Here is a 141,349-nt window from a genome sequence, read left to right on the forward strand (position 1 = left end):
TGCAGTGATGCAATAATGGTACAGTGATATTGTGCAAACAGCAACCCGGCTTCTCCTTTCACTGACCCATCAGGTCAGCCGGACAGTTTGGGTATAAGATTAATCGAGACAAAAGTGAGCCAGTCCATCTTACTATTTTACTCCTTTAATCTCATGGTCACCCTGTTTGTCTGAGTCAAAGTTTTGGTCTTCATGGACCAACCTCAAGATGATATTAACAGATCAATGGCCTCGCCTTTGTCTCTCCGGCGAAGTGTAAAAATTAAACATAAATATTTTACCGAGGCAGACATACACCATAGCCTCTACAAAGAGTTCCCCAAAGAGACATTCAATTTCTCTGTATCCATTTGGAGCAATAAGCCCAGCATTTCCTGCAATAAAAGAATTTGTTCTACGTGTATGAGGAGACTCCGGACCCCATTTACACTTGAAACATCTTGGTAGAGATGGGTGTCTTGAGATCAAATTTATTTTTTATTTACAAAAGTGTAAATTGCACAGAAGAAGCATCAACACAGGTTAAAAGGAGGTCTGAGAAACATTGTAGCCAGGCAGATGTTACAAAGGTGTAAATACATCTGCCTCTTCAAGACGTATAAGTAAGCTTTACTCCTAACTGAAGATGATAAAACGATTGTTTACTAGTATAATTGCTAACATGTAATTCATATGTGTTTGTGTCACTGTGGGTGAGACTTGGTAAGACAAGCCATGGCCCTTTTAAGTATATGCAAGACGACATTATCAGTAGACCATCCAGGTATATTAATGCTTCCTAGACAGGTACACATATTACAATCTGTTGTATCAAAAGGACAGTGGTTCCCAACCTTATTGTCTTGTGATCCTTTATAGCAAATGTCTACTTGATTGACGTCAGAATCCCTCATACTGTACAGTCACATTTTGGCTCGTGAAGCAACAGCGGAGGAAGTTTAAAAGGGCATTTTCATTCAGAGTTTTAAGGTCAAGAGGAATTCAATCTGTCCATATTCATTTTCTTTTGAACAATAAGCCCAGCATTTCCTGCAATGAATGAAGACAAAGATGGATTGCAATCAGATTTGTCAGATCTGGCAAACAGAGATGCATATATGCAGCTAAGTGTTATATATCCTGTCGTTTTATTTGACTTCATTTTATTATATTTAAATGTAAATGTTTGTATGTCTGTTCTATGTGTACGTAGCGTAAAGGGCCTACACCTTAAATTTCATTGAGCAATATTTATTTGTAATTTTACAACACAAGGTTGTGTTGTAAAATTACAAATAAATATTGTAATACCAGTGAACTGGTAAATTAAGAGAGACAGCTATCAGCAGAAGTCATTTCATATCAGGAACACCAGAAACCATATGATGACACAAATGGTTGACCATTTAACATGATACAGAGGTAAAGAAGGAAGTTGAAAGAATGTTTAAAAAATGTTGACCTTATAAAGTATAGAAAAATACCAGTGGTTAAATGTAACTGAGTACATTTATTCAAGTACTATACTTAAGCACACATTTGAGACACTTATAATTTGAGTATTTTCTTCTCCTACACTTCATCCACTACATTTCAGAGGGAAATATTGTATTTTTAATCCACTACAATTATTTGACAAGTGAAATTACTTCACAAATTGATTTTTTTTCCCCCCAGTTTATTCATTGATTATTATTATTACGTGTCATTTAGCTGACGCTTTTATCCAAAGCGACTTACAATTAAGTGCATTCAACTGAGAAGGACCAAACTCTAGACAACAAGTAGTAAGTGCAAGTACTATTAGCTTTAAATAAGCAAAGCTACAAAGAAACGTATAAAAGTGCAGGTTCAAGAGTTTTTTATTTTTTTTATATTATCCGAAGTGTAGTCGGAAGAGATGTGTTTTTAGCCTTTTAGAAGAGATGTGTTGAAGAGATGTGTTGATTAGTCGAATGACCAGAAATTACGTGGCAACTCTTTTGTCATTTTTCATGTTACAGCTTCCAAATGTCCAAAAGAGCTACATTTCATTTTAATAGCCTAATTTTAATTCATATTGTACTACTCTTTTGACAAAAAAATGTGTGAAGGTGTCACTTTGAGCTCTGGGTAATTGTGATGGCATTGATGCCCATTATCGGAATGTTTACAAACCAAACAACCAAATAATTGAGAAAACAATCAGCATATGAATCGTCAAAATACACAAAAAAATGTACAAAAAAGTAAAAAAAAAAATGAAAATAAAATAAATCACCCCCCACCTCAACCAAATACAGGAACAAAATTGGGTAAACAAACTTTAAACACCTTGAATACAGTAACTAGCAACACCAAATTAAACCCTTTGGTTGTGTCATGAAAAATCATGTGCACCTGAACTCAAACATTTCATATCGAAGAGGTGCATTCTAACTTTCAGTGCACCGGTAACACGTGCACTTTAAGTAACTACTACTGCTTCCTCACAGGAGAGATAATCAGAGGATGAGAGTTCTTCTCATTTTGTTTAAGATGGGGACTGAAATATGGGGAAATCTCACCGCTGAACGAACACTCGGTAAACGAGTAGATGTGAGATCGAGCCGTCACATCGTAAAAGGACACGAGACCTTCATCATAATCCACAAACACCCCCACCTTCTGAGGTTTCTCCGTCAGTGAGAGGCTGGTGGGCGGTTCTGTCAGGGCTGCATACTTTTTATCTTCGTAATGTACCGTAACCCAGTAACCGTTATCTGGCTTCAGCGAGAGTTTCCCCGTGCGGTTCGCATCACGTCTTGCCACACCCAGATCCCACCCTGTTTTGTTGCGGACCTCCACCTCCCAGTATGACTTCCCAGAGTTCAACCTGTTGAGCCCCAGGATGCTGCCGAACGTGTCAAACCTCTGTGGAGCATCAGGAACTATCTGGTTCTTTCCTCCATCTCTCACGGTTTTCAAATCAGTGGAAAGAACGAGGCACCGGTGTGCAGAGGCTGGATCCAGCTTTACATCCACTGCAGTGGAGGAAAAAAAATTGGAAATAGAATGGTGATGCACTTCATTTGGGCGAAACTGTAATACTACACATACTGTATGTTGAGGCCTAAGAATTTTTGTTTCAATTATTCAACTACAGCAGTCTTTAGATTCAACTGAGCCTCAACTAGTGTAGAAAATGTCCATCATTCTTCTGTGATAGAAGTTTTTAGTGGGGTAGTGAAGGTGAAATATTGATCATTTGGTGTTGGAAGGTATATTCCATTAAGCCATTTTTATAACACAATCAAAAAAATACACACAATATTGATGTTCTACATGTATAAAACGTATCATTTTGTGAAAGAATATCACAGCTTTGTGATAAGTTGCTCCCAAGAAAAACCACAGAATCGTTTCCGGAAAAATGCCCTAAAGAAACATGTTTATTGGTTTGGTAAAGAAATTGTCCGACTTGTTGCCCGTTTACAACCATGTGTCAGTGTGGTCCAAAACATAATGACGTGCTCATTGGGATTAAACTTGAAATGCACTCAAATGTTGGTGCTCTTGAAGAAAAATAGCTTAAAAATTCTTCAAAAGAGGAAAAACTTCAGGCACACGCACATAGAGGAGCGAGAGTATTTGTATTTTGATAGAGGAACGAGAGTATTTGTTTTTTGATAGAGGAACGAGAGTATTTTTCTTTTGGTAAAATGCCTTTAAAGGGTTACGGGGCTTGTTCGTGACAATTGTAAAAGGCAAGTTTTAACATGCTGGTTCAGGCTGGCAAATGAAGAGACAGCACCTGAGCCTGACTGCTTTATGCATTCACTCAGGAGGTGTCGCCTAATTGGGTAATTAGGACAACAGGTGGAAGATAATGAGAGTCATTCCAGAAGTACTTCCCAAATATTTCACAAACCAAACAACTGAAACTCTGTGGAAGTTAAATTAGGATAAACATGATCATTTACTCAAATAAAAACATAGGCTACTATACAGTAATATTTGTATTGAAATAAATGTTTCACAATAAAGGAAATAGATTTCTTCATTTAAGTTTGCATAACGCTTGAAAATCCGACAGGTCTCTCTCTGGAGGAGTTGTGTCAGAAATCTGGTTTTTAATTGAATTATGGGGACATATACAATGTGTATCAATATGATATAGATAGGAGACGTCAATGTGTCTGCCTGGTGGGAGTCACAAGCTAAGTTTCCATCCACTTGTCAATCGAATTATCTGAAGTTCGGTAAAAAGAAATCATGCAAATAAAGCTGGTGTAAGTGTGTTTCCATCCAACAGCTTTAAAGCGAATAAAAACCTGTTCGTAATGACGTCACATGCTGTTTTGCGATTAAATTGGTATATCAAATTGATTTGAGACATTTTAAGGTGTTTCCATTCATTTTCACACTGAATTGCACAACATTCAAGCAAACTTGCAAACAAAGTTTTGCTAGACAAAAGTAGTTAATATTAGAGGCCAAGGAAGCTCTGATGGGCCTTTGGCCGAGGAGCTGATTCAGCTCATCAAAAAGGTGGAACTTGCCTTTTATTTTCCCTCCGGCACCGCTGCGAGACAAACTCTCTTTTTTGAGACATGTATCGCTGTTTGAGCGCCTGCCATTTACTCCGGAGGACGTCCCACGGCTTGTCGTAACCTTTGTTGGTAATTTCCTTTGCGAGTTCCTGATAAATGATGGCATTTCTTAGGTTTTTGATATCTAAAATAGTTATATTTTGCTCGTAAATTAAATTCAAAAAGTCTCTTGTCTCCTCGTTTGTCCACTTACATCTGTCTTTGTTGACACCTGTCATGTGTGCAAACACAGCGGAAATACTGGGCGGAAATGAACTAAAACTTCTTCTTCGTTTTGTGGTGGGTTGCAACTATAAAATGACATGAAACTTAATCGCAATTAATTAATTTATTCGGCATATAACATTTTCATCAGCGTTTATCGCATAAGCCGTATATCGATCAAGAGAAAATCCGATGAGACCGAACATATTTTCTTTGAGTCGATATTCATAAAATTCTATTGAATTTTACTGTTTCCATAAGGCATTTTTCATTCGATATCACTTAATTCGGATAAAAACGTGTGGATGGAAACATAGCTACTGACTTTGTCTCTTCTAGTGCTTCCTGCGGCTGCCTTCCTCACTGCTACACATAGACTACGTTCACCCCGCAAGTCTTAATGCCTAATTCTGATTTTTTGCTCAGATCCGATTTTTTATTTGGCTGTTCACATTACCTTTTAAAATGTGGCCAATATCAGATTCCAGTGTGAACTGTTGTGCGGTTTCGAACTGACCCGCATGCGCAAAAGAACAATAACAATGACATCAAACGCAGCACGCTGTTGCACTAAAGTTAGGGAAGTTATGGAGGAAGTAAGCACTTTCACTTTTATTTCAAAACGTTTGTGTAATGGCAGCCATAACATTAATGAGCAAGTGCTGAGGAGGAGAAGAATGAAGAGAAAGAGAGCCAAATTGGCTATTTGGGCCTTTTGTGGAGTTATGGCTGCAAATTCACTACAGAGGTCTGTGTGACCGGACGACCGATTTGCACGTCAGTAATTATAATTTATTTTGACAGAGTGTGCTCATATCCCTAATATAGCAGTTGGTTTGACCCATCCCAAACCCTCATTTATTTGTAGACAATCATTACTGTTACGTGCATATACATTTAGCTTTTTATTGTATATTTGTGTTCAGAGATTCTGTCCTTAAGGCATCTTTATGTGCATCAAGACGATATACCCGCAAAGGTGGCGTTACAGAAATTTGTCAGATTCTATGTTTCAAAGACATTGGAGGTACTTAAAGGTGCCACATACATCTCCTCTGTGTGCTGAAAGATAACTTTGTGCTAATATTTATTTTATGGTTGGGGCTCATCTATAAGACATGAGGGAGAAAGTTGTTCCTAAATTGGGGTCACTTTTAAAAAAAAGCCCATTTGGAATGAATAATTAATGTATTTGTTTGTGTGCTGTACTGTGTTACATACAGATAGATTCACATGTTTGAGTCTTATGTAATCAACCACTACAGTTGATTTGTCAGGCTTTTTTATAATCCATTGATATCATGTTATTTATTGGCTCTATCTTTGAGTCAATGGGAGGACTATCGGCCTCTATCTCAAAGTCTGTTGTATCACATATTCGCCTCATCTTTGTAACTGCCCGGTATATTTCTTTTTAAATGGGGAGGATAAAAGGAATGTTAGTGTTGTGCACACTTCTTTCAGATATCAGAACGTAATGTAGTAAAGAAATTGATTTCAGACCTTTTTTTGTGGATTTATTGAAATACAAGTTTAATCAGCATATAATCATGTTTAGATTTATTTAACTTTTTTTCTTGGAGTTTTTTAGTTTAATTTGTGAGATCTTTGGGAAGTACTCATTGCATGACTCTCATTATCTCCCTCCGGTTGTCCCAATTACCCAATTAGGACACCGCTGAAGAAAACCTGTCACAGTTGAAACCAGTTGATATTCTTAATTGTCATGAGCAAGCCATGTAAACTACAAAGGATTTATATATATATATATATATATATAAAAGAAAGAAAGCTGTTTTCTTTTAAACTGTAACCACTATTGTTCCCTAACCAAAATGTCTTTCTGTTTAATAAGTCAAAATTTTAATATTTTGAGTCACACACCTGCAAATGTGGGAATCCTCTTGAGTTCTGTGGAAAGAGAAATTGTATTCAAACAATTGACTATGAATTAAATACAGACATGAACTAACTTAAACTTTAATATACAAACCTTGATAAACTTAAGGCGTACTCACCAACAGACGAGAGGTTTTCCAGTTTCCGGTGAATTTCTTCCATCATGTTTGATATTGTAGTTCTTAGTGACCCGAAGCAGAATGAAGTGTCAACAGTGACATTTTTCCAATTTCGATATATATTCAGGTCTGGAGAAACCTGTGAGAGAAATGTCCTTCAATCAGTACAAAATCATTTTAATGAATCAGAAATACAAAACGGGTGGAAAAATACTTGAGCAGAGAGTGAATATAGGTTTAGCTTCCCCCTATCTGGATATTGTCCTCCGATACTGACATGTAGCAGAATAAAAGCATAATGACTTGCTCAGATTTTGGCCAAAAAGGCCAGAGTTTGGATGTCTCACCTGCAAGTCTGGCTTTTTGTCCAACTCATCAGTGGTCTTTTTGAGTTTGTCAATTTCATTTTGCAGCTTCTGGACTAGATCTCGTGCCTCTCTCTTCACTCTCTTTCTCCTTAAAATAGCATACAGTAAATGCGGCATCGGTTAGATTTATTCACCTAACTGTGGTGATCATATCATATATTACTGGTTTATGTTCTGAGCCACACATGACTGACCTCTCGTCCAGAGGTTGAAGCGCTTTCTGCCGTGTGTCCTCCACGACTCTCATCACCTCTGAGAACACGTTGTTGATCTCCAGCCATTCAGCATCCAAGCTGCCCTGAAAAGAGCAGCGGATAGTCAGGATGTTAAAGAAACGTGAATCAAAACTCAAAAAGTAAATAATCTGCTGCCGCTCACCTTGCAGGTTTTTACAGATGATGTGACTTCAGCCATCTTTTGTTCTCTTGTCTGAATTTCCAGCTGTAAATCAGCCCTCATCCTGTCTTGCCTCGCCTTGAATGAAGAGAAAAAGTACTTATTGGTATGCACACATTGTAGTGACCACTTGCATATACACACACAAGTACAGTAACAGCATTAACGCTCTCTCTCTGACCCAGGTGCACAGAAACAGTTGAAATAAGAAACGGCGACACCTACGGCATATGGATGAAACACGTGAAACTGAGACCATTGTGTAAAATAAATCAAAATATTGCCTCTCATTGATGATATGAAGAATTCACAAAGCCATTCTTACAATTAATATCCTACACAAACACCTGTTTAATCAATCTGTGGAGAAAAACAGACACAAAAAAAACAAGATACTATTGTAAATTCAAATGAAGATATATTTACTAATTACATGTTCCTTGCGTAGAAGATGAATTCCGACACCTTTTGCTTTTTAGATACAATCAAATTGATGGGTATAAAATGGCATGCCATCACCATGCTTAATGACGGCCAATGGCTGATTTTGCACTGTTGGAAGATGTAGCAAATGGAGACAGACAGCAAGAAGACTTGCTGACAAACGAGTACGTGTGGCCTCAGAGCCGGTTTCGACTTTCTTGAGCTGTCCTGTTGGATCTCTGTGCTGTTGTGGGCCCAGCTTTACAAAGAGGAGCACTCGGAGAAACCACGCCATGCCCGTCCCACTTTAAGAGGGGTCAGCTCCGGTGTCCCGTGGGAAAAATACTTTTTCGATGTAGCGCTAGGCGTTTTTTCTGCATCAACTTTAATATTGGATCATTTATTTTTAAATTCGTGGCATCAGCTGCATCTGCAACATGTTGCCACTCTACAGCTTTTTTGGCATTAGTAATGCCCACACTGTGCCCTCCAAACATCTTATCCTCTTTTCCACCTCTCCAAAAAGAACTACAACTTCACATTGATTTTAATTCCTTTTCTTTGTTTTCCTCTCTGCGCATGTCGGTATGAATAAATATTAATCAGGGGCGTTTCACTGACTATTTATAGGCAACAATGGGCGTGACATGAAGCTGCCATTTAATTTTTTTTTTTTTAAAGTGTCATTTAGCTGACGCTTTTATCCAAAGTGAATTCCAATTAAGTGCTTTCAACCTTAAAGGTGCAAACTCCAGACAACAAGTAGTAATTGCAAGTACATTAGCTTTAAATAAGCAAAACTACAAAGAGACATATGAAAGTGCGGCTTTTTTTTTTTATCCAAGGTGCAGTCGGAAGAGATGTGTTTTTAGCCTTCGTCGGAAGATGCGTAGGGAGCCACGACAGCAAACTGTTGGGATTTTGTTGAGTGATTAGTTCTCCCTCACTGTGAGAGGGCAGCAAGCAGATTGGCTGATGCAGAGCAGAGTGGAGCAAATTGTGATTTATAAAGGGAAACCGTAGGAGGTGCGTGCACAAGATTTTATAAATCTGAATATTTATTTTTGTACTCATGTCCTCAATTCATCCGTAAGCCACTTCTCACTGAAAACAACATATGTCAACCTGCTGGTGGACTAAAGAAAACAAATCAGGAATCAGGCACTAGGATACAACATCGGGTAACCATGAATTTCTGTACACATTTTTCTGCCAATCTATCTAATAGATGTTGAGCCATTTCAGGGAGGGAAACATTTGATCTCATGGTGATGCTAAATAAAAAGTCAGAGGATCACCCAAATCAGTAGGATTTGTCTTCTGGGGACCATGCATCTCTAAAAACAGATATATGCATATGAATGCAGAATCTGTAGGCAAAGGGGCATAATTTTGGTATCTAAAGTGTTTTTCTGTTTGTAGTCCGTTTATGTTCCAAGCAGTATTGACCAATCACATTTGAGCGGACTTTATGCAAAAGAGGCGGAACGCATTGGCCGGAATGCAATCACAGAACTCATCGGCTATCGCCTGATGAAAATTTAGGTTCTATTAGTTTAACATTTATTTGTGCAAAAGTGTGGTCGTCTCTCAACTCCATTTGTGTGTCTCAAGTTGCTAATCAGACTATAAACAATGACCGGCGCACGGACCATAAATATCTCGACCAAATTTCATGGAGATTTATGAGTGGTGTGGACTGACTGACCAACAGACTGACATTGCATCCCTTCAGCCACACCGCTAGTTTTGGCTAATAACAATACACTCTGTTAGTAGAAGTTCAGTACCTTTTGCAGTTTTTGAGCCTCCCTCTCTATCTCCCTCTCCTTCTCTCTCTCCTTCTCCTTTTCTGTGTCATTTGGTGGGACTGCTGTTTCCTGAACTGTGGTTGTTGGAAGACCCCAGACCAGTTGCCCCACCTGCAGGATGAAAGCACTCAATGCAAGCTGGACCAAATGATAATTAAAAAAAAAAAAAACTTCTCAGTCTGCAATGGATCTATTAAAGAAAATATATTTGAAAGTGGTGCATGGTTACAAAACACAATTCTATAAAATTATAATCCAACAGGTAAAAACTAGTTCTATGCAAATGCATCTGTACAAAAGAAGCAATTCACAGGATGAAACTGGATTTACTCTCCAGTGCGACATGGAAACAAGTCGAGAATCTGCTGTACCTGCTGCGCACTGGTGGAGAAATCAAGCGCTCGACGAGCGTTGGTGGCGGTTTGATGTGTTGTGCTGAAGTGCTGTGGAGTTTCAAACACTGCAGAGAAAGAAGTCGGTGACCGTCAAACAAAGCTACTTTGAAACGTCTCTGTATGTTGTTCCAGTTCTGAATGAATTACAGCGATAGAGCATACGTGATTTGTTGGTCTGCTTCGCTGTGACTTCTGCGGTTGTGGGATTTGCTTGGGTGCTGAGGATCTGAGACACCGGCATCAGCAAAGGCTGTCAGAGAAAAGTGGAAGATGAGATTTTATGGGTCTTACTCAACAACGCATTGTTAACTTTTCCTGATCACTCAATATTTCCATTGCACATCAACCTGTTTTTACATACATTTCTTACCTGTACCTGTGCACCACTGGCAAAATCAAGCGCTCGATGAGTTTGGTCTGAGTATGTGACCGTTTGCAAAGATTGCTGTTCATTTTCCATCACTGTAGGGAAAGAGGACGGGGTAACTGTTAAACACAGCTGCATTGTGTAACTCCCAGTGATGGATAAACTATGATTAAAATGCATACTTGATTTGAGCATCTTTTGTGTAGTTTCTGTGTCTGCAGGCATCTTTGGGGTGGTGAGGTTTGAAAACGTAACCTTCCAAGAGAGGCGGGAAACAAGATTTTAAGGGTTTCATTTGCCACTTACGTATATCAACTTAATTTGTATACTGTTACATTAATTTGTTCAATCAACATTCCATGCCACTCTCATCTGTGTTTATCAACCTTGCTGTCTTGAATTCAATTATCCTATAACTCTATTATCCATACAGATTTTTTTTTTTATATAACAAATAAATTATAAACAAGCTTTGTCCTCAATTGATAATGCGATTTTTTGCTCGCATATACCTCGTTCTTGACTGGAGTAATCCAGTTAAATGGTCCACTGTCCTTTGGAGGAGATCCTTCCCAGTGATTTCCCCAGCGGTACTGTTCGCTCTCTTGGATCCTCATTCCCTTTGGCGTGCATCCCATCATCCCCTGGTGAGTTCTCAGGCCATGGTAAGACGTTATTTTGGACCAACCACAGTGGCAAACCTGGAGGCTCATGTCTGATGAAAAGTCTGTATAAGACAGTATTGAAGAATCAATTTCCACATTACTACATAAAGCCTACCGAATATCTCTTTTGGAGAAAAAACATATTTCCTTAAATAAAAATAAGAACATTGTTCCTTAAGTAAATGCTGTATTTAAAACTGCAAAAACACAGCCATGTTATATTCAGTATTTAGGAGAAAATGGGGAAACCCAATGTGTGGTTCATTGTACTGTGAAATTAAATGGAGTTAAAGGTCCCATGACATGGAGCTCTTTGGATGCTTTCATATAGACCCTAGTGGTCCCCTAATACTGTATCTGAAGTCTTTTTCCAGAAATTCAGCCTTGGTGCAGAATTACAGCCACTAGAGCCAGTCCCACAATGAGCTTTCTTTAGTATGTGCCATTTCTGTCTGTAGCTATTGAGGAGGAGAGAGGGGGGGCGAGGAGGAGGGTGGGGGTGTGGCCTTGACCAACTGCCACTTTGCTCGTTTGAAAGCCATGATGTCTCTCTCTCATGGGTGGGCCAAATTCTCTGGGCGGGCAAAGCAGAGAAAGGGGAGGTAACCTTGCTCCTTATGACCTCATAAGGAGAAGATTCAAGATCGGCCCATCTGAGCTTTCATTTTCTCAAAGGCAGAGCAGGATACCCAGGGTTCGGTTTACACCTATCACCATTTCTAGCCACTGGGGGACCATAGGCAGGCTGGGGGAACGCATATTAATGTTAAAAACCCTCATAAAGTGAAATTTTCATGCCATGGGACCTTTAACACTGATATGGTGAGAGTGAAAGTAATGACTACATTGCCTTTCAGGGTTTCTTGAATCCAGTGGCTGTCCAACAAAGAAGATTGTCATTGCAGAGCAGAAATTTCTTTTAATGAGGTTTTTGTTGGCCCACTCTTTTACGGATTCTTTTGCGACTCGTATTTCCAACATTTGTCCATTTGCAGCAGGTAAATTAGAGACACTGGTGATAAAGATATGATGAATTCAAAGAAGAATCACTTGTGTCCCACTTACCAGACTTGTAAGAAGGGGTGACGATATTCATCAAAGGATGTTCTACTTTGATTGGAGGTCCCATGAAGGTCAATTTAGGAATGTAACGGTCTTTCTCAGGGATACTCATTCCCCTTGGTGTGCATCCCATCTTCCCTTGGTGGGTTCTCAGGCCATGGTAGGTCGTAACTTTGGACCAGCCGCAGCAGTTGCAAAACTGGAGGCTCATGTCTGATGCGTTGAGTACCTGTAGAAGTTAAATGTACATTTTTATTCGTCAGAGATGGGTTTCTTTTTCACTCATTCTTCGATTATTTAACAGATTTGGATGAAATGATGGAAATTATTTCTTTTTGCCACTGTTTTTTTGTGGCAGAGACTTTTTTGAGGGCATCATGTCAGCAGATAACCGTTTATCTTTAGAAAGAAAGTAAGTACACATATTTGAGTGTGAACATACTCTGTTTTGACATCTGTCTCAAAGAATAATTCCCACGGAGGGACATTTTGATAAGAAATAAAACCCAATTTGAAACATTTAATGCTTAAGTGATAAATCACCCGTACCTTTTTTAGGTTAGATCTACTGTCGAATGTCTGTCTAAGTCAATTAATTTCTTTCATATCAGTGGGTATTTATTTGTCTGTGCTGTTTGCAACCTGGATGTGTAGGACTGAGATTAGACAGTGTTTAATCGCCCTCTAGTGGTACTATAGAGTACTGTGCAGTATGTACAATACTCTAGAGTATCACTTTACCACACACAGCCAGACACAACCAGGAAACAAATAAGGAATAGTATGAATTTTTACTGCAGAAAGTTAGGTGTCAATGTGGATAACCTCTCCTCTAAAAAAAAACGTTGTCAGTGTCATTAAGAGGCGTTTTTGAAATGGGATTAAATCAAGTTTAACTGATGGGAGAAAAGTGGCATAGATATTTGGGATAATTATGTATACAATAGTAGGCTATGTTTTGCATAATAAATTACATCAATCAATGTGAAAAAGTTTGTATATACATATTTCTTATATACTAATTGTTCAACAAATACTATCTAAGTTGGCACAAAGTTTGGCAATGCACACGTAGCATCGCTTTAAACCAATCAGAAACAGTTTTCGGCATTGATACTAAGTCGACTTTGGACTAGAATTAGCTAATACCAACTCTGACAGCAGAACACAAGCTTAATATAACTTTCATCATAAGAAACTATTGATATCACTCTGACTGCAGAACAGCGCCCATTAAACAATTAAACTACTTCACACACAATCATATGTTCCGTGTATTTTGTACACACCCTGAAACTTGTGGTTTAGTTTATTTGCATTAGCCTACTGCCCTGTTAAAAAATACAGTCCTGTTTTAACTGTCAGCCACTATCTGTCATCTTATTTGCACTACTGAGTGTTATACAACCTGGATAGCTGTAGACTTTATGGGACAAACGTCTGAAATCGCTCTTTTTGACAAACATTTATGTTTGAATAATAAAATAAACTGCCCTCTAATAACTTTTATAAAAACATCTTAAAGTCAAATTCCTTTGAGGCATAAACGGATTTTAATATTAGGCCCATTTCTCTTTTCAACATGGCATTATATTTTTACCAAACAGGAATACTGAGCATATAGTGTGTTATGATTTTTTTCATGTTGCATCATAACTCAATTAAACATCGCCAGGTGCTTTAAAGTTAAAAGAAGAAAGCTGTCGAGCAGCAGCTTACCTTGCGCTCTCTAACCTCGATGCTCCTCTGAGTGATTTGTCTTTCATTTCCCGTCTCTCTTTCCATCCGTTCATTCATCCTCAACTTTCAGTTTCGATTCAGCCTAAACAATCCTAAAGCTTTTCCTTTAATCGTCCCACACGCGACTTTTGCAACACAAAATGTCGTGTTATTAAGCAACACTCATCTCATATATGTGTTGAGCTTACATACTGTATGATTTAAAAAAAAATCACAATAATGTATAGTTTGAAAAAGGTGGACAAGGAGTCTTGATTTTCCCTGTGCACTGACTAAAAAGGTAGTAGCCCAATAAGCCATACTACTGCGACTGCATAGGGGAAAGTCGGGTGAGTTGTGCCAGTTTTTACTCAAAGTGACTTTAAAGTGAAGCCATGACAGTAATGCCTTCAACTTAAGGATGTACATATATTTCAGGATGTGGTGCATCCCTGAGAACAATAACTTTGGATCTGAAATAAATTGTTTCAGAAATATAGCTTTTGGGAAAAAAGTGGTCTGTGGCACAACTTGCCCCTGATGCAGGGTAAGTTGTGACTTTGGGGGGAATAGGTTAGGGTAAATTGTGCCAGTGATTTCTGAAGCAAAACAGAACATTTTAATGCTATGAACTGTAATGCTATATGAAAGCAAGACAAATGCAATACAAAATTACACATTTAAGGTTTATTTAGATATTGTCACCCTAGTAAACTGTTGGAATAAGTCATATTTTGTAGTTTAGGAAAACACAAAAAACTTAAACACAATATGTGATATTTGTGAATCATTTCAGGCAAAAAGGCTTTAGCAATAGATGCCTGTTTAAATACATAGAATGCTGTCTGTCAATTATGTAACATATAAGAATAAAGTGACTAGGCTAATTTCTAAACATCCTATTATGACTTAGGCCACTTGAAAACTTAATAAAACTTCTCTTTAATAACATAGTGCAAACTCAAAACTGAAATCAGTGTTAGCTAAATTAAACAAATGGCAGGTACAGTAGGTCTAAATCAAACAGTGTGGGGTGTGGGTAGTTTCTTGAGGACATCACCTCTAGGGATGACTCCTTCATCACTGGCACAACTTAAACCAGGCCCTTTGGCACAAATCACCCCGGACCCACAAGTTTGAAAAACTAGCATGATCCAGAAGTTAAGAGCTAACATCATGCTAACTCTATAGACTCATTGTGTAGCCTGCTAAAGCACTAAAACGTGTGAAATGTTTTCAAACGTGTCTATAATTGTTCGGACACTACAATCAAAAAACTTTAATCATAGAAATTTTACTTTGAAAGGAAAAAAACAGTTTTATGAGCTAAAATGTGCTTACTTCTCATGCCATGTCACTCCCTTCTTTGGAGGATGAGTAAAATGGATGGCTTTTCAAAATGATGTGGTCACATGACCAATTTATTCTAAGGTTTTACAAAAACAAGGGGTGGCACTACTTCCCCCCTGGCACAAATCACCTCACTCTCCCCTACAGTATACCAGGCACGGCGTTATGGGTGGGCCTGACGGGCCTAGGCCCACCCACTTTTCAACAGGCCCACCCAAAACATTTCCTCAAAAAACATTAATTAATTAATATATTATAATTTGGTGAAGAATTATTAAAAATCGGCAAATAATCTCATAATTTGTGCTAAAATTGTCTAAATGTTTAGTTTTCAAAAACAATTTAAAGAAACTGGTCATGTCTGTTTTTATGTTTCTGCGCAAGTTCAGCAGACAGTGAGGTTCGGATCTGATGTAGCTTGTCGGTATGCTAGGCTAGCTCCCAGTGATCTGAGAGTGTGAAAATCATTTCCAGTAAAGGACAAGGTTACAACAGTCGTTTAGGTACCTTAAACGTGCACAAACGGTCTCAGAGTCATCGCTGCAACCAGGAGATGAAGGAAAGCTGAGATCCACAACGCCTAGCACATCTTTGTCTCGGACACCGCAGGATGCTAACGCGGCTAGCGCGGCTAACGCGGCTAGCGCGGCTAACGCGGCTAGCGCGGCTAGCGCGGCTAGCGCGGCCAGCGCGGTTAGCGCGACCAGCGCCAGTGCTATAGCCTTTGCTTTTTTTTTTTAAAGAGCTTTATTAAGTTTTTACAAATTACAATTTATACATTTAAACATACAAACATACAGTAGGCTACCTGACAAATATAAACCATACAAGAATTAAACAAATATAACTAATAAAATAAAATGTGCAAAACCTAGCTTAAGTGTAAAGTGCCTAGAGCCTCTCATAAAGTGCATAGAGATATTTATAAAGTGCATGGAGTCTTTTTTATAAAGTGCATAGAGTCTTTTTATAAAGTGCATATAGAGTCTTTTTATAAAGTGCATATAGAATCTTTTTATAAAAGCTTCAGCTGCTAACTGAATTCAATTGATTAATATCAGAAAATGTGAACATTTGAACTATACATTTTAAAAATATTTTGATGTAAGTAATTTTGCAGAGATTATTCGTAGGAACTGAGAGTTGCCCTGTGTGTCTCTGCCTTAAGAGTCAGCCAGTGGGATGTTTTCTCTCGTCTTCTGCTTGTTATTTTGTAATGTGCTTCAAACATGTAGAAAGTGACAGGTATTTTTTTTTCCCCACATTGTTATTCCACTCCATTATGTTTGTCAGACTTATTGCTCTTTAACAAGTGTGATTATTTGGATTTACAGCTGTTAGATAATGTGCACACAGTTTAATTTGGTTTGAGTCAGTGAAGTGATCCAGTGCTGTCCCAGTGACAAAAAACTGATGTGGTGTTGGAGGATGTGACACTGTGCTTAATACAGAAAAGAGCGTCATAACATCCATTTCTACATTTTCCCATAGCTCATGAAATAACCCCGTTGGATGCCATTGGCTCAATGCTGTTAGAAACTTCTGCTACGGTTTTCCTCTCACGGAACAGGAAGTGCTTTAGGATTCATTTTGCAATGACTGCAACAAAATATGATATGAGGTATTATTGAAACAAATATATTAAGGGGTGGCTTTTTGTCATGATTTAAATGAGACAACTGAAATTATGCCATTTTGTCATTGTGCTAAAATGAATATAAATATTATATATTAAAATATATTTGCTAACCTATACTGTGTGAACTTGCTTTCTTTCAAAGATGGTTGCGACGTTACAAAACCTAAAGATAACATATTGGATTGTAACTATGTACCTCTACTCTCTAAATGTGAGGTACTTGTACCAGATTAATCTTGAAAATAATCATTAGTTGCGGCCGTCCATAACATACAAAAATAAAATGAGCTAAATTAATCAAGTAGTCCATTTATTAAGCTGAACTTGTCATTTAAATTGTAAAGTATCTATGCAAAACCCTGACTTAACAACAGACTTTTAATCTGACTCTGGTGAAACCTGATGAACAGGTTTAAATCACCACAGAAATAAACTGTTGTGAAAGTGAAAGATTGCATTGTTAGGTTTCCTTGTGAGGAATGAGATCAAAGGAAACTAAACTGAAAGTGTATTAAAATAAACCTTAAAACACTGGTTTGAAAAACAAACCAGTGTTTTTAGGTTTATTATTCATTGTTGAGAATAATAATTGGCAATGATAGTAAATTATTTGCATGAACTGTGACCAACATTTCATAGATCAAATCAAGATTCCCCACCCTTTACTGAAAATCTCTGTAAGCATTTCCAATAAAACGATACTGCTGCAGGAAAATATGTATTACTTTAGTTGGCATTCACAGTATGTTGTACATACCTGTCTGTAATTACACCCACGTACTGTGGGTGTGACATTTGGCTATATTAATCCAACCACCATTCAGGTTACAGCACATAGTTACCGATCACTACTACTGAATACATGACATGTGAGACTTCTGCATTATATGGAAAAAGTTGAGAACAATTTTAAATCTGTAAACATGTTGAAGTTTCAGTTAGACTATAAAGATACTATTTGACATTTTGGTACCAAACTTTTTGGTGACGTTCTTGTGCTGTTAATCTGTATCTTGAGTGCCAAACTATATCTAGACGGAGAGAGTGGCAGCACCAAATCCAGCTCTTTTAATACATCAATGTATAATAGCCGACCTGACTCAGGGATGTGCACAGGTACGGGCTATTGTTGCCTGGGCAACAGCCAGTTGTCAGCCTGTGCCCCCAGTCTTGTGACTTTGTTGATATTCTCACACACTGAGCACCGCTAGAGACAGTTAAGAAGTAGAGAGTCTTTGGCACTGCATGTTAAAGACGGAAAGCCCTTCCACCTTCACGTGAGTTTTGGAAGTTATGGAGATAATGACAAATGCTCTGTGAATAGTAAAAAAAAAAAAAGTACTTGGGCTTCAAATAATGGGCAGCTTGTAACGTTTGCATCACATCGCGCAGCATTGACTTATATTAACGTATCATGCTACATTACGAAGCTAATGAAGCCTATGATGTAGCAGCAGCAGGCTATTGTAGTTATACGTCTGTTACATTAGTGTGTGCCAGGCACGGCGTTATGGGTGGGCCTGACGGGCCTAGGTCCATCCACTTTTCAACAGGCCCACCCAAAACATTTCCTCAAAAAACATTAATTAATGTTGAAGTAAAAAGTTAAAACTATGCTTACGTTTTGAAAACAATGTACTTTAAGGTAAAAAATGTAACTTAAAAAACTGTTGTGTAACTGAGTGAAGGAATGTTTCAATACTGATTAAGCCTAATCAGCATTTGTCTGGCTCACACCTTCTCAAGCTTCTAAAGAATTGATTAGGTCATTGCTGTTATTTAGCATAAATGTAAAAGCGCTAGAAGACTTATTGTTTAAACAACTTTGAGAGTCATCCCCTGTTGAGCTAGACGTGATTAGAACAAAGGAAATGCATATTACTGTAGAATCAACACTTCCATGATAAACATCTTTAGTCTGTGACTAGAAATTCAGAGGTGGGTCCTTATCCTGAGAGGCAGGAATAAATGTGGGAGCAGGAGAAAGATTCGAGACTGTTCTTCTGTGAGTCCGCAAGGAGAGCATGAGATCAGTCCGCTGTCAGCTGCAGTGTAACAATTGTGTTTTGACTGTCGTTTTCATGTTGTTTTATTAAACCTTTTAGTTAACTTTCAATTCGACCTCAGCCTCTCCTCCTTCCTCCAGAAATCAGAACGAACAGTCTTTTAGAGATTTCTTAACATTAATTAATATATTATAATTTGGTGAAGAATTATTAAAAATCGGCAAATAATCTCATAATTTGTGCTAAAATTGTCTAAATGTTTAGTTTTCAAAAACAATTAAAAAAAAACTGGTCATGTCTATTTTTATGTTTCTGTGCAAGTTCAGCAGACAGTGAGGTTCGGATCGGATGTAGCTTGTAGGTATGCTAGGCTAGCTCCCAGTGATCTGAGAGTGTGAAAATCATTTCCAGTGAAGGACAAGGTTGCAACAGTCGTTGTTTAGGTACCTTAAACGTGCACAAACGGTCTCAGAGTCATCGCTGCAACCAGGAGATGAAGGAGAGCTGAGATCCACAACGCCGAGCACATCTTTGTCTCGGACACCGCAAGATGAGCCCGCAACTCAACCAGTGCTAAAGTATCCGGTCACTTCTTCTGCTGAGTTTAATTGTGTAGGACCGCCAGAGGATAACAGTAAGGTATGTGGCTACTCTGCCTGTATTGTATAATGTCGTTATATGAGATGTATGGATTAAAATAATCAATTCATAACCCGCTACAGAAGCTGCAGGCGCAGTTTTATTTCTATAACAGCTTGTTACTGTTGTCAAGTTGTTTTTTCCCTCATGGTTTTCTCTTGTTATGGCCAATAATGCTTTAGGGCTATTAATGCGATTTATTTATTTTTGTTAAACATGTTTTTAACATGAATCATCACACTAAAGTAAGGAAATAACTTGAGTCTTGTTTTGCATGACAGATGACGTTGTCAATGAACACGTTCTGTGGCCGAGTATTGATTGAAACTGTCGGGCAGTGTTGTTGATATTGGTATTGTTGAAAACTTAAAACAGTTGAAAAGAATTGTGAAATATTCGGCCTCATGTTATACGAGCAGAACTAAACTATGTTTTGAGGAAATATTAGATACCTGACCACTTTTACAGTCTATAGGCCTTAGGTTAGGAGATATGCGCTATAGCACAGCCAGGTATGGTGCGTAATGGAGAGTCCAAAGCGCTCTTCTTTTGGGCAGAACCAAGGAGAGCGATCGCGGATAGGTCCGTCCTTTGCACCGAAACTTTTTACAATGCAACAACATATAAATAGCATCAAGCTATTACAATCTTTATTATGTAAGCACATATAATATATATAATATAACAGTATATTAGCCAGTCATTTTTATTAGGTTAAACAGGGATTTGATAACGTTTTTAATTTAAGGCCCACCCACAATTGGTCTGGCCCATCCAAAACTGGAATCCTGGCTCCGTGCCTGCAGTATACCAAATACTTTGAGCTTACACAGGAGCTTGTACAGCATCTCTGACATGTTTATCTGAAAACATTTAAACATGTACTGTATAATGAGTTCAGGGGTAAATTCCAGTGGTGGAAGAAGTACTCAGATCTTATGTGAAAGTAGCAATACTACAGTGTAAACAAGTGAGTCCTGCATTTAAAATGTTACTCAAGTAAAAGTACAACAGTATTAGCATCAGAATATACTTAAAAGTAACAAAAGTAAAATATTTCAATATGCAGAATGGCTCATTTCCAAAGAAACTTATTACTGGATTATAATTAGTGATGCATTAATGTAAGTGTCACTAATGGTGCAGCTGGTAATAGTGGAGCTCATTTCAGCTGCTTTATATACTGTACTGCTGGTTAACTTCATCTGTCACAATATTTATATTTTATATTTTGTATTAATAATCTAATTCTACAAAGTAGCTAGATACTAACTAAAGTTATTAAATAAATGTAGCAGACTATGTACAATATTTGCCTCTCAATTGTAGCGAAGTATAAAGTAACGTAAAATGAAAATACTCAAGTAAGAGTTCTTCAGAACTGTACTTACTGTAACTATGGTACTTAAGTAAATGTACTTAGTTTAATAGGACTTCACTTCCCACTCCACCTTCATAACAAGCAACCGAGAGAGGAGAGTGGAGGGGTTAGAGATCAGACTGATGATGTCAAAAATGAGTTGTATATGCACAATCAATACCCACAACCACTCATACATGAAATGCACATTAATACACATTTGTAAACATCATAATAACCAAGTAACACATTTGTAACATTATACTGATCTTTAGCAAGACATGGGATAATGCCAAATGCCTGTTTGAAATGTAGCTCAACAATAGTTTAGCATTTAGCTAAAATACTTATCTATTCTAACAGTAACATACACATTGCTGATTATATAGAAAACCCTTATCCGTACAAAAACAATATCTTTTTAATATAGATATGTAGAAAACAATTGCAGACAATGTGAACTCAACTAGCTTAGACTAATTTCTTTGTTTCTTAGCCAGTTGCATTATAGGAAATGTAGGATCCAGTCTTTTGGAGCTTGTAAAGACTAGGCCACCAGAAAGGGTGCTGGACTTTAAAGCAAATTGATTGAGCTGCACGGTTAAATCATTTAATCCCCATTCAAGTGAGTGGAGCGCTAAACCTGAAGTTGCCAGCTCGGCCGGCGGAGGGCTCTAGTGCACAGAGCTCGGCCTCAAACACTGGTTCCAGTCCTAATACATCCGTGGTTAAGACAGGATATCTGGTACGCTGCTGCTTTGATTTTGGCTTTTCATCTGTCTCTTGTGTCTGTCAACAAAGCTTTTACGAAAATGCTAACATCAACCCTAAAATAAAACACTAACATTGACAATAAAAAAAGTAAAAGGATGTCCACACACAACCTTATAATAACATACATAATTACTAGTCTTTTACAGTTGAGATAATCAGAGAGTTAGCACTTTGACCGTCTCCTTTAAGGTGCAAACTGAAATAGGGGTAGATCTCTCCAGTGAACCAACACTCAGTAAAGGAGTAGATGTGAGATTGAGCCGTCACATCGTAGAAGGACACGAGACTTTCCTCGTAATCCACAAACACTCCCACCTTTTGTGGTTTCTCTTTCAGGGAAAGACAAACTGGTGTAGCTGCCAGGGCTGTGTACTTGTTTTCATAATGTTCGGTAACCCAGTAACCGTTATCTGGTTTCAGCGAGAGCTTCCCCTCGCGGTTTGCACCGCCTCTCGCCACGCCTCTCGCCACGCCTCTCGCCACGCCCAGATTCCATCCCGTCTTGTTGCTGACAACAACCTCCCAGTACGAATTCCCAGAGGTCAACCTGTTGAGGCCCAGGACGCTGCCAAAGCTCCCTGGAGCATCCTGGTTCTCTCCTCCGCTACTCACTTTCTTCCCATCAACAGAAACAAGGCACCTGTGTGCGGTGGTTGGATCCAGCTTTACATCCACTGCAGTTAAGATGAAAACAATACAACAATTACATAACTGTGCAGAAGATTCAGTTCCACATATTGTATAATGGATTACAGCGGAGAAGAAGTACTAGGATAAATTTGTCCATGTAGCAGACCACTGGGTCACCAATCAAACCCAAAACAATGGGCTGACCCAGTGTTATTTTTTATATTATTGTTGGTTTATTTGGTTGCAAACTGTTAGCCCATTTGATGATGATGTTAGCCCTTTGACAGATACTTTGCAAACATAATACAATACATATATAGAAATATAACATAAGCTATGTGCTAAGAACACTTTCTTCAATGTCTCTAGAACTTGAAGAATACATTTTTAGTTTTTTACAATTTGAAATACGCACCTGCAAACTTAGAAATCCATTTAATTTCTGTTGGGAAACATACATTATTTTGTTATTTAATTAGTGACTGTAAATTACAACTATTGGAACACAAAATACAAGACAAATCAGATGTAACGATTGGTAAACGCATGGACTCGCCAATAGCGGAGAGTTTCTCCAGATTCTGTTGAATTTTTTTCATCATGGTTGATGTTGTAGTTCTCAGAGTAGACAATGAAAGGTCAGGGGACTTCTGCTTCGCATCCTCTGCAACTCTCACCACTTCTGAGAAGACACTGGTGATCTCCAGCCACTCAGCTTCTGAGCTGCCCTGAAAAGGCCAACATAGTGCTTTGATTTAGGTATCAAGTCATATTTGGGAGAAAATAAAAACGTAGAAGTTCAAAATCTTGCAGCTTACTTTACGGGCTCTTACAGATGATCTTCCTTGAGCCACCTTTTGTTCTCTCGTCTGGATTTTGTCCTTTACAGCTGTGTCAGCTGCATTTCTGTCTGGCCTTACCTTGATTTATTTTAAATAGAAAGGCTTTTGAGTATGGTATGTCACCCATACAATCACATGATGTTGAAATATATCTGCCTATGGTTTATTAGTTTTTAATAGTTATATTGGAAAAATTGCTATCCTAATTGGATATATAGTTTTTATGGGCAGGTTATAGTAATGTCTGAGTGATACCAGTAGCATGACAACAAAACCGACATTGCCATCCCTCGAGTAACATTGTACTGTAGGCGAGTGTTTTTTCCCCAGGATGGCGAAGGCCTGCCCAGCTCTACTCTGCCTTACTCTGCCTCCGATTGGCTGACCCTAACATTCTTACCCTGACCCTAACCAATCCCACTCCTCTTGCCTAAACCTAACTGACCAAACCAACAAAGACAATGCGTACTAGCCAATCAGAGGGGGAGTAGGGTTGGTCATGCCTTCCCCATACCTTTGCCATCCTAGGAAATGAAATAGTAGCTATAAACAGAACTAAAGAGGCACTGGTGCTGTACCTGTGTTAGGTTTTGGACCTCCTTGTCTTTTTCCTTTGGGTGGACTGCTGTCTCCTGGGCTGTGGTAGCTGAAAGCTTCTGAGCAAATAGTTTCACCTGAAATTAAAAATAAGTAAGTAAGTATCCAACTAATTAATGATCCTAGCAACCATCTAGTTACCTCGTCAAACACCCATGCAAACACCCCTCTACTAACATCTCAGCAACCACCTGGAAACATCATAATAACCAAGTAACACATTAGCTATTACTTGAATTATCACATTATCACATGAACATATTGGCATAAGATAAAGTTAAGTTGGCCTGCGTGTGACTGACTTTTAGTGGTCAACAGAATTACATAGTTCATTCTGAATTAAATCCCATGGTGTATTATGTTTCCTACTTTCTAGTGACCTACCTCAGTAATGTGTTTTATAGAGGCTCTAACCTGTGACAGTTTTTCCTCTCTGTGTTTCCCCTTTACTCGGACTGCTGTTTCCTCACTTGTTGTAGCTGAAAACATCCGGGCCAGTTCTTTCACGCTCAATGCAAGCTGTACACCAATGAAAGTAAAAAGTAATGAAAACCGAAAGACCTTTGCTTATTCTTAAGAGTGCAGTGAAGAAACATTAAACCAAAGTGTGCATGTAACACTTTGGTTTACATGCTGTAATATAATAAAAGGGGCAAATATCAGAAACAAATGGGCAAAAGCAAAGTATGAAAAAGGTGTACTAGGCTGAATGTCTTTTAAGAAGTAGATTTGATCTACAGGCAAGACATTCCAGCAAGTCAAAATTAAACTGTACCTTTGTGCCAGTGGATGAATCTATTTTAGGATCCTCAGTTGTGGCTTCTCCTGATGCAGGATTCATTTGGGTGGTGGCACTTCTGGTGTCTGGTACATTCTGTCAGAGAAAGGTGGAAGGGTTATAATATTTGAGGCATTTGGTACAAAATGTCCAAACATGAATTTGTGTATTCAGCTGCACAGACATTTATTATTTTGTATTATTTTATATATATATTCTATGGCTGCAACTAATAATTATTTTCAGCGATTAACCTGCTGATTATTTTCTAGATTATTTAATTTATTGTGGTGCAAGTAAGCGTGGGTGGAGAGAGAAAAGAATACTGGGGGAATCACTGAGCCTGCTTTTGATTTTTGTCCAAATAGTCGAAAACTAATTTTGATCGATTTTCGATCGATTCGATTTTAAATGGTGACAGCCCTGACAGAGGCACTAGTACTGTACATGTGGTAGTTTTGGATCCTCCCTTTCTTTCTCCTTTGGCTGGACTTCTGTTATCTGGGCTGTGGTGCCTGCTGAAAGCTTCTGAGCTAATAGCTTCACCTGAAAGATATTAAGCACTCACATATCCAATAAATATACACCAACATGATAACATATGATAATAAATAATGCTACTGTATGAAAGGTAGCACATTACAGCACAGAAACAAGGTCACAAAAAAATGTAGTCTTGCATTGCTAGACCTTGGTCTGGCAAGTCCACATTCCGAGATGGGAGAAAAACATACTCTAGTTTATTGGCATTTCTTTAAACCAATCACAATCGCTAAGCACCGGACACAGCCACAGTGCCACTGCAAAACAGCCTCAGGAAGGAACTTGTTTTGGTGGAACATGCACATTCAAAAGTTGTTTTAGTCGTGCAAGAGAAAACTCAGGTTGGACAGATAGTCTAGCTAGCTGTCTGGATTTACCCTGCAGAGATCTGAGGAGCAGTTAACCATAGTCCTCATAAATCCACTGGAGTTAATAATTACATTAAGAAAGCGCAAGGTAGCGACATCCGGCCTAAAAGAGTGAGATTTTATGGAATTTCCAGCGGGAACAGAGCAATCCCGGAAGTGGAATGTTGTGGATATAGACTACAAAAAAATTAAACCGGAAAATGCAACATTACATTGATCTTTTTCTGTATTTTAGCAAATCTGGCACCTCAGTGAGGGGAAAAATAAGATTTCCTCTCTGTGTTCCTTCTTTGGTCGGACTACTGTTTCCTGGGTTGTGGTGGCTGAAAACATCCGGACCAGTTCCTTCAACTGAAATATGTTAAACACTCAATGCAAGCTGGGCCTAAATGATGACATCATAACCTTTGTGGTGAAATTAGTTTTGCTTCACAGGACATTCAAATGAGACAAGATTCTGCTGTACAGGTACCTTCATGCCAGTGGAGAAATCAGGCTGTGCAGTCTCACACGCTGTAGAGAAAGAAGACAGCAGGATTATTTAGCAAAGAACAAGAACAACTGAAGAAACCATACTACTGCATACATACAGGATTCGGGGTCCTTCTTTTTCGTGGCCTCCGCTGCTGCAGAATTCGTTTGGATGTTGGAACATTTTGAATCTGGGGCACTCTGTCAAAAAAATGTGGAATCATTTCAGTCATTTCACTTCAAAGTACAACACATGTGTTATAAAGTCTTTTCCAGGTGATTTGACATGGTTCAGCATTTTCATGACAAATTCCTTTACACTTATGTTTTTTTTTTTATAAATATATATATATATATATATATATATATTTATCAAACTGCCAATCCAAAGTGAAAAAATAAAGCTGCTGTTTACCTCGCAGGCTCTCTCCGCTGGTCTGATTTCACTAAACTTTTCTTTTCTCATCTGAATTTTCCACGGTAATTCAGATTGAAATCCCTCTTGCCTTGCCTTAAATGAAAACACACAAACAAACACACACACACACGTACATGCTGAAGGCGAAGCAAAAGGTGCGGGATGTGTCTGTCACAGGTAGGTCTAAAAATGCTCATTAGCTGTTTTTAATATGCTTTCTTTCTCATATGCTATATTTGAGCTTGAAGTGAGGACAATGTAGAGATGTTGCAATCACAGAACGCCCCACCCAGCAACTGGAAATTGTAATAGAGGCTCTTAAACAGTAAATGGCTTGATTATCATAGTGTGATACCTGTGATAGTGAGTGATCCTTCCTGTCCTTCTCCTCAGGCTGCACTACTGTGGCCAGAGGTGAAGATCTTGGAAACTCCCCTACTGATCTATTCAGCTTTAAAAAAAAAAAGTTAATGCTATTTACATAAAAGAAAGGAAAGTATTTCATTTGTTTATGTTCACAGTCAGAGAATACCAACAAATCTTCTTTACCTGCACACCAGTGAAGAAATCCTGCAGCCGATGGCCTGCTTTTGAGTTTGTCCCTGTTTGGAAAGACTGTTGTGGAGTTGTAAAAGCTGTAATAAAAGGAGATGGTCAGTCTCAGCCTTTGCTGCTTTATTTTTCAGATTGTCACACATTGGGCACTATTTTAACGATCTAAGCTCACGGCGTGAAGCGCCTGGCGCAGGTGCGTTTAGGGCGTGTCCGAATCCACTTTTGCTAGTTTAAGGGCGGAAAAAAAGGGTCTGTGCGCCGGGGGCATAGTTCAAAAGGGTTGTACTTACTGTCTTAATTAATTCATAGGTGTGTTTCGGGCGTAACATGCAATAAACCAATCAAAGTGTCATCTCCCATTCCCTTTAAAATCCAGGCACGTTTGGACCTTGGCGCATTGCTATTATGATGGCGGATTTGCACCGTAAGATTTTTATTATTAATCTGTAGCATGTTTTTGTGTTGCTACGCGTCCCTGTGTGTGTAACACGCATAGTGTATTTTCGTGCTGTGCACAAGCCTAGGCGCATTTTACTAATGCACTGTTAAAATAACAATGAAATGCTGTGTTATTGACTTTAGACCAGGTTTTTCTTGGTCAATGGCACGATCACTTCCCACTGCCTCAAGATAGCAATATGCCAAGAATTCACCTGAACACACCTCCCTGTAAGACCATGGGCGCACAGATGGGCGTAGGTGCATTTGCTATTTAAACGATGTGGGCGCTGGGCGGGAAATTGACAACTGCGTCGGTCTTAAACTAGCACAGACACTTGCGTCGGGCTTTGCACTGCGCCGGGTGCAAGATAGGGTCCAAAATCTAGTTTTGACTGAATTATAATCCTGTAAGTAAGTGATTTGGGCTCCTCCTTGATTGTGGCTGCTGTTGCAGAGTCAATGCTCACATGCAGGTTTAGGTTATCCAAATGTGTCTAAAGGTTGTAAAAGTGAAGTGAGTACTTGTAAGGGTTTTACATGCATAGAGGAATTTTTGGCGTCCCCCAAAGATGTTTTAGCCAGCCCCAATAACAAGAATTGATCCTCTCTGTGTTTAAGAGCAATTTACCAAACAACCGTCGAACAAGCCGAACACAAACTTGAATATGAGAGGTAATCTCAGTTTTATCTCCAGAGTCGGGCTGTACCGGACTCTCCCGGTGATTTATTTAAATAATATTCTTTTATTAAGCAGTTTTGTTAATTGGGGTTATATTGACTCAAGCATAATATACCTTTTTGTTTATCAAATTGTCAGAAATAACAGGAAAATGCATAGATGTTTGTCAAATTAGGTAACACAGACTCATTGCTTTTACTGCACGAGGACCGATCATGCTTACTGCAGTGTGTAGTGCCCCCCCCAATGGCCCATTCTGTGACAGGAAAAACCCTGCTTGTCGGTCTACTTGTAAAAAACAATACAATAGAAGTACTTCTGCTGTACTAGGCTTGTGCCAAATTGCTTTTATCCTACGCAAATATTAAGGTGACATACAGTACAGGGAAACATCTCCTGAGTAGGGTCAAATCTGTTGGCATTGAATATTGGGTAAAAGTTACAAAACACTGTAAGTGAAGTCAGAAATTATGCATCTGTCACAACAAGGTCTACAAAAACTCATAAGTGGTTGTAAATAAACTGAGTTCACATAAAGTACTAACCTGACTCCAAGCTTTCCCATCCTGCACCTGGAAACTTTAAAAATGAATTATAGAGTCTTAAACACTTAAGAGTTTAGTACCTGTGCCAATGTTGGATACTCTCCCTTTAGGTCGGACTACTGTTGCTGGGTCTGTGGTGGTTGGACGCTTTCTGACCAAACTCTTCACCTGGAAGATGTCAAGCACTACTAATAGAATACTGATGGAATCCATTTAGCCCATTAAAACAGTGGTGCATATCACAATCAACAAAATGTTAAGGAAAAAAACGGTCTAGTACCTGTGATAATGTGTGATCCCTCTCCTTAGGTCGGACTACTGTTATCCGTGGGACAGTTGGAAACTCCCCGAACGATCTATTGACCTGAAAGATAAGATGTAAATTAGGGCTACACCATATGAGGAAAATATGCCATAATGTTGTTAAATATCGCAATTACTTGCAATGAATTAACAGATAATACAACACACTGCATGTTGAATGAAAGAAAATAAAGGAAATTATTTTCAATATTGTTTTTAGAAACATTGAACTGAACACAAAAGGCACCAGCACCTGGGTGCAATATCGTAGTCTTTCCTGATGCGTTTATCATTGCGTCTGGATGACTCAATAAAAAAGCGATATATTGTGTAGCCCCAATGTAAATTCCATTTACATTGTTAACACTCAGCAATTAAACAATAAACTAAGGTAAGGTAAATACAAAGAATAAAACAGCTAAAAACAAACTTGGTTTAATTTCACAGAATTTCAACAAAATCTGCTTTACCTGCACACCAGTGGAGAAATCCTGCAGCTCTGAGTTTGAGGCTGTATGGAAAGACTGCTGTGGAATTGCTAAAGCTGTGGTGAAAGCAGATGGTCAGTCTCAGCCTTAGCTGCTTTTTTTTTCAGATTGTTACACAAAATCTAGTTTTGACTGAATTATAATCCTGTACGTACGTGACTTGGGCTCCTCCTTGATTGTGGCTACTGTTGCAGAGTCGGTACAACTGTTGATGCTCCAATTCCCTGACATCTCTCTACGGTCTGATTTCTAATCAAGAAAAAAAAAAAAAAAGCCTTAAAAAAACTAAAATCGTATTTAAAATAGTGGGTTTAAAGCTACAGTGCGTAGTTTCTGTCTCCCCAAGAGGAATTCTAAGTAAATCTACTGTCGGCACGTTCACATGATACAAGCCTTCCGTTATTGCGTGTATTCCGTGATCTATCCCCCACCCCTTCACTCGAGTTTCTGTGCACAAAATACAGAGGGAGTTATGGAGCTGATAGTCTTAATTAGCTTGGTAGCAACTCATTGGCTCAATGGCTTGAATGTAACGGACGTTTATTAATATCAAAACGTTACGCACTAAAGCTTTAAACCAAACAGTTAAGTACCTGTGATAATGTTTGGTCCTTCCTGTCTTTCTTCTTCGGTCTGACTACTGGAACCGGGTATGTTGGTGTTGGATGCTCCCTGTCTGCTCCAATCACCTGAAAGATGTTAGTTTCATCTTATTTTTCATACGTAGTCACGTCGATTTCAGAGAATGTGAGCTATTCATATAGATGTTTTACTCGTGGATGGGTGAAGGAATCCTGCATCTGATGGCCTGCCATTGAGTTCGAGGCTCTTTGGGAAGAGCGTGGTAGAGTCGCTGTAGAGAAAGAATCAGTCTGTGTCTCAGCTGCTTTATTTTTCAGAAAATCTGGTTTTGATTAATTATAATCATACGTACGTGTTTTGGGCTCCTTGTTAAATGCGTCTGCTGTTCCAGAGTCAGTATGGCTCCAATATCCTGTCACGGCTCTACAATCGGTTCTCTAATAAAGGCGAAAGGTCACTAACAATTACTAGTATAGTATCAAAATACTATACTAATATTGTTCATACTTTGACACTTATCATTCAGAGAATTTGAGATGTTCATGAAGTTTTACCTGTGGATGGGTGGAGGAACCCTGCAGCTGATGGCCTGCCTTTGGGTGCGTGGCTCTTTGGGAAGAGCGTTGTGGAGTTGCAAAAGCTGTAGTGACAGAATATAATCATTCTCTATCTCAGATGTTTAATTGTTCAGATTGTTATGCAAAATATTGTATTGACTGAACTATAATCCTGTACATACATGATTTGTTTTCCACCTTGATCGGGCCTGTTTTTTCAGCAGAGATGGTACGGCTGTTGGTGCTTGGCCGCAATGGCGCATTCTGTCAGGTTAAGGTGGAAAGTTCAATGTACTTTGATATTGTTTGCCACAATAATGATCTAGCACTGCTCAACATATTACTTTTCTAACTGAACTTTGACTGGTTGCCCATATACAGTATCCCTCAAGAATGTATACCTCCTTCTTGACAGTCGTTCTCTTAGCTGGCTGATGTTTCCTTTGACCCACTTCTTCCCACTGATTGTTCCAGTCGCACTGCTCTGTCTTTGGGATCCTCGTTTTCTTCGGCGTACATCCCATCTTCCCCTGGTGGATTCTCAGGCCGTGGTAGGTCGTAACTTTGGACCAGCCACAGTGACAAACCTGGAAGCTCACATCTGAATAGTCGTCTGCTGCTTCTTTTTGAGACATAATTGGAGAGTTTATTTTTTTGATCACATCTATTATTGGAAGATTTAAGGTGAATATAAGTCAGTTTAGAGTGCACTGGAATCACACATGTACTCAAGAATATCTGTGCAAAACTCACCAGTCTTGATAGAAGTGTAGCCATCCAGCCTGAAGTCTTTTTGATTGTCTGTGTGTCCCACATGTCCCCACATGTACTGCTGTTCATTCGCTTCAACCTTCACACCCTTTGGCGTGCATCCCATCATGCCTTGGTGGGTTCTCAGGCCATGGTAAGTTGTAACTTTGGACCAGCCACACTGACAAATCTGGAGGCTCATGTGTGAATAGTAGTCTGTTGTGTCTGTTTGAGACATAATCAAAGAGTTGATTTCGATCACATTTTTTATTAGGTGAAAATAAAAGTCTTTAGTTTAAAGTGCACTGAAATGAACATAACATGTATCGGGGGAAACTTTGTGCAAAACTCACCAGTCTCGATAGAAGTGTAGAGATCCAGCTCAAAGTCCTTTTGATTGTTTGTGAGTTCAATATGTCCCCACATGTACTGCTGTTCACTCTCTTCCACCTTCACACCCCTCGGTGTGCATCCCATCTTCCCCTGGTGGGTTCTCAGGCCGTGGTAGGTCGTTACTTTGGACCAGCCGCAGTGACAAACCTGGAGGCTCATGTCTGGTTTGTTGAGTATCTGAAAAAGTTAAATGCACATTTTTATCCGTCAAAGATGGGATTTTTTTGTTTATGCATTCTACAGATTTAGAAGTAGAAGCGACAACATTTTAGACGCAACAATTGCTTCTCAAAATTTTCATTGGTTCATTGCTTTTAAGTCATTTATAAAAGTAAAATTTCTCTCTCCAGTTTCTCTAATGTGAGGACTTCTCTCTGTTTTATATTGTTGTAAACTGAACACCTTAAGGCCTTTTTACGGTCCTGCAGAGGCTCCACGCAGAGCTCTCGCCGTAGCCTACGTAAGTGGCCTGATGTTTATACTTGTGCGCTGGTGTGTGCGTCAAGCCAGCATGTGTGTGTGTGTGGGGAGTGGGTGATAGAGCGAAGGAGAAGTGAGAGAGTGACAGCGATTAGCTTCGGAGCGAGTAGCGACTCTAGAGTCATAGAGAAGCAAAGTGTCTCCCCTGTGTTTTATGACCACGGTGGGAAATCTGGAGCAGTAAAAGTTAACCCTCCCCTTGATTTCACGTTGTTTACGGAGAAGGAGAACCAGGAAATGAGTCAGGGACGTGCGTCCCTGCAACGTGTAGTTATAATTTTCGAGAGGTGCGCGTCAGGTTACGGCTTAGGGTCCGGCGTAGACGCAGAGGGGTCTGCGGGGGTACTCCGTCGATTCAACGCACAACCATAAAAAGGCCTTAAGAGTTTTGGAATGCAGTGTCTATTTTCTGACACATTTATGGCTGGACGATATGGAGAAAATCAAATATCACACTATTTTTGACCAAATACCTCGATATCGATACCACAACGATATTTTAGTGTTGATTATTGGTGTTTTCACAAAATATTTACACAATGAGATTTTTGATAAATAATCATCAGTAATGTGGATATAATGACTAAGTGGGTAAAGGCAAATAATAGAACAGTTACAACAGTCTGGTAAGTTCAGAAAAGTACATCACTTTACTGTAATGCAGCCTTTAAAACCAGGAAAAGACAACACTTATGCCATATTACGATATCCAAAATCAAGATGATATCTAGACTCATATCACGATCATATAGATATAATATATATATATATTGCCCAGCTCTAACACATACAGGGTTTCTACAGGTTTCACCAAGTCAAATTTAAGACTTTTTAAGACCTTTTTAAGACCATTATGAATACAATTTAAGACCTATATCACAACATAAAAAAAAAGTCAGATGTCAGAGTCCATTGGCATTATAGCACTGGTGTCTAGATTGGCTGCAAAACAAGTTGCAAGTTGGTCTCATTTGTAGTCATAATACAGCTAATTATATTTGGACTAGCGACAGAAAGAACTACAACCCCACAAAATTAAAGAAAAAAAAACATTCTAAAGCGATGCGGGAACATTTCAATGAGCATTAGAGGTAGCGTTACATGGACGTAAGAAAATTAAGACCTGTTGAAAATTATTTTACATTACATGTCATTTAACTGATGCTTTTATCCAAAGTGACTTACAATTGCTATATATGTCAGAGGCTTCACACCGCTGGAGCAACTAGGGGGTTAAGTGTCTTGCTCAGGGACAAATTGGTTGACGTATCACAGTGGGAATTGAACCCAGATCTCCCACACCAAAGGCATGTGTCATATCCACTGCACCATCACCACTCATATTTAAGACCTAGAACACAATACTTCAGCGTATTTAAGACTTTTTAAGGCCTAATATTTGTATTTGGAAATTTTGGCCCCTGCGGAAACCCTGACATAAAGGCATGTGCATGGACAAAATGATCATGATTTGCACCACCAAGAGGCTTAGGGTCATGTTCCAACAGCTGCAGCTTCTTCCTCTCTACTGCTGTACTTTTCATACTCAAGGGATCACTTCCATCTGTGCAGAGCAAATACTAGAAAGCGTTCCTCAGATGGATTGGACATACAAGCCTTTTATTTGTATATGATTTACTGGCGTTGGATGCAGAGCTACTTAAAAACTTCAGTCAATTTTACAAGAAACTTTGCCATAAATTCTCTTGAGGGAACGAGAGAGAGAGAGAGAGAGAGAGAGAGAGAGAGAGAGAGAGAGAGATCCTGATCTGTAAGTTTTGCCTAGAAGAGTAAAAATGATTATCCAGCAATAACTGAGTCATCCTCATTTGCTCTGATTTACTGTTAAGAGTCATTATAATGCATTTCTTTATACAGTTCTCAATTTTATTTCAAGTCCCATACCACGTTGACTGCAACTGTCTCTGCACCAGGAAACTGTATTTGTCCTTTTAATAAGAAACATGATATGCTCTCCTCTGAACTAAAAACCTCAGTCAGCATTTATGATTCATCGATGAGTCATAAACCTTTAGAGTTATTTGTCACTATTTGTAGTGCAAAGTAAGGGGGGGTGTGGGGGGGGGGGAAATCACATGCAACTCCTTTCTCGTTTTTTAACTAGATTGTATCACATTATCTATAACAATGCATGGTAGTTCGGTAAAAGCAGCTAATTAAAGGCTGTTAATACATGATGGGTGAGGCTACTTACCAAAAAGAATAAAAACAATTAACAGACATCTCTCCATGGGCTTCTTAATCTGGGCGTGGCACTTAAACTGATTTAATATCACCGCAAACATCACGAAGACCAAAATCGACAACTTTTCCGTTATTTTTGAACAAACTTACCTGTTATGTAACCCGCTGACTTAAAAGGCTTGTCCTCTGCACATTATCAGCTCGTTAAATGGCTTAGAAAACAAAAGGTATTGCATAACCTGGTCCTCTTCTGTGTTCTGTTGCCTCCAAATACATTAGCTCTCCACAACTGTGATGTTTGGAAGCGCACTTTTTTTTCTGCTTTCAGTTTCATTTCTGGGGTAAGAAAAGTGAAAAACTCGCCAACAGCGCGCTTTTTCACTCAGCTTCAACAGCCATAGACAGTTAACAGTTAACAACCATAGAACAAAATGTTGCACAATAAAAAACTATTCAAGTGGTTGATTAAAAACCTCACGAAGAGGGAGAGGAAAAAAAAACTTGATTCAATTTGAAAGTTTAGATATTTTTAGTTTTATTTAGAGGTTAAAAAAGAGGACATTTTGTAAATAATCAGGATACATTGAATGTAGCAAATGCAGCATCCCACCCCCCAAGAATAAGTAATTAAATGCATATGTAGGCTACTAACATTCCCAGAGTTACCATATAGGTACATTTTACACATTTGCTTTTACAAATTGTATGCATCATCTATCATAAGTCTTATAAGTATTGCATTCATCAAGTTGTAAGAGGCATCATTTGGTCATGCATTAACTAGTGTAACTGGAAATGTCACTGAATTGACCGTTATGGGGCTGCACAACTTTCCTAACATTTACCATGACCATAGGAAACAAACAACAAACTAATTTGCATAGGCATTTACAAATGTTGGCATAGTTGTGGTAAACACATACTCCCAACTCATCAACTACAGCCGCTTGATCGCTGAACCTAAGCTTTAACCCAAGGGTGTCAAACATACGGCCTGTGGGCCAGAACCGGCCCGCCATATAGGGTCCAATCAGGCCCACTGGATGACTTTGCAAAGTGTGAAAATTGCAGAGAAGTAATTCATTCCAATTCCAAATTGACCACTTTAATCTCAGAGAATATCCAAGTTCTTTCTACTTTAAGCTTATAAATTCTGAGTTTTATTCTCAGAATATAACCTCTCTTTCCCAGGTCCGTAACATCATAATTTGTTCCTACAATGGCCTTAGAATAGCAACTGTGTTTGCCAACATCAAGCTGACAAGAAACTCTGTGGCAGATTATGTTTCTGATCTTTCTGGAGTGGTTTACTGGTCTGGCCCACTTGAGATCAAATTAGGGGTATGTGTCCCATGAACTAAAATGAGTTTGACACCCCTGGTTTAAACTATGATGCTCTGCGTATCCCTCTAGTGCCAGTATTGCAAATGTCGTTTTCGCTTGTCACATGCATACAAGCATTTTATTTTTTCAAAATGAACTTCAGTGGGGCGGCCTCTGGCTCACCCAGTAAGAGAGTTCGCCCCATGTTGGCTGAGTCCTGCAGCAGCGCAGGTTCGAATCCAACCTGCTGCCCTTTGCTGCGTGTCATCCCCCATCTCTCTCTCCCTTTCCAGTCTATCCACTGTCAATAAAGGGAAAAGCCCCCCCAAACAAAATTATCTTTAAAAATTAAACTTCAGTGTTCACAAGGACACCTTGGTTTGTTTTCTGTAGGCAACAAAACTACATGGTTAGGTTTAGAAAAATAAATATTTTGGGTTAAAATAAGTAGCCTATGTTTGTTACGTAGTTAAGTACGTTTAGGTTTGGGGAACAACTTGGTTATAAAAAGATCTCCACAAAGTTCTCCACAACTTTGCTTGATTAAAGGTGCAGTAAGTAAGACTTATAAAACTAACTTTCTGTCATATTTGCTGAAACTGACCCTATGTTCCAGTAGAACAACATGAAGCAGGTCATTTAAAAAAATAAATCCAGCTCCTCTGGCACCACCTACAGCCTGTAGTGCGGTTTGCAAAAATCCACAGCTCACTGTTCAGATGCAGCAGGGGGGGTGTGTCAATCACTGCTCTTGCACACTCATTCATTCTCCCTTGTGGGGGGAGGGGCTTAGGAGATAGTTTTGGGCTTTAGCGGAAAGGGGGGAGGGACTGAGAAGTTGTTGATGTTCAAATGTTTTGGCTAAGTCCTGGATCTTCGCAATCCTACCTACGGCACCTTTAATTATTTATTCCCCATCCATTTAGCCCCAAAGAGCAGGATTCACCACAAATTCCCCCTCCATTTTGTACAAAACCTTTTTGACTGGGCCAAACCCACACAGTCTTCACAACATTTCCATGACCTAATCACAATCTTTCACAACACAAATAATCAAAGGATCAGTGTTTTTCTCATCTTGTTTTACATGTGGACTGAAATATGGGAAGACCTCGTCACTGAAGGAACACTCGGTAAAGGAGTAGATGTGAGATTGAGCCGTCACATCGTAGAAGGACACGAGACCTTCCTCGTAGTCCACGAACACCCCAACTTTCTTAGGTTTATCTTTCAGGGAAAGACGAACTGGCGGTGCTGTCAGGGCTGCGTACTTATCATCTTCATAATGTACGGTAACCCAGTAACCGTTCTCTGGGTTCAGGGAGAGTTTCCCCTTGCGGTTTGCGTCGCCTCTTGCCACACCCAGGTCCCAGCCCGTCTTGTTGCTGACTTCCACCTCCCAATACGACTTCCCAGAGTTCAACCTGTTGAGCCCCAGGATGCTGGCAAACAGATCATACCTCTCCGGAGCATCATCTACTTCTTGGTCCTCCCCTTCATCTTTCACTTCTTTCCCATCATCAGAAAGAATGAGGCGTCGGTGCGCCGTGGTTGGATCCAGCTTTACGTCCACTGTTAATTACAAGTTGAAGATAATTATGTAACGTGGTGGTTGTATCACTCTAAATAAGAAGAAAGAGCTGGATGGAGATGGATAGCTTTGTTAAGCAGCGCTTTACTGTTCTTCCCACTTCACCAGCTCCACAACAACAACACTTCCTTGTTTTACTCCATCACATGTAGCTGAACTAACCAATCAGACGCTAGCAGAACAGACTCAGGAAAATGCAAGGAAAGGTAGATTCTTAACTGCTGATGAATAAAATTAAACATGTAGCCTAAATATGCAAGTAATGACTGTTTAAACACAACTATGTAAATAGTAAACTGTATAAACATTGTAAATACATTTTTGTAGATTAACAAAATAATATATGAATAATTTTTAAATCTTACAATTATAAGATCTAAAGTGTTTTTTGAAAGATATTCACAGGAAGAAACTGATCAAATCACATACCTGTAAACTTTGGAACTCTCTGAAGCTCTGTGAAGTGAAGAAATAGTTTTAGATCAATAGATCAAACGTTTAGCTTTTGACATTTACCGCCATGATTGAACTCTTACCAATGGAGGTCAGATTCTCCAGTTTCTGTTGAATTTGTTCCAACATGGTTGTTGTGGTTTTTCTCATGGTGCCGAAAGACAGCGATGTGTCGAGGTCTACCTCCGTCGAGTCTTTGAGGTTGTTCAGGTCTTGAAGAGATGGGTAACTCTGAGACAAGGAGAAAGAGAGAGAAAGATGATATTAACCAACAGGATGCAGAGACAAAGATCTAATTATACAAGCTGCGTTGATTTAGAGGTAATTTGATCAAAATACATTGTGTGGCTCTTCAAAAGACACACTTTCTCTTCGTCTTTTAAACATATATGAGTCGAAAAAGGTTAATCTTTCTCACCTGAAGGAAAAGGATGTGATCGTCAAGTGCAGCTATATCGTCCAGCTCAGAGATGGTCTTCTCAAGCCTGTTGATCTCAGCTTCCAACTTCAGTTGGATGTCTTTTGCCTCTTTCTCCACCACCTCCCTCCTGTCCTGTACTGGCTTATGAGCTGCCGCATGGGCTTCCTCCACAATGGCAATCACAGCTGTGAACACATTCTCAATATCCCACCACTCATTCTCCAGCTGGTCCTGAAAATGGAAGAAAAGCAAGAGTTGTCCATTTGACATTTGACGGTGTAATTTTAACCAATCTTGAAGCTCAGCATTTATGTGAGACACTGTACAGGTGTTCCAATAACTGCTATAGCCTACTGTTTTGAAACTTGCCTGGAGGACTCATCTGATTGGCTGGTCAATCCTGGTCAACCTATAGGATCAGTAGTGATTGTATTTTTTGTAACTTACCTTGCAGCTCTGAAGAGATGAACTAGTCTCATCCACCCATGATTTTCTCTTCACAATTTTCTCCTGTAACTCTCCCTTTGTGTTTTTAAGCTTTGCCTGTATTAAACAAAAAGCAAGTCAATATCCCAACTTCATCCCTCATGTCATCATTTGGTTACGTCTTTTTGGTGTTTTTGCAACTCTATTATTTTGTCCAACATATCACAATGGATTAACGTAAATGTACACTACTGTCAAGACTAGATTAAAAAATGTATAAGGCCTTCCATATGCTCATTCACCTTCTTTTTGACCCATTCGTCTTCAATAGGAACAACCTCTTCCTGATCTTCTTCCAGACAAAGTACACAAATGCATCTCTCTTTCTTCCTGCTGTACAGCTCCAAGGGGCGTCCATGCTTCAGACAGGCCCTCTCATCCAGGTTCTCCACAGGTTCCACCAGCTTGTGGCCCTTCAACCTTTTAGTTGAAGAATGATTCTCCAGGTGGGTCGAACAATACGAGGCAAGACACACAAGGCAGGACTTCTTAGCCTTTAGCTTCCGCCCTGTGCAAATGTCACACGCCACTTCACCTGGCGCCAGAGTGTACTTAGCGTCTTCCTCCTGGGTCTTTTTCACCTGTTCGGCAATGCTTCTCAGGACGATGTTCACCTCTGGGGTTCTCCTCAGAATCTGCTTGCATAGGGGGCACAACCTGTCATTGTACTCGCAGTTGCGGTCCAAACATTCCTTACAAAAGGAGTGGCCACAAGCTGTAGTGACAGGATCCACAAACAGACACATGCAGATGGAGCATTTCAGATGTGTCTCCATTGAGACAGTCTCGCTGGGTGATGGTCTAGCGGAGGCCATATCTGCATAAAAAGAAAATCATGAGTGAACTGACTTCATTGTGAGTGTATTGAATTAAACAAGCTTGCAATTATTGCTTAATTCAACTTATCATTTGTAAGAGGAACAATGTGTTAGTTCTTTCTTTCAAACGTTGCATAGTCATGCTTTAAATTGTCATTTGTCAACTGAGTAACTTATGTTTAACATACATGTGCTTTATGCTATAAGTACATAACCGAACGAAATATACGTTATATATTATAAATGTACGAAATATCAGCAAGATATCAGCATATCTTCATCAAGATATCAGCACATCTTATCAACCTACTCTAATAGACAATATGTACACTGCTTACATATATTGTGCAATTTTTTAATTCTTACTAGTATTGTTTCTGTTTTCTGCTAACCCATTAAGAAAATGAAAAATTATAGATGCAGATTGTCATTGTATTCAAGTAATTTAATGATTTCTTCAGTGGCTGACATGTTGGATTTCAGAACTCTTTTTCCACCCAAGAGGATTGTGTTCTACTGTAAGAGCATAGACTGTACAGTCTGTGTATGAGTGAGAAAAATGTTCCTGTACAATGTAGAGTTTCTACAACAAGCTACTATTCTATAAAATGTTAGGTGAAATTAAGACTAAATACTGAAAAAGTAATGTAAGACAGAGTGAACTAGAATGAACACAACGCGTACGCAATAATCTTTGTGCACAACTCACCAGTATTTAAAGGGGTGTAGACAACCAGCTTTAGGTCCTGTTTACTCTCATCAACCTTCACACCCTTTGGCTTGCATCCCATCTCCGTCTGGTGTATTTTCAGTTCATTATAGGTTGTAACATTGGACCAGCCACAGTCACAAACCTGGAGGCTCATGTCTGAATCGTTGTTTGTGTCTGTTTGAGACATACTGTAATGGAAGAGGCATTACTGGTGACACCACAAATAGCAGAAAATTATGAAAGAGTTCAGGAACAAAGAAACTCCTCCCCAAGCCACAGAACTTTGAAGTAATAATGTCAAATGTATCGTCAATCCAAAATATATTTAAAAGTATGCAATACAATGTAGAGTGTAATATTACCTTTCAGTTATTGAAATGCTCCTTAGCTCTCCGGCTTCTGTCTCTCTCCACTCCCACCTAGTGTGTGTGTGGGTGTGTGTCCTTTCTCTGGTCCGCCCTCCCTGTTAGGTTTCATTTCTGTTCAAAAGCTATGCCACTTAACTTCCTTCACTGAAAGAAGGATGTGGACATGCAAATGACTAACCAAATGATATTTGTCTGTGCAGGGTGTGTTGCATGTTGAGCAAGTTTAAACAGATCAAATATCAGACTCGCCAAAATCGTGATTACAACTTTGCTCAATGTTTGACTGATAGACTGACATTAATTAAATTCAATAAGGTTCATTGTCAGTTTCTGAGGCAAAAGCATAACTAAAAGTTATTTTTACTTTTACTTTGTTTTGCATGAATACAGTGATTTGGGTTTGACATTTTATTAATTTGTCCAAAAAAAGGACAAAACAAACATTTAAACACTGAAATACTGAACTGCATGTGTAAAAATAAATTAGCATTGCAAGTTAGCATTTATAATTTTATTGACATGTTCATTTCTTTACAAGGTGCATCATGTTCCAGTACATTATGTTATTGAACAGTTTTGTGAAGAGGTGTGAGCTTTGATGTAAGCGTACATACTGAATGACTTCTCTAACACTGGGAGAGGGTGGTCAGTTGTCCTGGCTTCTGTAACTAGGTTAGTTATATCTATTATCTCAGTGAATCCTCCTGAATCAAGTTGAGTTTTTTTTTTTATTTCTTCTACTGGATTTAGGTAATTATTGTAGTTCTTGTTTGAGTTTTTTAAATCTATACAAATAATATTTTATTTGCACATATTGTTTAAAAAAATGCTAAACAGCTCAACAGGTACATTCAAATGAATCTGTTAAAGTAAACATTTGATATTTTGAGACACATTTATTTTCTGGTAGAGATCAATACCACTGCCATATCTGTCCACTAAAAGAAGCTACAGCTAGTAGCCACTTAGCTTAACACAAACACTGATGAGTACAAATAAAATGGCAAAAAGTTATTACACTTCCGTTTTTGTAACAAACTAAGTATAATGTGTTAATAGCTATATATTTTATGCTATACTAAGATGGATGTAGCCCTACTATTTAATGGATATGGTGGTGGCATCTATCTTCTCATCTATTTCTCCACCAGAGTAAATAAGCTGATTTCCCAAAAGGTCGACCCATTCCTTTGAAGCAAACACCATCCCACGTATGCTGCTGAAAACATTCCAGTGCTCTAGAACAGGGGTCTTCAACGTTTTTTAAGCCAATGACCCCTTAATTGAAAGAAAGACGGATCAGGGACCCCCTACTACATATATTGTATAAAATGAAGTTGCATATTAATCTGGTCCTACAATAACTTTCAGGGCAGCCTAAAGCATTTATAGATACATTTTTGCATAGAATACTAAGCTACTCAAATAGCCTAATAATTGTTGGCATGATTTTATGAATCACGTTTTAATGTTAACTTAAATGTGAAACAAATGTGAAACAGTCAATCCTTTGGGATGAACTGTATCTGTGGATGGCTACCTTAGTGACTACATTACTTACTGGCCAGTAAGCTTACCATCAGTGGATTTATATTTGCTAATAATATGTTGGAAACATGTTAGACTTTTTAATTTTTGAAAAAACTTTCAAAAATTAATAATTTGGAGGCCCCCCTGGAGTGACTCTGAGGACCCCATGGGGGTCCCGGACCTCCTGTTGAAGATCCCTGCTCTAAAAGGTAAATCATCATGCTTGTCCAAACAGTAAGATGGAGCAGTGTAAAGAAATGTATGTAGAGACGAGAGAGAGCGAGTGTGCATTAAAGGAACAGTGGCAGTGTTTAATGTAACAAATACTGGGTATTAAAAAAAAAAAAAAAAAGTGATTTCATTGATTGATATGTTGACTTTCGACCATGGCGCACATCTGTAGGAAGTGGAGGTCGTCTTCAGTCTGTGAGAGCTGCTCCAGCTCAGTGTTTCTGCTCTGCAGCTCAGAGATTTCTTCCTCCAGTTGTCTGATGAGCTCTTTATTTTGTGCCCATGCCTCTTTAGGGTTTTCTCCACTGAGGTCTACAGAGAGCTTGATTTTGTCAACTTTAATCAGTCTCTCTTGAATGGCTTGCTGAAGTTTCACCCTTCTCCATTTTAGCTTAACCTGTGGAAAAAAACATTTCGTCATCAGAACTGTAGTGGCATGTGACAAGCTGCAGACAGTGTAAATTACGTAAATAGAGACCAATGCTGTTGGAGTGATTTTAAGAGAGACATAACATTACCAATACTCAATGTCATTGTTGCATTGTTGTCTGCAACTCTGAAGCATGTTGCCATCCCGACCACACCCCCTATTACTGATTTGGTCTTATAATTATTATAAGTCTTATAATTATTCCTTTGACTGATGCAAAACAGACCTGCTTTTACTGAACGTCTGATCGACTATTTCATTTTCAAAAATGCTGGGGGTTTGTTTTGTAATCTGGATGATTCTTCAATGAACTGTGGTATTTTTGTATAAATATGGGATAAACGAGGACGTTTGAAAAAAATGATGTCACGCCAGTGGTTTTCTCCCAATCAAGACCAGATGGCCTCTAAAAGTTGTATCTTACACTCATAGAAATTATGTTTATAGTTTGAACCTCTGTGTTCTTTTATTTTCTTTTACTTTACTGAAGCGGTCAAACAATATGCATTACGAGAAATAGCTAAAATCTTTTGCTTAGCTGTCAGGATATTGAGCCTCATGAAAACTGGAAAAATAAACATCAGTTTTGTAAAAGGCAGTTAGAGGCTTCTGCATTGGTTTAATAATGGGTTTCCTGTTGGAGTGATTTTAAGAGAGACATAACTTTCGTTGAACAGCAGCCCGTGTCTACAACTTAAGTCTCAGTTGGTAACGTTTATAAAAGTATGTTTGACATATTTGCTGAAACTGTCATTATACATGAGACAGCTAATCTGAGAAATCCTCTAATGTCTTCACCTAAAAAATTTGCTCGGCAGTGCTTGATTTTGGTTTGACTGTTTTTAACACTGTGGCCTTGTCACAAACAAATTTTACTGGTAAACACCTAAATAATATACTAATAAATAGTTTCTAAAAACATTTGAGACAGGAAATAAACAATGTAGTAACAGGATCTTGATTCATATTTGATCAGCGCTGCCTAGTTTGACTGCATCTCATGACCAGTCATTGACACTGCATTAAAGACTCCTCGGCTCTGATTGGTCGTTTTTCCTTTGGGCGCGGTGGTAACTTTCGATGACAGGTGGCAGAACGTGATTTTTTTCACAGATTGTTTGTCTTATGTACTACTGCCAGGATATATTTACAATTTCAGCAAAAAAAATATTTTAATAAAAGTTACCACCTGCAGCTTTAAATGAGTTGCAAAGTCCAATATTTGGGCTGACAAAATAACAGTCCTTTAAAGCAATATGCAAATGTTGCTAGTGTTACAAAAACATAACTGAACTCCTTCATAGTTCCCATTGTGGTGCTTTTATTAGACCTTACCTTCTTCTTTGCAGCTTCCTTGTTGATAGAAATGATGCGATGGCCCCTGTGTTCTGTCTGGGCGCACATGGCACAGATGCACGTTCGGTCACTCCTACAGAACCTGTTCAGCTGCTTTCCATGCAGTCTACACACAGAGTCCTCCAGGTTCTTTACCACACTGATCAGAAGATGGCACCCAAGCTCTTCGCTCCGGTAATGTGGCTCCAGATGAGTGGGACAGTATGAGGCCAGGCATTCCAGACAGGACTTGACCGCTCTATGCTTCACTGGGCAGAGATCACAGGGAACCTCTCCAGCTTTTAAAGGCTCAGCTGCCTCCTCAGTCGGGGCACCAGCATGCAGTGTTTGGTCTGTTTTCAGCTGTGGCCTGGTGGGGAAAAAGGCCTTGCAGAGTGGGCACTGACAGGCCCCATTGATCCTCCAGTATTCGCCTATACAGCCCAGGCAGAAGCAATGTCCGCAGGGGAGGGAAGCAGGGCTGGTAAACTCGTCCAGACAGATGCAGCACTTTGGAGGCTCTGACATTAGGTCAAAGGGTTGTCTGTGTTTGCATGTGTGAGAACATGCAAGTGGGCAGATTTGCTGATGCTATCAGCATGCACAGATGATGTATTCCATTGGTTGTAGATCTGAACAGAAAACAAATACTTGTTGTCCACCTATGAATTAATAATAAAAATAATAATAATGTATACTTTATACATGGGGAAATTACAATGTTTTTCACTCTGTTATTATACACCGGTCTGAATTACACACACATGCTCAGTACTTATAAATGCACTAATGGAGAGATGTCAGAGTGAGGGAGCTGGCCATGGAAAGGTGCCCCAAGCAGTTGGAGGTTCAATGCCTTGCTCAAGAGCACCTTGGCAGTGCCCAGGAGGTAAACTGGCACCTCTCCAGGTACCAGTCCACCAGCATACTTTGGTCCATATGGGGACTTGAACCAGTGACCCTCCAGTTCCCAACACAACTGAATGACTGACCTACTGCCAGTATACTCTATCAATTTGGCTGGCAGGATCCCAAAACAAGCAACAATGGTGAAAAACAAGTTTGTCTTAGTCTTTGTATCGCTTGACCGTATCAAAAGATCAACTACGGTTAGGGTTAGGTTATTTAACTGTATAAATTACAATTCCTTTCAAGTAGGCTACTTAACTGTTAATAATATGCACCTTGCTTTAGAGACATTACTGTATGGCCTAAATAAAGTGGAGCTGAGTCCAGCAGGGTCTGGTATGAGGGTACATGGACAGTGTAGTACAGTACTGTACAGAGTTCCACGGGAACTTAACTGCCTTAACTGCTCACATTTTCAAGTGGAAAGGGGCATGGGTTAAGGATGACAACTGTAAATGGGTAAACAGTAAATCATATCTAAATTTACGAGCGGATGAGTGTTTTGTCTGAAGGTTCTCACGGAAGCCGCAGGCATCAATATAACTCCAGGCGCTGTGGTTCCCACCCTCCCAATTTGGAAAAATGTGGAATTGTATTTTTTTTTATGGAACACATTAAATTACAGTAGTAAGACAATGTGGATTAGCTGACCTCAAAACTCACTGATGCAACTTGCATCATAACAGTTTACGGAGGTTACAATATAAACTTTATCAAGGCCCAAATGTAACAAGGGAGAGAAGGAAGCTAGCTTATACATAATTAACAAAGAAATCAATGAATACATTAAAAATATTTTTTATTTACTTTGTTATTTTGGGCCCGATGCACAGCATTGTTTATCCCTCGTTGGTGGGAAAAAAATACTCTAAAATGAATAACCTTTCATCTAATGATAATTACTCATAGACTGGCATCAATTCAAAAGAGTGGAGAGCATACTACATCAGAGCCATTGAGGCAATTTCAAAATATTGCATCCCCCTGGCCAGTGACTGACTGGGATCAAAAAATGGCATTTGCAACACACCGGCCCTATTTTTGTCAACAACCTAGCTTGGAAATTAGTAACTCTGCCTTCCGAGTTAATCTTTCCACGCACCTTGCAGCTGCATGCATAAAATAACTTTATCAGTAGTGGCCCATAGGGGTCCATAGGGGTGCGGCCCTTCTGGCATTTGCACAAATTCCAGATGGCCAGTCCGTCACTGCCCCTGGCCAATGAGAATCAAGATACTGGTAAAAAGATTAATTCAAGATGGCCAATATAAGATTGCTACATTAGTCAGAATACATACAGTTAAAGTATTTACTGTCAGACTAAAGTGTCTAAAAGTGAAACTGACTCACTCACAATGTACATTAACTATGACATCAAAGCTCTAGTTTATCAACAGTTTGTCACTTCCACTTGACATTTTTTTTAAACTTTACTTTTAAATACTGAAACATTAAAATAAAAAAATGTTGACATACCTTTTGTTTTGCAGCTACCAGCTCGTCATTCCTGAGGCGCCAACAGTGTTGTGTTGCACTCTATCAGTTGGTTATTCCCCTGTATAGGTATAGACACACCTATCACTGCTGGGAAAGAGGGCGCCTCTGTTGGACTGTCATTTCCTGAAGGCTCATAAACTAATGTTCTCATGATAAAGCAGCTCAGAATACAGTTGCAGCTCCAAAAAAGGGCAAGAAACCCCCCCCCCCCATCTACTGTAGATGTTTATTTTAGTGATAATTAAAACCTGTTAATAGCGCAATTCACTTTTATTACAGTAATTGGACTTCCCAGTAGTGACGTCCAGAGGTGAAGCCCTTTGTCCCCAAAACCATGGGACAGTCGAACCTCTTTGGGTCATTTGACGATGAGGGCCTCGAACGTTTGTAGTGCGTTAATGGTTTCCCATGTTCAGACACCACAAGGTGGCAACCCGCTGTGGCTGGGTCAAAGGTGACACACTCTGGGAAAATAAAGTTTAGTTAAAGCTCTCAACTTTAGTAAAAGTTGAATTTGCAAGAAATGTAAATCAATTGTAATATATCATCTTTATATTGGCTCATCCTGGTCAGTTCTGTCAGACATAAAAACACAGTTATGGGCTACTAATAAAATAGACATTTTCAGTGGTGAGTATGCAGCAGGTCTTTACCCGGGTCTGTCAGGGTTTTTAGTTCTGATAGGAAAGTGTGCACAAGAGGAGTCATGGTTCTCAGCATCTCCACGCACAGGTCTGGGTAAACCCTGATCTTAGACCAGTCCTTGGCATCTGATATGGTGTTCAGGGCCTGCAAAGTCTGAAATGATTCACAGACACATGATCATGAGTTTCCACTGGGCTATATGCAACATTTTAAAGCCAACCATTAAAGCCAAACTTTCTTCTAGTGATGTGTCTTGTCTTGCTGTCGCCTTTAATAAATAAGAATAGATTAGTTCCCAAAAATAGAACCATTCCCTCAATGAATATTTCTGGCTTTTTGGTCAACTTAAAAGTTCCCAGCCACCTGTTGACCAATGCACATGACCTTGACTAAACACTGAAACTAAAAATACCGATATTGCAACATTTGTGTGCTCAGCTAAGCCTGAAAAGTAAAAGATTTTCTAGTAATTCAGTATTTGCATTCTCTCATCTTTTTGCTCTTATGCCCTCATGACCCTCAAATTGACTGGAAATGAATCAAATTTGAAAATACAGTCCATCCTTGTATCTCTCTTGCTTACATCTCAACTTAAGAGGAGCGAGCTTAGGAGAGAGAAAAGGGAAAAGAGGGAACCAATGATGTCAACACTGACTAACCTGCAGAAGATGAAGGTGGTCGTCACTTTGTGAAAGCTCCTCCAGCTCACAGTTCTTCCTCTGCAGTAGGGAGATCTCCTCTTGCAGCTCCTCAATCATCACTTTCTCTTTCTCTTGGGATTTTTGGACCTTCTCATCGATATTTGATTTTAGCTTAGTATGGGCCACTTGTACATGATTCATCAGAGTATTGAAGAGCTTATCACCGTTATCTACCTCTTTATTTGCTTTTTCCTATAAAAAAAATAAAGTCACATCAGTGGCACAAATTTACATGCAAGTGTTAAAAAAAAGAAAGAAAAAAAAAGTACATGTACTCACTCTGCAAGTCTGTGAATTCCTTTATCTTTTCCATTCTGTCATCAATCATCAATTTGATCTTTGCTTTCTTAGACTCAAGGTTTTCCTAAAATATGGAATTTCAAGACGAAAAAAAAGATTGAGGCATAAAAAAAATAAAAAAAATAAAAAGTACTCTCTGTTGAGCCCCTTCTTCTTCAGTAGACACAGTCTCGTGGTATTTGTGGTCCGTCTCCCTGCAGAGCAGACAGATGCACACCTGCTCGTCCCTGCAGAAAAACTCCAGGATCTTCTCGTGCTTCTCACACATCCTCTCCTGCAGGTTCTCCAGCGGGTCGATCAGCTTGTGTCTCATCAGGGAGGGAACTCTCAGATGAGGCTCCAGGTGGGCTTCACAGTACGACGTCAGACACCCCAGGCAGGACTTCAGGGCCTTGTACTTCATGTCCTAGATTATCCTAAAGGACACTGAAAAATGACATGATGGAATCTCTGTGGCAGAAAATGGGATTTGATAATATGCTACGTAGGGCTGCACGATACAAGGAAAATATGCAATAATGGTGAATATTGCGATAACAAGATTACTTGTGTACAGTGTACTTAGTTCTGCTTTACTGCTGCTTTCAGTATTCTGCTGAAATACAACAAGTTGCTTGTTGAAGTTACAAACAAATTAAAGGAAATCACATTTTCATTGAACAAATTAAACACTGAATTGGTTTAAAAGGCATCACAAATCTATCTCGAGGTTGTTTACAATGTGAATCCTGACCCTCCCAATGAGTCATATTCCCGTGAATCAGCTTGCATACACTGTTAATTATTTCCCTGTTAAATGTTCTCAAAGGCAGAGCAGGGTACCCAAGGCTCGGTTTACACTTATCACCATTTCTAGCCACTGGGGGACCATAGGCAGGCTGGGGAATGCATAATAATATTAAAAAACCTCATAAAGTGAAATTTTCATGCCATGGGACCTTTTACATTTTGGTTTATTAGCCTTATTTTTTAAATTGTGTTTTATTTAACTCTTGTAAAGGCCCTAGGCCTATATGATTTATTTGATTGTCATGCCACTAAGTGGCCCATCCCACACAGCGTTACATGACACCAATACAACAGTAATTAATTCAACAGCTATATCTCTTTTTGTACTTTAAACCTGTGTTCCTTTACTGTTTGGTTCACGCCACTGACTTTCTGTTACTTCCAGAGTCTCTCACAAGCAAGGCCATATAGTAACTATTATTAACAATTCAATACTCATCATCTCGAGACAAGCAACACAGTCTCACGGCAGTTTGTGTAATGGTCACGTTATTGAGAAGCCGAAGCCGAGGCAGCTCCAGTTGTTAGGCTCGTTCGAGATGAACTGCGCCTCGCCTGTAAAGTAGACGAGAGCAGGCGGCAGCAACCGGGGGCGGTGACAAAAGTCCGCTCTCAAGTCGGACAGTTTTCCAGCTGATTCCAGCAGCATTCAGGCTGAACAGGAAGTGACACAAACACTGTGGTTCGATTCCGATTTAATAAAATGTTATCAGACCCATATATCAGCTCCTACACAGTCTCCAGTTGATTTTATTATGACAGAGTAGCTGTCAAAATTCTCTACATGTGATCTGTTGCTGTTTTTAATTAACAACAGACTGTAGATGATCTGCAATCTGAACAGATTTAGTCACTCTGACTTCTAAACATAACTATAAGCCTCACTACATGTGTTCTGTACAGAATAAGCTTTTAAATCAGACAAATCGCAGTTAAAATCCCTCCGATTCAAAATCAATAAAAACGTTTACATAAAACGTCATCATGTTGAGTCGATTCTGAACCAATCAGCTGTTCGATCAGATGAGAGGCCGGCGTTTCCCAGCATGCAGTGGGTCCACCTGCGTCCGCCTGGCTCTTGCAGTTGGTGAAAAGCATAGACAGTATATAATGGACCAATAGACCCCGTTGCTCTGGACGGAGACCAGTGAAGGCTATTAGAAGCACTTTTCCGGTGATGGCCAGCTTTACTGCGCAGCCTCCAACTGAGAGAATGTGACGTGAGCAACGTGTCTGAAAGTTGTAAGTCTTCTGGTAGCTGTGCCAAGAGAAATCTCAATCATTCCCAATCTTACAGATACGGAGACTGTAGGTGTATGTAAGGAGATAACATGGGCACAGGCTAATTATTGCTAACTAACATGCTAGTTAACATTAGTAATTAAACCTAAACATCTCATGTAAGTCAAAACTGCCTGCGAGCTTCTCCTGTACTATACGGTAATTCCTCTACTATGCGACAGTAAGTCACTTGGTTATGACACAATCGTTAGCTTATTTTTACAAAAACGTCTGCTACGGAGCCATAACGTGAGGTACAAGGTAATGGAGCCTTTTATACATTGTCGTGTTTCTTTGGAACTAAACAACGGACAAATAGAGTCTTTAAACGCTTCAGATGTAAAGTTATTCGCAGTCAAGTGACGTAAAAAAAAAAATGGCGGTCAGCGGAATGCTAACAGGAGGTGATGGCCAGTTAGCAACAAAATGGCGCCATGATGGCTCGAGTTCTGAAGCGAAGCTTACCCCCTTGGTGAAAAGCAACTGCGCTACCTGCGTCTCAGAACTGCGGCCGCCTTGGTCTCGTGAGATTATCGTTGCCCATGTGTGCATGACGTCAGAGCAAGTCGGGATCAAGTCGGACACAAATCTAACCGGCATGCATTGGGCGGCGATCGCCGGTGATCGATTCTGCGCAGATCTGGCTCATCTCGAACGAGCCTAATGTAGCCTAGTGGGCGTAATCAAGTGACATCATTTGACTGAGACAATTGAGAATATTTATTGTTTTAATTAATGAACACACTTCTCTTAAGTAGACAACCTGTACAGCATCAGTCACACTTAATACAAAATTAAACATGCAACCATGAAATCAACCTCCCCCCATTAAATTAATGAGATATAAAGTGTTAATTAGTGAGCTTTAAAGGTGCTGTTGAATGCTGTTTTTGGACAGAGGTAGGCAAGAGGTTTCTCTCTGCTTCCAGTTATTATGCTAAGCTAAGCTAACTGGCTGTTTGCTCTAGCTGATGCTATATTTACCGTACAGACATAACAGAGATATAAATCTTCTTATGTAACCCTTGGCAAGAAATTGAATAAGCATAACAAAGTGAAAAGCGTATTTCCTAAAATATCAAACTTTTCCTTTAATTAGTTAGTTTAGAGGTGCTGGTAGGTAGATGTTTTATACGTATTAATGCTAAGCTAAGCGCTTGCTAGATCTAGCTTTATAGCGGTATCTAACTTATCTAACCCTCTGCAAGAAAGTAAATATGCATATTTCCTAACTATTCCTTTAAGGCTTTGTGGAGCTTCTGTCAGCTGATGTAAATATGTAAGGTATAATATATTTGTTGGGCTACACTATACATGTCATACAAAATATCTCATCAAAAAAAGTTTGGTTACCACAAAATACAGTTTTAACTTTCTTAAGGTTTTTTTTTTCAACTTTTTGTTATTTGAATTTTGAATTTAAAATTTTAAAAACAAGTGACACAACACAGTGAGCAAAGTGAACACAGCATAGTGGGAATGATATGTCACTTACCCTCAAATCCCCTACCCACCCGCTAACCAACCCAGTACAAGACCAAAACGGGGACAAACAACACAGACCCATGCACATTGACAAACACACACCAGTAAGGACACACAATATCCAAAAGATAAAAGTAAAAAAGATAGACAAATTAAAAGAGATAGAGAGGAGAGAAAACAAAAAAACATAGATCAGATGCAGCGGTCCAGAAGGAGCTCAGTCTTCCAAGTCAGGAAATAAACTGAGGGAGTCAATGACTTTCATAAGGATTTTTCCGTGTTGTTTTTACTGCCAAACTTGTCCTTATCTTTGCATGATCAAACTTTTTTTCCATCCACAGGACAAATCCGGATGAAATAAGAGGCTTTGCCGCAGCAGTAGCCTACAGGTATATAAAGCCCAACAACTTCTTGTTCAACGTCGAGGGGGGGGAGTGTTTTGTTTTGGATGTTGTTGTTTGTGTTGTTGACACAAAGATGAAATGCTCACCCAATTTTAGAACCTATGCAGCCTTCTTATGGAATCCTAGGCTCTTTGTAACCTATAGGTGGCGTTGCTGGTTTTTTAAACTTTATTTCAGTCTTTAAAACATTTAAAATGTTATTTGGCTTTCAACCACCGTCGCCACAATATGATCTCAGCCTTTTTGGGATGTTCAATCACATTACTCAACAATTTATCTTTTAGGATAAGTGGTCGATTTTGAAGGATTTGAAGGAATAGTTTGAATCTTTTGAAGTGTAAGGTACTTATCCATACTTAGTGTATTAGTTACAGTAGATGGCGGTCAGTACTCCCCCAGTGGAGAAGTAGGCAGGAGTACTAACACGGAAGCTAAGCTATGCACTGCTGTGGACGGGGGCAGCAGCTAAACGTCTTTAAGCCACAAATGAGTCAATATTCGTTTGAGTGTACACTATAGTTAGAATAATCACCCACTTTACCTTAATATTAGACAGCCCTGTGTACGTTTACAGGGGGGAACTGAAGCCATTGTATAAATCTATGCTCTCACCACAGCCACCAGACTCCATAGAAAAAAATCTGAAATTTTTACCTCGCAGACCTTGGGAGTTGCTAGTCTACCGCTGCCTCGATGGGTTAGTTAGTTTGTGTTATTGTTCTGGTCCATTATTCTTTAGGTTGTTGGAGGGAGCGAATGAGAGAAAGAACAAATGCTTCGTCTCACATTGAGGTTATAACCAAAGGCTTAGATTTCTTAGCCCAGCTGTACAGATAGAAGTACGGGAACAGCTTCTCTGTGAATGACTCTCCTGTGAAAGAATAAATGTGCATCTTCCTTTCGACATCATAGAAAGAGACTCTGCCCTCCATGTAGTCCACATACACGCCTAAAAGTGTTGGCCTGGGACACAGGTGGAGGACTGTGTAGGGTGTACAATGAACTTGATATTCAGAAGACCTCTTTCCTATGGCAAAAAAGCCATTTTCTATTTTCAGCGTGACCCTTGTTCTATTTACCGTCTCCTTTGCAACACCGACGTCCCAGTCAGTTCTCAGGCCCACTTGGACTTCCCAGTAGTGACGCCCAGAGGTGAAGCCCTTCGTCCCCAAAACCATGGGACAGTCAAACCTCTCCGTGTCATCAGACGATGAGGGGCTTGCAGTTTTGTAGTACTTTAATTTTTTCCCATATTCAGACACGACAAGGCAGCAACCTGCTGTGGCTGGGTCAAAGGTGACACACTCTGGGAAAATAAAGTTCAGTTAAAGCTCTCAACTTTAGTAGTACTTGAATTTAATCAGCGAGAAAGGTAAATCATTTGTATGTATGACCCCACCTTTGTACTGTCTCATCCTGGTCAGTTCTGTCAGAAGTGAAAACACACAACAGTTATTGGATTGTAATAAAAAATAGAGACATTCTTACAGGTGAAGCAAATGCAGCAGGTCTTTACCCGTGTCTGTCAGGGTTTTTAGTTCTGATAGGAAAGTTTGCACAAGATGAGTCATGGCTCTCCTGAGCGTCTGCACGCACAGGTCTGGGTAAACCCTGATCTTAGACCAGTCCTTGGCATCTGATATGGTGCTCAGGGCCTGCAAAGTCTGAAATGATTCACAGACACATGATCATGAGTTTCCACTGGGCTATATGCAACATTTTAAAGCCAACCATTAAAGCCAAACAGGTTCTTCTAGTCATGTTTCTTGACACACTGTCTTGCTGTCTCCTTAAATTAATAATTAGACTATTTCCTAAAATATAAACCTACTCCTTTAATAAATATATCATATGTCTGGCTTTTTAGTCAACTTACAAAGTGTTCACACCTGTTTTTTATGCACATAAAAAAACCTTGGTGGAAATATTGAAAAAGGTTTTTGCAATCGGCTAAGCTGGAAAAAAAAGAAACAGATTTTCTGGAAATTCAATTAAAATCCTTTTTTCTTCTGCCCTCATGACCCTCAAATTGACTGGGTCGCCCATTAAATACATCAAATGAAAAAATACTGTCTGTCCTTGTATCTCTCTTACATCTCATCTTGTTGCGGGAGCACAGGAGGGAGGAAAAGATACGAACAAAGGGGAAACGAGGGAACCGACTCAACACTGACTAACCTGCAGAAGATGAAGGTGGTCGTCACTTTGTGAAAGCTCCTCCAGCTCACAGTTCTTCCTCTGCAGTTGGGCGATCTCCTCCTGCAGCTCCTCAATCATCACTTTGTCTTTCTCTTGGGATTTTTGGATCTTTTTATCGATATTTGATTTTAGCTTAGTATGGGCCACTTGTACATGATTCATCAGAGTATTGAAGAGCGTATCACTGTCATCAACCTCTTTGTTTGTTTTTTCCTAGAAAAGGAAAAATAAAGTCATGTCAGTTTTATCTACATGCAAGTGTAAAAAAAAAAAGTACATGTACAAGTACTCACTCTACTCATTTCAGAAGAGTCTGTGAATTCCTTTATCTTTTCAAATCTGTCATCAATCATCAATTTGATCTTTGCTTTCATGGACTCAATGTTTTCCTAAAATATGGAATTTCAAGACAAAAAAAAAGGTTTGATCATTCCGTCCTGTGTTCAAGATTTTGAGGCATTTAAAAAAATAAATAAACGTACTCTCCGTTGAGCCCCTTCTTCTTCAATAGACACAGTCTCGTGGTATTTGTGGTCCGTCTCCCTGCACAGCAGACAGATGCACACCTGCTCGTCCCTGCAGAAAAACTCCAGGATCTTCTCGTGCTTCTCACACATCCTCTCCTGCAGGTTCTCCAGCGGGTCGATCAGCTTGTGTCTCATCAGGGAGGGAACTCTCAGATGAGGCTCCAGGTGGGCTTCACAGTACGACGTCAGACACCCCAGGCAGGACTTCAGGGCCTTGTACTTCATGTCTGCGCACACATCGCACTTCACCTGCCCCGGTGCAACAGCGCTTTCAGGTGTCTCAACTTTCCTCTTCTTTATTTGGACTGAAATCTTCTCCATAACCATGTTTGTGGAGATCTCAGGCCTCATGTGGAATCTTTTATTGCACATCGGGCAGCTGCACAAATCACTCTTGTCCCAGTGCTGGCTGAGGCAGGTCTTGCAGAAGTTGTGACCACAAGGTGTGGTGACCGGGTCGCTGAAGACGTTTAGACAGATCGGACACTGGAGATTATCCTCCGGAAATGAAGAAAGGACACTGAAAGATGACATGATGGAATCTCTGTGGGAGAAAATGGGATTTATATGTTTAAAATGTGTTCTGTCAGGGTTTTTGGCTTGTACTGAATACAGACACAACAGTTAGGAAAAAATAGTTAAAAAGTCAGATAAGTCTTTAGAAATCAAGTCTATTTTTTTTTTGGGGGATTGCACGATCACAGAAGGCTTGTGGACGCGGCAACAGTTTTGTTGTCATTACTTAGAATTCCTCATGGGGGCGACGGAAACGACGCACTTTATCTTTAATTTTAGCAATATTTTCCTTATACCCTGAGTACCTCAAAATTTGGTCTGTATTGTATTGTATTAACTTTAAAATAAAGCATTCCTGGTGTTTTTTTGTCATATTACAATATAACTGTTTACATTGATTATATACCAAAAAAACTAATCAAAGCTGATATGTATGATAATAGATAAAGGAGTCAGAATAACATAATACATGTCTTGAATTCCATAGCTCTGCAGTGTTCTGAGCAGCCTAGATGGAAGGCAGCAGGTTATACAACACTCATTATAACCACGAGAGACTTGAGACTTGGCTTGGACTCGAGCTCAGAGACTTGTGAGCTTCTCTGCATTATACATACATGCTTTTGTTTCAAACATTTACTTTACTGTACAAATAAATTACAGGTCACATGGTTTTGGTTTCACATACATATACTTAATTTATTTACTTGATAGTACCAAGGTATCTTTTGTGCCGTGGACATTTAGTTACTTTTGGATTGCCTGTTTCCTTTCTTACAACCTTTATTTCTATTGAGATTACCAGTGTTGGAGGTTCCACACTCTGGAACGGTGCCAGGCAGTCACTTGTCATGTCATGGGGGAGCTTCATTCTTTCTTTAGATATCTTGCCAATTCATTTCAATTATATAAAGTTTTGTTGTTTTGGTTAATGTTACATAAGTAAGTTTAGATTTTTTGGAATAAGTGTTTTGTTTTGATTATTTGCAGTTTAATTAGCAATGTTTTATTTCTCCTGTGTCAAAACCTGATAAACCCCTTTGTTTCTTCTTTGTTAGGTCAGTTTTATTTTGAGTTTGTTGCATTAAGAGCTTTATTTACATTCTATTTAGTTGACCTCTTTCATGGGCCCGGAACTTAATCTTAATTTTTGTTTGTTAAGAGTATAATTTGCTATTTTTGGGATGAATAAAACCATTCCTTGGCAATGTGAATCCTGACCCGCCCGGTGGGTCATATTCACATGAATCAGCTTGCACATCTTAGTCTTGCATAACATTCTTACAGTTCTATATTTTAAAAGCAAAAACAACAGAAAAACTGCAATATTAGTCGTAAAAATGACTCACTTGATTTCTGTCGATCTTCTGTAACTTCCAGAGTCTTTCACAAGCAAGATAGTTGTTATGGCACCACTAACAATTCAATACTCATCATCTCGAGACGAGCTCTGAGAAGCTGAGGCAGCTCCACTTACTGTAGTGGGTGTGGTCAAGTGACATCATTTGACAGAAATGAAACTATATTTCCAAAAGTCCATGAAGCCAAAAAAGGTGACAATTGAGAATATTTATTGTTGTAAATCATGAACACACTTCTCTTCAGCACACAACCTTCACAGCATCAATCACATTTAAATAAAACTTAAACATGCAATCATAAAATCAACCTCCCCCCATTCAATTAATGGGATTTAAAGTGTCAATAAGTGAGCTTTAAAGGTGCTGTTAGATGAATGTTGTTGTTTATGGACAGAGGTAGGCAAGAGGTTACCCTCTGTTTCCAGTGATTATGCTAAGCTAAGCTAACTGGCTGTTGGCTCTAGCTGTAGGCTATATTTACCGTACAGACATAGCAGAGGTTCAAATCTTCTTATGAGACATGACATGACATGAGAGCGAAATCAAACTTATCTAACCCTCTGCAAGAAAGCAAATATGCATATTTCCCGAATCCTTTAAGGCTTTGTGGAACTTCCATCAGCTGATATGAATACGTAATGTGTACAATAATATATTTGTTGAGCTCCACTATACATGTAATAAATATACAACAAAATAAAATAAGGGATCCCATCAAAAGAAGTTTGGCTACCACAAAATGCAGTTTTCAATTTAATGAGGATTGTTTTTACTGTCAAACTTGTCCTTAGTTTTGCTTGATCAGACTTTTCTCATCTACAGCACAAATCACGATGGTATCAGAGGCTTTGTCGCAGCAGTACAGGTAGAAAAAGGGCAAGATCTTCTCAATGAATGTATCTTTAAAAGTGTAAATATGGGTCCGAGCCTTTACATCATAAAAGGACACTTGCCCCTCCTCGTAGTCCACGTACACGCCCACTCGCTTGGGCTTGGGGTCGAGGGGGAGCGTTATAGGCGGGGACGTTGACACCCGGTACCCCTGGCCTTTCTTCATAGCCAGGGCCCAGTAGCCCTGTGTCGTGCTTACAGAGATCCTGCCCTTTCTGTTGACAGAAGACCTGGCCACGCCCATGTACCAGTCGTCCTTGTCCCCCACCTGGACCTCCCAGTAGTGTCTCCCCGAGGTGAAGCCGTCGCGGCCCAGGACGATGACCACTGTGTCGAAGCGATCCGGGTGGTCTGGGAGGTCCTGCCATGCACCCAGGTGTCTCACCTGATGTCGGTCCTGGGAAAGCTGCAACCACGGGTTGGCTGAGTCAGGGTCCAGAGTGACGTCCACTGCAGAAAACATGGATTTATTTTGTTGGAGAATTTTGAGATGATAAAAAGACACCCAATGCAAAAAATAAATGAATAAAAAAAATTACCTCTGTATTTCAATATCTTCTTGATCTCTGTGAACAAAAAATTACAAAATTAGGTATATTTTTAGACAAACTGTGTCCAGCTTATTGTGGTGATGCCCTTAAAACATATATAACATGTGTTGGAATGGAAAAGGAAAGCCCACCACTTTCAGCCAGTTTGCTGATCATTTCATTCAACGTTGCCTTCAGTTTGGACACAGATCTCCTGATCATGCCTACACACATGTCAGTGGGAACACTGGTCTCAGACCAGTCTTTGACACAGGGAGGAGTACTTAGGGCTGGGAAGCTCTACAGGGAGATGGAGCACAAGACATAGCTCAATTAACACAACAGCATATCCACAATTTAAATAAGATATAGCACATTTTTGTTTTGACTGTTTACAAAGCTTTTTTTCTTTTAGATTGAGTTCTTCAAACAATATTTATCTACTTTTTAAACAAAGATTGTGATATTTTTTCCAAAATGATTACAGTCTACAGTCTATTTTTTATTATTATTGGATTGCATTACAGTTCAGAAGAGGACACTGTTGTTAGAGCACAAAGCAGATGATGGAACCATGGTTATACCCTTCAGTAACACATCGGAGAAGGAGTTACTTTGCAATGGAAAGATAGAATGGAAACTCTGGTCTTAATAAGAGATGCGCTTGAACCTGAAATTAGTCTCACATTGCCAGACCCTCCACCACAGCGCTGCGAGGTAGGGTCTGGCTAGTCCACACAGCATTCCGGGATGGGAGAAAAAACGTGCTCTGGTTCATTGGCATTTCTTTAAACCAATCAAAATCGTCTTGGACGGCGCTAAGCGCCAGATGAAGCAACGGCGCCTCTGTAAAAAAAACCTTGGGTAGGAACTTGTTTGGGTGGAATATGTGTCCATTCAAAAGTTGTTTTAGTCAAGCAACAGAAAACTCAGATTGGACAGATAGTCTAGCTGGCTGTCTGGATTTACCCTGCAGAGATCTGAGGAGCAGTTAACCATAGTCCTCATACATCCACCGGAGTTTAAAATTCCAACACAAAGAAAGCTTAAAGGTACCGGATATCCAGCCAAAAAGAGGGACATCCGGTGGAATTTCCGGCAGCAACGGAGCAATCCCGGAAGTGGAACGTCGTGGATATAGACTACCCTGAGATCGAGATGCCAAACATCTCAGTCATGGATGGATTGGAATCTGATCTCGAGATCTACACCTTTTTCTTTTTATTTAACTTCAGAGTTGTCCCCAACTTTGCTCTTTAAAGCAAAATGCTCTCTTGCCTTTAAGAAGTGAATGTGGTCGGTCCGAGCCACATTCTCCAAGTCTGTATTCCTCCTCTTCAGCTCAGCGATCTCCTGCTCCAGTGCAGTGATGAGGCCTTGGGCCCAGCTCTCCGTCTGCCTCTGCTTCTCCTCTATGACCAAAACCAGCTCGGCCTGACTCTTCTGGATGGAGCACACCAGCTCCGAGACGACCTGCATGCTTTCCTCCACCTCCCTCTGAGCACTGGCCTGAATCAAAACAAAATATACATTGATTAATACTCTCTGTGTCAATGCATTTACTGTTGGTGTTAGAATTTGAACGTGTCAGGGAGCTCTGTGACGGCAGTTTGTCACTCACTTTGTTTTGTTCCACAGAGTGTTTGATCTCCTCCACTTTCGTCACTCTCTCCTGGATCATCTGCTGGACATCTATTTCTGTCTTCTTCAGCTGTGCCTGCACAACAGGATTTCACACAAACAAGTCTGCTGACAGGCGTACACATAATAAAACCATATCTGTCATGGTTTTAGATGTAAAAACACATGGCATGGCCCATGGAGCTTGGATTAAAACCAGGAAGGTTTTTTTGCATGGAGCAGAGGGACACTATAGGCAATTTTGAGGTTTGGGGCTATTTTGCTTCTATAACATGTCTTTTTTTAGACTAGTTGGAAAAAAAACACCCAAAATACAGTACAGGCCAAAAGTTTGGACACACCTTCTCATTCAATGCGTTTCCTTTTTATTTTCATGACTATTTACATTGTAGATTCTCACTGAAGGCATCAAAACTATGAATGAACACATATGGAATTATGTACTTAACAAAAAAGTGTGAAATAACTGAAAACATGTCTTATATTTTAGATTCTTCAAAGTAGCCACCCTTTGTTTTTTTATTAATAAGGGAAAAAATTCCAATAATTAACCCTGACAAAGCACACCTGTGAAGTGAAAACCATTTCAGGTGACTACCTCATGAAGCTCATTGAGAGAACACCAAGGGTTTGCAGAGTTATCAAAAAAAGCATTTCATGTCGATATCTACAGTATTAGTGTAAATATTTTCCCCATTTCCCTGTTATATCTCCCCTTAAGATCTTTCATTGACAACACTGACGGCACCGTTATCATATGACAGGAACATTTTTGTTTCTTAAAATGTCTACCACACAGCACCATTCAGTATTTTTGCTGCTCAAATTCCAATGCATGACTGCAACATGTGCTCAAAAAGTATCACTTTGGGTGTGAAAAAACACCTTAAGTGTGGCTAGAAGGCCAAATAAAGATACTGTAAAAAAAACACTGTAGATAATCTATAGTATGTTTCTATGTATTTATGTATGTTCGTAATGTTATGTTTAGAAATAAAGAAAACTCACTACTTTGTATTTACTGGTTAGTTTAAGTGTCACTAGGAAACCTGGGCTTTCTTCAACCACAAAAAAATAGTGTCAGTAAGCAGACAATTGTTGTCATCTGGGTGGAATATATGTTTATGCATTTCAGTTTGTTTTGCTCTTCTGTTTTTATTCTTTTATTTAAACTTAAAACCTGTGTAATAAACACCACTTTGAGTGCATCATTGATTGCTGTTAAAGCGTAACTCTCGCCAAAATGCAACCTAGGGTCTTTTTGTGAATGTAATTTGAGTCAAACTTTCATTTAAAAGCATAATCAGGATGGAAGAGACACTTTTAAGATTGGCCATATTTTCGTTTTTGGTAAAATGGCCATTTAAATGGGAGAGCTAGGGGCACTACTATGATCACATCAAAATCGCTATTTTTAAAACACTAAGAAGGCTCGACACAAAATGAAACTTTGCTCCAAGTATCACCAGGGGCTCTACACATGAACTCCAGCACTGAAAACCCTGTTTGTGTACACAGAGTTACTAAAAAGAAAGGTTTTGAACAACTCACTTTAGCAGTTGGTTTTTCTGCTCTCCGCCATCTTTGCATTTACCCGAGTCAAAGAGTCGATCTCCGAATGCGAATGAAAGGACTCCATAGGAGGAAATGTCAATCTTATCTTAGAACTACAAGGTCAATGTTGTTTTTCACTAACGAGAAAACGACGAATTATCCGTTTATTTATATGGAACTAAGCTTGAGGAGCTTTCATTCTTTCACTCCTCCCTGTTACGTTGCATTCGACACTTTGACTCGGGTACATTCACAAAAAGACCCTAGGCTGCATTTTGGCGAGAGTTATGTTTTAAGAGACTGTCTGCAATGTCTGCATACATTTGCCTGACTAAAAAACTTTTCTTTTGTTTGTTTGTTGGTCCGTCTGACCTTTTTCTCTGTCCACTCTCTCTCCACGGGGACGGTGTAGTGCGCCCTGTGGTCCGTCTCCGTGCAGAGCACGCACACACAGGTCTGATCCCTCTTACAGAACAGCTCCAGGAGCCTCTCGTGCTTCGGACACATCCGGTCCTCCATGTTGGCGACGGGCTCTATCAGCTTGTGCTTGGTGAACCTGGCGGAATGAGACGTCAGGTGCTCCTCGCAGTAGGAAGTGAGACACACGAGGCAGGATTTGATCGCTTTTGGCCTGCCGTCCCCCAGGCAGACATCACAGAGGACTTCCTCCCAGGTAGGAGGCGGGAGGGAAGAGGAGGGAGGCGGAGGGGAGGTCTGAGGAGATGGAGAAGCAGGGATTGGAGGGGAAGGTGGGGGTGATGTTTGGGGCAGAGGAGGCGGCGGTGGCGGCCCCTGAGCTGTGGCCTGGGGTGACGGCGGGGGAGAGGTTCTGGGTGCTGACACAGGGGGGATCAGCGGCGGGAGCTCCTCTAGCAGAAGTTTTTTCTCTCCTGGCTTCCCTTTCTTTCTCCTCTCCTCCTCTTGCTTCTGCTTCAGCTCCTCCAGAAGCTGCTGTTTCTGACCTTTCTCCAGGAGCCTCTGCTCATCCTCCCTTTTCCCTCTCTCCATCATCCACTTCTTTTCTCTCTCGTCTTCCTCCTCCGCCTTTTCCTCCGCACTCCGAACCCTGATCTCCTTGAACTGCTCTGCGATTTCCCTCAGGACCGTGTTGATGCTAATGTCAGGCCTTTTGGTGAAGGACTTCTTACACATCGGGCACTGGTACAAAGGGCTGGTTTTCCAGTATCCCAGGATGCAGCCCTGGCAGAAGTTGTGTCCGCAGGGGATGGACACGGGGTTAGTGAAGACGTCCAGACAGATGGAGCAGTGCACCTGCTCTTCAGAAAGGTTCCCAGTAGAGGCCATTCCTGCACGGCGGATAGGCAGGGTCATTTTCAGAGCAAGCAACCAGGTTCTGAACGGGGCATCAAACCTGCTGTGATATTCAGGGCGCTCGGGTTAGATGGCGTGACCTTATTTTAGGGTCATTTTCATGCAAATGTGCTAAGCAAAGCATGACAGGACTCATTCATCATCATCATCACAGGTTTATGACAAATATTTTAATATATTTTCAGGCTGTATACCAAAGGGTTAAGTCAATCATTTTTGTTTTCTTTTTTGTATACAAAAAAACGAGTCCTTGTGAGTCTTTGGGGGAGTGTTGTTTATTGTTGCTGTTTTATTCTTGTTTACTGTTCTTGTGCCTGACCGATACCTGATTTTTGAGGCCGATCAGTATCGATGTTTGAGAGTTTAAAAAAATCTGATACCAAAATATCGAGTGACATTCAATTTTAACATTAACACATAACATAAGCAAACATTTTTCATTAGAAGTACTTCAATTTAGACCAAGATATGTACTGGGTAGATATGTTACAGTTCAGTGCTCTCTGGTGGACAAACTATGTAATGGCAACACTGTATTAAAGTGACCTCAAACATATTTTTGGCATTTACTGCAAATATTCGTTCTTCATCAGCCGACAGCTACGCCTCTACCAATATATTTGTGATGCGCTAATATCTGCTGATAATACTGGCCGCTACAATGTCTGTGTGTTGTTTCAGACCTTTCCAGGTCGACATTTGCGTCTTGACCTGAACTGCAAGCTAAATATATCATGCTTGTTTAATTAGTTCTAAGGCTGTGAGTCTGAAAAATAAGTGAGTTTGACTTTTAGCACGAGCAGCTCTCTGCTTCAGCCCGAGGTATTCACAGCAGACAGGATTAAAAGTTTCCAAAAATATTGCTAGAGCCAGTAGCCAGTGACCTGTCTTGCAGTGCTTCCCTGCTCGGAAATATAATCGGGATTATTGTGAAGTGGAAAAACCTCATGATTCAAAAATCTTTTGAAAAAACAAATTGTAGATCAAATTAAAGTCTTCTCTTGAATGTGTACTAAACTGACTGCAAACAGAAAAAGTCCTTAGCTGCGGGCCACAGCTCTTAAGCCGCAAAAATGATACAAACAAAGCAAACAACACTCCCCTGAGACACTTACTGTGCACAGAGCAGCATATGTCACGGTATAGAAATGGAAAGGCAGGAGAGCAGCGACAGAAAAGCAGAGATATGGGGACACTCACCAGAGAGCAGCTGCCTGAAGGCTCCGCTGTACACTGATACATGAGACAGGCTGTAACCACTGCAACCTCCAACCCACAGACAAACACACACACACACACACACACACTAAGACCCAAAATACATCCCCCTCCCGCCCTCTCGTTTTACCCAGGATAAAAATGAATACCCCCTGGCCATGGCCCAGAGCTCCAGGAGGAATAGCTTTAATCCTCTGGAGAATTTGAGCAGTTTGGGGGGCAACAACAAAAGAGGAAGTTCCAGTTTGAAAAAGCTCATTTTAAGAGTTTTTTTTTGTTTAAAATAGCTGGAAACAATGTTGATGAGAGCAAGAAGAGTCAATTAAAACAGAAAAGTTGCAGGTTAAAAAGCCAAAACAATGAGGGGGAACTGCAGAGTTGAGTGATAATTCTCTTCTGAGTTTGTCACTTTCACATTGGATACAGTTATTTGATCCATTGTTAATATAAAACTGTTGATAAGTGCAGCTTTGAGAAGGACAATCAAATCTTTCTAAGCTCCAGCAGCCTCTCCAGAGCTTGTTCGGGCCGAGCTAAACCCTTTTGACACCAACAACAAGCTAGGAGACAAATCCCTCACACATACAGTACATTGAAAAGAAAAGTATATTGCATTCTGTATTTGTTTGTGACTGATCATCTTTATTGAGAAATTTTAGATAGAAGGTACAAAAGCAAACATTGGATATAAAAATACAGAACATAGTTTCATGGTTTTGGATAAACAGAGTTTTAAAATATGCCATTTGCAAACAATGTTATATTCCTACAGTATGTACAAAAACCTCTCATTTGGTCCCCCAGGCAAGCCTAAACCTCTAGACAGTAAATGTATATCTATTATTTCTTTACTCATTTAGTCATGTGACGTTTCATTAGCCTTATAACAAAGAAAGAAGAACAAACTGTCAGAAGTACAAACTCAACTCAACTAAACTAGGACTGCAAAAATTAAGTATCACATGTCAAAGCTGGTCTTTACAATCCCCTCTAGTCCAAGATATCCATTTACTTGATATACAACTTGTGATGTAAGTGTACAGTAAGATGGAACTATTGGCTACTTTTAGTAGTAAGCAAATTGCAAATGCATTTCATTTCACTGCAATGTGTCAATAAAGTAACATCCATGTCACATTTTGCTTTGCTCTGATCTAAACACACACTGGTAACACAATGCTTACATTTCATTGCTTTGCGACAGTCCCTCTGTGGGTCAGCGGCATTCATGGGATCTGTGTTGAGCCTGGTTTTACTTGAGCAAATGCAATAACGTGCCCATATGATGAAAAAGTGTTGTAGTGGGTAGTTTTGATGTGCAAAATGACTTCCTTTGCATTTATTTCATTAAAAAGAGTAGTTTGAGATAAAGGGCATTGCAGAACAATATGTCATAAAGTTGGCCCATTGTGAAGAAAAAAAAAAGACCAATAAAAAGGACAACATTATTTTCTAAATGAAAATTAAACGTATCTGCGCTTTGCACTAACCTTTTTTTTTCACCTAAAGATGTTATACAAGTTGAATGCTGACTGAGTCTCGCGGCTTTTGATTGGCTGTCAGACTCAGGTGTGTTTGACAGGGGTTATAATCAGAGGAGCAGTGTTCTTCCCCTCATGGGCCAGACACGGGCTGAAGATTGGGTACAGGCTCTCTTTAAAGTTATCCACGAAGGTGTAGAGATGCAGACGCGCCTTCACATCATAGAATGAAACCTGGCCTCCTTCAAAATCCAGGAAGATTCCTACTTTAGTGGGCGGGGACGGCAGCAGTAGAGGGAGGCGGGACGATGCCAAAGCTTTCACCTCGCCGCGCTTGAGCCACAGGCACCAGTACCCACCCTCAGGACTCAGCTTGATCTCTCCCTTGCGGTGGGCTGAGGCGCTGGCCACGCCGAGCGTCCAGGCCATCTTGCGCCCCACATCCACCTCCCAGTAGTGTCGCCCAGAGCTGAGACACTCTAGGCCCAGGACGAAGAGGGCGGGGCTGAAGCGTTTGGGACCCTCAGAGTGGGCGTTCTTACGCTCTTCGTATCTCACCTGGCCTCCGTCGTCGGACACCACCAGGTTCCTCTGGGCTGTGGAAGCGTCCAAAATCACCTCACCTGCACAGGACAGAGCCGAGCAGAATAAGACGCTCATTATACAATGACGTGATTAATGATTTCTACTATGACAATAATGGGTTGTCTATATGTCTGAACATGTCTGCTTGATACAACAGTTAAAAAGACATTGTCAGCATGAATGATTTCCTTCTTATGTTGTTTGTGGCATAAACAAAGTGCCTGAATCCCCCCCGAAACCTATTATGACTGTCAAAAATGTCAGTCATGGTTCACACGTTGATTTCAACACTCTGATTTGGCCAAAACTGATGCTGTCCCAAGGAGTGAGTCACTGAATTTCTGCCAAAACAAAGTTGCAGTGGTGGAAGACATTCTTAGATCCTTTACCAGATGCCCGTATAGCAATATAAAAAAACTACCCCACCACAATTTCTGCCAAAACAAAGTTGCAAATTTCTAGATCCTTTAGTAAAAATATAGTAGTGTCATTAAAAAGGTAAGTATGAAAAGTAAACATATGTATGGCCCCTTTCAGAGCGTAAAAGGGGCCCCTACAGTCCCAAAGGATGTTTTAATCTTGTGCACGCAAATTATAATCTTGTACAACAAGATAAAACATTATTATTGGGGACAAGTTAAAACCTTATTTTATAACCTCACGTTAATCCTACCATAGCTTTGCACAACTCCAACTTCAGACACAATAACTGCAAACAGCTGTGTGAAAGTGCAGGATCTTTAATCTTAAATAATAATAATCCATTATTTTATAAAGTGATCAGATGTTTTATATGCAAATCCATCTAATTAACTATAGCCGTAAAATACATTTACTGGAGTAAAAAGTGATCTATTTTCATAGTATAAAGTAGCATAAATTGAAAATACTCAAGTAAACTACATATCTCAAAATAGCACTCAAGTACAGTGATTGAGTAAATGTACACTGTAAAATGATATCAGTGGATTTACACACTCTTCAACTGTTACATACTGGATTGAGCTTGTCTGTGATGTGAAGAAGTGGCGCCATCATGTGGACAATTTGGAGAACTGATCATATTACATTTTGGTTGCACTGCTTGAGATTGTCGAAAACTTTTTATTTTTTTTATTTTTAAATAAAATCTCTTTTAAGAAGAGCCATGACTCCCTGCCGGAGACAACACATGAGTGGAAACTACTGATAAACTGATAATTTAATGATGTACTCACTCGAATAGTTCTGCACCTTCCGGAGCTCTGAGAGAGAGAGAGAGAGAGAGAGAGAGAGAGAGAGAGAGAGAGAGAGAGAGAGAGAGAGAGAGAGAGAGAGAGAGCAAGTCAGTAAGTACTTCAGCTAAAGAGTCAAAGTCAAAGCAGATGGCACGTGTGGGTGATAAACATGTAGATCTAATCCAGAGCTGGAACTGTTGGACATGTGCTGCTGTCAGTCAGCTCTCTGCTGATTCCAAGTGGGGGAACTGTGGCATCAACACTATCTCCATCTGGCCGACCATCTTGTATGTGTGGTAGGGGGTGCTGTTGCAATGATGAGTCACTTTTCTATTTCAAAGTGCTCGTACAGTGACCTACATATCCCTGGTTTGGATTTTGGACAGGAAGTGTTAGTGTTAGACAAGGAAGGATGAATTTCACTGTTACTTTGCACAGACAATCAGCAAAAAGCAACAAAAGTTGTTGAAATGATATTGTTAGTTTGCAAAAATTAGTATTTTGGTTTCCTGCAGTTTACTTACTCTTATTTTATTAGGGTGTATATACTGTATATCACTATGAGCGTTTGGAAGACTTTTGACTTCCAAATCATCACTGATCTTTGCACTATGCACACATTTCAAATTAGTCCATTTATTAATTGACTGAGTAAAATGAGTCTAGTATAAAATCTACCGTGTGACATTTTGTTATACAGGGGATGGACAAAATAACAGGAACCCCTTACAATGCAATCCAGTACAATGGCCCTTCAATATGAAGATTATTATGTTTAGTTCTTGTTGTTTTAACTAAATAAAATGTTCCATTCGACTTTTTACAGCAATAACTTTGTGGTATTGCTGAATTAGGTGTTTCTGTTATTTTGTCCAGGCCTGTCAGTTTGTCATAGAAATCTGCCCATTGTCATTTCAGACAAAGTTCTGTTTATTTACTAATTTTATTTCTTGACACAGTGACACAACTTTGAAAAATGACGGTGTTTTATCGTAACAGTGAGAAATTCTGCCTTCACCTTTCCCGTACAGTTTCTTGAGCTCCTCCTGGAACTTGTCCATGAGGCTGCTGACGGAGGAGCGGATGGTTCCCAGGTACAGGTCAGTGTTGATGCTGACCGCCGACCAATCGGTGGGCTCGGGTGGGGGTCCCAGCGTCGCCAGGTTCTACAGAAAACAGAAGAGCAAGGTTATGCAATATGAAATACAATAAGAAATACAGTAATGATCGCTCAGGGGGAAAAATAAAGAAGGTGATTACAGTGAAAATAACACACTAAAGATGACACAGATGGGGATCTCCAAACAAGTTGGAATACATTCTCACTATACTCATAGCTGTCTTATGAGATCTACAGCTTTATTGGAAAACCAATCTGTCTGACAGTGTTCAGATGCATCTCTGTACATCTAAGTAAGGGAGCAAGTGTATGTCAGAAGAGTTACAGATACAGAACAGTGAATGTGTTTGTCTGCATACACTCAACACTGCGTTTGGGTATGTGTGGCTGTGTGCTTTCGCTTCCTCTCACACTATCTGGGAAAATTCTAACTTCAAAGATATCTTTCATGAGAGAAAAATCAACATTTTATCTACATAAACAGTCCAGGGCAAATGCACATGGGGAAACTTCCATAACAGCTGGGTCTGTTCGAAGAGGCTTTTGATGTTGTCTTATACATCTCCTAGCAACAACAGCTGGAGGGCCACTGGATAATTGGCTGTGTGGATATTATTTGGATGAAAAATGATGATAGAAAAAAAGAGATATATTTTTAAGAATATATATTGTTCCAGCCTGGTGGCTAACATTATAAAAAAAAAAAAAAACTTAAAAAATCTTTTGGAAGGTGGATGTCTTTCAGATTTCCATTACTGAGAGAGTGGATCATCAGCAGCAGCTTACACTGCCATGTGTTAAGGATTTCAACTAATTAGATCCCTCGCTGTGTCCTAAATGCATATTAAGTGCGTTTTGTGTATGTAGGCTACGCACTGGAAAAAATGACGAACGAAGCAATACTTAATATGCAGGCATGCATTTTTTAAAATGCAGTTGGAGTGTGATCTTGATTTCAAATATCGATCATCAAAAGGTAATCGAACAGAAAAGGAAGAGCTACGCCAAAAGCGTGAGGACAGTGGGACATTAATGGAGCATGGTGCAGATGTGGCTCTGGTAACGTCTGACAAGCTACAGAATGTATTATTTTGAAATTAAAAAAACATCCTGCATCATTTCATGTTGTCACACAATGTATATATTTTATCTATATTATATACTGTGTGTGTGTGTGTGTGTGTGTGTGTGTGTGTGTGTATATATATGAAATGGGTTCTTTAATTCCAGCCAGTGGTGTAAGAAGTATTCAGATCCTTTACTTACATAAAAGTACGAATACCACACTGTGAAAAATACTCAAGTACAAGTTACAAGTAAAAGTCCCGCAGGTAAATGTTACTTAAGTATAAGTATGTAAGTATCATCGGGTAAATGCAAAGCCATAAGCATGAAGTGAACATTGGGGGAGGACCAAATCTGCATAGTTGCTTGTTGTAGAATAGCAATATACGTATTATTAGCCTTATCAATATGGCTGCCCCTGTCTGTACCTGCAGGAAGACCACCTTGTCCTGGGTCTGTGCGTAGGCTTCCAGCTCGTTGCTCCTCCTCCTAAGTTGGCTGAGTTCGTTCTCCAGACCTCGGGCCAGTTCCTGAGCGTGACGCTCGGCCTCGCGTTGCCTCGTGGCGATCAGCTCCACCAACTCCGCCTGACTCTGCTCCACAATGCGTTGCAGCTCGCCATACACCTGCCAGCTCTCCTCCAGCTCCCTCTGAGAGCTGGCCTGCAAAGGACGGGACATGGTGAATACTACAACAGGGCTGTCAAAACCACACGCAGTCCAGTGCAAGTTGAGGCTAATTTAACTTAAGTCATCAACTCACAATGGATTCCACATAAATCAAATCCTCGACCAATCGAGACTAAGTTCAAAGTAGTAAATTAACCAAATGTGATTTGATTTCTTAATGATTGGTAGAGAACTCCAGTATTTTAATTTCATCTTCTGAAAAGTAGCACTCTGCTCGCCTGGATCCTTGATCAAGGAGGTATGAAAAAAAGTACCAGGTACTATCCACAACTTTTGCTAATGGAAAACCAAACGAGTGAGTCGAGTTGTACCATGGTGTGCTAAAAACAGCATTAGCTTGGGCTTGGAGACAAATTCATAACAGAAAGCTTTGCTGTATCCACACTGATATTGTTACTCTCCTGTACAATTTGTGTTTTCTGTATTTCATTTTAAATATTTATTGTCTGCTACATTATGTTACACTTCTTAAGTCCTACTTATGTGTGCCTTTGTATATACCCACGTTTCTTATGTCTTATACGTAAATCACTTTGAATAGTTGTGATAAATGTATCTTCGCCTCGCCTTAAAGTTTCTGTTGTCTACATTGTTCCCATATCTGCGAGGGACGAGTGTAGATTGCGTGCAGTCACAGAGAGGTGTTGGTTAAAAGTACTCCAGGCACGGCACATCTGCATTCCCCAAACAAAGGAAACTGAAGCACAGACGGTTTAGCTTAACTATAACAGTAACTATGAGATAGTTAAGGTCACAGTGGCCTTGAGAAAAGTACATTGTGAAACAACAAGTAGTGAGCAGAAGAAGAAGCAACACAGCACAGTGGCCTCCACCCCGGCGTGTGTTGTGAGAAGATAACAGGCCCTGTGCTGGAGAAGAAGCTCCAGGGCGAGAAGGGGTATAAGGGTTCAGGGAAAGGATAGAACAGGGCTCACTCGGCGGAAGAGATACATGGACCGGCTCAGACTATTTGTCTGTTGCTAGGGGAAACTTAGTTTCTGCTTTGTGATACCACAGATCTCCAGATCTGTTTCTGTAACTCTCATGCTTGACAAATTAGAACTTACTCGTTCAAAATAGTACTATCGTCTCATTGATTCACCCGGTACCCTTTTTAGGGACACACGGAGGATTTCCCCAACACGAGGAAGGCCTAAAATAAAGCATGAAAACCAATAAGAGTACAACAAATGAACCTGTAAATGCTGCTGTTTCAGTTTTCATGTCTGTCTGCCGCTTGTAAAATTGGACAAACAGGTTACATCTTTCTCAAGCCAAGCGCATGAAAGTACCAAGATTTCTATCTCATTACCCTGCATAGGATTCAAAATTACTCTCCAATTGCCAGTTATGTTTCTATTCTCCAACAAAGAGGCAAAACTATACTGTAATGGATGTATTTTTCATTTATTCACTATATATATATATATATATATATATATATATATATATATATATATATATATATATATATATATATATATATATACATACACACACATATACACACACACACACACACATTATATATATATATATATATATATATATACATACATACATACATACATACATACATACATATTTTTTTTTTTTTTTTTTTAAGCTCACTCCAGTATGTGATTCCTGTCCAAAATTCAAAAGAATCCAGTAAGGCATTGTTGTCTTTATCTTCAAGTCTGTAGCATGCACATGCGCAGTGTGTTTGTGCAGCACACAAGAACTCACACAGGCGTGGACATCCTGATATTCAACCCTCTGGTAACTTAATCCTCATTGTATCTGTAAATGTAAAAACATGTCACCAAGCAGAAAACCAAAAGCAGCACCTGGAAACCTGGAAAATCTAGCTAATGAGAAAGAAATTGACCATTCAAAACCTCAATAGCATTTCAGTCATTTTACAACTACAATTACAATACTTTCATTTATTTGAACAAAAGCAGTGTAATCGTCTCTTATCTATGAGGTAGAGTTTTCTGTAACGAGGCTGTAGGTAAAAACAGGGTGTGGGAGAGTAAATGTTTCTGCTGGTCGCACCGGTTGGATGGCCTCAGACACGGATATGAAGTCTGTATACTCAAGAGAAAAACAAACTGCATAACAACTAGAGCATGAGAGGTATGAGAAAGATGTGGCTAACGTCCTGACCAAGATTGTTTAAAACAAAAGCAAAGTTCAATCTACAGTATGCTGGGTGCTCGGAAACTGAAATGCCGTCCCATCAACAGAGCTCGTCAGCAGCAGCCCGTTCATGTTTTGTATGCATGGATCAGAGAGCTCAGAGAGCTGCTTGAAGTGCAAATAAAGCTTTAGCCCGAGCAGACTGGGTAAATATTTAACATGCAGTACATGAGGGAAAGTACAGCAGACTGTCCACATCGACACAGACTTTAAAAACACATGACATGTTAAGAACCAGTTTTTTTTTTTTTTTTTTTAAAAAACATGGCAATTTGGCACAGAGTATTGATTTACAAGTCTGATAATAAAATTATGATATTATTAAAATATTAGTCAGTCAGTGGCATCCACTTCTAATAAGGCACAGCTTTTTTAGCAAAACTACACTGGTTGGCTTACATTTGCATCATTATAGCACCAGGTCCCATCCTTTGCCATGTACATTTATTTTGAAATGTTTTCATTCCCATCATTGTAATATGTCTGTGGCTCCAAATTTTCTGCCTTTAAATGTAACATAATGTGTGAACTGTGTATTTATTGAGACATCCAGTCTTTGCAGAAACATTTAAAGGCTCACATTGACTGGAATAATGAACGGTTTAACAGTAAATCCATAACATGTTTAGGATTAATCAAAGCTAACCTGAAGTTAAGTTCCTCTCGCTTGCCGTGTTCATTTTCATAATTATGAATGAATGTCATGAAAAGTAGGCTATTGTGTTCTTAACAATTTGGTAACAGTTTTTTCATCAATGATTTTTTCTTTGTGTTGTATGTTTTTTATGCAAAACAAGACGATACATATCTAAAGGCTTATCCTGTAAACAACGCATTTTTAATTACTTGAAATTATTTATTTGATCAACTAGGATTAACTATATAGGCATTGTCAAAAAGAACTGTTACTCCCACTGGTCTTATATATTTACAGAGATGAAAATTGACACCAAAACTGTCAAACATGCTGTGCTTTGTCACCCTGGGCTCTAATAACACATAGAGCGAGATCTTGTTTCCTAAATTCTGTCTTTTAGGCTTTTCAGCCGACTCACCTTGATGACTTTGATGGATTGTTTGATCTCCTCCAGTTTCTTGGCTCTCTCCTTGATCAAATGTTTGAGCTCCGACCTCTTCTTAGCCAGATTACTCTGGGAGAAGAAAATAAATTAAAAATAGGATTGTGGCTTACTGGAATCAATATCGACACAGCCTAATACTGTGAAAATCAAACTGTCAGTAAGGCTTTCATCAGCTGTTTTTTTAGCCAGGCATTTGTTAAACTTTACAGACAGCGACCACAACTCACCATCTTCTTCTTCCACTCGTGGTCAGCGGAGACAATGTCGTGGGACTTGTGTGTGGTCTCGGCGCAGGCCGTGCAGATGCAGGAGTGGTCCGAGCGGCAGTAGACCTCCAGAAGACGTTCGTGTTTCTTACAGATCTTCTCCTCCAGGTTGAAAGTGGGTTCGATCAGACGATGAGATGTCAGAGACTTCACCTGGGAAGAGAGGAGGAGAGTCATGAATTTGAATGGGAAAATGTAGACACAACAAACTTAGGACTGCGGTTTGGATACCTTTCTAATCTACACTGCCAGGGATCAGCCTCTGAATCAGAATTAGGCATGAGTAGCCTGCATTCAGATTCAGATTCTGAAAACTTTGTTGCCTGTCATGACAGAAAATCGCCTTAGACGCGACTCAACATTTGGGTTGGGGATCGTTTTGGTTTTAACAATTGTGATTCTGATTCTTCCTTTCGATCCCGGTTTTTATCGATTCCGATTCTTTGATGGGTGGAGTTGAACCGGGTCACATGCTTAATTCACAGATAAGAGGACAATTTTATTTTGATTTAATGGTGATTTACATTTGTAGTGGGCTTTTTCAACGTAAAATAAAAGGTACACTTTAGAGGACCGCTCACTGTGCTCGCTACAACACAAAAAGTGCCTGAAAGTACAGTTGCCACTACAGAAAAAAAAAAATTCAGCATGTTAAATTTACAACCGATGATCTGATTCGAAACCAAATTTTCCAAGCAACTCCAATGATCGTAATTTTTTAAAACGATTCCAAGTAGGAACCGGTTCTCGATGCCCAATCTTACTTAACATACAGTGCCAAAAAAACAGACTCAGACAGTAAACATACCATAGCTTATACAAATAATTTACACAGGAAAAAAATATATGCGAGTGGCATAGTGTTCATGTGGGTCATTACTTCAGTATCATTACTACAGTAATGTTGGGAATCACCACATACAATACTACAACACATATATAATAATAGATCGATACTTGGCGTCGGTGTATTGATACAGTATTGTCACGGAAAATATTGCGATAATATGCTGTATCGATTTGTCCCCCACCCCTCCTTTACAGTGGCTTTTAGTAGCAGGCCATTTGAACTGGGAAGCTCCGAAACGATGATAGTAATCTAAAAGCTGACGTGGTCATAAGTATATATTTGGTGTATTTGGTGAACATAAAATGTCATCAGGGTTGGCATAGACTGCACAGTACAACGTGTCTTTTATCATGTGGCAGAGCGTTTTAGTCTCATCACTGTAAACTCATGTTGTGCATAAAAGCATGTTTTAAGATTCCACAAAGTCAACTGATACCAAAAAAAGTACAACGTAGAAAAATCTTACAATTTAAGAAATACAATCAAAAACAAAAAATAAACAGGGACCAAAAAGAGGCAAGGCGAAAAACTGATATTTGTCATTTAAAATAATGCTAAAGAAGAAGAAAAAAAAATAAAAAATAGACCTTTTTATGATGTCTGAGGTGAACCTCACAGAATGATCCAGGACAGCTCAAACAAGACTTGAGCGCCTTCACCTTCCTTCCAATGCAGGCATCACAGGGAACCTCCCCAGCTTGGGCAAACTCCCCGGAGCCGGACCCTGCACCGGAGCCCCTGGGGCTCATGTCTGCGCTCAGATTCAGGGTGGATCCCCGCAAGGCTCCCTTGGCCCCCACGGCCCCTCCAGCTCCTCCGGCCTGCATCATCTCCTGGAACTGGGAGGAGATTTCAGCCAGGACCCTGTTGACGCTCATCTCGGGTTTTCTGGAGTAGCTCTTCTTGCACATGGGGCAGGTGAACTTCTTACTGTGGGTCCAGTAGCCCTGCAGGCAGGCCTTGCAGAAGCTGTGGCCGCAGGGTGTGGAGACGGGCTCCACGAACACCTCCAGACAGATGGAGCAGCTGAACTGGTCCTCAGAGAGGACGCGGCCTCCCGGGGGGCTCATGCCTGGAGGAAAAAGGGAGAAACAGGAAGACACGTATATGTTTAGGGCTGCAACTGACAATTATTTTCATTGATGTTTAATCTGTCGATTGTTTTCTCGATTAATCAATTACTTGTTTGGTCTATAAAATGTCTGAGAGTGGTAAACAACGTCGATCAGTGTTTTTCAAAGACCAAGACGATGTCCTCAAGTCCCTCGTTTTGTCCGCAACTCAAAAAATATTGAGTTTACTGTCACAGAGGAGTGAAGAAAGAAGCTGGAATTAAAGAATGTTTCCTTTTTTTTTTCATAAAAAATGACTCCAACCGATTAATCAATTATCCAAATAGTTGGCGATTAATTTAATAGTTGATAACTAATCAATTGATCGACTAATCTTTGCAGGTCTAAATATATTAATTGTTTAGGTATGACACCAGATAGACTAAATACACCATATCTAGAAATAGTAAATCAAGATTGGATTTGACCTCCACAGACACCTTTATGTTGTGTATGAGACAAAGATCACATGGCAATCTTGTCATAAGACATGCATTGAAGTGTGAATTGCTGTGAAACAGCCTGAGAAGGGATTTCCGGACAGCCGTTTAGCTGTTGCACTCGTAGATTGAGAAAAACACGATTTAATTATTTGACTAAAAATGAAGGTATTTGTTGAGTTGTTTTTTGTGTGCACAGTCTGACAGTGAGTCAGGCTATATCTGCTGATGTTGGATGGAAAAAACCTTTTGAGGCGAAACCGTCATGGTTCGCCTCAAAAAGGTTTTCCATCCAACACAAGCACATATGGCTGACAAACAGCTGATCTGATTAAAGTCAAACTTCATTCTACAGAGAGAGAGAAACATGCTGAGGATATAAGAGGACATGTCGCGTTTGACCACAGGGTCAAAGGTCAGTGTACACAGCTAATCTGCCATTGTTCCTTTGATACTTGAGTTAGATTCAACAGAACACTAGCAGGAAGTGAATTTAAGAGCGTCACTCTGTCCACTGGCAGGTGAGAAAGTATCTGAGGAATGCAGAAACTCAGGACCTTCTACCTCACAGCAGCTTACTTTAGAAGAAAACCCAACCAACTTGAAATCTACCCTGCTGTTGGCATTTTTAATTAAGCTAAAATATCTTGGTTTTTTTGTATATAAATGTAGTGACAGTAATGTAAAGTATTATTGTCTTTGTATTATGTAACAGCCACTGAGAAATGAATTAGACAAGATATAAACACGTCAGCTAGTGTAGTATCATTTCAGGACATTAAGTCAACTAAAATAACAAACACCTGTTAAATATTATCTGCTTTTGATAATTTTTTTCTACTAGCCAAACGAACGCTTTCGCCCAGCTGTAAGTGTCCACCAACATAAGACGCTGAGATATCTTTTATTGTAGAAAACTATGTCTGTTGGTTACGCTGATATGTAATCAGGGTTCAAAATTAGCACCATTTACCAGCCAAATGCTGGTAAAATGTGCAAGTGGCTGGTAGATTTGCTTCACTCAACAGGCAAAACAACAATGGTAATCTATTGAGTGGCTGGTAAAAATGTAACATTCACTGGCCATTTGGCTGGTGGACGGAAAAGTTCATTATAAACCCTGTATGTAATCCACATGGGACAAACTTTACAGAAAACATAACATGTCTTACAGTCAAAAGAAGAGTTAATCATTAATTTAAAAAAAACATGTAAGATAAAGTAAAACTCACTTTGCATTTTTTCCTCTGACGTGGCGCAGTGCACTCCTTCACTTCATACACTGTGCTATGAATCACACACCAACAGGTGCTGCACTCTGCCTGAAACTTGGCCCTCCCACTCTCCGTGCGACACACCCAAACATTAACACATGCCCTCCCTTTGTTATCACACGCTCTGATTGCTATGGCTCTGCAGCGTATGTAAAAACTCTAAACCAACAGACGTGCTGTGTTCTTTTCTCCACTTGAATAGTTCTCAAAAGACTGTGATATCACTTAAACAGCTAAATGAATTTAGTGGAAATAAGATAGCAGTTGTAGGTGAGCTGAAATAGCTTTGCTGTTTTTCTGCAGTTTCTGCTTTTGTATCATTCTACAAGATATCACATTCTTGCACTCCAGACAGTTTTACAGATGATATGTGTATGGGATCATTAAATTCTGACTGTGAACAAATCAAAGTCCTGCTCACTGTTGATTACTTGCACTCAGCTTCTTTATGACTCTGATAAGTGTCACCCTGATATCAGCGTCAGGATTTGAAAGAAAATAAAGGCCTACTTATCACCTTGTGAAAATAATGTGAGATTATCCAAAGGTTCATTTTTTTTATTTTAGAATGAAAAAACTGCCTCCTGTTGATCACATGTACTAAATTTATTTATGAAGTTTTAGTCCCTAAATCATTATCGGGTAAAATTCAGGACTTTTACATTACATTTACTTTAAGACAAATTGTTTAATAAGGATTTTTTTTAAAAGGTTAAGTGGCACAAAATATATATCTTATAAAAACAGATGGCCAAACAAACTACACAATAACACCAGAAATGATGTGTACTGATTTCTCATATGAAAAAGGCAAACAATAAAAACTATAAGAGGGATCAAACATACATAAGGAACATACAAATGACACAAAAATCCTAAACAACAATAAATAAAACAAAATTCCATTTATGTGAGTTATCAGCTTGTACTGTACAAGCATACTAATAGTGATATAGTGTAAATAATATAGATTATACAGTAAATGCCTAAACCCTAATTATAGCTAGCAATGTATTATATCGCTTATGATACAATATGTACTGAATCATAATACACAATTAATGCACATGGATAATGCATGTAAAGTTTTTAACCTGAGCAAAAACATTGATGAAACCTCCAGGGGTTTATAATAAAGCAATTTATCACTGACGTGAACAGATCCAACATGCACATTTTTAGAGGTTACTTCCCCCACTCAGAGGGGAATGGTTAGATAGATAGATAGATAGATAGATAGATAGATAGATAGATAGATAGATAGATAGATAGATAGATAGATAGATAGATAATCCACAAGGGGAAATTTAAGGTCCCAGTAGCTTAAAGAAATCACACACAACATACACATACATCATGAACAGGATGATAAAATAACAAATAACAAAAACTCCATGAATAATATGGACAATAAAAGAAAAGATATTAAATAAAAAATCCACATGAATGTAACAAGGGATGTATAAGGATGAGACGCTTGCAGTGACAGGGCAGGTAAGGTGCTCTATGGTAAGGTGCTCTATGAGAGTGTGTGTCATGGTGGTAGTGCAAATAAGTCCAATAGTGCAAGGATATGTAGACATAGTAATATAAAACCTATATAGCAGTGCAAGGATAAAGTTTAAAAAAGACTGCATTAAATATGGGCATTACAAGGGAATAAAGTAGACAGTAGGATAGACACAAATCAACAGTCAATAGTCAATATTTAGTCATGCATACATGTGTTTTGACTGAGCAGAGATAACATTTAAATGAAAAAAGGTTGCTCTAGGAGAATAAATATTCAAAAGCCATACAGAATGCCTGAGAGCCTTACTGCATCATATTCCATTACATTTTAATATATTTAGAATTATCACCTGTGTTTTCCTTTACATAAATAAAGTCATTTACACCATACATTGATACAGAGAAAGGTAGCAATTCCTGCATGAAATGAAGTGTTTAAGGCACACTTTTGTGGGCAGGCCCCCCCAATTAGTACATGTCCCCACCAATGCTCAAACCTCCGCCCTCGATCTCTACCAGCAACCTCTTTCTTTTCTATCACCACACAGGGATCAAATATGGGATAAATCCTGCCTGTAAAGTTGCACTTAGTGAAGGTGAAGATGTGACTGTTGGCCTTCACATCGAAGAACGACACCTGGCACTCCTTGTAATTCACAAACACCTCCACCCTCTGGGGAGGGGGAGACAACGTTAAAGGAAATGCACTTTGTGTGTACACAAATGCTGCCCTCCATCCCTGTGACCTACAGTCCACAAGCCATTCTCCGGAGGGGGAGTTATGCGTCCACTCCTCCTCACAGTGCCAGAAGCCACTCCCAGCCCCGAGTTGGATTTCTCCATCACCCCGACCTCCCAGTAGTGTCTGCCTTGTGGTTAGACCCTGCATTGCAACACCAAAAGTGCTTTCTGTGAACCTCGCTGGGCCAGTTGGAACTTTCTGCTTCTTCGGAGATTGCCTGACTTCTTTCCCATCTTCAGAGACGATGAGCCAGGGCCCTGCGGTGTGTGCGTCAATGGTTGTGTCCTCTGTTAGATAGGATGTGAGAATATTATAATGTCATTCTTATAATGACACGTAACCTTTAGGTCTAAGAAGACTGCATGTTGAAGTTGAAAGTGAATACAAATCACAGAAACACATCCAATTTAAAAGTTAGGGGTGACAAACCAGCAAATTGCTGCACTTTCTTAAACTTTGCAGGGAAGATAGACCATAATTAGTAATGTGATAAATTATGCTTTTGATGTGATAAATGGCAGACTAGTTAAATTACTAAAAAAAAAAAAGCTCAATTTATCAAGCACCTGTAGTGTTCAAATCATCCTTAGTGACAACATAGTTTATCACTTTTTTTTTTAATGTGCGTTTTCATCAAACAACCTTCTACTCATCAGACTGTCAGTGACACAGAGTCAGAAATAATGAGCAACCAATGTGATCACATATTCATTCATTTCTAATTTTAGAATTTGAACTGAGTGTCAGGCATGCACTTCTAAAAAAAAAAAAAAAAAAAAAACTTCTACAGGAGCTGGGTCAAAAAACAAAATGAGGACAAAAGTCAGACAAAAGATTCACACCCTTAGTTTATTGAAGAACAAGCAACATAAGACACAAACACATTCATCACTCAGGTGGTTGTGATCTGCATGATTGAGAGTCAATCTACTCTCAGCCTGGACCAATCAGAACCAATCAGAGCTGGAGCCATGCCTCAATTGAAAGGGCAAAAACATCAAGATAAATAGTATACAGGTGTGAATAACATAAATCATTTAAAAGGGAACAATTACCATAACACTACTATATTAAAAACATAGAGAAAAGTAGAAAACAGCAAAATAGTACTTGCCCAAAAGGGTATAACAACAAGCAAGTCCAACCTATGGGCCAGAATTTGTAGGTTCTGTAGAATGACTCTGAATCACGCACATCACACGCTATTAAACCCTCTCACACATAAGTCATTCAGGCCGATTACTAAACTTGTGGAAGGGCTACAAAGACACTTGTTGAAAAGCTGTAGCTAACGGCTACAAAGCTAAAAACATAGAAAGATGCTGGGTTGACAGGTTGTGAAGCAAAGCAGAGTGATTTTTGATTTCATAATTATTTATTTAGCTATGTTACAATGACACTGTTATTCCATGATAGATTATAAAAGCTTCTGGATGGCCTACAATTGTTAGAGGAAACGGCGCATTTCTCCGCTTCTCAACAACAACAAAAGTAAGTCTCTATACTGTATTGATCTGGAGATATTAAATAAGACGTATGTTTTGTCATGTCACAAGCGACAGCGTCGACTTTAAAGGTTGCCTGATGAACAGATGTTGGATGTTACATACCAGTTATTGCTGTGTCTTTGCTTCAAACTTACCGGCAGCTGACTGTTTTCTAATTTCCAGGTTGACAAACTCTGTTGCCTTAATCAAAGATGTCATATAGGCCTAACCCAAGAAATCCATTTCATTAACAGGGTTGCTTGGCCAGTTCTGAGTCAATGGTAGTTTGTTGGCCCGATTGAATGCCTGTTGAATGGGAAACAGAAATGATGACTACCTTTTATATTTTTTACAGCTACTTTTACTGTGATATGTCACTATGCATTTTCCTTGCAATCTTAGTAGATTTGATCTTTTTCAGTGAGGAAAAAAACTATTTAAAGTAATTTATAAACCAAATAAAGGAAGGCTTAGAAGATCTCCACTCCCTGCAATGAATATATTTACCCATTAGAATAATCATGTTGACTAAGTCTGATATTGGTGAATCTATATTATCCATATAAAAGAGGATGTGTGGCAAGGTGAGAGTAGGGATATTATCCATCTTAAGTGACAGCCAATTATGTATCTCAGACCAGAAGCTGTTGGACACAGGGCAAAAAAAGAACATGTGATCCAGAGTTTCATCAGCCACCTCACAAAAAACACAAGGGTCTACATCAAATTTGAATCTCCTAAGAAAGTCAGCGACCGGATATATCTATATAATTAGGGGTGGCAGTAGCTCAGTCTGTAGGGACTTGGGTTGGGAACCGGAGGGTCACTAGTTCAAGTCCCAGTACGGACCAAAGTACAGAGTGTGGATTGGTAGCTGGAGAGATGCTAGCTCACCTCCTGGTACCCCCCAACCGCTCAGGGCGCTGGTCCAGCACTAGATAGATAAAGCCCACTCATTCTGACATCTCTGGAGAAATGGGCCATCTCTCCATTTGTGCATGAATAGGTCCTGAGCATGTCTGTTTGTATTTCAGTCCTGTGTGTAGTGATTTGAACAAACAGTGTAAATTTCCCCACTGGGGGATCAATAATAATAATTTAATTAATTAATTATCTTGTAGATTGTTTCAAAGTGAGTCTCTTTGACTTTTGGGGAAATGGGCCATTTAATGAATTTAAAATGTGCTTTTTCTATGGACAATGCGTCCATGTTCGGAACCTGCACACACAATCCTCTGTTATAACCAAAAAATAATTTAGATTTCAAAGCGTCACTAATATATTTATTATTACATTTATTGTCAAATAAAGTACAATCATAAATGACTAAATTTGGTAAAGTTGGTAAGGGTCTTGTTCATGCATATAACAATGTGTTTTGAATTAACTGTAATAATGGTACAGGTATTGCTTTACAAATCTTATTGCATTGTCTATATGTACAGTTTAAATTATATTTGTCTAAAAAAGCTTTATATTCCAAAAAGTTACCATTATCATCTATAATATCATTCACAAATACAATGCACTTTTCATACCAATCATACCTGAACAATGATTTCCTATTGATTATAATGACCCTATTGTTCTATATGGTGGATTCATGTGGACAAAAGTTATGGGTAAATATCATTTTCAAATATTGGAGAACTTGTTTGTGGAAGTTTGACAACTTAACAGGAATTTTGGTCATCTCAAAATCACATTGCAGAAGAAAATCAAGCCCTCCTATTTTCTTAAATAGATGCCTGTGTATGTGAAACCACATAGAATCTGGTTGTGATAGATATGATTTCAACCAGTTAATCTTAAAGGTCCCAAACATTGATTCAAAGTCCAAACAATGGCTATTTGTGGCCACTGGTATTCTGCCTACCTGTTGTTCTTTGCTAAGCCAGTAGGCTACACTGTTGGTTCCATTTAAGGCTCTGGTAAACAGGATTTGATAATCCTGAAATTTGGTTTTGGATCACAGTGAGCCAATCCAATGTTCCTTTAAAAACAACTGGCATAAAAGTAAGATGGATCAGGTGATCCTGGATAGCAAAACATGGGATTTCCAAATCCGGATCAATTTTCCGGATCAACAACCTCTCGGAAGGAGATGTTGATCCGCAGCTCGGTCTTCTGGTAAAATGTCTCTTTGCACAGGGGACAGCGAGACACCTTTGTGCTGTCCCAGTACTTCTCAATGCAGAGCTTGCAGAAGTCATATCAACATTACTTTTTAAAGGCCAGTAGGATCTAAAATGGTTTATCTTGAGACTAGTGTAAAGCAGACAGACTTTTCTGTTAAATCCAAACTTGCGCAAATTCTGCACATTATGACTACCAGAAAAAGTCCCACGTATCACTTTAGTCGGGGAAAATCCATCTCGTCCTTCAATAAACAGGTTTAATGGAATGTAAAAGGTAAAGAATAGCCTTCCACACTAAAGCTGTAGCTAAAAGCATGAGGAACAAGCACAGACGTTGGTAGGAGAAAATAACTTGAGGGAGGGTGCAACTGATTGTGTTACAGTACATGTTATCTGGATAAAAGCTGTTTATTCATTCTTTTTTTTTTTTTTTTTTTTTTTTTGTTTTAAATACCCCTGAAAGTGTGATTAACTAATCGGTAACACACTATGCAGGGTCTCTAAAACTGATTTGATTTGAGCCCAACATTGTCATGAACTAAGCGTTTGTCGATTTGCCATTTTTGTTTCTAACAAAGACAAAAACAGCAGTATTCTAATATAGTAGTGTCTGAATTGTCCAAAGCAGTAAATCGTATTTTGCAAGAAGATAGGTCTTAGAGCAAGAAATTCCCACAGAACCGATACAATATATCCTATCTCATAATGTCTGTAAAGCCCCTCTACAGAATGAAAATCCACTTTCCTGCTCACTGGACATAGATTATACAATATCAAGACATACCTGCTTGTCTCTTGGCTGTCCGCTTGGGTATGATCTTTTTCTTCTGTTTGGACCTGGGTGTAACTGCTGAAACATGACACTGTTATTGGTGTATATACTTAATTATAGTTTCATGTGGAGCAATTAATCACATAAGTTCTTCCTCCTGCTTTTAAATAGTTTTGTTGGGAGAGTTTGTACATTCCCATGGTGCTGGGATTTTTAAATTGACTTCCTCCTCTGTTTAGAATGACATAAGACAACCTCAAAGCTGCTCTGCATGAAGTCATGGGCGCAGATATATACACAGTGCAGATGCACTGAGGCACGTGGGGGGCGTAGAAAGAGTCAAAGTTTTTTTGGGTGAAATAGTCAGTAGCAGTCTTAACTATTTATTTATATGATACATACTTAATTTGTTTGGTATTTTTGTCATACACAGATATGGGATGATGATTGCTGGATAATATGCATGTTGATGTTGTCCAATGTCAAATCTCTATTTGATCATGTGAAGAGACGATATACGGTAGCTAGCTTAGGCGCCAAAAATCTTTAAGCCTCGCGAGACATGCCTTTCAAACATACAGTGGGGCAAAAAAGTATTTAGTCAGCCACCAATTGTGCAAGTTCTCCCACTTAAAAAGATGAGAGAGGCCTGTAATTTTCATCATAGGTACACTTCAACTATGAGAGACAAAATGAGAAAAATCCAGAAAATCACATTGTAGGATTTTTAATGAATTAATTGGTAAATTCCTCGGTAAAATAAGTATTTGGTCACCTACAAACAAGCAAGATTTCTAGCTCCCACAGACCTGTAACTTCTTCTTTAAGAGGCTCCTCTGTCCTCCACTCGTTAACTGTATTAATGGCACCTGTTTGAACTTGTTATCAGTATAAAAGACACCTGTCCATAACCTCAAACAGTCACACTCCAAACTTCACTATGGCCAAGACCAAAGAGCTGGCAAAGGACACCAGAAACAAAATTGTAGACCTGCACCAGGCTGGGAAGACTGAATCTGCAATAGGTAAGCAGTTTGGTGTGAAGAAATCAACTGTGGGAGCAATTATTAGAAAATGGAAGACATACAAGACCACTGATAATCTCCCTTGATCTGGGGCTCACGGCGCAAGATCTCACCCTGTGGGGTCAAAATGATCCCAAGAACGGTGAGCAAAAATCCCAGAACCACACGGGGGGGACCTAGTGAATGACCTGCAGAGAGCTGGGACCAAAGTAACAAAGGCTACCATCAGTAACACACTACGCCGCCAGGGACTCAAATCCTGCAGTGCCAGACGTGTCCTCCTGCTTAAGCCAGTACATGTCCAGGCCCGTCTTAAGTTTGCTAGAGAGCATTTGGATGATCCAGAAGAGGATTGGGAGAATGTCATATGGTCAGATGAAACCAAAATAGAACTTTTTGGTAAAAACTCAACTCATCGTGTTTGGAGGATAAAGAATGCTGAGTTGCATCCAAAGAACACCATACCTACTGTGAAGCATGGGGGTGGAAACCTCATGCTTTGGGGCTGTTTTTCTGCAAAGGGACCAGGACGACTGATCCGTGTAAAGGAAAGAATCAATGGGGCCATGTATCGTGAGATTTTGAGTGAAAACCTCCTTCCATCAGCAAGGGCATTGAAGATGAAACGTGGCTGGGTCTTTCAGCATGACAATGATCCCAAACACACCGCCCGGCCAACGAAGGTGTGGCTTCGTAAGAAGCATTTCATGGCCCTGGAGTGGCCTAGCCAGTCTCCAGATCTCCACCCCATAGAAAATCTTTGGAGGGAGTTGAAAGTCCGTGTTGCCCAGCGACAGCCCCAAAACATTACTGCTCTAGAGGAGATCTGCATGGAGGAATGGGCCAAAATACCAGCAACAGTGTGTGAAAACATTGTGAAGACTTACAGAAAACGTTTGACCTCTGTCATTGCCAACAAAGGGTATATAACAAAGTATTGAAATGAACTTTTGTTATTGACCAAATACTTATTTTCCACCATAATTTGCAAATAAATTCATTAAAACTCTACAATTTTTTTTTTTCTTTTTTTTTTTTTTTTTTTTTTTTCTCTTGTCTCTCATAGTTGAAATGTACCTATGATGAAAATTACAGGCCTCTCATCTTTTTAAGTGGGAAAACTTGCACAATTGGTGGCTGGCTACATACTTTTTTGCCCCACTGTACAAGCGGCAGTAACTATTGTGCACTAGGGCCCCTCGTTTTTTTTATACAAATTTGTCTCTGAGGGCTTTACCAACTGGACAAGATATGGCATGTTTCTTAGACTCTAAATTGGGATACGAATAAACTCTACACAGACACTAATGGTAACATTTAAATACACTCGAACCAGACAGAATGCATACTAAATTTGGTCATTTTTGACTGTGATGTTGATAATTGAGTGTGGTGGTTAACAGCTTCAGAAAAGAAAAAAGGATTAAATCTAAAGAGAGACGCGTTGCTTTCTGTTTGAAGTTAAACTCACAGTGACCTTCCAGAGTTGCGGTTTTGGTGGACATCTGATGTCATATATTGGTAGTACAAAGCACTTATAGTAAAAATATCACTTTATGAGGTTTTTTAACATTAATATGCGTCCCCCCAGCCTGCCTAAGGTCCCCAATGGCTAGAAATGGCGATAGGTGTAAACCGAGCCCTGGGTATCCTGCTCTGCCTTTGATAAAATGAAAGCTCAGATGGGCCGATCTGGAACCTTGCTCCTTATGACATCATAAGGAGAAATAGCATTTAAAGCTCCAGACACAGAAATGGCACATTACTAAGGAAAGCTCATTGTGGGACAGGCTCTAGTGGCTGTAATTCTGTACCAAGGCAGAATTTTGGGAAAGAGACTTCAGATACAGTATTAGGGGACCACTAAGATCTATATAAAAGCATCCAAAAAGCAGCATGTCATGGGACCTTTAAGTGTGTTTTTTTTAATTTATTTTTTTATTTTTTTTGTCAACTGATTAAACCGTATAATATGACTATTAGTATGCATTTTACACTGTGTAGAATTGAAATGTATGGAATTATTTAGCATTTCTTTGTGTAAATGAGCCTCAGGTGTGGAGAGTGGGGGATTGATTAATGGCAGATCACAGATGGGTGTGAATGAGTAAAGGCAGGCGTGCAGAGCTTCCAACAAGGTGCTGTTCTCTGTGCTGACACTCTGAGTGCCCTTCCTAAAGAGTTGAGAAGCTTTTTTGACAGTGTTTATGTGATGGATCATCTTGTGTTGAGTTTCAACTCACTCTGAGTGACTGATTTCTTAAATCCTCTTTTGCTGATCCCGAATCATCAACTCCATTTCCCTCCCTCTCCTCTTCATCTGAATCCGGGAGGGAAATGCAAACATTAGTTGTAGTGGAAACACTTTTATCTGACAAATCAAAGTTTTGGACCTGATGGTGGCACTAGATTTAAAGTCAGTGGACCACCAAATGTACACATCATCCTAAGGAGGACATAAATGTCTGCACAAAATTGAATTGCATCTAAAAGTTGTTTGGATATTTCAGTCCGACTAAAAGACCACCATTGACAGCCTAGCCTAAAGATAGATTTTATTAATCCCACACTGGGGAAATTCCTTTGTTACAGCAGCTCAACAAAAAAATTCACACACATCACACACAAATACACATTGAATAGACATAGGAAAGAAATATACTGAAAGTATTAAAAGAAATAGAAGAAAAATAATTAGTAATAATAATAATAATAATAATACAAACGTATTTCATTAGTTATTTTATGGGGCTTTTTCCTTTTTATTAGATAGAGACAGTAGATAGACAGGAAAGGTGGGAGAGAGATGGGGGATGACACACAGCAAAGGTCCGCAGGTTGGACTTGAACCCCGGGCCGCTGCAAAGGACTCAGCCTACATGGGGCGCACGCTCTTACTGGGAGAGCTAGAGGTTGCCCCAATATAAATATATTTACACTATAAACACACATGTAAACAGACAGTATACTGTATATACACAGATACAGATGAGTAAGGTGCGGATGAATGTAAATGACAATGTGCACAGTAGGATGTGACACAGTCATAAAAAAAAAAAATATGCATAGTGCAGAATATTGTCCAGTGATGGCTCATGTAGCAGAATCAGCCAGCAGTGCTACATTTTAATGTTGTGTTAAAGTCTGGCTGCTGCTGGAATGAATGACCTGCGGTAGCGTTCCTTCTTGCACTGAGGATCCTAGAGCCACGCAGCTTTCTTATATTGTAACATTTTCTAAAAGGTGCTCTAAATGGCCTGCGTAACAATACTGGATGATTATATAACGTGTTCAATTTATATCCGTTCAATGTTCTATAAGTTTTCGGTTAAATGCAGACATCAGCGTTAAATGTGTTTTGAGAAGCTGCAATCTTATATTTCCACCACTAGTGGGCAGCCTTGGGCTGGCAGTGAGGGAACCGCAAACACCAGCCACTTTAAATTCATGTTGCATTTTTACCCTATACAGAATCTGATGCTGTCGTCCATGGCAACGTGTGAGCACAACGATAGAACAGGCTAAAATGCTCAGGTTATTCTCATAGCATATCCAAAAGTAATCAGTTTTGGGATGAAAGCTACACCATACTGTAGGATCAAGTTGAAGTCACAATGCAGTTAATGGCATTTCCTGCCATTTCGAGTCTACAACTTTGAATTAAATGACCCTGAAATCCGACGCCCGTTGAGCTCTCACAGCGATTGATGTGTTTGCACTGCAGCATATTGACAGCATTGATCATTCTCATTCAATGAGACCATAAACAGAGGGGTGCTGTTCTAAATAAGGTCTCTGAGATGTTATTGATCCTCCTCACTTTCTGCAAATGTCACTACATCTCTATTATCGGTTGCATATTATTGATTGATTGTCATATGTCTTCGTTCTCCTCAGTTTCCATTGACAAACTGTCTACACTTCTGTCTTTCTTCAGCAGAGCTATGGTTGAAAACATGTAGTTAAAAAGCTGAATTCTCCTTCACTTCAAAAAAAAAAACATGTTTTAGAATATTTGACAAGTTGTCCCAAAAGAACTTTTTTATTATTTTTTTTTGCTTCAAATCTGTGGTGGAACTGTCCCGTCTTACCTGCACAATTGCGACCACAGGTGTGTGTGTGTGTGTGTGTGTGTGTGTGTGTGTGTGTGTGTGTGTGTGTGTGTGTGTGTGTGTGTGTGTGTGTGTGTGTGTGTGTGTGTGTGTGTGTGTGTGCGTGCGTGCGTGCAAACCCACCCACTGCAGAGATTGTGTCGCATGATGTTGTGGAGCTACAATTTCTTGGAGTGGGGGGTTCTGCTTTCTCTCCCTGTCGCAGTGTCAGTCAAGGTAAATGTATTCCTCCCTCCCCCTTTTACTCTCTCTTTCTCTCTCTGTCTGCCGGCAGCTCTCTTTTCATCTTTTTTTTTTTTTTTTTACCCATCTGCCAATCTTTTCTTTTTTACTCCCCCTTTGTTCTTTCCATCTCTGTTTTATTTTCCATAACCCAATCCAAAGATTCTTTCAGGTTTATAAATAGAAGCTATACCCTTCTCTTATTCTCTCTATTGCGTCCTGTTTTTTTCTCTCTCTCTTCTTCCCTGCAATTCAGCACTAAGCAGAGTCTCTGTTGGCAGCTACACTGCACTGCTTTTTTATTTCTGCCTTGAACATCCCCCCCTCCCCCTTATTTTCTACACACTCCTTACTCTAAACTCCTTCATGTTGCACCTCCATCTCTTGCTTTTTATGTTACAATTTGAAGAACTCTGAAAGAACCTCGCCTGCAGAAAGAGGCAGGTCTTTCTCAAGACGACGTAGCTTTAGGTTACCCGCTCGCCTTTCCCTCTTCTGCAGCTTCCCTCTCAAACACATGAGAAAAAAACCAGTAAGCTGGCTCTCCATATAGTTTTCTCACATCTCAGCATGTTGCTTCCTCTGCGTCCTCCCCCTTCTAGCTCACTCCTCTGTGCCATCTTCCGCCCTCCTCCCTCTGCTCTCTGGTTTCTCAGGGAGGGTATCAGTGCTCTCACCTCCTTCAGGGGATACTGTAGCACTATTGAGCATTATTGATAGTCGGCGCGGATAGTGTCACACTTTCTACGTTACTGATAACCTTGCTGTGCCCCGGCAACCGGAGGACAAAACCCACAGCTGAAAAGACGCCTCCTGGATCTGATCATGTGGCGATGGAGTTAAGAGGATCGTGTTGCATTCGCACTTCTAATAACACTGAGATTACATATTAATCCCATTTGGGAAATTCACTTTGGGTTTGTAATGGACATGAGATCAAGGAGCTCAGGGGCTGATATGTGTCTTGCTCAGGGGCACTGAAGCGGAGCAGGTGCCCATGCCTGCAACTTGAAAGTAAACTAACCCTGCCCCCGTTGAATGGTTATGTAATTGTATTGGTGCAGGCTGCATGATTGATCGATCATCAGTGACATAACATATAAATTACATCAGCACCAATACCAGTAACAACTGATCCGACTACTCATGCAGAATGAAAGCCAATGCACTTATTGATTTGCTCATTCAAACTGAGTAAGTAAATTAATTCAGTTCAGTTAGAACTTGCATATTTACCCAAGTTGCTTTCCATGTTTTTTAGCTTCTTCAGTGGCTAAAAACATTTTAACCTGTGGAAACGGATGTTGTTTAATATATCCAACATTGTTTCTGAAATAGACCAATTATATTGCCAATGCAAGTTAAAGGAGTTTGACATTTGGCATTAATATCTACACAGTGGTTTAACAGGTTTTTACCATTCACACTGCATTTGAAACATCCATCTCCATTTGTTCTTATGCAATTTGAACTGCGAGAATAGCCTTTACAAATCACTTACAACGTTGGTTTAAAGCAAGAGACACACGTGCCCTCGGACGATGATCCTGTTAGGAGCAAATGACAGCTAGCGGCCATTTAGCTTAGCTCAGCAAAAAGACCGGAAACAAGGGGAAGCGGCTAGCTTGGTTCTGTTCAGAAATAATAAAATAACTCCCTGTAAAACAACCATGTGTAGTAACGTATTTGTTCTGGAAGATATAGCCTGGTAATCAGTGAGCTTTAAGGCTCTGACACACCAACCCGACAGCCGACCTTCTGCCCCGTGTTGGTCAAAAAAGTGCCTCGGAACACAGCGAAGCGACGCTGACTTGAGTGTACGTTCTGCGCGTGCGCAAGATGTTAATATGTCTCCATCTGTACTGTCGCCTAAAAAATGAAAACCGGCAGCTGATTGGACGAATAGCGACCATGGTAAAAAAAATGATACCCACTAAGCATCAGCCTATCATCAGTTAGCATGCTGATGTTAGCATTCAGCTCACAGCGTTGCCTCACCTTCAACCATGGTTGTAGGCTTTTAAAGTCTTGTTTTGCAAAGTATCAATTCATTCAGTATCAAACTAATGAGAGTCTTGTTGTAAGATGTTGACCCATCTCCGTGAAGCAGCAGCTTAAAGGTCTGAGCAGAGAGATAAGGGGAAGATTAGGGAAGTCTGAGCAGAGTAATGAAAGCTCGAAGCTTACCTATAATTCAACAGAACCATTCAATCGTCTGCCAGACTCCTGCTTCTGTTGATTTTGGTGTTAGTCATCACTTTGATGTTTTGCACGCTGCTCCAAAAAAGGAAAGAAATCCGACTGTAGCTTCTTACATTTTCCCACCTTTTTATTTTTACTACAAACATTGCTTCTCTAAAGACTGTTGATACATTACTAAGTCAAGTGTAAATGTATTCAGCTGTATGAATGTGAGCCAAATCAACGCTCAGGAAGCCAAACCATCCCAGTGGTTAATAAAAGCAGAATTTTTATACTGCCTCTTAAAGAATTTCATTTTTAGCCAATCATTTTTTATTTTATTTTTTTTTATTTTCTTTCCCAACATTTCCATAAGGAAGTGTGTGAGCGTATGTGCTTTAAGTCCCTGCTTCATTCACATGTACCGTAGCCTACTCCTTCCTGTTGCTGCGTGTTTACTCTCTCTCTCCATCTGTGTGTGTGTGTGTGTGTGTGTGTGTGTGTGTGTGTGTGTGTGTGTGTGTGTGTGTGTGTGTGTGTGTGTGTGTGTGTGTGTGTGCGCACTGTCCCTGGATGGGGGAAGTGAATCCTCCTCCAGTGAATTCTTCACTGTAATATCTGTATCACATCCGTATCAGGTAATACCTCTCGAATGTAATTGAGACATGGAAGCATGTGCATTCAGGGCCAATGTAGGATTTTCTTTAAACCGTATTGCTTTAAGCAGCTTAAAGCCAAGCATGCCGCTGCAGTTGACGGCAACATTAACCCCTTACCCTTCAGATGTGATCTGATCTAATCTGATGGCGTCTCAGCTGATCTCGTCTCTCCTCATCTTGTACAATTTGAAATATTCTCTGCATTTGTCCTAATAAAGATGCTGAAAAGCCATGGAGGACAAAGGCGTGCAGCACGTCTTATCGACATGTGATCATATGAGACATTTTGAGGCTAAAGATCTTGTGGTTCAATAAAGATGTGGAATCCCATTCTTAAAGTTATGGACTCCCACGAAAAGGCTGTTGAAAACGCTACAGGATTTTCTTTTGTGTTAAGATAAGTGAAATAAAAGACCAATCCAGGGTGAAAGGCCTTAACTCCAGTTACCAGAAAACCGTTTCCTTTTCATCATTCCCCATCTAAGCAAACAGACACACTTTTGTTTGTTTATTTGGACATATTTCTCAGTGCTTATGAAGCATGGCTTTGTAAAATTATCTTTTTAGCTCCATGAACAAAGCAGGGTGACTTCTGACCTTCTAAAGTGCGTCTTCAATCAACACATTGTATGAATTGACCAAAAACATGGATTTCTTTTAAATCCTTAGCCGATATGCTCTGATGTTGGTGATCAGTTGTTTTACTCACATTCTCAGTTACACTCTGAAAAGAAATCCGCAAATTGCCCCCCAAATTGAATACAAATTGATGGGACACAGATACCAACACAGTACATATAAAATAAATGAATGGTTAATTTAAAATCACCACAAAGGTATAGAGAAATGAAGGTTATAGGTGTAAGAGAACACCACTCGCTGTAGACAAAATATTACGCCAACGCACTTTGGCAAATTGACCGAGGCCTTTCCATGTCTCCTTGTTTGCAGAATACAACCTCTTCTTAACAAAAGCTTGGCATTTACTTTTATTTTCAAACAGGACACGAACCCAGGTTCTTTGGTGAAAGAGAATTTGGCGCTCTTAAGCTAGGTTTATGGTAGTTCCGGGCGCGAGAGGCGCGTGAGGCGCATGCCGTAAAATGACGTCACTACGGCTGTCGTTTCCAGCGTAACGGGCCCGCAAGCTGTTGCGGCGCTCCACTTTCAGTTCAACATGGTCAGCTGGGAAGAACAGGTTTGTCTGTACAAACATCTGTGTTATTCTAAAAATGGCTTCTTCTTTACACTGTTACAGGCAGACAGTCATTTTGATTTGGAGATTAACAACAGTCACGTGATTAGATGAATGATTAGAGTAGATAAATGTAATGTTTCACAGTACGTCAGCATTTTAACATGGATGTGTTTACTACTGTTGTCAGGCAGCCTACTTACTTACTTAATTTCCGGTTTCTTCTTCTCTACTACTTCTTGCTCGTTCACAGGTAATTTTGTCTGTACGCCCTCTGGTGTTTTTCGGAGAGTACTGCAACGAACAATGCGTTGAGCATCAACGTCTCGTAGGGCGCGTGCCATCTACGGCGGCCCGCGCGCGAGTATACTGTCACTTTATACTTTGTCACCTTACTTCCTGCTTTGCTCCCGTAATAATTATGGGAGGCCACTGGAGGGCGCCACCACTAAACCTAAACATGAGTCCCAATGGGCCTTCTTCACGGAAGATATTTTGACCTTGTAGGAAAAGCACTAGGTGTAAATAATCAAATTAATGCTAGCTGAATTCCATTTAGCTGCTTGGATTTCAGGGTCCTGGTATTGTGCGTGCTGGCTCACTGCCCCTCTCACTGGGACACCTAAATCGAATAGAGCTGTTAGTATTAGCTATTAGTAACACCTGTTGTTAATGAAAGGTCTATTGCTGCTTGAACAAACAACTTATGGGGACGTTTTTCAGCCGAGGACAGTCTCATTAACAGGGGTCCCCGCTCGATACGCTACACAGTGTGTAACTTATGCACTACTAATAAATGTGTCCAGTGGATCTCAAGAGCTGGCACTTAACACTGCGCTTCGTTGGGTCTTCAGCAATACACCTGCCAAGTGTAAAGTCAATCGGAGGAAGTGTTGTTGAGAAAATCGAAGGACAGAGAGCAGACTGATGTCAAGAAGTGGCGTAATGTATGACACACCAATTCGTGTGCCATTATTGGCGTGTTATTAAGACGCATATTCGCTTTTTAGCGTGTTTATCAACGCTGTTTGGCCTCCATTGACTTATATCACCTTGCGATTGCGTGTGAATTGACGCCGTAGCGAGTAGTATGAAAGGCCAAAAATCCGTGCAGGGAGGTTGGTCAGCATGGGGGATGGGTCAAACACAGGGCTTTCACCCAGGAGAGCGGAGATCGTACATATGTGTACACTGTGACGTCGCAGACTACCGTGTGCTGTATACAGTGTAGACATACACGCGGATAGCTCAAAATGCATACAGATAACACGCCACTTGGCTTTAGGAAAGTGTTGTGATGTGTTGCAAAATGTTGCAGAGAGAGACTCCTTCCATTTTAGTAAGTTTTTTTCTTTTTCATTGAAAGCACACACCACTGTAATGAGGAAAATCCAGATTGTTACTGGTAATACTGGTAATAATTTAAGCACAACAACACTTTGACAATGATCACTTTGATCGGCCAGGGCCGAGGACACGTCTGTCCATATTGTAAGTCCATGTTTAAGTGTATAGGAAATACTTTAAATAAATAAGAAATAACTTGTTTTATTGTTTAAACATTTCCACAAAAAGAGGATCCATCGCCCAAAAACTTGTATTGCAGTTTTTGTTATTTTTATATGACCATCAGGTTATTTGACTTTTTTTTAAAAGGTTTCATGCTTATCTCGACTAAGACTTTTATTTCCCTTTAATGTAAACGCATGTATTTCTGGGGGGTAGCACTGAAACATGCAGGTCCTCCTTGGCTCCTGTGGTATCACACATTCCTGTGTGTCAAGGGGCTATGCAAAGACAAAGTGTCCTATTTACATGATTGAGTGCTCCAAATTCCAAACAAAGTGAAGTAATGAAGAAGCCATGTTCTGTGATGTCATCCATGAGCCTTTTTGAACTGGAACAGCACCCAGAGGGGACTAGATTGAAACCAGCTCCTGCAGGGACCCTCATAGCAAAGTATCCCCAGAAGGGTCCGGGTCAGAAGGATATTATTCATGCAAATTAAATTTACTTTAGGAGCTCTACATTTAACACATGTCATACACCTTTTGAAATGGAACATATGTGTCTAGTAAAAATGTATCTTTTTTTCAGTCTAGGTAGAGCCCTTCATTATTACTATAAGGAATTGACAAAATTGACAAAAGTGCAAAGTGTATAGAGTTCAAAGCAATATGCAGCAAATTTTATTTAGTGCAGAAAACACAGTACAGGGAGTGTTCTTGTGCATTCTCACCTTTAGCCACCATTTCTGAAAGTCCAACAACACATTATAGATTGAAATGTCAAAATACACAGAGGGAATTTATAGCCTAAAACATACAAATATGGATTTTACATGCCTTAACATCAGTAACACAACAAAAGAAGTCGGGAGGAGTTCACAACAACGTAGGTATCCACATGAGTTATAGAAACATAATTTAATATAATCAGCATAAACAAAAGCATCAATCACCAGTGGTAGAATAAGTGATGAGGGAATAAGGAGATTGTTTGGGTTGTGGGATGGGGCCCTGTAGAGCTTCCTGATTGGCAGACGCCTCCCTGAAAGGACAGTGGTCACAGATTGGCCACGCTGTGAAGGATAAGCCCACACCGCAACGCCACATTGTGAATGTACAATCATCTCAAAACGCAAACTAAAATCCTACTTTTACATGCTTTCTTTTCGTAGCATGGTCATTTCAGCGGGATGCACTGGATTTATTCTTCTTCTGGGTTGCTTGGCTGCTTGCTTTGCGGCACTACAGACAACATAACAGAAGGGATGCACAAGAAAAGATTTATCTAAAAATACATGTTTTTTGTTCTCTAAAGTATGGCTTTGATGTCATTGCTAGGCTGTAAAGCTGTGCCCAAATACCCGCTGTTGGCATACCGCACCAATTAATTTTCACTATCAAGTACATTGTATTCTTGTCGAGCATAACGCAAAGTGGATGTAGATAAACATATACAAGCAGAGGAGGATATTAAAAGTCAGCAAGCATGGATTAGGGGAGACACTGTACAGACACTGAAGTGTATAAATGGTATGTACAAAAGACCTGGCCGCTGTTTGCCAAGCTGTTGTCTGCCGTGACGTCAAAGAGGTTTTTAAGGAGGATATGGGGACTTCACTTAAGCCATCTTGGACAAAGTATGTACGCAGCTTTGCTCCATTCACGATCACAGCAACGAGACAAGCTTTTTATTTTTTTATTACACCCATCCTCTCCTCTCATGCACGCCGAGCATGCTGCGCTCACCGAACCCACCCATTTGGTTGCCTTCGGGGGGGGGGCGGGCAAAGCAAAATGAGGTCAGGCGAACAAAGCAAAGCGAAAACAAGGCATTGACAAAGAAAGAAAGTGACAGCATTTAAGATGGACCAGTGTCCTCATATGCTATAATGTGGTACAGTATATGGGGAGTTAAATGTCAATAGTTAGCTAGAACTCTGAATCAAATATTGGAAAAAAATTATATATAAACAAAGATGATGCCTTGACAAATCTAACCTGAAACATATTGAACAACATGCTGAAGTAGCAGCATCTGTCTTATGAAAACAACTATGTTAGCAAAGTGCATCCACACAAATGGCTTATTAAGAGTTAATTAGCTGATTAAGAGAAACAAAGGGTAGGTTATTGGATCGGTAAAGGTATGGCTTCTAAAACAAAAAGTGATATCCCTGCTTGGAAGTCGTGAAAAGAGATTTTAAACCTTTTTTATTTGACTTCATGCAAACTCATGACTGACCATATAGGGAACTTTAATGGCTTTATCTGCTTTCCATTTGTATCTGAATTTGAATCAAACTCCTTTCTCCCCTTTAACACCGGGCACAAGTGTCATTTAATGCTGAGGCATTCATCTTACACTAATCAAACCTGCGGCCTTTAAGTTGCAGGGTCACCTTTTTAATCTAAACACCCCAATGATCTCACAGCTTCACATCCACCAGGCTTATCACAAGTCCTGTCTCACATTTAAATGACCGGCTTGCAGCTTGGCGTTACTTTCTTGGGTTGTTTCTGTTGCCAAGCAACATTAAGCTTCTTTAGATTCTGACAGGTAGCTATTTACAGCCTCCAGACAGGGACTCTGTTTTCAATTACATGGCTCTGGCTCCTGAACAGGTCTGACGATGGAAATCCAGAATCTTTATGTGCAGTATTGTCAAAGGTGTTACACGCTGTCATTGTTAAATGTAGATTAAAGGCCAGACGCTGCAAGCATAAACGTCATTTATTCTGTAAAGCCTTAGTCAATTTTGGGCTGTTTTGCTTCCATGTCTTAATTCAGACTAGTGGACTTTACAATTCATATCTTTAAAGGCCATTTTCTCAAAATTAGTTTTTTTTTGAGCCAAACCTTTCAGTTTAATTCCTATCTTTTTTCTGATAGTTTCTACGGATGGGTTTGTTCATATATTATTCATCGCTAGTTTTTTTCATAACATTTTATTCTTAAAACATGGTGAAAATGTATATATTTTTATGCCTAATTTGCATATTCAAACAGATTTCAGAAAACTTGTAAACATGAAGTTTCATGGTGATTTTTATTAGGAGAAAACCTGTAGTTTCTTGCCTTCAGGCTGCCATACTATTTTTTCACAGTTTTTAAATGAACTGAAGTCATAGCGTCACAGATTGATTTGTTCCTAATGTGATCCTCACATCAGCTGCTTTTTAAATTCATTACAATGACGCAACGTTTTGGGTCATAAGATTTCAGAGGACGTTTTTCAAAGCCCCTTAAAACTTCAAAGTAAACTCCTTTTTATTTTGATGGGAGCCTGAAATGTGATTTGTCTAAATCTGATTGTCTCACAATTGTTGCTTTTTCTTTATAAATAGCTTTTGAATTGATTGTTTTCCATTGTGTCCATTTAGTATCCCAAAAGCTCTCATGTGAGTTAACCTACAGACTTTGAACTTTGGCTGAAAATAGTTCAATAGTTTTTTAAATTCGGGAATAAATGCTATACGCCTGTCTGCAAATAGTGTACAAAAACACTGCCTAAGTGTAAGGTGTTCAGTGATGTTGAACAGCTGGATATAAAGAAGGCAGCTGCATAAAGGAGGCTGAATCTCAGCGGTGTCCTGTAAGCTTATCTGAGCTTAAACATTTAAATACAAGCTATGCTTTTACTTGAGGTGTCTATTCAAAATGCCTGTCGAGTCAAATCCACCTTAATCCGTATTAACTAAGTGTATGTCAGGTAATTATTACAAAAAAAAATTGTCAAATCCAGTTAAGGGGAGAAAACGGGGGTTTGATATCAAACTCAGGTGACGTCATCAACAAATCTCCGCTACACCGCGAGGGAAGGACAAAGTGGTCGGACGATGACAGAGAAGAGCGTTTCGGCGGTGGTGACAGTCGGTTGCGCTTTTTTTGCAACGGCTTCTTGTCCTCGAAATAGAAAAGAGGTTACATTCCAATAATAATTTTGGTAATTAGTGAGATTATTATTAAAGCGATTGAGAGTAAGTCTGGCTTTTTAGAAACAGTTCAGTGTGCTACATACATCGAGGGAGAGGGGACATGGATGAAGCAGGAGAGTGTGTGTGCGCTGTCCAGCATGTGTACATAGTAGGAGTCGTTAATTTCTACAGTGTGCTTCAAATTTACTGCTGCAGTCTCATTCAGTGTCTTTCTTTCCGCCTCTGTCCGACAGCTGCAGTGTCTCTCTTTTTTTCTGTATGTCTGTCTAAAGGTGACGGGGGAGGGGGGGGGCTCAGGTTCGCTGCTGGCATCTGCTCCGAATCATTATCAAGTGTTTATTTAAGGACACAGAGGTTTTGGTTACCCACTGGGGCACTGAGAAAGCCAACACCGAGCATGGTTTAGAGCTCTCAGCCGTAAGACGGACACTGCTTAAATGTTAAAACTGACTCACGGCGAAGAAGCAATATGATGCCAGCTGTATGGACAAGCAAATGTCTTTCTATATTTTGAGCCCGGTTTCTGGCCTGCTGGAGGTCGAAACTATTCTTGGTAGTGTAAAGATAAACGTACCGAGGCCATAAGCTGTGGCACGATAACAATGCACGCTGTATGTTATGTATCAAGCCTCTCTCGAATTGTTTGAGAGGGGACGGACCAATCTGTTTAGTATATCCTGGAAAAATCTTTACTCGAGGTCCCCTTACTACCCTTTTTCCAAAGCTTTCAACTGCATCTCATTCTTTCCCAGTGGATGGATATACTGTAACTCAATTCTCACATTATGTCATGTCCCAATCTTCGTGAGAACTGAGCAAACTTCATTAGCTGAAGAAGAGCATGAGATGCGGTTGAAAGCCCCAAGAGTTAAAGTCACTCACATCCCAGAGATTTAAACCTCTTGTGATTTTGGCGGCAATGTCACCACCCGGTTCATAATACTGCAAAACACAAGGGCTTTCATCAGTGGGCTCGATCACCGTTGTTACTTCTTCGACGATAAATAGTGACTTAACAGACATTTATTTAATTCAAATCTTCGAGATCACTTTAACTTTCACGATCAATTGAATCCAGATTTGAAAGTGCAAATCTGAAACTGCATTGTTTTTGTTGTTGTTTTTTTTTAAACGGGCCAGCCAGGAAACCTCAAAAAGTAAAATCAGAACTGAGTCATGAAGCTAACCTTAGCTTTTTTTATCTAGCCGGCTACAGCTAGAAAAAGAACCTGCCAGTGACGTGTCGTCACTTTCACTCGCCACAACGAAGGGGGTCACCGGCTGGAAATGAGAGGCCTGCTATAGTCCTTAATGTGTCTGGCGCAGAGGAAAGTCAACTTACAACCAAGATGTGTGAGAGAAAACATCCTTTTACATTGCCAGACTTCTGTGCCAAACCCCATTGTTAGTTGAATCAAATTCAAACAAACGGTGGGAATTATTTATCGTTACTTCTCGTCCTCGGACTATCGGGTGACAGAGGCAGTGGCGGTGCCGCTGCAGCCACCACTGGAACCTCTTCGGATCTAATAACACACACTTCATCACAGCCACTTGAATAGTTGTTTTAAAACAAGGTAGGTATGAATATTTCAAGGGATTTCCACCAAGGGCGCTCATTGATATTAAACAGCATCAGGTATCGCTAAGGGGGCCGTTAAAAGATGGAGACGCCGTAGACACATTAACACTTGATGATCACTAATGTGTCAGGCATCGGCCGTAACGCCTGAGAGAGGTGTTAACGACTCATGTGAGCGCGCCATGCGCCTCCTTTTCCATCACTTATTGATCTCGCCTGCAGCCTCTGACTGTGCTACTTAGCAGCCAGTTTCCATGACCACCATCCCCGTCACCTGTGAGATCAGATTGGCAGAAGCAATCCGATATCTGGCGTACACGGGAGGCGATGCAGAGGTGATTTTACACCCGAGACAGTTACGCGGTGTTGTTTTCCTCCTTGCAGAGAGAGAGAGAGAGACGGAGAATGAAAGAAAGCACATGATGGCGGAGGAGGCGGAAAGAAAAGAAACTAGAGAGTGTGCTTTTGTTTGTTTTTGTGCGTTCCTCTTTCATCGTCGTTGAAAGACGTGTGCTTGTTCTGTCAGTCAGCAGAGAGAAGTGCGTCTCCGTTTTTTAAGCACAACTTCTGTCTGCTTGTGTGCTGGGCTTGTGTTGCATGTGCAGGACATAGCGAGGACAAGGGACAGGGCGTTGCATGAGGGACACGCAGGTGATATGTAGGGACATTTGCAAAGGTTAGTTTGGTGATGGGAGGTTACAGTATTTCGTCATGCTAGATTATAAATTCCAAATCCCCCACCTTTTTTTTCCCTCCTCTTTCCCCTCTTTCTTTCTTGCCAACTTCCCTCATCCTTGATATCGGTCCAGCTCTCATGCAAAAAGGCATTTCATAACACTTTGCATATTGAGAATAAATCCTGAACAATTCAGATCCCTGCTCCGTCACCCCTCCCCCGCCCCCCCCATCTCAATCGTTTACTGTAATTCTGTACATCTGCGGAAAGTTTTTTTTTTTTTTTTTTTCGTTTTTTTCTCTTTGTCTCATTTCATTTTCTTTTTATAATCAGTCACTCTACTTCTTTTTCTTCTGGAAACGTCTGAACTGGTTCTGGATGGCGAGCGCTGCCTTCTCCGTCTCCGGTGCCTCCAGGTCGATGTCGACCTCCTCCTCCTCCTGTTCCTGGGGCTTCACTGCTGATGCCTTCTCTGGGGGGGGGCAGAGGTAGAGGGTAGAGGTTAATGCACAGCAAAGTCAACAGGAAGTGCCAGCGAGTGGATCAATCTGTCAATAATTCTCTTTATTAGCAGTATTTGAATCAATTTTCCTCTTGACCAAATTTAGGATTGTTCCAGGTAGGTAGGTATATATGGCGAGTTCAGGGACTAATTTCAGACTAAGACCCAAAAATAAAATAGCCTGTTATAGCCCAAGAGGCAGTTTGGAACCGCTCAAGCCTTTTCCAAAACATCCCATTTGTAATTTGAAGAAGTAAAAATGCCAACAAAGACAGAGAAAATAGAGGGGATAAAAGCTACAGACTGTAAATGTAGCTAAGTGACAGTAACAAGTCAGTGTTTGATGGTGCTTTAAAAACCACACTACGTGTCGGTCTAATCTGCAGTGAGAGTTTTGTGGATGAACAAATGGCACATCCTGAAGATGAGTCCAGTCATGCAGAATGATCTCTTAAAATGTTTATTAAAGGCCAAAGATGTCAGTTATGTCAGTTATGCGGAACAGCTCATTTCTTATAAAAAAAAGACCGTACAAAATGTTCAGTCAACGAAAAAATGGTTAATAGACTGATTCAGCAGCCTTCATGTTCGGTGTGTTAAAAGACTTGGCAATTTTACGAAAATTAAAAGCTTATATTCCAACATGTTTCCCTCAATATGCAAATGTGAGGCAAGGCACAGTATGGACTATTAAGTGATTTTGTTTTTAACAATAACATTCAGTCAGTATTGAAACTTCTCCTCAGAGAAGGTGCTTCCGTTGTATTAATTTGTAACATGAATATTGAGTATCTGGATCTGAATTAAATTTTTTTATACAAATAGCACTTTTATATAACAACAATACAACTATCTCTGTCTCCAATTAGCAGTGCTTCAGCTGTGGCCTACTTCCACCCAATATAGTCCCAAAACAATATCTGCCTAGGAAATTGTCTAGTCTTAATCTGCACTGCTAATTTTACTGGTTGTGAATATTACGCAGGCCACAAGAAGTAATTCGGTTTTGGTTTTGTAGTTGTTGGCTCACTTCTACTCACAACATGCTAATTGGCAACATAGGATTCCATTCACTACGCTAAGCTAAGCTAGCGGTGGCGCTGCCGGACTAAGACAATGCATGCACTGAGACAAAAGTGCGTTGGAGGAGATGGTAAATAACCCTATTTCAACAAACAGTGGCGCATTCCTTTAAACCATTAGGGCTGGGAGATATGGCCAAAATGTTTCTGTCCGGATATAGGTAATTTCATATCTCGATAACAATATATATCACAATATATTTTCTGGTAATTCAATAAATAAATAATACTATATGAATTAACCACAGGGTAAAGCCTATTTTTGTATACTGCTGTGTGAGTTAAGTAGCCTACTTGACTTGACTTTAATTAAAAGTACTGTCTATTCTTTCATTTTATTAAGAACTTTAGTGCAAAATGAACACAAGGCACAATGATCAGAAAGTAAAGCGTCGTCCAAATGACATAAACATTGCCGTAATGTTTGGCCGTTGGTATTTTAAAATCGCTAAAAACGATAGAAACGTTGTACAACATTATATGCGATAGACATTTCGTTTTGACGATATATATTGTCATATCGCCCAGCTGCAAGGCACTGTAGCCAGTGTGTTAGAATGGAAAACCTTCACGCACAATAGATTTTGGGCACATTCAAACAGAGGAAGGATAATGGATAAGGAGGAAAATATATGTAGTCTGGGTTGGAGTTTGATATTTTATGAAATATTTCACACAAAACAGAAAAATATTATGAACCATGTCCGAAAGGAAAAGACGAATATGTGGACATGGAAATATAAACAGCGTATTTACATGACAAGCAACCTCATCTCACTGGCTGACCCAGGCCGGTGGTGCATTGATAGGCAGTAAATTATGCAGTGCCGGAATTGGTTATTAATGAGAAACGTTGCCGAAGAAGTTAAGCTGAAGCCAAATTTTCCTGGCTGACACATTGGTGATTCCTGCCAAAAGACTGCCTTGTCTTGGTTGCTTAGATCATGGAAAATCAGTGGTCTGACCTCCAAAAAACAGAATGTCAAGTTTTAAGTATTGTGGGAGCTAAAACGAGGGAGAGAGCAGAGCAGAGAAAGAAAGAAAAAGCCAGAGATAAACAGAAAATACATACATGCCTTTCAGACACTTCTGCCACATGGTGATGTGTCTAGAACTTTGACTTTTGATATGTACTAACCATCAAAAGCAAGATGTACTGTAGCACCCTTTATACCCTTTGCATGATATAATCAAAGTAATTATAAAGCCAGTAAGTACTTGGGGCTTTCCTAAAAACTTTTTTTTTTCTTAGCCTATGCCAGTGACTCAACTACAGGCATAATGTGAGTTTGAGAGAAGAAATGAGGCCTGAAGACACCACAACGGAAACTCTTCTGAGGAAAGAGTTTACTGTCTTTGCTCAGCTCTTGATGAATAAAGCTGTTAAAGGGTTGTCTGAAAATATGCAACAAAGTTGCTAAATTGGCTACAGTGACATTGGTCACATTGTTTGCCAATTCTTGCAGAACTTTTCCTCTGAAGAGAAAAAAAAGCATGTTTCAAATGTTATTAGCCGATTTATCAGTCCTTATCACTACCATAATATTGCGGCAAGGCCCTACTCTACCTCCTAGTTATTATCTATGGGATGGGTCAAACAAACATAGGGCTTTCACCCAGGAAACCCGCATTTGTGTCCCTTGTAAAACCAAAAATCAACTCATAGGCTACGTAAGTTAACATTCTTGACCAACATTTCTTACGTAATAAGATAAGATAAGCCTTTATTGTCTCCTATAGGAGAAATTCATCTTGGGCATTCGAAAGAAAAGAAGTGGCGACACATCGCGCATAAACACACAATAAACATACAATCAACCTACATAGAAACATAATCCTACATTATCTCATCCAATGCTTCAATGAACATCTAATTAACCTCACACAATACCCCCTATCTTTCCTCCCCAATCACAGAAGAACAAAAGAGAACCCACAACACATCCTCCCACTCACATTGCACTTAATGTTCTTAACTAATGCCACAAACTATCTTTACCTTAGCCTAACCATGTCGTTTTGTTATGTAACCCTAACCGGTTGTAGTTAGTTGTGTTTGAATCCACAACGGGACTCCTCCATTACAAAGTGATGCCAAGGGGTCCTGACCAAACTAACGGCGACCGTTATTTGAATAGATGATAACAGTTCCTGGACCTACTAGGTGTAGCAGGCCTCTATGAGGCCGATAACTACTGATAATGCCCATTCAGTGTAATGATAACATTCAAAAAGGGTGAAGAGAGCAAAGGATCAAATGACATCTTCTAACATGTATCAGTCCTTTTATGCAACCAAAAAAAGCTACTTTCCTACACTATACTTGTATATAACTTAATCAATGTGCAAATTCTGCTTTTGATCCAATCGGGATATGCAAGTAGGACATCATTATAGAAGAATTTTATAAAGAATACTCAAGCATACCTTTGTTGTCGGCTGCAGTCGTCTGGCTGCTGTTAGCAGAGTTAGTGGAAGCCAGCTGTAGAGAAGAAAGAACAACACTTTGAGCAACACAACTGTATACGTTATACTGTCACATTACTGCATGGACTTTTGTTCTACACCTGAGAGGAAGTTCCTGCAACAGACACGTTTGGGAATAACAAGCACACTTTAAAAAACCATGTTGTGTGGTGCAACGTATGCTATAGCACAAAAAGCAACTTCCCGATTGCCAAATTAAAGTGTTTCCAGGCATAATTGAATTGCCAAGTGTTATCAATTTATTAATAAACATTGCAGCTCGCACACACAGTGGATAAGTCTGTTCTCAGTTCTGTTACTGCCAAACAGTACAGCCTGATAGTCTCATATTTTGCTCCGAAACACTTCCTGGCAGACTGGATGAAAAGCAGAAGACTGTGTGGTGTCTGCTCGGAACCGTTCAAATGACTGTGTGAGGGATTCAAAATAACACATTGCACTCATTGTACAGAGAGAGCTGAATAAGTGTGAGCCAGGTTCATCTTGCGGTATCTTGCCAAATTTGCCACGAGTTTAAAAAAAAAAAAGTATTGTTCAGGAAACGGTATCAAAGTCAACCGGTATGGAAAATGTTGGAACGTTAGGTGCCATGACAAATGACTTCCTGTTGCTTATGGATTTTTTTGGTGAGTGGAAGATGTGAACCCAATGTTACACTCTCCTCTACACTGTCTTTTTTTTTTTACTTAAACATTTTTTCTTCCACACTTGACTCATTTCCCTGGTTAAAAATGTTATTTTTACTCAAACCTCCATTAGCTGTTATCCTTCTAACAGCATCTCTTCCTCATGCTTCATTTTCTTTTTTTTACTTTCAACTTCTGTCGTTTAAGCTCTACTTGCCTTTCTGCCAACACACAATTAGTGTTACTTTTTGCGTACATGTGAGTGACTGATACAGGAGAGAGATGGAAGAAAACTGACAGAGGGACATGGACAGAGAGTAGGCGAGAGATTTTGACAGATTCTGCGATTATGCAATATCGTGTCAGACAGAGAAAAAAAAAAGAGAGAAGTTTGCGCGTGTCAAAGTGTGTGTCTGCATGCATATTCATGTGTGAATTTAAGTGTGTATGCGTCTATCCCTGCTTAACTCAGTCCTTATTGCACTTTATGATCCACGTAGCAAATGGCCCATGCATAACACAATCTCCAACAGAGTGTGAATAAGTTGTGGAAGAGAGGGCTGTCATTCCACCCCTGCCAATAACTCAGCAAGTGTGTGTGTGTGTGTGTGTGTGTGTGTGTGTGTGTGTGTGTGTGTGTGTGTGTGTGTGTGTGTGTGTGTGTGTGTGTGTGTGTGTGTGTGTGTGTGTGTGTGGCTATGTCTACCAGCACGCTTGTGTGTGCTGATGTGCTCATTTTGTGTGGGAGTCTTCTCTGCGCTCCTACAGCGCGTGAGCACAACGTGTGTGATTAATGTGTGTGTGCACACGTGCAAAAGAAACGGGTCAACAGCCAATCGGGGGGCCCACATTCAATGTCAGACAGGAAACAAAACTAATGTTCAGTGACTGCGAGTGTATACAGTATGTGTCTGGTAGAAGAAAGAGAGAGACTGGGGGTGAAAGGCATAGAGAGGGAGAGAGAAAAAGAGAGGGAGGGTAAGGCAAAGGAGGGAGATAATAAGAGCTGGGAGAGAAGAAATTCAAATGACGGGCAAGAAGGAGGAGCGGTAGAGACAGGGCGCTACAGAACTGAAGTTGGAAAGACAACCATTTCTGAGCAACTTTCTGTATCAAAAATACAATTTCAAAATGTCAAATTTAATTTGCTGTAGGAGGTGAAAATGTAGAGTTGCTTTTGCCAGCTATACTGTAATGGGACTTTTTTTCACAGCAGACTTTTTGCCCTGTCATGGTAGGAAAAACACCGATGTTACCAACGATGCTAAAAAAGTGTCTCGGTACAATTGTATGGAAGTGAGTTAGCAGCACAACACTAGGACCGTTAAACCAAATAAGCTAAATTTAATTCAGCCATCAATAAGAATAATAATATAAATAATTGTGTTATTTACACCTGTGCTTTATGTCAAAACGTCTTCTGTGAAAAAGACCTATGACAACATTAACGTACGAGTAGTAGCTGCAGCTAATTACCGTAAATTCTGTCTTTATGGCCAAACAACATAAAAAGTCTGGTTAATATGCTCTCATGCTGGTGTCACTACTAGCGCTTGCCTAAAGGTGGTTTTGGAACAAAAGAAACAGACGTCTGTATAATTTTTATGTTTAATAAGTAAAGGAGTGACAACAGAGTGGCAAGTCTTTCTCCAAATAGTCCTAGGGTCTCCTCACGCCAATTTCAGACAGCTAGCTAGCAGTTAGCTAAGTAGTTCTTGAGTGTAAATGATCATGATAAAGCACATGATATCATTATTTTAGGAATACAGCATACATTTAGCTGATACAAATCGGATTTGGGGCCCTGGAGAAGCTAGTCCTGTCTGTTGTGTCTGTGACGCTATTACGTTAGCTTAAGCAGCTACAGTGTAGAGTAGCATTGGGTGTCCTTAGTCAGAAAATGACTCAAAACATTGTAAAAAAAGGATCTAATGTGAGCTAAATTAGCTAAATTATTTCCAAATTTATCATATTCTATTCATTGTGAATATGATCTGTACAAATATGTCTGGACTTAAACTATCTAGATTGTATTTGTTACTGGCAGTGCCTTCCCCCGTTTTAAAGCGTGTTGATCTCCGAATGCGAATGAACGGACTCCATAGGAGGAAATGCCATTCTTATATAAGGCTCCTTTTTCAACTACAAGGTCAATATTGTTTTTCACTAATGACAAAACGACGAGTTATCCGTGCATTTATATGGATCTAAGCTTTAGCGTTCCATCTTTACTCTCCTCCCTGTTACGTTGCATTCAGAAATCAACACTTTTTGACTGACAAGATGGCGGCGAGCGGAAAAACCAACTGCTAAAGTGAGTTGTTCAAAACCTTTCTTTTTAGTAACTCTGTGTACACAAACAATGTTGTCAATGCTGGAGTTCATGTGTAGAGCCCCTGGTGATACTTGGAGCAAAGTTTCATGTTGTGTCGAGCCTTCTTAGTGTTTTAAAAATATGCGATCATAGTAGTGCCCCTAGCTCTCCCATTTAAAAGGCCATTTTACCAAAAACGAAAATACAGTCAATCTTAAAAGTGCCGCTTCTATCCTAATTATGCTTTTAAATGAAAGTTTGACTCGGGTACATTCACAAAAAGACCCTAGCTGGCTTTTTTTGCGAGAGTTACACTTTAAGGTAGCTTAATGGGTTACCTGTGTGTGTGTGTGTGTGTGTGTGTGTGTGTGTGTGTGTGTGTGTGTGTGTGTGTGTGTGTGTGTGTGTGTGTGTGTGTGTGTGACATAGCCTAGCAAATTTGTTATGGGAGCGAGCCTCTCCCAGTGTGCGTGATAAGAGCCAGCACATAGCCACAGCAACAGTTAAAGCCCATGCTGTTTAGGGTGGTTAGGTGACCGCAGTCAGTCACACAGTGTCTAGATAAACTCAGGGTGCAGCATAGGCCTAATAGTTGTTGAATGGCTGAGCGTTATGTTTGCTGCAGCAGAAGAGAAATAAAGTCTGTCTTCAAGCGATGCCATTTTTCTCCCATTCTTCACCGCAGAGTTTGCCCTTACTGTTGAAAGCTAGTTAACAGCTACGCGACATGCTACAGTAAAGAAAAGTAAATTAGCCTACAACCAAAGCTGCTGATCTGCCAAGGTAACATTTAATGGAAGCCCATAAAATTGCAGTTGCAATATTGGTAAAAAAAAAATTTGCAATTTGACTTTTCTTTGCCTCAAATTATTCAGCCGTATTTGAGGGAGAGCATCTTACTGCAGCACTGCAGTCATGCTGACACATCAAGGCACCAGACACACAGGAAAATGAGCAGCAAAGGTACTAAACAGAAGGAGAGGCAGCAAGAATAAGGGGATAAAACAAAAACCGGTGAGACACGGTGAGGTAGAAAGAGAGAGAGACTGCAGAGATGTATGAGTGAGTGTGTCTGCAGTAAGAGGGTGAAACACTGCAGAGAGAACGAGGGAGGCTGTGTGTTCAGCATTAGCACACCTCACAATGGGACGAGTGCAGAAGCTTTTGGTGAAACTGGCTTTTACTGAGAAAAGGCTCCTCTCTCAACAGTGAGTCCGATAAGCTTGGTGAGAGAGACTTTGGCCAAGACAAACACAAGGAGGAAAACCAAAAACCATAGGTGTCAAAGAAAAGGGAGAGGGAGGACGAAAAAGACGCACAAATACAAACGGGTGACACATTGTTCACATTTAGAGCACAAAGGCTCCCTGAATTGTTTGAGAATTAACTTTTTTTTTAATGAAATTAAGCCAGTTCTTATACGCCTTTTTTCTGTCCCTGAAACTGGGAAAGGAATTTCCGGGGCTGTCAGAATACATTTTTATCATCATCTCCTTTTCTTCTCCGCTAATTCCCTCCTGGAGCTATTTTCTTGTAGTGTGTTTGAGGGGCTACATTTCCCTACAGGATAATAGACGTATCTGTATGTGTGTAGTTGGTGACTGGCTTACATCATTACGTGTTAATGGCTGGCGAATAAACGGGTATGCAGGCATCTAGTTGCAATGAAAGGGGGTGGGAGAAAGTCCCGGGTTAAACTTTATCCCTGACAAAAGACGTTTCCCTCGAAACGCAATTGAGAATGCGGTTTAGTTGTATGGAAATGTAATTTTTAGAAGACGGGGCTGCCTATTTCGGCGCTACTTCATGACACTCCCATACAGTTTTTACCATTTTGGAGTCTACCAACTGTGGTTGATTTCCAAAAATGTACAGATAAAATAGTCTGATTTTGTTTACAGCTGATCTCAACATCACATTTATCTCTATTCGTATCTCTGCTTATATTACCATCTCCCTCATAGTCGTCTCCCTGGTCCTCACCATCCTTAATGCCCTCACACCTTCTCTTCGGGGTCAATTCAGGGTGGCAGTCAGTCAGTTTACTTCCCCTTTTGAAAGCCAAAACTTAATCTCTGTGAGTTTACGAAGGTCGTCAGTCTGTGTGTTGAACCTGCTGGGAAATCCTGCTCGAAAATAGCGTGTCAGAAACGCTTTCCCCTCCCGCCACCATTAGTTTTGAAGGGCACTTAACCCCCTTTTGCTCCAGTGAAGCTGCTGTGTGATCGACAGAAGATTAATGTTACTGTGCGGCACGGCTTCCCGTCAGAAAGTAACTGTATTAATGTGAAGTAGAGCCACCTCATTTGCTTCTCATGCAGCACTTCTTCCGAAAACATTTCTGCTTCTAATGGTGTCAGAGATATAGCTTTCTGAATCAAGTTAAAAAATTGACCTCCGACCCTGATGTCCTGGTATGATAATCCTCATATCATCTACCCATCCTTTTGTCTCATTCTTTCTTCTTCTTCTCTGGTCCTTTCCACTTCCCCCCTCTTAAGCACACATGACTAGCTAGCTTTAACCCCCCCCCTTCCCCCTTGAGATATGTCCTTATAATCCCCCCTTCCCTCCACCCTCTGCTTTTAGTCAGGGATTTCCCTCTTTTACATGTAGTAGTTGGCACTGTGAGTGGAGAGCCTCAGAGAAAGGCTAAGAGAAAGAGAGGAAGGGAAAAGATGGGGAGGGAGGGAGGGTAAGGATGGGAGACAGAGACAGATTGCAGCATTTAATAGCCGGCCCTGGGGAGCTGCTGAAGGTGATAGAGAGAGAGAAAGACACATATGGAGGAAGAGGGATGCAAAATAGAGAGAAAGAGACATGCATTGTAGCAAGAGGGCGATAAAATAAAAAGCTTGCCGACTGGCTCAGTGAGTAAGATTGGAACGTACACGGTCTATTCAGAAAAGACTCGGCCGGCGTAAATGGAGTCCAGATGGAGGCACACGCGCACATGCTCGTACTGTACAAACGCACACATACAAAGGCAAGAAACACTTGGCCCTCTCTCCTCCTCTCAGACATGCGGCGCACTTCATTTACAACACGGTTTCCCTTGGGGGGAAAACACCTCTCCGAGCTGTTTTCCTCACACTTCTGTCACATTTCTTTGTCCATTCCTGGCTGGAACCTTTTTTCTACCCGCCTCGTGATCTCAAAGGCAAGTCTTCTTGGAATAAACATGATAAATATTAAATAAGTTATATAAGGTCCTAGAGAGCTGCTTGCAATTGTCAGGGATGATTAAATCCCAACCCATCCCACTCCTCCCGTCTTTTGTGAAATTCAAACTTATTAGTGGAGTTGTTTTGTTTCGGAGGGGGATTTGGAGTCATCATTTTGGGGACTATGAATCATCTCTTGTGTCCGTCTGCTTTAGGGCTGTTCGGATTAATTTCATTATTTATCAATTTGTTGATTATGGTCCCAATTAACTGATTAATAGTTTTGTCCACAATACTCCAGAAAAAAAGTGGAACATTTTCAATTTTCCTGAGCCGAAGGTGACTTTGTAGTTGCTTGTTTTGGCCAGATAAAACCCCACAGATATTCAGTTTCTTATCACAGAAGACTTTAATTAACGGAGATGTTGATAGATTTCCTATAATCTTTTATTTGTTATGTTCATTCTTACCAAGGCCTCTATGTCCATTGAAAATGGTAACAATCTCTCCCAAACAAATCAATAAAAGTGTGTTTAGTGCTTCAGTAACACAGCTTTTATATGTTTTTCAAAGTTTTACCTTTTTTAGTGCTCCAGTCGGTAGCGCATTACAAAAGTTGATGCGTCCCCCAAGCAGCTACTGTGCTTTAAATATATGCAAAATAGCTACAGTATCATTATTTAAATTTCCGTATGCAAAAAGTGAGGACTAATCCAATTTCACTTGACTAATTGGTCCAACATTACTTTAGTCAATCATAATAAAGTTTGTAATTGCTAAGAGGAATGTCTCCGTGATGAACATAAGATGCACTCCAACTACATTATGCAACAACAACGGGACAATAAAGACATTATGAGATAGTTCAGTCCCATGCATGAGAAAAAATGATTTCCGTGTCTACATAATGATGAAATGATAATGTTGTCTTGGGAAACTTGCCTAAAAGATAAATGGGTACCACAAAAGCGCTAACTAGCCCAGAGGGGGGATGCAATAATTACGTGCCAAAATAAGGTGACGTACCGGATCTATTACTAATTGGTCCACAGGGAGGATGCATCATTCGTGGGAGGTGTTTTTTTTTGTTAGCTGGGGATTTCTTTGTCTACAACTATTCATCTCTGCCTCTTTCTTCCTCTTCTCTTACATAACACATGCCCTTCAAGGGGCTTTTTTTTATTTATTTTTTTTAACCACCTTATAGTTTCCACAAGCGCTTATGTTTTTTTTAGCCTGGGCGGACTCATGCTCTTCTCTCTTTTCATCTCCTCTTCTGCACTCTACCCTTCAATTTTACACCCACCCAGTTGTCGTTTCCACCTCATCTACGCTGTGTTCCCCCTCTCTGTCCTCCTCCGCCTCCTCTGAGGACACTCAGAGCTAACGTTCTGCGTTCGGCCCGGGCAACCAGATGTGCGTCGGTGCTGAGTGTGTGCTGTTGTACGAGCTGAACATCTGCTCAGAGCTGCTCTTACTGTACATTAAGTGGACCGAGCTGTTAAGCTCTCTGGGTGCTCCGTGCAGCCAAGAGTTCTGCTCATTCAAACTGCTGCTTTTTCAAGCTTAATTACTGAGTCTGATGGGCTGTAGGTTCTAATGAACTCTAGGCTCCGATGTGATTAGAATGAGCGCTATATAAGATCCAGTCTGACAAATTTAAGACAGAGCCATAATTATGACAAGATTATGTTTTTTATCATGAATGCATTGTATTATTAAATGTGCTCTTGGCTTCAAAAGCTCGGCGACCTCCATTTTAAGAGCTTAACCTATGCTGTAGGTCCTCTTATGTAGGATTATCCATCTTTATGTCCCTCAAAGTCAACATTTTTGAATCCAAGTAAAGAGAACACGATCAACATTATGTAGGACTAAAAAAATAAATAAATCACATTGCACATCCATGTGTTTCCTTTTGACTTTGCGACCACTTTTATTTTTTCTCCATCTGTTAAATTCTGCAGCTCAGCTCCCCTCAGCTTCTGTTCGTAACAACCTCCTCATGCTGAAACCCACTGTACCTGCCCTCTAAAAATAGCACAATGCCAGTTAATGGCTTTATATAAGTCAGTGGGTGTGGGTCTGAGTGGTGAGAGAGCAATGCAGAAATAGTTATGATTCCTGGGGGTAGATAAGGATAATGGCACACGTTGTGTGTGAGAGGACTTGGTATAGAATAAGGACTAATCAAAAAAAGCGTAGACAGAGTGCACCAGAATCTGTAGAACCTATACAGTATATATGTTTCATCCTATTGATTTTTAAATATTGCAGTTTTATTTAACAATCACTTTGGCCAGGGAATCCATTACATATTTCACCAGTAGACTATAATGCTTTTTCATCATTAAAGTTCTTTAGTAAATTCATTCAGAAGCACCAATAGTTGACATTGGCGGTTTTGAATGAATTTTTGCCAATCTACAGTAGTAGATTTAAAATATTTCACTGGACAAGGGTAACCTTTGACCTGCTGGTGATGAAAATTCACCAAAGTCAAGAAGATTTAGATCTTAAGATCAAGAATGTTTCACTAGAATCCATTTAATAGCTGCTGAGATATTTCAGTCCGGACCTAAATGGTGGACTGACCAACCGACACCACTATACCCCTTTTTCCACCAACATTAGCACATATATGCCAGGTTTTTAAACACGGGAAAACCCAGAAAAAATAAGAAATAGACTCCTTTCCCAGTGCAGACGAGTATGCCTCTCTGTTTCTTTTTTCTGGTGTATCACGTTTCTCATCACAAACGCGCCGAAAAACAGGGTTGGTAAACACTGGAAAGTGAAAACGTTATGGTAGTTACTTCCTTTCTATACAAGTATTCAGTCTCTCTTTCAATCTCGGTGCCAACTTATTTGGAAAGATATGTGAGCACTGGACGGAGATGGTTGGACTTTGTGGCTGGGTTGACAAAGAGTCGCAGAAGGAGGCGACGAGCGCCACAGCATCGCGGCGGGAAAAAAAACGTGTTTCCATCACTGCCGATCGGAGCTGGATAAAGCCAATAAATACCTGTGTTTACTAGAGCTGAATGATATGGAGAAAATCAAATATCCCCATATTTTGTGACCAAATACCTCAATATCGATATTGTGGCAATATTGTAGGGTTGACAATTGGTGCACACAATGAGATTTTTGATAAATAATCATCAGTTATGTTGATATAATAACTATGTGGGTAAAGGCAAATAATGGAACAGCTAGAACAGTCTGGTGTGTTCAGAAAATGACATCACTCTACTGTAATTCAGCCTTTAAAACCAGGAAAAGACAACACAATTTCCAAAATTTAAGACGAAATCTAGCCTCATATATTGATATCGATATATATATTCCCACTATACAAGTCAGATGTTAGTGGGTGTTAGTGGTTTTTTGGCCAGTGGGAAAGGGTCTCTAGAGTGGCTAAAAAAATGTCTCCCTGTTCTGTGTGATTGCAAATGAAATATCTTTTGCTGTTTGGACTGTTTGGTGAGATAAAACAAGCTCTCCTTGGGCTTTGCATACTATTTTTTTTTTCTAGACGAAATGATTAAGAAACTTATTTTGAAAAAGAAGTATGGATCCCAGATCCTAGTTTACAGCAAATAAATGAATGTTTCTACTCGGAGGAGTAAGTGCCGCTGGTAAGAAGATAAGATTCAGCGATGGCTCTGACATCTTCAAAGTAATTCGCAATTGATATTCAAAGCACACGCATCCCAGTCGTCAAACACCCATCTATTCACATTTCAGTGTGTGATATCAGATAAACACTCAACTTCACCCCACTTGGGAAACAGAAGCAGGGGATTGGATAGGAGACCAAAGTAGGGGACAAGAGGTGCGATAGAAAATAAGTGGCTAAAAAGCAGGTGCAACAACCGAGGGCCTGACAGCACAGAGTTAGGTTTCGTTTAATTGAAAAACACCTTCTTTCCTGGTCCCTGGTCTCAGCTTGTGCTTGTCTCTGCTCAACCCTCAACGGTGTCTTCTTGAAAACACACATGCAGTACATTTCTTACACACACAGGGCTTAGTGCTGCACTTGCTGTCAGAGGGGGGAGGAGACAGAGGCAGCAGAAAGCCTCTAAAAGCTCAGCAGAAATGTATTTATAGACAGAAATAAAAGGATTATACCTCCATGAAGGAGTAGGGGAAAGCCAGTGATTTCCAGACATGCCAGATGCTGTACTATCTCAGTTGGAGGGGGAAGGCACGTGTGGGACGGAAGATACAGAATACAGAGGGGAGGTGTGGGGGGGGAGGAGAAAGTGGGAGAGAGGAGAAGGGACTGACAGATGGAGAGAGCCAGATTGACAAAGAGAAACAAGGATTGGTGCTCTCTCAGTTTTACTTCGCTAGCTTCAGATTGCCTCCGAGCTCCATCAGACCCTGGTAATTATCCCCTGCCAGCTTGCTACCAATAGGGTGGCTTTTTGTGAGGGGTAAGCCCGCTAAGTGATAATTACCAGCATAATGAGAAAGCTACCTTTCTCTCACTGTGTGTGTGTGTGTGTGTGTGTGTGTGTGTGTGTGTGTGTGTGCGCGTGTGCATGTGCGTGTGCGCGCTCTGCTGTACATGAAGGCACCTTTAGGATTACTGGCATTATTGTAAAAATAATAAACTGACTTCTTATTTCTCCTCCTAATGCCGTCCTGCTTTTGAGTGCGAGCACGGATGAAAGGAAAATCCACAGAACAGCTGTCAAAAGTGGAGCCACTGCAACATGTATTACATAACAGCCCCAAAACTCATTTTAATTCCCCGCATATTACTTTCATATTCTTACAAATTAAAAGTGTCGACCAACCCCCCGTTTCCTCTCGCTTCTCTTTTTGACTTCTTTTGTGCCTCACGCTGTGCAGATGTTAGCTCCCGGATGTGCACATGCCAGTGTTAATGTCCTGCCTGCATGAGTCCTTCTCTCGCTGTTGCTAAGGAGAATACAGTCAAGGCTTTAAGAGGGAGAGAAAAGGAAGGGGAAAAAAAGCAAAGAGGGGGGAGATGAATAGAAGCTCGTGAAAAGAAAGAAGAGGAAATGAGGCAGTGGGTGACAAGATTTCAGCTGGAGGAGACAGTCTGTCAAAGCAGTGGGAAGGTGCAGTGCGATAGCTCGTCGCCATTCCTTCAATGAGACCGTGTGTAGCTCGCAGATATTCACCGAAGGGTTCTGACACACACCCTCATCTTCTCCCGCAAATTAAAAATAAAAAGAGGAAGGGCATATTAAGAGTATGTACTGTGGGATGTTCTTGTAGTAATAAATTGCATGCTATTATTGATTGTTAACACTTACGCTTGACAAATTGTCATTTATGAGTTAATCAGGTCCTATTTGCTCTCTACGTGCATGGACCCAAAGTGGAGATTTGTGTCTCAGTAAATTTGTCTATGTTACGCCAATTTGCACGTTTGTATGATCCAAGGCTTTTTACACTCCACTTAGTGCCTCATCCATTGGGATTGTGGCATGGCTGCAGTCTAATGCATTAGGTCACAGGTTCAACTTGTATCTGTCCAAATGGCGCGCATTACGAGTAGGATGGCCGCCAGAGATTACAGGCTAGTGGGAAGGTTGTGCACTCTTGGTCCTCCAAGTCAGCGGCTTTGCAGCGCTGCATTCAGATGGAATTACTTACTTGAAGGGAATGGAAAATGTATGCAAGACGTTAATAAGTATACGTAGATTTTAACAATCGACTAACATAAAACTCAATTGTTCTGCAATTTTGAGAGTAACCAATCTGCTGATTCATTTCTCGGCTAACCCATCAATCGGTTGGTCTATAAAATGTGCAGAAATTGTGAAAAATGTCTGTTGCAGGTTCCTAAAGGCCAAGTTGATGTCTTCAAATAGCTTGTTTTTCTGATAAACAACCTAAAAACCCAAATTATTGATTTACTATCACATAAGACAAAGAAAAAAGCAGCCAATCCTCAAATATGACTAGCTGGAACAAGGTATTGTTTGCTTAAAAATGACTTACACGATTAATTTATTATCAAAATAGCTGCTCATTCATTTTCTGCCAATCGACTCACTGGTCTTCGATTAATCGACCGATCTTTTTAGGTGAAATTTTGATAATTGTTATAACTAAAGGGTGTCACAGGACATCATAACTTGGAAACTAATTGACAAGATTTTCCTAAATTGAATCACACTCTTCCATCAGTAAATGCACTTCTTCTAAATGGCTGTGCAGACAAACTGAAGACAATAAGTGGCATGTCAAAACTACCATTGCTCCCAGCTTCAGCTAAGGCCATTTTCACAGTGGTTTCTAGTTATCGGTGAACTGCAGAAGTGTTCTATCTATCATTCTGCGTTCACAAGCCAAATCTCCCGTGTGCAGCATTGGCATCATCTGCTGCGTATCAAAAGACACTGACGCTTCCCATCTGCCCGGGGGCCGAGGAGTGAATAGCAGGGACCATAGAAATACAGCACATGCACAGGATGAGCGGTCCCGTCGGAGCGATGCTCTACTTCTGTGACAGAGAAGTGAAAATAATCACTCTGCTGGGACCTCCGTGGCGTTATTTTTATCGCCGTGGATTTGATAGATTAAGAGGTCAAAGCTGCATCTCCTGACAAGACACACTACAGCGTATGAGTTGGTAGGTTGTATAACACATTCTAGGGCCAAAGTAAAGAAACACCACAACGATCACCGTATACGCCATTCTGTTGTTTTCCATTAGAGAGCTACTTCACGGGGTCAATTTGCAGGTTAAACCTGGATTAAAGGAATATCCCAGACGTAGTAAAGCACTGACCAAGAGCCTCAACAGACATCTGAACTACATGGGCCCTGTAAGCCAGACTTAAGCCGCCCTTAAACACATTTTCAGTTTGGTGAATGTAACTGGCTCTGCTCTCCACTGTCAAAAGCTGTGAAGCATCTCAGGAAAGGCAAAGAAAACGTAAAGACAAAAAAACCACATCAGCATTATCAACGGTCAGTTGGGTGTCCATAAATAGCCTACTTTAATAATACATGAAAACAACTCCCCAAGTCTTCCTCCACTGGCACTAACTGAGCCTGCACCATTGAGCCCCATATCATAAAAAAATATATATATACTATTTTATTATGCAAGAACCGAAATAATGCATATCATATGCAATCAGTTTGGCGAGGACCCATGCAGCGGATCTGTAGGAAGTAAGCGGCTTCAAATGTACGCTCTGCAGAGGAAAACAGGGTCTGACCAACAAACTGTAAAGCATCACAAAATGTACTGCACAGCTGTTCCTCATCCTCCCTCATGCAAGAGGAGTAAATGACAAATCATTGTTATATATCATCTAGCTGCTGAGTTTAATTTAAAAAAAAAAAAAAAAAAGTGTGGACCTTCTGGAACCCCCACAAGGCCCCCCAGCAGGTCCCCGGACCCTACTTTGGGGAAACCCTCATGCTCCACCAGATGTTCACAGTGCCCACTGGCGATGTGAGCTGGTGTCACTGCCGCTGCTCGCCTCTCATTGCAGTCTCTCCGTCAGACTCGGGACCGAAGCCAAGCCGAGAGTGGGAGAGAGCGCTGCGCTAAAACATTTTTTATTCTATAACCGCAGCTCGGGTTGCGGGGTTTTGGGTGGACGTGGCGATGCGCGGAGTGAGATGAGCGGTGTGATTGTGGCCGCAGATATATGTCACCATGCAGGTTTTAAATTGCGTTGCGCATGGTAGCTGGAGTGGAATGACACGGTTAATCCCATACAGGTGCATGGTGCTGACCACAGGGTTAAATGTGATGGAGAGGGGGAAAAAATCACCACCCAGTGAAGAAGAGCGCGCTAAAGAACTCACTTGTAGAACCGCACCGATTGTTAAAAACTCCGTATATACACCAATCGTGATTTATGTTTGTTTGTTTTGTTTTTTAACACGCGCGCACTCACCTCGCTCATCTTGGAAACGCGCGCGGAGAGGGGAGTTCTGCTGCAGAAGTGCACTTGAGTCTTGTCTTCTGTCCGTGTTCAGCCCGCGTCAGAACCGAAGCCAAGCCGAAGGAGAGTGCTGCAGTGTGTGTGTGTGTGTGTTGGACAAGCTGTTAGGAAACCGATCAAACGGTCTGGTTGCCTGTGGATGCTCCGGGAGCGAGTCGAGCAGCGGCGGCGGGCTGGCGAAGTGAAGTGATGCTCAGCTCTCCTCCGGTAGAGATGATGGACGGAAGCTTTGGTGCCTGTAACGGTGCGGTTTATGGGCAACAGGAGCTCTCTCTCTCTCTCTCTCTCTCTCTCTCTCTCTCTCTCTCTCTCTCTCTCTCTCTCTTTCTGTCTCGCCCACTCAGTCTCAACCAGTCACCGGGGAGCAGACTATTGCCCTAGTACTGGGATGTAGGCTAATAGGTACATAAGAAGGATAACCCTGGAGAATTTAACTCTGCCTTTTACCGAATAGCCTAGTGCTAACTTGTGTTTTATATTTATTTGTTTATTTAGTAAATCTATTTATTTTACCATAGGCTTTAAAAGAGATGTAGTTTCACAAAGTAAATTTCACAAATTAAAAGATATGGAGGCCTTACTTCCTTTTTACCAAACCCTCTTCAACATAAATGGTTTCGCAGTATACAGGAGTAGAGGGATTTAATGTTCTACATACCAGTTTTTATCAAGCCCAACAAAAATATTGTACGATTTCCTTTCACTACTTTCAAAATAAATCCTATTTATTAAACCATAAAGGCAGAAACAAAAATAGTTTGAAGATTAAATAGGTATTGAATGATAATACAAAAAAATTCTTCTATTTGCACTGTCAATTGCATATTCAAACTTTTTTTTTCTCTTTCTTTTTTTTTTTAAAGCCATAGTGTTCTTGATTTTATTTTGAAAGACGGATCAGTGACATCCACTTTTGTGCTGCTGACTTTACTCAGGTTGGACTGTATTTCACTGTATTACGTGTGCTACACAAAATCAAACTTAATTGATAAACTAAATGGTGCTACTGTGAACCTTACCTAATACCTTACCAGCCCACTTACAATTTATTAGTGTCACTAATAGTTATAATCCAGAGTTGATCATATCAATCATGTCATACAGCAACGTTTCTCCACTGGAGGGCGATGTTGCGTCATAAATCATCACATGCTGAAATCCCCAAACCCCTAGTTGGGGACTTTGAGTCTGCTTTAAACTCTCTCCAGATACACATCATTTGGAAATGATTCATTAGTCGATGCCTCAAGACACTCCAAAAACCGCAGTGGTGTTTGTAGTTGACAGCATTTCTGTTGTAGTCAGGGAGAATAGCTGCAGGTACACAGCCACTTCATACAAGGCCTCTAAGCCTCTGTACATGTATGCTCATGGTTCATTTAGAGTTAGGTTTACCCTGCAAATTGTTGAGACATTACATGAGGAGATCTCAGCTTGTCATTTGTAACATTTGCCAATTTACCATGGTAACTGGAACCATTGTTGCTGCAAGAAACATCAGAAATGCAACATCAAATCCAGCCAACTATACATTTTCTTTTATAAATATACTGTATCTGGTTGGAAGGGGTTTTCACATGCCTCCAGCAAGAGCAATAACCCCTGATTGAGTTTCAAACCTAAACCTTCTGAGTCACTCGCTCCCACCCTGGAGGGTGGGGGGTGGGGTATGGACCCTCTACAAAGGGTCACAAAATGATTGTGTGGAGACAAAAAAAATACTTCTACTGTACAACATCTTTTTTTTCTAACTTGCGTCAAAGGTTGGCAATTACTGCTGTAGAATACTAATTCAATTGTAATTAATAAGCTTAAATTCCCTGATTTCTAATATGTCCAACGTAGGGCTGGGCAATGCATCGATATTATATCGACATCGATATATGAGGCTAGATATCGTCTTAGATTTTGGATATTATGATATGACACAAGTGTTGTTTTTTCCTGGTTTTAAAGGCTACATTAAAGTAAAGTGATGTCATTTTCTGAACTTACCAGACTGTTCTAGCTGTTCTATTATTTGCCTTTACCCACTTAGTCATTGTATCCACATTATTGGTGATTATTTATCAAAACCCATTGTGTTAATATTTTGTGAAAGCACCAATAGTCACATTACACACTACAATATTGCCACAATATTGACATTGAGCTATTTTGTCAAAAATATCGTGATATATTTTTGCCATACCGCCCAGCTCTAGTCCAACGCATGTCAAACTATTGCCGAGAGCCCCAGGCTCTCCTTATTATAGTTAATCTTGAATTGAATTGATGTTATTCACCATAGTATTTCCAAATATTTCTATAAAGAGTAGAAATTAATATCTAGTTAAAGGGGGGAAATGGGACGTCCCTCCATCCACCGTTAGCCGCTTATCCAGAGCCGGGTCGCGGGGGGCAGCAGCTCCAGCAGGGGACCCCAAACTTCCCTGTCCCGGGCTACGTTAACCAGCTCTGACTGGGGGATCCCAAGGCGTTCCCAGGCCAGGGTGGAGTAGGGCTGGGCGATATGAAAAAATAAAATATGACAATACTTGACTAAATACCTCAATATCGATATTGTAGGGTTGACAATTGGTGCTTTCACAAAAAATAGTTACACAATGAGATTTTTGATGAATAATATAATCGGTGGTAATGTAGATATAATTACTAAGTGGGTAAAGGCAAATAATAGAACAGCTAGAACAGTCTGGCAAGTTCAGAAAATGACATCACTTAACTGTAACGCAGCCTTTAAAACCAGGAGAAGACGATACTTCTAGTTCTAGATATCTTGTCTCGTGTCACGATATCATTTTATTGCCCAGCCCCAGGGTGGAGATATAATCTCTCCACCTAGTCCTGGGTCTTACCCGAGGCCTCTTCCCAGCTGGATGTGCCTGAAACACCTTCCTAGGATGCACGCGTCCAGGGGGCATCCTTACCAGATGCCCCAACCAACCTCAGCTGGGGTGTCCCCGCTTCCTGCAATTCCACTCAAAGCCACAAGACGGTTCCCTTGTCTATAAGTAGTGTCTGAAGCATCTTAATTCAGACTGGATCGGATGTAGTGAAGCATCCTAAACTTCTCTTCACATAAACAAGTTTAACAAGCAATAAATACATATTCATACAGTCAGGCGTCTGGGGGTTTATTGTGATCATACAGTATAGTGTGAGTATTTAAAACTTAAAAGAGAAATGGCATCGGGTGTAGAAAGACATGACAACAAGGTACCGGGTTATTTTGTTTGTGTTTATTTATTTCTAATGTGTTTCATTTTTTAAAATTATTTTTTTTTTTTATCTGTCCACAAAGTCATATTAGTCACTACTATGTTAGATCAGTTTTCCCTCACTGCAATGGCAGTAAACTACACAAGAGCCCAAACCCAGCATGGTCCCCTCACCTCGTAAAGATTTGTCATTTCACAATAAACAACGCCTTCAAAATGGTCAGACCTGTAGATGTTGTATGTGTATGATCAGCCCATATAATAGCAACTGAATTATTATCCTTTTGGTGAAATTATCTGATTCACGATCAGGAGATTAAGGTGCAATTTCCACGTGTTTGAAAATTCACAAAGGAGCCACATTGTATGCAGCTGAAAACAGTGCAAATTTAAAGGAATAGTTTGTTTTGAAGAGAATTTTGCCATTTTATTTTCCAACCAAACTCAAGTATGCTTTTTGGTGAACTTTAAGGTAGTTTGAATAGCGAGCTCGCCCTTGCTTTGCTCAATTAACAGATGTCTAACTAGGCGCACCTCTCTAAAATGGGGAATGTTTTGGGATCAAATAGATCCAAACTCCTCAGTGATGAAGGATTTGGAAATATTTGATAAAAAAAAAAACACACACACACATTAAAGTCACCCCATGTGTTTCTTAGTAAATAGGCAAAATAGAATGAATCAAACTATACCTCAAATAGTAAAACTATTGGCTCAAGTGCTGCTTTCGTCTTTTAGATCGATGTGCAAGAAATTTGGGCATGGGGTTTGAGTCAAAGGCTGCCTTTTTGCATTCAAATCTCCAGAGAAGAACGCTACTTAGACAAAAGGGTTTGTTTTGAAAACCTGTCATCACCGAGGACATTTTTGTCATTAGACATCTAGATTGATTGGCAGGCTGTTTTATTCCCATCTGCCGGTGGGAGGAGTAGAAGGGGCCATCACTCAGGTTTGTGCTCTCTTTAAAAAAACACAACATCTCTAGTGCTATCTGTACAACATTCAACAACACATTTCTCTTGTTTGTTTGTTTTTTTTGCTGTTTTTTTTTAACCATAATGCCAAAACAATAATAATTATCATTATAAGAAGAGCATTTTTCCATCTCAACGGCATTGAACAAACACCACACAAACTGAAATAAAAATCTAATAAAGGCCTCAATACCAGATAGTACACGTCACCTTCAAGTGGTGCTAGCGATAGACAGTTTACGGACGAGAGCGCGACATGGAGGAAGAGCAAGCATGAGAGAGAGAGAGAGAGAGAGAGAGAGAGAGAGCGAGAGCGAGAGAGAAAGAAAAGGAGGGAGGATGGGTTAAAGAGAGAGAGGAAATAGAGAAGTGAATTATTTTGTTTTCTTAAGTTGATACATGCTTTAGTGTCACCTCGGACATGTTTTGGCACTGTGATGAGATAATATTCATTAGACTTGGGCTTTGGTTTACAAAGGGTTAGTATTAAAGACCAAAAGTTGTCCAACCCTACATCTATAATGATTTTTCTTGTCTAAAGGTTAGGTAGTCCATTCTTTCAAGAGTCTAGCCATGCTAGATTGTAATAAGGCCTAGTGGCCTTGTTTAGGGCCGAACAGGCCTGAACAGAAGAGAGAAATCTGGTATGAAAACATCTTCCCCCAGGAGAGAGGGGTCAAGAGGTAAAGACACGAGAAAGGGATTAAGGAAATGAGTGGAGGTGATGAAGGAGAAGAGGAAGAAAAGAGAGGAGAGAGAAGGGGAAGGACGGAGACAGAGAGGAAGAAAGAGTGTGATGTAGGCTAAGTGCTTTTGGTGAGTTTTACAAAATACACCAGGAAGTGCTTGAAACAGAAGGCACGATGGCATAGACAGTAGTTGTTAAGGAGACACCACTAAGGGACTTTCACTACAAAACTCATAAGGTGCTCTAAAGAAGGAACTTAAACACATTAATGCACATTAAGGTGTGGTTGCAAACATAGAATACCCCATCCAAAAGTAGTCAATATAGATAAATAGTTGCTAACCAGTGTGAGAGGATATTACTGTCTCACATTCATATATTTTTTTTTTTTACTCTTCTAAAGACAAGAATTCATTATAAGAGATTGATTGTTTTCATTTATAGCGGTACATGTGTTGATGTATACACAAAATTATGTATTTTGAATGAGAACTTTCTTTAACAACCAGTTCAATGGTTGGATATTTGATGCACTGATTAACTGATTGACCGATTTGGCTAATCGATGGGGTAAATCTATCGAAACCACAGCTTTACACATTTAAAACGACAACAGAAAGTGACAACTTCCATTGAAAAAACGTTTGGTCTATCGATAAAGTCAAAATAAAAACAACTACTTTGGGAACTCAAACCTTGCACAGTGCTCTGTATAGACATTCCAACTAGTCTTAGCTCACAAACATTATAATCAATATTACCTATATTGATAACCTTTTTCTGTACGCATCTTGAAATGAAAATAAACAAAAGTCTGCTTCTTTTTTTTTTTTCTTATCATTACAAAAGCTACACATATTCTACTGGGATGTCTATGCATTTGTTAGTGTTTTAATAATTACTCCTACCATTGTCTTTTTTCTTTTCTTATAAAAGAAGAAGAGAGGGAATCTACTCATCTAAAAGACACCATACCCCACAGAGTACTTGTTTCTCAGATTAAGTCCTGTTTGGCAAGGGTATACTGGTTTCTTTTTCGTCTACCTTGTATTTTCTCTCCTATGGAGAGATTGTTCCTTTTTGACACAGTTGCTAAGTCTCTGTCTCTTTAAAAAGGCTGTGTCAGTTGATTGTGTTCGGGGGCTTGGGCGACGTTCCTACAGCCCTCAATCAGACTCCCGCTCTGAGTTTTGTTCTTCTCAATGCATCTACATTGCCTTGACAACCCAACCCGCATTCGGCGCCATTGTAAACACTGAGTATTGAACTGGGACCGATTTTATCGCTCAGCCTTTGACCTCTTTCATCGCATTATACATTAATATCACATACTTTTTTTTGTTTTCTTTTCAAGCTGAGCCACAAACGTCTGCCGTCTGTGTCAAGGACATCACGCTATGATGCAGCATTTCTTTTACAACTTAACTATTCACAACACCCTAGAACCACTTTTAACAAATATATTGTACTTAAATTGTTTTAAACAGTATATTCAGATAAAATGAATGAACCTATCAGAGCCTCGATGCGCAGGAATACCAGAGACTCTCTTGACAACGTACATGAACAGGCACTAACTCAAAAAAATAAAAGAAATGTTACAAACGTTTCCGTTTTCTTTAGGACAATCGTGTAGAAACACTTTTCAGACAAACAAGGCAGTGATATATACTTGAGGGAAAGCTCGCGGCCTGCAACAGTTACCTCATGCCTTAAATTAATACCAAATAGCTTAGCTGAGATTCACAGCTTAAAACATTTCTCGACTCAACTTTCCTCCACATCTGTGTGGGTTGAGGAGGAACTTGAAGTTTGAGGTTTCAAACTGTTCAATGGTCAGTCAGGAGAACATCTCTTCCCAGCTGGCTTCAGCTTGGTCAGTATAGTAGTCTGGGATAAACAGTCCATTATTAGTGTGAAATAAATGCGTGTGAAATAATGCAGGAATTATGCCCTAGAGCTTACAAGTTTCTTTCATTTATCAAATAGGAGATTGCCTTAAAAATCATCCATCTTGGATTGAAGCTTGAAAGAAAGAGAGAAAAAAAAAGTGGCCTACAAAATCCTGTAAAGATGCATCTATGCTCTTTTGTACACAAGGTTTATTTTGTGGTTGACCGCAGTCTCAGAACTGAAGTAGACGAATAATGTTGGAGGGAAAATAACAGCTGTGACGTGATTCTCTCTGTCCTTTTCAAAACCTTAGGAGTAAAGAATCACCTGTTTGCTCTGCAAAGCTACCTGCCCCTTCATCAATTCTGAGTCAAATGTAATTGAAAACATTGAACGCTACTAATTTAAATGATGTCATCCCAAAGGATTTTAATCTGTTAAGACTCTTTCCTCCTCTCCAACCATGTGGTTGGAGCTCAGGGCTGGTGAAAGAGCCAGGGACATCCTCAGATCCTGGTCCTCTGAATCCTCCAGACTGCTGTTCTCCAAAATATCTTCCAATTCCTCCTCTTGATCTTCCTCATCCCCCTCCATCGTTCCCTTGAGTGCCAGACGGTCTCTTACATTTTTGGATACTGATGCCACGTCTGGGTGGTCGAGGATGTCGTCCAGATGGTCTTCTGTAGCCGGAGAGAGCCCGTTCAGGGTCTTGGCCTGCGTTGAGGACCATTCCCCGAGTGGTGCCTGGGACTCTGCCTCAGTAACATGCCTCCATATTGTCAGAGAGTCAAGATCAGACTTATCCATCCGGGGCTTGGTGGCCTTTGGGGCTCCATCATCATCCAAGGCGGTAGAAGGGGCTCTTTTGCGCCTGGACTTACTGGTGTGGTTGACCTGCAGGTGCATGGCCATCAGCTCTGCTGAAGATGTACGGAAAGGGCAGAACAAACACTGGCTCAGTTTGATCCCTGTTGAACTATCCCCTCCGCCATCCCCACCACCAACACCTCCTCCCTCCCCTACACTCATGCCTCCATCCTCCTCCATGCCTCCAAGGCCAGGTGAGGGGCGACGGGACAGATCCAGTGGTTCAAAACCCCCCTCTTGAGTTGAAAGCGCAGGCCCTTCCTTGTCACTCGACGACTGAACCATTCGACTAGTAGTAAGGGGCTTACGACGGGACACTTTAGGGGCCTTCGGTGGGGGTGACTCTCTAATCCAGCCTCCTTCCATTCCACCTTGGTAAAGGGCCCCCATCACCCCAGACAGATACCTGTACTGGGTCTCCAAGTCGACATCCCTTAGAGCCGCCAAGGCCTTCCGATGCTCTCGCTGGTCTGGAACCCCAAGGAGCCAGGACTGCTGGCTGGGCTGGGAGGTGGGGTCGGTTGGGCCTCGGTTGACCGGACAGTGGTTGAGCTGGGATCGGCGCTGCTTGGCCAGTCCAGAGGTTCCAGAGGTCAGACTGTGGATAGTGGAGGTGAGACCACTAGAGGAAGAATTGGAGGAGGCTGACAAGGCGTTGCGTTGCTCCCTGTGGTGCCGCTGGAGGTGGTACTTCAGCGAGCCCGACTGGGTACCGGCATAGTCACAGTGAGGACATTTGTAGGGTCTTTCACCTAAAGAAAATAAGACAGACAAAACAAAATTCAGGAAATGGTAATCAATTAAGTAAGTAAGCACCTAACCTAGGTGAAGCTTAAAGAGACCACTGATTTTGCATGTTTTAGCTAATTTATAACAAATCATACATAAATGTTATATTAGGGCTAGCCATTTTATAAAGTAACCTTTGTAGAAAAAATAATATAGAATTGGCTATATATTTATCAACCTTGCCTGTGATGGATTACACATGGCACGTTTCAAGAGCCTGCAATTTGATATAGCCTAAATATGTGTTTACCATAGTGAATGAATAGAAGACAATGGCTGTCTGCCTGAGTCAGACAAAGAAATCTGAAACACTAGAGCTTTTCTTTAAAAAATGGTGAGCAGTAATTTGCAAAATAACTTGCATGGTCTTTTAAACAGTGGTGAGTGGGAGATGTAGTTACGCATTTTGAAGGGAGATGGCAGTATTCCATCACTGATGTAAAAATTACACTGCTGGGAGGGATAAAGAGGATGGGGCATCATGCTGGAGGCATATCAACAGCAGGAAATGCATTACATATGAAAAATGTAAATGATCTTATTCACATGAGGAAAAAAATGAATACACAAAGAACACACCTCTATTGATGAATGCAGATGTACATGCAAAAGTATGAACAATTTGATGTTGCTGAAGCAAAAAAGAATGGGATAGAAATCTCGAGGGGCAATAATCTCAAGAGGACAATAATATCAAGAGAGTATTATTATAATTTAATGCCTTCACTTGAATTATTGACCATGTGGTAATCACTTAATGGCACAGAGAAGCAATAGTGCATTAGAAAAAAAGCTGTACGTTATCATGATTAATACAGCTGTGATGTGATAGGTCCTTTCAGCTATAGACGATTTTTCATAATGGCAATATGAAATAGATTTCATTGAATGCATTTTAGGCACCGTCTTGCTGGAAAGACTTGGATGTGCTCCAGTTACCAGTTGCTGGCGAATGGTGGCATCTCAGAAAAATGGAAGATGGGTCTTAATTTTGATCAAATGCATCAAGTGAAGAAAGCAAATAATAAAAAAAGCAATGGCAGTGAGTCATGCTGATAAAGTCTTATGAATATGAATCATTAATTAAGAGTGTGAGTGAGTGCTGTGAGAGTTCCCAATTTTCATTACAATCCTACTGACTTATTACCAGAAATTCAGTGCAAGTTTTTTTTTTTTCATTTTTGTTTATTTTTTTAAGTCTGGGAAAAGAGTCTGCTGGAGTGTCCTGTTCTTTAGTTAGAATTATTTTGAATGATTTGAGCTAAATTAAGGAGAACAATTACAGATTCACAACAAGATTAAAGAATGTGAATCTCAGAAAGATTAAAGGCAAAGAAATGGTCATGGAGAAATCTGTGAGCATATTTACACCTTGTCATGATGTTTACGTGGGAATCAATATACTTAAAAAAAAAAAAAACTATGCCAAACCATATTAATTTTGCACAATGTAGAGTTGGCCAAATCAATTTATTAGATCATTTGGGAAAAAAAGAGTACTATTCAAAAGTTTTCTGTAGCTTTGTTGAAGGTGAGTTTACTGACTGGTGAGAGATGTGAGCCTTTTACTAAAATTTAACCAAATTTAATCCCTGGAGTGGCTTGATTTTTTTCCTCAAAAACTACTGTTAACATACCCTCAAGCAAGGCACTTAAAGGAGTTGCTCCAGTGGGGCTGCTCGGTTGCCTGCAGTAGAGGGCTATGATTAGCGCTGGCCAGCTCTCTGGGGTGAATGTGTAAAAAAGGAAAAAGCTAGCGCTGCTAAAGCGAGGATGCTCAATGAAACCTTTCCAGGGATTTTTAAAGGTTAAAAAAGTAAATGTGGTTTGTTAAACTCACAGCAGTTTCTCACCTGTGTGAACTCTCAGGTGCACTTTGAGATGGTGTGAAGAGCGGAAGGCTTTACCACAGTAGGGGCAGTCTTTTATCCCTCTACCACGCACTCGCTCCCTGGTGGGAACTGAAGGTATGGAGGAGACTGCTGTCAAGCCATTTTCTCCTGCAAGTGAAGAGAAATGTAAAGATAACAGCTGGTGTGAATGGCCCCAAGTGAGCTTCTATTTGCAACAGAAAAACAGTATGAAAATAATATACTCTTGTGATAATAACACCATTACATGTGAGCAAGCAAACACAACCCACAAGACGAAATAGAGAAAAGAGCATGTGATTGTACCTTTGAGGCTTGAGATGACAGAGTGAAACCCCGTAGCTCCTCCTGCTTGATGTGATCCACCACTGTGCAGTTTTGATTCCTGTCTCACATCTCCGGTTTGTTGGGATCCACTACTGTGTAGCTGAGATTCCTGCCTCACTTCACCGCTACCTCGTCTTCCTAGTCCTGATCCTCTGCGACTACCACTCCCCTCCTCTTCGTCACCACCTCCTTTTTGGGGCCTCTGAGTGTGAACACGAGCATGAACCACCACCTGCTGCAGGCTGCGGAATAGCTTTCCACAGTCGGGGCATTCCCATGGCCCTCCTGCTCCACCAGACTCTTCTCTTGGATCCAAGCCTCCAAGGTAGGCTCTGACTTGTTCGGCCTCTGTGATCACCGAGTTCCGACCTGTGCCTCGCTGGCCTTGTTGCTGGCCTCGCTGGTGGGACCTCTGCTGCTGCTGGTGCTGCTGCTGTTGCTGTTGCTGCTGCTGCTGAGCTACTGCGAGGCTGCGCGCCACCAGCTGCCACCAAGTTGCCTGGTCTCCTCCTTCTGAAATTGATGTGGTAGTCTCACCTGTGCCCCCTCCTCTAGTTGCTCCCCCTCCTCTTCCTGGGTCCCCTACTCCTGAGCCGCCAATGCCGCCACCACCACCATTTCCCATCTCCGCCACCTGAGCCACTGCTTGAAGTCTCTCCATGCAGCTGGCCCCACTGCCATCATTGGGCAACCCGAGGTAGCCCAGAATGGCTGACTTGCTTGAACCCATGCCCATTCTTCCTCCAGTTTCTCTCTCTGATCTTCCTTGTCCACCTCTACCACCTCTTTGCTGGGCGAGAAGGAGGCTCGAATAGAGGGCATTGAGAGACTGATTATTAGCAGAGCCTTTGGCTTGCTGCTCTGCACCTCCTGGTCCCCCAAGGGTCCCTAGTCCTGCCTTCAGCCCAAGCTTGTTGAGATGTACTTTCATGTGGTTTTTGAGGAACCAAGGCTCTTTGAAGCCACGGCCACAAACCTGGCACTTATGGTCCAAGGAGTCCTTGTGCTTTCGCATGTGTCCTTTCAGGAACCAAGACTGGGTAAACCGCTGCCCACAAGTATCACAGCGAAATGCTGGCAGTGCGGGAGATGCAGCCGCTGTAGCTGCTGCTGTCACCTGTGCTGTACTTGGGGTTGGAGCTGGGGTATGGGTCGGGGTGGGCACAGGAGTATCAGGAGTTGTAATGATGCCCCTTGAATTGAAGGCTGGTGGCAGAGCAGGTACCTCAGGGGAAGGGTGGCAGTCCTGTAAGTGGGATGCCAGGCTCTCTTCTTGGCTGGCAGAGAAAGGACAAAGAGTGCATTTATACGGGTTGTGAAGAATGCGGACATGGCGCGCCAACTCCGAAGCCGTACGGAATTTTCCTTTGCAGGCATGGCAGCGAAACGTAGGCGCTATAGGAGTAGATGCACCCTCCCCAATTGTAGAAGAATAGGGAGGGGTCACAGAAACAGGGTCCTCTGTAAGTGGAGGGGTCAATGGTGTGCTGTCATCCAGTAAAAAGTTTGGGTTCTGCTCTGTCTGTAGGCCGTTGTCTAGACCTTTGACCTCACCATCAACATCCTCTTCTGTGAGATGCTGAATGAGAGTCTCTGGCAGTATACGCTGGTTTGGGTGACTTCTGTGATTCTGGATTAAGTCTTTGTGGTTCTGTTGAATTTTGAGGTGCTGCTTCAGGGGTGCTGAGGGGAGTCCAGTCCGGTATAGAGCTGAAGCTCGGCGGTCTCGGTCCAGACTGTGAGCTCGGGCATGAAGAGACAAAATGCTTTGAAATCGGAATCTCTTTCCGCATACGTGACAGGGAAACCTGAGCGCAGGGCCTGTTGAAGCCCCTCCCACTCCAGGTATCGCCCTGGTAACAGTATCTTTCTGGAACAGCTGGAGGTCTAGCTCGTCGTTGCAGTTTCCACTCTGCCCAGATGAGAGGGCCAGCTCCAGGGCTCCAAACCCCAGGATTGGGGCTGATGGTGTGGCTGGTGGAGAGGAGTCCAAACAAGGGCTGCATGCAGCTTCTTGTCCCCCTCCTCCTGGGAAAAGAGCCACTGCTGGGGTTGGGGACAGAGGAACTCCATCCAGGCCTTCTGCATCATCTTCTTCATCAACATTGTGGTGATTGTTGTCCCCGTGGAGGGGGAAGGGAGAGAGGGGGAAATAAGGCGTGGTGTCCGGGCTCTGAGGGGAAGGTTCGGGGCTGTGAATTGGCAGGACAACAGGGCTGTTGGGTAGAGAGAACTGGGTGTGAGGAAAAGAAGCCTGGGGGCTGTGGTCCAGGGATGGCAGTGTTGGGGGAGACTGGGGCTGCTCACAAGAAAGAGACAACACACACTCTGGCGGAGAATCCATTCTCTATAAATACAAAACACAGGGAGAAGGAGAGAGAAACAGATTGTGAAGTGGAACTGGTGACTTCGGAGGAGTTATAACTTTAAAAACCTAGAGGAAAGGTTAAATTTGCATGTTGTGCATAATTATCTTTAACTGTAACATAACCTTGACCAGATCTGGAAAAAGGCCAAGAAATAGACGTAACACAAATGGTTTTAGTTTGCCTAACAAGTTCATATGTCTGGATGGGTGAATGCATATGAAAACAGTAGAGAATTACCAGAAGTGTGTGTGATGTTATGCCATTCTTTAGTGTCTCGGCTGACTGGGGACACACTTCTGTGGCAGCCTCCTCCTTTAATTTTCTGGGGACAAAAGCAAGCAAAAAAAACCCTGCATGATTAGAAACTTAAAAATTAGTTATTTGCAATCAAAAATCTAGCTTGAAATTAAATTGCAGCCAATGTTAATGCATTTTAGCACATTATTGAAGCTATTATCTGACTAAAGACTTTATTTTACTAAATTAACAATATTAGTGTCAATGTAGGCATAAATGCTTTTATTTGAAATATTGAGCGAGGAACTGCAGGTAGCAGATTTTTGTCAAACAGGATAAAAACTAATTTCCACCAAGACTCTTTGAATGTATTCCATCATAAATGCTAATAGAAAATCAAACGCATATTCATACCAGCAGCGTTTTGAATGTGTTTTAATGCATGTAAATGTTAAGTACAAAGCAAATCTTTATTTGATCTTCATTTACTCTTCAGTCTGTGTAGGTGTCTGTGTAGGTGTATGCATGTGCTTAACTGTGTAACAGGTGTGCACCTGTTCTGCCTCCTGCATATGTTCACAATGCACTCCAGCATACTGTTAGCACATATGGGATGATTAGCGTGTGTGTGTGTGTGTGTGTGTGTGTGTGTGTGTGTGTGTGTGTGTGTGTGTGTGTGTGTGTGTTCAGGAGTTAAGGGCACCACCACAGGACATGGACTGTCCCAAACAGGATGGGCGCGCAATGTTTTGACTTCCCCACACACCCTTCCTGTGCACTCATACAGTAGCAGCATTTTTTTTCTTAAATCAGGACTGTATACAAACATGCACACTCACACACACTCATGTACAGTATGCATGCACTTCTGCACAACACTATTTGTTAAATTTACAACCTGGGTGTGGTGTTTTGGCCCATACACTGCTTAGTCATGGTCACTTGTTTAAGTAATGTACAAATGTAAGCTTATTCTACTGTTGTGTTGACTGAACTGCAACCGTCAACCCAGATAACAGAGTCAGCTGAAATGTAAAGTGTGATATACAGCATATTGAACACACAAGCATTTTGGCAAGCACGCTCACACACAAATATTTCCAGTGCACAGCAGTTAGAATGGATTTATGCACATCGGCTGTTTTCGTCCATCATTTGGTGGAGTTGAGAAGCAGCAGAGGCGCCCACAACAAAACAAAAGGTCATCAATCATTGGGGTAAAACAATGGAACATCTGTGTTCGCAGGTGTGTCGCCCATTTTTGTGTTCACGTGGCGGTATGGTCACATATGTGTTTATGTGATCAGCTGGATTTGCGTATGTGCGTGCGTGTCACTGAGCCTGGATGACAGAGATTCTTATGTAGCCGGTTGACATTTTAGCTCAGCTATGACTCACAGGGATATCACACCATATCAATCACATAAACACACACACACACACACACACACACACACACACACACACACACACACACACACAGACAGTCCTTTCTTAATCCACCATTATTGTTCTTTCACTCTGTCTTCCTTTCCCCTCTGTCTTTCTTTCCTTGATTCATACTCCTCCCATCCCCCTCTCATTCTCTCGCTCGCTCCCTCCCTCCGTCTATTATTCACTAATTTTCTTTCATTCTCTCCCTCTCTCTTTCTTTCTCTCCTGCAGTGTTGCCAGTTGGCAGAGTGCCAGGGAATGCTGATATCAGCTGGTAGATTGGGCCCTGCCAACATGGCGAAGAGCAGAAATGAGAAAGGAGGCAGACAGAGGGAAAGAAAGAGAGACAGAGAGAAACATATAGTGCAGTGAAAAACTGGGCAGCATTAAAAAAAAAACAGTCAGAAGCCATGTGAAAGAAAATGATTTAATGCGATTGCCAGCATGGTGTTGAGGGGAAAAGGGGGAAGAAAAATCGGGTAAAGAGATAGACATGCTGGAACAGAGAATAGGAGAAAAATCAGAGTGGTGGAGTGGCAGGCTGGGGCATAACATGAAGCGAGAACAAGAGATTTAAAAATCATTTGAAAAAGTCAATACATCCAGACAGAGAGAGATACAGAAAGGGGAAAGATAGAAAAAGGGACACTGGGTATCTCAATGTGTTTGCAGTAGTGTTAAGTCTGATGGCATTATCATATGAATATCACCATCACAACGCATTGTTCCACCGTGACGGTGGCTGTCGCCAACCACCGGCCCTGTCATGCCAATAAAGAAAATTTGGATAGATGGAGAGAAGGAGATAAGGTGCAGCAATGGATGCAAGGAAAGGGGGTTGGGGCGACTGAGGGACACAAATCAGATTGGAATCAGGTGGAGCAGATGCACACAAAACCCAGGTTTTAATGAACCAAGAAAAGCAGTGAAGAACCATTCACCTAAACCACCTCCGGACACGGTCGAAGACACATTTGTCCGCTTAACTAACAAAGGCAATTAATTCCCAACCTGGAGATTTGAGGTACTTCTGGATGCAGTTGCACTCAGAAAATGCAACCAAATAGATTGTGCAGGTGCCCAACAAGGTGTTAACTGTCAAGTTTAAAGGATGTATGAAGAAGAGATGCATGCAGTTTTGTGAGAGAAGGAGAGATCCGATTTTAAAAGATCATCACGGAAAAGCATTTTTGATGTGAGGTGCAAATGTAATCCACCTAAATCATAGTCAGTCTTGATGTAAGATGCACATTGATACTGGATACAACAAGTATGGAGAGAGAGAAAAAAAATATTAAAGTGGATTTAAACTGCTCTTTCAGAGATTTTTTTCTCCGACCGTGAAATTTGCAGTGTGCGTGCACCAGTTTAACATCATTGCAATTCACACAGTAATGACAGCTTAAAAGCATATCCTTGTTGTGTTACACATTGCCATGATCTTGTCATTACAGTAATTACAGTGTAACTTTGTGGGCACTGAGATAACTGATGTAAAGTACTGAATAACTGGATATTAGTTTTCATGACAGAGGTCAATTATGCAAACTTTCTTTTTTAAGCCCACCCCGCCCCCCCCAAAAGAAAATTGTTTAAATACTGATAATTATTGCTCGTGTTGTGTCACAAGGTGTGTGTAGAGGGAAAGAGGGGAGGTTGGTGAGTCAAACATCACATCCGTGATAAACCGTTGCTGAGAAAATAGGAGCGTGATATGTTCAGACAAGTTTATTTTTGGGGGGTTTTGATGTCATTGTGTAAATATCCACTGAGTGGTACAGTTTTATTTTGAAGGCTAACTGCATGTTTGTACATGCCAGAATGCTACACATCAAAAATAAATGAGGGTGTGATCACCTTTCACTTAGTTTTTTTTAAAGTGTGTGTGTGTGTGTGTGTGTGTGTGTGTGTATGTGTGTGAGATATGAGTGTAATTTATGTTATAGTCTGTGTAAGAGGGTTTGTGTATTGTAGCCGTTGCAGATACCTTTTTGGCTTTTTAGCTTTTATAGCCAAGCAGTACCTACTTACAACCCCTCGCGCAGTTTGCATGATTAAGTCTGTGGATCGTAAGAGTGTGATTTGCCCTTCTTAAGTTGTTTCATTTCTATGTAGTTCAAGGAGGGCTGCTGTATTTTACAAGGAAAAAGGAAGGAGACAGAAAAATAAGCATCAATTTCTGTAGCATTAATAGGTTTGTTTTTTCTTCTTTCCAACCTTGTTAACCATATCACAACCGCTACAATTTATTTTGTGACCCCCTTGGGTGGTTGAGGACCCTGGCCTGCAGGGATGCTGAATAGGGAATAGAGTACAGACCAACTACCTCTGTGTTCTTATCTGTGCCTGTATGTGTGTGTTTGTTGCGCGTGTCCTTCTCCATGTACCTAAAAATAGGCATCTCCAAGGTCTCTGGCCTGGGCCTTAGGGCATAAAGTAAACTGTGTATCTGGAGGATGTGTATGTCTTTGTGTGTGTACTTCAGTGAATCCTTACAAGTGTACCTTTCTTCAAGCTGTATTACTTGAACTCTCATGTGATGAAGCGTGTGAGAGGTGATGTGTCCTTCGGGGATAAGTGGGTGTATGTGAATTGGTATGTGAAAAAAAAAGAAAAGAAAAATGCATATGAAAGAGAAGATGAGCGATTGAGGGAGGAAGAGAGGGGGCGTCCGCTCTCTGTGTGGTACAGTATTATTTGGTCCTGATGTTTTTATCGCGTGCTCACGTGGTGAACTTCCCCACAGACGGTATTCATTTCCTTTATTTCACCTTTCCCTGAACCCCTTGCTTCACTCCCTGCTTAGCTCCAACTTTGTCTGGCTCACACTACCCCCCCCTCCCTTCATCTTCAGCAGTGATAAGGGGGAAAGTCTCCCACTGTGCCTCCACCACTAACTGTAAAGATGTGACTGGTGGATTCTTTGTACAGACACTTTTGTGTATCATTTTGGTCTGACAATGGAAGGAATATTGCTATCAAAGGGCTCACTTGTGCCTTAAAATCAAAACTACAGGCATTGGTGCTGTTTTTTGGGAAAAAATGTCCTTGAAATAGCAATATATTGGCCTTTTTGATATGTATTTTGTGAACCAGATGAAGGAGAAGTTGTGAAAATGATACATTCAGTCATAGACTCTTATCTGCCCTCAGCTTTTGCTAGATCTCCTGCTCTACTTGTGTTAATTTAACACTATCCTACTGCTTTTTTCCGTTTCTTCCTGACTAACCTTACCTCCTTTCTTCTCCTCTAACTCTGCCTCCACTCCCAATCTCCTCTCAAGCTGTTGCTCCTGCTCTTTCTGAATGAATTCCTCCTCCAGCGGACAACACGAGTCGACACTTCCCCGCAGTCGCGCAGCGCCGAAGTGGGATCGCCGCGGCGGTGCCAGATCTGAGAGAGTGAATCTGAACGCTGGAAACATCACAGCATCTCGGCAGAGTAACGAGGCTCTCGCTCCAAGTCATGCAGGCTGTGCTGTGTCTAAACCAATGAGCGGAGGCGCTGACTGACTCGTCTGATTCAGGATTACAGGATAGGAGGCCTTAAAAGAAGAATTGGTTCGGAGCATGCAAATGTCATAAGCAAATCACTGGATTTGTTTTCACTCTGATAGGCTTATCTGTGCACTCTGAAGACCACCTGCAGGGGCTGAGAGATAAAAACAAAGGAAGGGGCAATCATGCATCCCACAGGTGAAACAAACGCCTACATGCTCTTTTTATTTTATGATCCAAAAACCAAATGTGCACTGAAAACTGTCGAATAATGATCTAATTTGGATTTAAAAAAATAAATAAAAAAATCAAACCCTTCAATCAGCAATAAGCACCCCCTTCCTCTGAAGTGTCCTTAAGCAAGACGCCAACTACCCACAAGCCCCGGGGATGGTGACCCTACACCGTGCCCTCCTTGTGTAATATGTGTATCACATGTATCAGACAAGTGAACACCTATAGAGAAAAATAGAAACTGTTAACACCGGTTGATTCTTTATTTACCCTTGCTTCAGGCACACTCAATTACACTTTTATTATATACCGGTATATACTATATATTAGGGGTGGGGGAATCGATAGTATCGCCATATTTCCCTTGGCAATACTATATTGATACGCAGACGCCAAGTATGGATCTATTATTATCTATGCGTTGGTCAGTTTGCCTGCATGACAATCCCATTTTGCAGCAATATAAAACTGAAGTGAGATGAACAGACAGAGAAATGTATCTCTTTAAGATAAAACAGATGTTGACAAAGTTTCCTTTTGGGGACATCATTTGAAATTGGGAAAAAGGTAATAAATTGCAATAAATCACGGAATATTGCAATATGTTTAAAATCGCAATAATATCGTATCGTGATGATATCGTATCGTGATGATATCGTATCGTGATGATATCGTATCGTGAGGCCTCTGGTGATGTATATAGGAGTGTCAATACTTAAATCAACACCTCTCGGGGCTTGTAATTTGGGCGAAGCACCTTGCACAAGGGCACTTTGACTGTATGTTTACAGTATAAGGTTGGAAAGTAACTTGGTTTTCTATGTCAGGGCGTTTCAGCCTAAAGGTGAACGTCTGCTCAAAAAGAACTAGTTTGTGCTCCACACTGAATGCAAAAGTGTTCATGGCTGTTCTGAATGGCAGGGTGAAGCGCTGTCATAGAGAGGGGTGAGAGCGAATAATCATTTAAATAGGGGGATAACGGCGCACCTTTATCCGGCGCAGAATTTCCTAGGATGCATTCATAGTGTTGTACTCGGTTGCACACGTAAAAAGTGCCGAAAGTAGTTGTATAACGAATGAAAAAATAGAGCTTGAGCGAAGTTTAAAACGGCCTTTCTCACCTCCAAAGACCTGTCCACCTGCGGCGTGCTTACCGGATTGTAAATTCCAGAAAGTTACGGAAATGTCGGATGAACACAGTAAAGGTGTAGGAGGAGGAGGATGTTTCAGACACTGTTGGAGCATACTGACGCCTTAATACCTTCAGCCTCTCTAACTCACCTTTCAGCTCCCTCTGATCACCATCTCTTGATGATCGCGCCGCTGTGGCTCTATCTTTTTCTTGACCCGCTGGTGTTGTGACCCACTTTGCTCGCTCTGCTTTCGATATGATATGCTTTCAATTTTGGCCAAACGCACACGGGACGGGTTCTGGTTTTAGAAGAAAAAGCGAACCATCTACCTGTCCACCCCTTTTATTGTAAGAGTCAGTTTGAAACTGGCCTGCAAACTCTTTACAAGTGGCACAAGTGGCGTACTATTAATGTAGGACCCTAATGCTCTAAATACACGCTAATCCCGAGCAGGCAGCAGAACTCTCAACAGTCTCAAAATGTCACAATGCAGTAGCTTCTCCCTAACTGAGGGCAAGCAGGTGCCTCTCCCGCAGCGCGCTAATGACCCAATTATATCAATCAGAAGCCTTGATTGGTGCTAACACTCCTCTCCCTTTTTACTCTCTCTCCCTCGGTCTATTTCTCCCTCACATACAATCTCTTCCTCAAGAGCCACCTGGATGGGTTGTATGTGCCCCTTCAAGTACAGTACAGTATGTACAAAGATGGGGAGGAGAGCAGCATTGATGGTGGAGGAGGAGGAGGAGGAGGATACTACTTGAGCACAACAAGCAGAGAGAGGTCTGAATGAAGCAAAACCATCAGACTCTTTTTATGAATTTATTTTTTTTACACAGGGCCAGTGTTTCACGCCTGTTAGCACAGGGAGTTCCAGATGAGTAGCCTATTTGCGACGTGAAATCATTGTCTTGTATCGGAAAGTAGATGGACCTGTAGAGGGATACTTTTTCCAACGGAGAGGTGATTCTTTTCAGGTTCAGTTTTTGTGATATTACCACCGGCGCTTACACAAAGTCACTCAATTTCGACAAGAATTTCAACAGAATTGACCCTTTTCTTTCTTCCATAGATGATCTATCTGCTTTAAACTTGAGAAGGATTTCTTAAGACAGGATGTAGTTAAGATTTATTTGATTTAGAGAATATGTGGGGGAAAAAAAAGAAAAGGAAAAAAAAAGCCCACAACATCCCTATTTACAGGACAAGCCAGCAATGTCAACCTACTTCCACTCTGCACACACTCTCAGAAGTGTGACATTTTGGGTGGATTTAAAAAAAATAGGGCATTCCAAGATCCCTAAACATATTCCATTGGCTATAGAAAAAGCGACAGGAGTGTCTTTGGTCAACCCAGATGACACGTCTGCGTCTTATCTCATGAGGAATTTCCTCCTCGCCCCTATGATGTGCGTCAATAACGTGCAACCATTTTCAGTCGCTCTTTCCCCTCTTCTCTCTCGCGGCCATCTCAATTAGAGGCACATTAATGAAATAAATAACCATCAACAAACAATGCACTAATAAACACCCCCACTAAAATGAGATTAACCCTGCCCGCAGATGGTGTCCGCGCACAATCCCGCTTCCAAAAAATGCGATTAAAAATCATAAACAGTGGGATGTAGTTTGGAGAAGTCGGGGGTGGCGTGTGTGTGTGTGTCATGTCAGCCTATCTATCGCTCTCTCCCCTGCTCCATTTTGTTCTTAAATTTTCTATACAAAAGATTAAGGGAGGGGAAAAGACGAGTGTGTGCGAGCAGGGAGAGGACGGGAGGAAGAAAGTGCCATCATGGATTTCATCTCGAGTCCTCTGCCAATCTCCCAAACCGACATCAGTCCCAAAAAGCGACATCGAGTCCCAAAAACGCACATTTGTTTTTTTAAAACCGGAGCTGAAAACCGGTAACTTCTCTTTCCAGAATACAATTTGGCAACACGCGTTTTGCACACACACACACGGCCACAACGTTGCATGCCACACTTGCTATGCTACTTTCTGAGCTTAGTAGACACTGGAGGTGATGTTAGGACAACTAAACGGCTCGTAGTAAACATCGTAGTAAAAAGGTGGGGAAAGTATAACGTTTATTAAACACTATTACAGCCTGTGGATGCGTTTTTGCGCACATCCCAGATGAAAAGTGGCGGTGCTTATCTCGAAAACAAGGCACTACACAATGCCTAATGTGTGTCCAACAAAAGAATTAGTCCAGCTAATCGCGTCTACCCACAAATTACGCTTTGTAAATCAACTTGCTAACATGCAAAAATCCACTTTTACGCCTGGACAATATGTCTGCGGCTTATCGAAATCCTCCCGTTACGCACCGAGAACTTGTGCCTCTTTTCTTTTTTTTTTTTTTTTTTTTTTTTTTTTTTTTAGTGAAAGCTACTTTTTTGGGGCAAACGTCGTTTTCAAGCGAGGTTAACACGGGATAAAGAAGAAGAGGTAATAGCGCTGCTAAATTTCACTACTGGTTTCCTCGCGTGGATAAAAATAACTACTCGCTAGCAGAACTTGGTTCAAAGTTACGCGAATTAAAAAATAAAAAAAAATACATCATTAAACACTCCCGAGTGACTTTTCGTGCTCTTGCAACCATTTTAAAGTCGCATTTTATTTCGAGTTGGCTTGCCGAATCGACTTATTTCAAATGTTACACCGAGTGTTTTCGGAATTAAATGGAGAAACAGTGCATTTCTCCGTTATTTATATTTATTTT

General features: G+C 40.4%; 9 protein-coding genes across 17 annotated transcripts in view; all 9 read right to left on the reverse strand.

Moving 5' to 3' along the window:
• Positions 1–1,821: 1,821 nt before the first annotated feature.
• Positions 1,822–19,451, reverse strand: LOC114545762 (E3 ubiquitin-protein ligase TRIM21). 3 transcript variants are annotated; one of them, XM_028564265.1, is made up of 14 exons: positions 19,421–19,451; positions 12,263–12,488; positions 11,045–11,259; positions 10,715–10,787; positions 10,527–10,627; positions 10,328–10,415; positions 10,142–10,230; positions 9,750–9,881; positions 7,519–7,614; positions 7,335–7,438; positions 7,120–7,228; positions 6,773–6,911; positions 6,639–6,665; positions 1,822–2,981 (listed from the first exon to the last, which is right to left on the reverse strand). In XM_028564265.1, the coding sequence occupies exons 2-14, from the start codon at positions 12,468–12,470 to the stop codon at positions 2,437–2,439; spliced, it is 1,926 nt and encodes a 641-aa protein (XP_028420066.1). In that variant the 5' UTR covers positions 12,471–12,488; positions 19,421–19,451; the 3' UTR covers positions 1,822–2,436. The 3 variants fall into 3 exon arrangements, with proteins under 3 accessions (XP_028420066.1, XP_028420065.1, XP_028420064.1); XM_028564264.1 differs by lacking the exon at positions 19,421–19,451 and adding an exon at positions 13,979–14,635 and having other exon boundaries at positions 10,536–10,627; XM_028564263.1 differs by lacking the exon at positions 19,421–19,451 and adding an exon at positions 13,979–14,635.
• Positions 19,452–20,999: 1,548 nt separating this feature from the next.
• LOC114545713 (pyrin) lies at positions 21,000–25,319 on the reverse strand. Of its 2 annotated transcripts, XM_028564169.1 has the most exons (8): positions 25,041–25,319; positions 24,591–24,689; positions 24,230–24,334; positions 23,797–23,892; positions 23,195–23,296; positions 22,933–23,104; positions 22,792–22,818; positions 21,000–22,420 (listed from the first exon to the last, which is right to left on the reverse strand). In XM_028564169.1, the coding sequence occupies exons 2-8, from the start codon at positions 24,654–24,656 to the stop codon at positions 21,879–21,881; spliced, it is 1,110 nt and encodes a 369-aa protein (XP_028419970.1). In that variant the 5' UTR covers positions 24,657–24,689; positions 25,041–25,319; the 3' UTR covers positions 21,000–21,878. The 2 variants fall into 2 exon arrangements, with proteins under 2 accessions (XP_028419970.1, XP_028419969.1); XM_028564168.1 differs by lacking the exon at positions 25,041–25,319 and having other exon boundaries at positions 24,591–24,817.
• Positions 25,320–25,735: 416 nt separating this feature from the next.
• On the reverse strand, positions 25,736–34,767 carry LOC114545376 (uncharacterized). Its single transcript, XM_028563649.1, has 19 exons — positions 34,522–34,767; positions 31,647–31,863; positions 31,297–31,518; positions 30,945–31,165; positions 30,726–30,807; positions 30,541–30,626; positions 30,339–30,423; positions 30,178–30,257; positions 29,998–30,093; positions 29,560–29,653; positions 29,387–29,460; positions 28,894–28,977; positions 28,694–28,781; positions 26,943–27,028; positions 26,749–26,844; positions 26,391–26,486; positions 26,095–26,176; positions 25,977–26,017; positions 25,736–25,855 (listed from the first exon to the last, which is right to left on the reverse strand). Exons 2-19 carry the CDS (start codon positions 31,843–31,845, stop codon positions 25,736–25,738), a joined length of 1,932 nt encoding a protein of 643 aa, XP_028419450.1. The 5' UTR covers positions 31,846–31,863; positions 34,522–34,767.
• Positions 34,768–36,530: 1,763 nt separating this feature from the next.
• LOC114545801 (E3 ubiquitin-protein ligase TRIM39) lies at positions 36,531–40,592 on the reverse strand. Its single transcript, XM_028564332.1, has 8 exons — positions 40,538–40,592; positions 40,173–40,363; positions 38,888–39,462; positions 38,607–38,702; positions 38,157–38,390; positions 37,822–37,969; positions 37,715–37,741; positions 36,531–37,266 (listed from the first exon to the last, which is right to left on the reverse strand). The coding sequence occupies exons 2-8, from the start codon at positions 40,360–40,362 to the stop codon at positions 36,719–36,721; spliced, it is 1,818 nt and encodes a 605-aa protein (XP_028420133.1). The 5' UTR covers position 40,363; positions 40,538–40,592; the 3' UTR covers positions 36,531–36,718.
• Positions 40,593–42,228: 1,636 nt separating this feature from the next.
• Positions 42,229–48,189, reverse strand: LOC114546231 (E3 ubiquitin-protein ligase TRIM47). Of its 4 annotated transcripts, XM_028564930.1 has the most exons (8): positions 48,101–48,189; positions 47,780–48,013; positions 47,129–47,273; positions 47,024–47,050; positions 46,825–46,939; positions 46,455–46,533; positions 46,081–46,192; positions 44,606–44,701 (listed from the first exon to the last, which is right to left on the reverse strand). In XM_028564930.1, exons 2-6 carry the CDS (start codon positions 47,960–47,962, stop codon positions 46,518–46,520), a joined length of 486 nt encoding a protein of 161 aa, XP_028420731.1. In that variant the 5' UTR covers positions 47,963–48,013; positions 48,101–48,189; the 3' UTR covers positions 44,606–44,701; positions 46,081–46,192; positions 46,455–46,517. The 4 variants fall into 4 exon arrangements, with proteins under 4 accessions (XP_028420728.1, XP_028420731.1, XP_028420732.1 ...); XM_028564927.1 differs by lacking the exon at positions 47,024–47,050 and adding an exon at positions 42,229–42,701 and having other exon boundaries at positions 44,070–44,701; positions 46,455–46,939; XM_028564931.1 differs by lacking the exon at positions 46,081–46,192.
• LOC114546230 (E3 ubiquitin-protein ligase TRIM39) lies at positions 48,100–56,776 on the reverse strand. Of its 2 annotated transcripts, XM_028564926.1 has the most exons (8): positions 56,672–56,776; positions 54,762–55,350; positions 54,573–54,668; positions 54,259–54,492; positions 53,597–53,744; positions 53,480–53,506; positions 53,160–53,386; positions 48,100–48,547 (listed from the first exon to the last, which is right to left on the reverse strand). In XM_028564926.1, the coding sequence occupies exons 2-8, from the start codon at positions 55,338–55,340 to the stop codon at positions 48,533–48,535; spliced, it is 1,326 nt and encodes a 441-aa protein (XP_028420727.1). In that variant the 5' UTR covers positions 55,341–55,350; positions 56,672–56,776; the 3' UTR covers positions 48,100–48,532. The 2 variants fall into 2 exon arrangements, with proteins under 2 accessions (XP_028420727.1, XP_028420726.1); XM_028564925.1 differs by lacking the exon at positions 48,100–48,547 and having other exon boundaries at positions 52,434–53,386.
• Positions 56,777–56,871: 95 nt separating this feature from the next.
• On the reverse strand, positions 56,872–63,910 carry si:dkey-46i9.6 (nuclear factor 7, ovary). Of its 2 annotated transcripts, none has more exons than XM_028564147.1 (7): positions 63,832–63,910; positions 61,672–62,606; positions 59,726–59,821; positions 59,383–59,613; positions 58,257–58,404; positions 58,114–58,140; positions 56,872–58,024 (listed from the first exon to the last, which is right to left on the reverse strand). In XM_028564147.1, exons 2-7 carry the CDS (start codon positions 62,602–62,604, stop codon positions 57,471–57,473), a joined length of 1,989 nt encoding a protein of 662 aa, XP_028419948.1. In that variant the 5' UTR covers positions 62,605–62,606; positions 63,832–63,910; the 3' UTR covers positions 56,872–57,470. The 2 variants fall into 2 exon arrangements, with proteins under 2 accessions (XP_028419948.1, XP_028419947.1); XM_028564146.1 differs by having other exon boundaries at positions 61,672–62,674; positions 63,832–63,905.
• Positions 63,911–64,483: 573 nt separating this feature from the next.
• LOC114545743 (E3 ubiquitin-protein ligase TRIM39) lies at positions 64,484–77,311 on the reverse strand. The gene is made up of 8 exons (XM_028564231.1): positions 77,173–77,311; positions 74,976–75,460; positions 73,500–73,691; positions 73,246–73,341; positions 69,746–69,979; positions 68,151–68,298; positions 67,133–67,159; positions 64,484–65,953 (listed from the first exon to the last, which is right to left on the reverse strand). The coding sequence occupies exons 1-8, from the start codon at positions 77,177–77,179 to the stop codon at positions 65,415–65,417; spliced, it is 1,728 nt and encodes a 575-aa protein (XP_028420032.1). The 5' UTR covers positions 77,180–77,311; the 3' UTR covers positions 64,484–65,414.
• A 45,009-nt stretch (positions 77,312–122,320) lies between these two features.
• znf219 (zinc finger protein 219) overlaps positions 122,321–141,349 on the reverse strand; it is a 19,561-nt gene continuing 532 nt past the window's right edge. The window contains exons 2-5 of the mRNA XM_028564699.1: positions 132,325–132,409; positions 129,698–132,065; positions 129,374–129,520; positions 122,321–127,483 (exon numbers count right to left, since the gene is read on the reverse strand). Of these exons, the coding sequence (XP_028420500.1) occupies positions 126,294–127,483; positions 129,374–129,520; positions 129,698–132,062 (3,702 nt within the window). The 5' untranslated portion in view covers positions 132,063–132,065; positions 132,325–132,409 and the 3' untranslated portion in view covers positions 122,321–126,293. The remainder of the gene's footprint in view (positions 127,484–129,373; positions 129,521–129,697; positions 132,066–132,324; positions 132,410–141,349) is intronic.

Source organism: Perca flavescens, chromosome 19, assembly GCF_004354835.1.
Source record: "Perca flavescens isolate YP-PL-M2 chromosome 19, PFLA_1.0, whole genome shotgun sequence".
In the NCBI taxonomy this organism is placed as follows: Eukaryota; Metazoa; Chordata; class Actinopteri; order Perciformes; family Percidae; genus Perca; species Perca flavescens.

What these genes read in the sequence shown, in the direction of transcription:
- LOC114545762 (XM_028564263.1), bottom strand. Translation starts at nt 14,056, where the DNA reads ATGAATGAACGGATGGAAAGAGAGACGGGAAATGAAAGACAAATCACT. An exon ending in CACCCCTTCTTACAAGTCTG is followed by an intron (nt 11,260 to 12,262) that starts GTAAGTGGGACA and finishes TGTCTTATACAG; the next exon opens with ACTTTTCATCAGACATGAGC. An exon ending in CACAGGTACAGGTAAGAAAT is followed by an intron (nt 10,416 to 10,526) that starts GTATGTAAAAAC and finishes TTTCTCTGACAG; the next exon opens with CCTTTGCTGATGCCGGTGTC.
- LOC114545713 (XM_028564169.1), bottom strand. Translation starts at nt 24,656, where the DNA reads ATGAATCCTGCATCAGGAGAAGCCACAACTGAGGATCCTAAAATAGAT. An exon ending in ATTCATCCACTGGCACAAAG is followed by an intron (nt 24,335 to 24,590) that starts GTACAGTTTAAT and finishes ATTGGTGTACAG; the next exon opens with CTTGCATTGAGCGTGAAAGA. An exon ending in GGAGAAACTCTCCGCTATTG is followed by an intron (nt 22,819 to 22,932) that starts GCGAGTCCATGC and finishes GTTTCCCAACAG; the next exon opens with AAATTAAATGGATTTCTAAG.
- LOC114545376 (XM_028563649.1), bottom strand. Translation starts at nt 31,845, where the DNA reads ATGAGCCTCCAGGTTTGTCACTGCGGCTGGTCCAAAGTAACGACCTAC. An exon ending in CTACACTTCTATCGAGACTG is followed by an intron (nt 31,519 to 31,646) that starts GTGAGTTTTGCA and finishes TGTCTCAAACAG; the next exon opens with ACACAACAGACTACTATTCA. An exon ending in GTTCCTCCACCCATCCACAG is followed by an intron (nt 30,424 to 30,540) that starts GTAAAACTTCAT and finishes CGCCTTTATTAG; the next exon opens with AGAACCGATTGTAGAGCCGT.
- LOC114545801 (XM_028564332.1), bottom strand. Translation starts at nt 40,362, where the DNA reads ATGTCTCAAACAGACACAAACAACGATTCAGACATGAGCCTCCAGGTT. An exon ending in ACGAATGGGTCAAAAAGAAG is followed by an intron (nt 38,703 to 38,887) that starts GTGAATGAGCAT and finishes TGTTTAATACAG; the next exon opens with GCAAAGCTTAAAAACACAAA. An exon ending in CATCTCTTCAGAGCTGCAAG is followed by an intron (nt 38,391 to 38,606) that starts GTAAGTTACAAA and finishes TTCCATTTTCAG; the next exon opens with GACCAGCTGGAGAATGAGTG.
- LOC114546231 (XM_028564927.1), bottom strand. Translation starts at nt 44,597, where the DNA reads ATGTCAGAGCCTCCAAAGTGCTGCATCTGTCTGGACGAGTTTACCAGC. An exon ending in AGGAAGCTGCAAAGAAGAAG is followed by an intron (nt 42,702 to 44,069) that starts GTAAGGTCTAAT and finishes TTTTTTCCACAG; the next exon opens with GTTAAGCTAAAATGGAGAAG.
- LOC114546230 (XM_028564925.1), bottom strand. Translation starts at nt 55,340, where the DNA reads ATGTCATCTTTCAGTGTCCTTTCTTCATTTCCGGAGGATAATCTCCAG. An exon ending in ACTCTTCTGAAATGAGTAGA is followed by an intron (nt 54,493 to 54,572) that starts GTGAGTACTTGT and finishes TTCCTTTTCTAG; the next exon opens with GAAAAAACAAACAAAGAGGT. An exon ending in AAAAACCCTGACAGACACGG is followed by an intron (nt 53,507 to 53,596) that starts GTAAAGACCTGC and finishes CACTTCTGACAG; the next exon opens with AACTGACCAGGATGAGACAG.
- si:dkey-46i9.6 (XM_028564146.1), bottom strand. Translation starts at nt 62,631, where the DNA reads ATGACCCTGCCTATCCGCCGTGCAGGAATGGCCTCTACTGGGAACCTT. An exon ending in CAGCAAACTGGCTGAAAGTG is followed by an intron (nt 58,141 to 58,256) that starts GTGGGCTTTCCT and finishes TTTTGTTCACAG; the next exon opens with AGATCAAGAAGATATTGAAA. An exon ending in GAAGATATTGAAATACAGAG is followed by an intron (nt 58,025 to 58,113) that starts GTAATTTTTTTT and finishes TGTTTTCTGCAG; the next exon opens with TGGACGTCACTCTGGACCCT.
- LOC114545743 (XM_028564231.1), bottom strand. An exon ending in ACCTCAGACATCATAAAAAG is followed by an intron (nt 73,692 to 74,975) that starts GTCTATTTTTTA and finishes CTCTCTTCCCAG; the next exon opens with GTGAAGTCTCTGACATCTCA. An exon ending in AATCCATCAAAGTCATCAAG is followed by an intron (nt 69,980 to 73,245) that starts GTGAGTCGGCTG and finishes CGTCCTTTGCAG; the next exon opens with GCCAGCTCTCAGAGGGAGCT.